At 34.8% G+C, this 109067-nt stretch overlaps 8 protein-coding genes and 1 pseudogene across 13 annotated transcripts; 1 reads left to right on the top strand and 8 right to left on the bottom strand.

Annotated features, from left to right (window-relative positions):
* The first annotated feature begins 14760 nt into the window (after positions 1–14760).
* On the top strand, positions 14761–16994 carry LOC147407099 (cyclin-D3-3-like). 2 transcript variants are annotated; one of them, XM_086435492.1, is made up of 4 exons: positions 14761–15350; positions 15506–15707; positions 15789–15919; positions 15999–16994. In XM_086435492.1, the coding sequence occupies exons 1-4, from the start codon at positions 14865–14867 to the stop codon at positions 16278–16280; spliced, it is 1101 nt and encodes a 366-aa protein (XP_086291618.1). In that variant the 5' UTR covers positions 14761–14864; the 3' UTR covers positions 16281–16994. The 2 variants fall into 2 exon arrangements, with proteins under 2 accessions (XP_086291618.1, XP_086291617.1); XM_086435491.1 differs by having other exon boundaries at positions 14762–15389.
* A 13427-nt stretch (positions 16995–30421) lies between these two features.
* LOC147407098 (uncharacterized) lies at positions 30422–31092 on the bottom strand. The gene is made up of 2 exons (XM_086435490.1): positions 30916–31092; positions 30422–30811 (listed from the first exon to the last, which is right to left on the bottom strand). The coding sequence occupies exons 1-2, from the start codon at positions 30940–30942 to the stop codon at positions 30578–30580; spliced, it is 261 nt and encodes an 86-aa protein (XP_086291616.1). The 5' UTR covers positions 30943–31092; the 3' UTR covers positions 30422–30577.
* Positions 31093–33340: 2248 nt separating this feature from the next.
* LOC147407097 (putative carbohydrate esterase At4g34215) lies at positions 33341–37281 on the bottom strand. Its single transcript, XM_086432820.1, has 2 exons — positions 36607–37281; positions 33341–33681 (listed from the first exon to the last, which is right to left on the bottom strand). The coding sequence occupies exons 1-2, from the start codon at positions 37183–37185 to the stop codon at positions 33472–33474; spliced, it is 789 nt and encodes a 262-aa protein (XP_086288946.1). The 5' UTR covers positions 37186–37281; the 3' UTR covers positions 33341–33471.
* A 1488-nt stretch (positions 37282–38769) lies between these two features.
* Positions 38770–39198, bottom strand: LOC147407096 (protein GLUTAMINE DUMPER 3 pseudogene; annotated as a pseudogene).
* Positions 39199–46676: 7478 nt separating this feature from the next.
* On the bottom strand, positions 46677–57771 carry LOC147407095 (putative LRR receptor-like serine/threonine-protein kinase At4g37250). The gene is made up of 5 exons (XM_086435489.1): positions 55836–57771; positions 53750–54395; positions 47487–47646; positions 47301–47414; positions 46677–47191 (listed from the first exon to the last, which is right to left on the bottom strand). Exons 1-5 carry the CDS (start codon positions 57481–57483, stop codon positions 46913–46915), a joined length of 2847 nt encoding a protein of 948 aa, XP_086291615.1. The 5' UTR covers positions 57484–57771; the 3' UTR covers positions 46677–46912.
* Positions 57772–71615: 13844 nt separating this feature from the next.
* Positions 71616–73240, bottom strand: LOC147407094 (FAD-dependent oxidoreductase family protein). Its single transcript, XM_086435482.1, has 2 exons — positions 72341–73240; positions 71616–72241 (listed from the first exon to the last, which is right to left on the bottom strand). Exons 1-2 carry the CDS (start codon positions 73146–73148, stop codon positions 71865–71867), a joined length of 1185 nt encoding a protein of 394 aa, XP_086291608.1. The 5' UTR covers positions 73149–73240; the 3' UTR covers positions 71616–71864.
* Positions 73241–73277: 37 nt separating this feature from the next.
* On the bottom strand, positions 73278–85162 carry LOC147407092 (reticulon-like protein B10). Of its 4 annotated transcripts, none has more exons than XM_086435485.1 (6): positions 84910–85160; positions 84473–84653; positions 84224–84365; positions 84041–84110; positions 83772–83948; positions 73278–74606 (listed from the first exon to the last, which is right to left on the bottom strand). In XM_086435485.1, the coding sequence occupies exons 1-5, from the start codon at positions 85016–85018 to the stop codon at positions 83779–83781; spliced, it is 672 nt and encodes a 223-aa protein (XP_086291611.1). In that variant the 5' UTR covers positions 85019–85160; the 3' UTR covers positions 73278–74606; positions 83772–83778. The 4 variants fall into 4 exon arrangements, with proteins under 4 accessions (XP_086291611.1, XP_086291612.1, XP_086291610.1 ...); XM_086435486.1 differs by lacking the exon at positions 73278–74606 and adding an exon at positions 79880–80008 and having other exon boundaries at positions 84910–85162; XM_086435484.1 differs by lacking the exon at positions 73278–74606 and adding an exon at positions 80246–81345 and having other exon boundaries at positions 84910–85161.
* Positions 78263–80237, bottom strand: LOC147407093 (D-amino-acid oxidase-like). 2 transcript variants are annotated; one of them, XM_086435481.1, is made up of 3 exons: positions 79167–80237; positions 78687–79067; positions 78263–78417 (listed from the first exon to the last, which is right to left on the bottom strand). In XM_086435481.1, exons 1-2 carry the CDS (start codon positions 80077–80079, stop codon positions 78691–78693), a joined length of 1290 nt encoding a protein of 429 aa, XP_086291607.1. In that variant the 5' UTR covers positions 80080–80237; the 3' UTR covers positions 78263–78417; positions 78687–78690. The 2 variants fall into 2 exon arrangements, with proteins under 2 accessions (XP_086291607.1, XP_086291606.1); XM_086435480.1 differs by having other exon boundaries at positions 78263–79067.
* Positions 85163–85989: 827 nt separating the features above from the next.
* On the bottom strand, positions 85990–100243 carry LOC147407091 (PRKR-interacting protein). Its single transcript, XM_086435487.1, has 2 exons — positions 99819–100243; positions 85990–87032 (listed from the first exon to the last, which is right to left on the bottom strand). Exons 1-2 carry the CDS (start codon positions 100053–100055, stop codon positions 86763–86765), a joined length of 507 nt encoding a protein of 168 aa, XP_086291613.1. The 5' UTR covers positions 100056–100243; the 3' UTR covers positions 85990–86762.
* Positions 100244–109067: the final 8824 nt, after the last annotated feature.

The following is a 109067-nucleotide window of genomic DNA, read 5'->3' as shown; positions in this document are numbered from 1 at the left end:
TAGCATACCCATTTCTCATTTCCCACTTTTATTGTATAGATGTCTGATCGTTTAATCATCGTACAGTTTTTAGATTTTTTTTCTTTGATTCTTTTGCATATGTTTCATTGATTTAACATAATCACTATAGTTTGTGTGATATATGGGTTTTGGTTTAATCCCTTTTGTTTCCCTTGGCTAATTTATTACATCTGATTGTTTGAGGTAACTGTCAGTGATGCTTCAGAGATTGTTGTGACCCTTTACTCGGGTAACACTTTACGTCGTCTTCTAAATCATGTCTTGGATTGTAATCATCTCAATGTCACACGGATTGATGGGGATTTATTAAAAAAAATAACCCATGTTTCCTGTTATGGTGTTCCTCATTTCTTCTTTCGAGGACTCCATATGTGGAATTGCTTTCATGAATCATGCGGTAGGGTTGCTTTAGAGATCTCTCGCCTATGGTCTTGTATAAGATATCCCATTCCCATTATAATGATGTTATTATACCTTATTTAGGTTCTCTGACTGGAACCTTAAAAGACTTGTCCAAACATGAATGGTAGAGGCTGTGGTGCTGCTCTTTCAATATTAGTGCTTCTATAGAATGATTTTTCTTTGATTCACTTACTTCTATGAGAATTAAAGGATTTTAGTCTGCTTTTGGATTCTAGTTTCTACATGCATCTGAAAGCTGAGTGCATAACAAATGATCTTTAACTCCAAAAAGTGCTTTTGGGGGAGTGGGAAGCTAAAATCTGCCTCACAGGAGTAACACAGATGATACCTTAGTTAAGCTTGGAAAGTTTTGTGGTCAAAGCTATTGGTGCGATTACGAGGATGATGAAGTTTGATAGACCGTCCAATTGTTGTTGAAGTGAGTGATAGTAAGTTTTACTAGTCACATAAATGTTGTTGAAGTGGATATTTGATAGTGTTACTATTGCTACACTAGCTTTTACTAATGCCACACCAACTGTGTGCAATTCTTTGGTGATTTACATAGGGGTGCACATGGTTCGGATTGGTTCGGATTTTGACAAAATTGGAACCGATCCAAACATGATCGGTTCTACAGATTTGGAACCGATCTAATCCAATAACCCTATAAAATCGAACCAATCCAATCCAATCTTGGTTCGGATTGGTTCGGATCGGTTCTCGGTTCTCGATTCTCATACGACGTCGACGGCAAGATTTTCACAGAGAGAGAGAGAGAGAAATTTATGTTCTAAAATTGCAGTATGAACCGAGCGATCTTCGATTTCGAGACGAACGAGAATAACAACGTCGACGACAAGGTTTTCACAAAGAGAGAGAGAGAGAGAGAGAGAGAGAGAGAGAGGGAGAGAGAGTTACCTCTTCGTTTTCCGACGAGGTGGCGAGGGAAATGAAAGAGATCGAGAACAATGGCGGCTGGGTTTTCGTTTTCAGACTCTAACTTGAAGAAGAAGAGAGATAAAAAAAACGAAATTATATATATATATATATATATATATAAGTGGTTCGGATTTCGGATTGGTTCGGTTATGTATATCCTTAATCCGGAACCGAACCAAATCAATCGGATTTTTTTTTTTCAATCCGTACCCGAACTGTGAGTGTGTTCAATCCGAACCAATCCAATCCAAAAGCTTCGGATTGGTTCAGTTCTCGGATTTATCCAATCCAATGTGCACCCCTAGATTTACATAGGAATTGGTGTGGCAATAGTAGATCTATTCTATAAAATAGAGCTATATTCTACAATCACACTCCTTGCTCTTGTGCTCCTTATTTATACTCCCAACTCTAAGCATATGATAAAGGATAATGCTGATGTAGGAACCATAGATACTTTTCATCGAGATGCGACTTGAAAAATTAAATTCAAACCCAACACATTTATTAAATTGGTTACCTAACCCGACCCATGTACCCGTTTAATAAAATTCTAATCTCAATTGGAAAAATAAATTTCATTTTCACCACTCAAAATAAAATGCCATTACTAAAAATAAAGTCACACAACCATAAACTAATATCTACCACCATAATTAAGTTTCATTGCCCATGTGGATCATATTAGGAATTAAACACTACAGACCTCTAGATTTCAAAGAAAAACTTAGATTAAAAATATATATATAAATAAATACATACGTAGTAAGGAATGTGTTTTTTTTCTTTTCCAAATTAAAATTTTAACCATTAATTATTTGAAAATTATCTTAACACCATCTATATTTTATAAATTTGGAAAAAAAAAATGTATTATGTAAAAATTCTAACAAAAAAATGGGTAATTTATAAAATCTTTAAATAATTGTTGATATTTGAGATACCTCATGTTTCGTGGTTTAAAATGACACGGTAATGATAGAATAACTAAAAGTGTCAAAACAGGTTAAGTGGGGTTACATCATTAATTTGGATCAGACCCATTTAATAATTGTGAAAGATGAGTCAATACTATTAGGATCCAAATCCACTAATTCCATGTCATTTTCGAGTAGTGTTCACGTGTCCTGTTAAGATTGCCACCACTAATATTATTGAATTAAAAATTATTTAATATTTTTGGTTCAGGTACCAAAATAGATGGACCTAGCGCTGGAATTATTGGTTCTGATTTCCAATGGGACCATAAGCATACAGATCTAGCCTAACCCACCTTCAACATTCTAAATATAAATTAAGGATCTGGCTGGGCTTAAGTCACGGATCCAGACCCCAAAAATTATAAGACTATTAGGACCTGAATAGACCCAACAAAATTGAACCATTTTCGGCCCAGTTTAAAAATGGAATCTTTTTGAATTATATAAACCTGGTGAAACAGATATAGTAGGGTAATGAAGTGGAATCTGATGTTGGACATCACCACTTGTGGAGGATAAAGGTTGTAATAGGTCAGAATCGAATAGATGTCCGGTCCTGATTAAGTGTGTGTTTGACAACACTTCTAAAGTTTGAATGGACGTAGTTCACTTTTAAAATTTAGATTTCAAAAGTTTTATTGCCGTTTGTTTTGATTTAAGTTTCAGTATTAAAAATCAAATTTCAGAAGTTTTGGTTCAACGATAGGGGGACGCTGAACGAAATTTCTGAATTTATTTTTTATTTCTAAAATACCCTCCTCAAAACACTGATGTCTATCACTTATCCCTTTTTTATACATGCCTTAAAACCCTTATTTTTAACTTTTTTATCTCTCCTTCCTCTACATCGGTGTTGTTAAGGTCTCCCCCTTTCTCTTATTTCGTGTTTGAAAATCTTATATTTTTCATTTTGAAATTAATACAGTAAGATCTCTCTTTATCTTTGATTTACTATTTTCATCCATTAATGGACATTTCTTTTTCTTCTAACATCATATGTTTCATATATGTAATTTTGATCATATGCTTGTAATTTTAAAATCTCTAGGGTTTTTTGAGTGTACGGAGTTTTGGTTTTGCTGATTTGGATGTTTCAAGAAAAAACAATTGCGATTATTAAGATAGTCATTTTCGTCTTGGACGATTTTTAAAATTATAGGATATTAGTGTATATTCTAAGAATAACTCAGAATTATTTATTACATGGATGATGAAGAGGTGATTAGGTAATTCACATGTCAATCCAATTGGGTAGTGCTTGCACATCAAAAACTATTTTTGAATATTACCCATATTTTTTTTATCATAGGCAAGTAAATGGTTCGATAAGATAATTAGGATCTTATGGATTTTCTCTTTTTTGATATAATTTTTTCACTGTAAACACAAGTTGTATGATTGCTCTACGTGATCAGATTGCAAATCAACTAAAAAATGCATAATTGTTTATTATTTGAGTATTACCTTGTTGGAATATAATTTCTCAAGTATGAATTCAATTTGAAAACTATACTTTTGCGGTGTTTGATCTATTAGAAATTGAAATAAAATGTGTGGATGGTTTCATTATGCATGACATGTTATGTTTTTCGGTTAACAATTTATTAGAATTACAAAAGGATAATATTGTCAAAATGACCATTATGTTTTAAAATTCTGTTTGTAACCAGAAGTTTTTAAAAATGACAAACAAATAACTTTTCTAGAACCAAATTTCAAAAACAGAAACTAGACTTCAAACTTCAGAAGTGTTACCAAACATACCCTAAGAATGAAGTTAAGCAGAAAGGCAGGACTCCATGAAGATGGTACCCAGATCAGCCAAGCAGTCCAGTTTTGCTCAACTGCAGGACAGGGCAAGATTAGGTTTCTACTTTGATGTCAGAGGAAGGAAAAATAGGGAAGGTTTGGCAGATTTGACCTCCAAAGATTGAAGAGAATTCCCAAGAATCATGAACCCAATGGAGGAATAATTATATTTTGGTTAAGATTCCACAGATCGTGGGATCTTCTATGATCAAATCCTAAATTAGGAGGAAGGAAAATAGGAATTATAATTCAAAGGGGATCCCTATAAAAGGAAGAGAGGTCGAGAGAAGATAGACTTCCTTTTCTAATTTTTGGAAGCGCTAGAGAGAATATTTAACAATCTTTTTTTCTTTAAATCTAACTTGATCGTCGAAGGAGTTTTGGGATGTACCACACTGATGCTTTCAAGCGACAAGAGGAGCAAAGAGCATTCCATCAAGTTGGCAAGGCTGAGTTGATAGAGGTAAAATAAATCACCTGTACACCACCCTTACCCAAATGATCTTAAGGTGGATCTGGCAGTAAATACATGCTATAACCCCACATTGTAAACACCAGAATGATTCAGTGTGTTCACTTGTAGTAAAAGTTTTGTACATAATGGAAATGTGGGGCTTAAATCCTATAAATGAATTGTATGACTTTAAACTTATCCAATCTTGGCTATTGTGTTCCTACACCACATTTTAGAGGATATATAGATCAGACATTGAAACAAGGATACAGAGAAATTCGAAGGGGAAAAGGATTTGGTACTTAGACCATCAAGATCATCAAAGAAGATGAATAATCTTATTATTATTATTTTTTTATGAGAGAATGTTCAATCCATAAAATTATCATTAGCATTTTATGTATTGTGTTCTTTGGGTGTAATAATTTTTTAAACCTCTTCTTTGAGGATTTTAATTTTAGGTTGAAATTCTGACGTAAACATATAATGTAGTTGATTCATTTTGGTCTACTTTTTTTTATTTTAGTTCTTTATTTTTTCACATGTAGTTTACATGAGTCTCAGGCTCTTTACTTCTTACTTGTTTTGATTAAAGAATTTTAGACTTATTAAAAGAGTTTTTTCTTTTGTTTTTGTTTATTTATTTATTTAATTTTTTTATGGATAAGCTAGATTTGAACCCACCACCTCATCAGGGGTGTAGCCAGAATTTTCTTCTTGAGTGGCAAACTATATATAAACAATTTATAATATCAGTAATTGATTTACCACTATGTTTTCAAATTGATTAGATGCCCCCTTGTTCTTGGTCTTCTCTTACAGATTAATTCTAAGTGACCTAAATACCTTAATCTTTAATCTCTACCTTAAAAACCGTCAATTATTCCTCCCAAATTTGCCATCTTCAAATTATTTATACTTTTTGTCTATTTAATTTTATCTTTAATCCATTGTTTTCAACCTTGCCTTAACCCTTTGAAGAAAATCCTAAATTTTTTTACTTAAAATTTTATCATTTTCTACGTCCCAAAAAATCATATTTTTCCTTAAGGTTTGAAAGTTGAAGTAGATATAATATCTTAAAATTGAAGATGATTGTTTTTGAAGGAAAAAATCAAAGGTTTAAGATGTGATTGACTTTGAGGAAGAAAAATAAGGGTATTTCAAAACCACCAAGTGGTAGCACTTCGGGATCAAGGGGTGTGCTCCCCCTGTGGTCTCAAATTCGATTCCCACCGACTACTAATATCAGTGGCCATGGACTGCAGGATTAAAATCCTGTTTCGCAAGTCTTGTTCGAGGAGGAGGGAATAGTTGGTGCGCGCAAACTGACCCAGATACCCTTCTAATAATAATAAAAAAATAAGGGTATTTCAAATCTTAGGATAACAAGGCCAAAATTGGTATTTGCACAATATTAATATCAAAGGCATTTATGGTATTTAATAACAGCTTTTTAATTCTTTAAAAAATAACTCGTGAACCAAAAATGTTTTTTTAATTTAATAATCTATAATGTGTATTGTCTAGAAAAATAAGATGAAGATTGAAAAGCTTAAAGATGATTATCTTTTGGGAAAAGATAATGGGTTTTATTACAATTTTATTAAAAAACTAGGCATTACTGTCATGTTTTTAGTAGTTTATTAGAGAAAATTGAAGTCAAGAGTAGCAAGTCATCTGTTTGAAAACATAATTGTATCCCATCTAATGCTTGGAGGGGTGTCTCTCAAACACTTAAAGAATCGAGAGGGCAACCACATCCTTATCAGAGGGCATGTTATTGTTTGAAAACAGAAGGATTTCTCACAAATAACCACTGCAATAGGGGGATGTACAATATTTGAAAAGTTCAAGGGGGGAGTTGCCCCCTCTCGATCCCTCTGGCTCTGCCCTTGCACCTCATAGTTCCATTGCAATATACCACGTTTGGTTTGCTTGAAGCATTCGTATATCAATGTGTTCATGTGTGTTTAGTATGTTTGAGGCAATCAGATATCAATGTGTTCTTGTACATCTGTGTGCATATGAATGAGTTTTTGCATTGGCTTTAAACTCCCTTAAGGCTATATAAAATTAGGATTCAATTTGTGATGTTCCCTTCTACAAATGAGTGGTAGAAGTTACATCCTTTTAAAGGGAATGGTTAAAAATACAAGTCAAGTGCAAGTAGAAATTTACAAGAAAACATTGATTTGCACGCACATGAGTATTGACTAGGACTACCTGTAGCCAATGTGTTTCGATAGCATTTGTATCACAAGTTGCCTTGTAACAAGTCGATGTACAATTTGCACCAGGTAAATTATCATCTTTACTATTATAATGAGACAAAGCAGCATAGAAATGGTTCAACACCAAAATTTGGATGTCAAAAATGTCTCTACCTGCACATTTAATCTTAATATAATCAAAGGTCATTTTGGTCAAAAACTTTAAAATTACAATTCCACAATGGTTATCTTAAAATTACAAAAATATCCCCTTTACTATGTGATCTTTTAAAATTACAAGTAAGCCCTTTTGATACATGTGTGCTTGCACACTTCCCATTCTAATTTATATTAATAAAAAGAGACGCACTAGAGTGATTTCAAGATTGTACCTTACATCACATATCTCAACATGAAAGTGCATAGGAATCATAGATGCTTTTTCACTTATATCTCGATGAAAAACATTGACAATTCCTATACACTTTCATGACAAGGTGGGCAATGTGAGGTACAATCTTGATGTCACTTCTACGTTATTGTAAAAAAAATTGTCTTTAAAACATTTATGTTATCTTATTTTGTTAGACGGGTGATTCAACCCTGACTAACAAGGGCGAATCAACTGGCTACTTAGAACATCATATCTTGTCTAAATCAGTCGTATATGTCACAACAAGCAAGACAATGACATTTATACACCTGAGTTTTTAAAAAAATTAATAACATGGGGCACACGTTTAAGGGCAATAAATACACTTTGTGAGTAAGCATGTGAAGGCATTTTAGTAAAAAAGATTTTTTTTAAGGACACACGTTAGCAAGACCCATAAATCGGATGCCGAATCTGTTGGCGATAGTGAGTTTGGGTTGAGATTTTAATGCAAAAGGGGTCATTTTGAATAGTAAGTTAGTAAGGTTGTTGGGCTGGCCACCACCATTACACTTTGCTTTGCCTTCTCATTTACTCTTGCCTCACTTTCTAAGAAACTTCACTCCTCGTACATCGAGCCTTGAAGGAGAAAAGACACAAAGGAAAGAAGACCATAGGTTGCATATATCAGACCAAAACCAAACACGCGTCCCTGTAGGCGAAGCAGACGTACAGAGACGTTTCTCCTTCTTTGTTTACTACTCAACTCTCCTTTTTCTAATCACACCAAGAAAAAGCTGAAAATAAAAGAAAATTTGAAACATAGGGACTTGGGCACTCCCTCGCTGCTTCACCTCCTGTACTGGTAGTATGTACTTGTCTACGCCTATTTTCTTTGTTTGTGCAACAGCAGGTGCAGACCCACCTTTTGTCTTGAAGAGAAATTCTTTCTCCCACATTGAGAAAGAATGAAATAATAAAATAATACCATAATCTCTATTTACTTCTATAATCTTTTTTCCTTGGAAATCATCTTTAGGAATTTGGCAGATGACCAAGTAAGTAAAAGATGCTTTTGGACCGCATCTGTTTTTGTTTTTTTCACGGAACATGAGTGTCTTTGCTGACCTCCCTAGACACTTAGCCAAAATTTTCATGCCTCTCAAAAAATTTAGATTATTTAGAATAGCCCTCTTAGGAGCACACAAAAATCATCTAGAGTTCGATAAGTATGGTGATTTATAAATCTGAGGATCATGTACTCCAAAATCTGAAATTCCCATTAAGTGTTAATTCGAGATCTTGGGAATAAAATGATAATAGGCACAATCTACCATCAAATTCATTAGAAAAATGATTAAATAGATCATGACATCTAGTCAACACGTAGTCTACATGTAAAAAAAAAAGTGTACACCAAACTTTGAAGATGATATATATCATAAGCTCTTAGTATGAAACAACCAGCATGGAATACACTAAGATCAGCCGAACCACGATAGATTGCTATTGATGGAGGATAAAGAAATGCAAACATACATAATTCCAACTACAATTATCCATCTACTTCATTAAAATTGATATTGATTTGATCATCAAAATACACTCTTCAGATTCCCACAAATCAAGAGAAGCAAGCATCATTAACAAAGGATTAAAAATATCTCGTTTAGTGGAATTTGTAACCTACAACCCTCCATATGAATATTGTTTGAAACTTGTAAATTGTGATATGTAGCACAAGTCGACTTTGACACAGTCATGCTTCAAAATTTTGGAAGAATCTACCTTTTTTACTTGACAAATGTGTCCTTTTATCTTTAAAACAATGATGGTATGGCCCTCTACTTTTATTTGAGATTACACCTTAATTTTTCAAATTGATGATTTGTCCCTTTAACTTTGGTATTCTTTTATAAACCAATAGAACACAAACCTTATTATCACCGCCATCATTATTACCATCACTAACGTATCATCACCTTTACCATTACCAATTTTATCATCACCACTATCATGTTACCGAATTTTTGGTTTTCAAATTTTTGAAATAAAACGGATAAAACACATGTGAAGCATATGTCACAGATTTTTCATTTATCCAATTTTTGGCGGAATTTTAGATCGGATTTTTGCAATCCAAAATCGAATATAACTCAAATTTTTCATAAATCAATTTTTTGTCGTATTCCGAATTGCTTACAAGGGTCTAGATGCTATAGGCCTAATGCATGGAGGCTGAGTAACACTCCAGAAGGAGAAGTCACAGGCCCAAGTCATCTACATGCTCCTCGAAGATCACTTCCAGAGAAGGTGCTTTGCAGTCTCTCTGTAGTAGTGTATGGTCACCATTTAGATTTTAGACTGAACTCATACAGAGAAATGCTAAGATGTTGACCTCGACCAACTTTCCCAGTGTGCTGGTCATCCCTAATAAATGCTTAGCCCATTGTTCAATGAATTTAATCGCCAAAAATCAGCATTAGTCGTGATTTGCAGCTATAGGATTGGAGTAATTTTCATCTAAAATCTCAAATCGATTTTTTTTATCCATGATTTCTAATGTATAAATCTTATAAGGGTTGGGTCAAAAGTTTAATTGGTTTATGGCAGTACTTAGTGTGAGCCGGTGTGCGACACAATGATGGATCCTCCCGTTTAGGTGCCAATTATTTGGCCGATCATTTTGTCCTATATGATTAAAAGTCTTGGAATAGACTGATTTTTTGTGAAAATGATCTCTATGGTGAGGAGATCATCCTCACCAAAAATCAGCTCATTATAAAACTTCCACTCTCATTGTGTATAAGTTGAAGAATCGTGGATCATCCATTTTTTGTAAATCACTTTTGATGGGGTTAGATGTTTCAAAATAAACTGATTTTTTGTGAGGATAATCTGTTCATCATAAAGGTCATCTTCATCAAAAATTAATCCATTCCGAAACGTGTTAGCCAAAGAGTTGGTACCCAAACTACAAACCACGGTAGACTACAGTTGAATGTTAGTTGAGTCAACTCAACTCAACTCAACACAACGTGATCCACAATCCACACGAGCTATCCCATAAATATATGGGTATTTTAGTAATATCCTAGTAAAAATGGTGATATTAAGTTAACTCCCCAAAATGCAAGAATAGATTTATCCCTTTGACTGAAAGTCGACGTCTCTTTTAATAACTAAAGTATTTTATTGATATTTTCAATATCAATTCATTTAAAAAAAGGAGACGTTGACTTTCAAATTTCAATCAAGGTTAAATCTAATCTTTTATTTTTAGGGAGGTAAATCTAATATTATCACTTTCATTGGGGATATTACTAAACCTCCTTAAAATATTCAATCTCGAAGACATCTCAAAATTTGTAATGCTGCTTTCTTGACATCAAAATTATTATATAAGCCCGCCTTGACACCGGAGGCATGGAATGCAAGTTCTGAATTTTACCCATAGGATAGTTGTATAGTCCATGCATAAGTTCGTCTTTTTTATAAGTAATTATTTCTTTTCCTTTTTGAGAGATTTATCGGGCAAGCCTATCTGTTGTAATTTTATTACAAAAATTCCCTTTAATTTTGTTACCTAAACATAACTTACTTTACGATTCAAGTTATCATGACTAATTTAGTAAGATTTTAAAAATCTTACAAAGGGTTGTTATGCCTATATGAATTATCAAAATGGCAATCCAACACCACAGTTTCTAGTTTTAATGAAAAAACTTAAATTCAAAATAACAGTATTTGAAAATGAATTCTTTTGAATTTGATGGAAGATGTTGAAAATGAATGACTATCAAACTCCAAAATTTAAAACTAAAATTCAATAATGAAAATTAACTCTTTCTTTTCAATTTTTTCAAAGTTCTTAAAAAATTTTCCATTATAACCTTGTGGGATCATATCATGTTTTTAGATGTCACAAATTGATGTGATTAGGAACCACTCCAAGTTATGTTAAATAACAAACTAACCTCATCAATTTGAATTTTATGACGTGGATCACTACTACAAGGTTTGCTGGGTAAAAAACATGATAAAGTACGATTCATGTGAAGTTGTCACAACTCCAAAGAAGTTTTTGTAATAAAAATGCAATAGTTGAGTCTGTCGCGTAAATCTCTTTGTCCTTTTTATAAGTTTTCAAGATATTACTATGGAAAATACTGAAGTTACATTGAAATTTACATCGTTTCACACATTACTGATGTGGATGTGTGTACAAAATCATAGATGCTTTTCGCCAAGATACGAGTGAGAAGTATATATGATTCTATGCACACCAATACGTGAAATGATATCAATTTCAATGTTCCTCCAACACGACTCTATTACCATTCATAGATATAAAGATTTTTAATATCATCTTTCCACTAACAAAAGACACGACTTTGGATAAAATAAGAATGGAGGAACAAGATTTGTTTAGTCGATTCAAATCTTTGGTGTAAGACGTTGAAGACGATGATCTTTCCACCAACCAATAGAATGATCAGTCTCGTAATTCAGCAATTGTTTAAATTTAAAATTTTGAAAGGAAAAATAATTTAAGTATGATTAATTTTAAATTGATCTGATATTATCTTTTACATGGATGAAATCTCTAACAATATCCTTCAAAATCACATTTCCTATTATCTTTCCAATCCTTTACAACAATCATAATTTCCACATCCTAACTCCTAACTCGATAAAAGATGAAGAAAGTAGATTTCATTTTAATACTTTTATTCAAATGACCTCAGAGGCTAATTCTGCCACCCAACTCTTTCTCCACTAAGTGGTATTTAGCTTTTTCTCAATCATTTACACGAGCTGCACTCCACTCCATGAGACAAAGCTAGATCTACCAAGATTTCTAATTTGACTTTTAATTCTTTATTTCTCTATTCGATTCCAAAAAAACAACTATTATTTGTTCTAGCTTGCATTTGTTTCAAAATAGCATAAATTTTTTAATAATTATAACTTTAAATTTAAACTAATTAATTAAATAAATAGAATTATTTAAATTAATTAAATAAATAAAACGTAGGGAAATGTGTTTGAATGAAATGGATAGAAATGAATAATCATTTTGATATGTTGGTTTTGTCGGGTCCATGAAAAAGGAGGGTCAAACGTTATTAGTTGTGGACATGATCCATACTCATTACCTGTGGGGACATGCTGGCAAGACTTCCATGTCACTGAATATTCAAGGACCCCACACATCCAACTGTCTCCTAATGGTTTTTTTGGCCTAACATCTTGGTGGGTCCACACATCAGAACTCAACAAAAATGCTTTTATATATATATATATTTTTTGCTTATTGGTGGTATCCCCACCCCTTAAGACTAATCTAACGGTCATACACACCATCCTCTCAGAAAGTCTTACATGCAACTAGTTGAGTTAAGTAAATTTTGTAAAAGTTTTGTAGAGTAAAACTTTGTGGGTCACAATCTTTACTTCAATCTTCAAGTGGTTAGTTGGTTGAAAATGTTAAATACTTTTAACTAAATAGAATATTAGAAAGAAAATATACATATAGTAAGCATAAGACAAAAATTAATACTTTAAAATTTAATCACGAGTAATGACTTACAATTTTTGAAATCTAACTCTAATCATGTTGTAGTTTGTGGAGCTGATAGTATTGTTCAAGAAGGAGGTATTGTAAATCAAACCACATAATCTATAAATCAACCATAACCATGTTGTGGTTTGTGGGGTTTGGGGTATTTATATTTCTCGTTTTGGTCAAAGAGTGTAATTGCAAATTTTCTTTTTATAATTGAATTCATGCGATCCATGGATGTACCTCAATCTTAAGGGAATCACGTAAAATCTCAGTATTTCTTTGTGTGATTGCATATTATATTTGTTTTTCAATTCGTTTTTTTTTTTTTTTTCAATTGTATCTGCTTTCTTAACCAATCAGGCCCCATGTTATCTTCAATTGATGTATAGAAACAAAAAAAAAAATCATTAGGAGTGCTTAGAGCTCAACCAATCCTTCTAGGAGTATCAATGGATCTGGTTTGATTAAGATCTATACCAAAATTGATATTGATCCGATAAGAAATTCAATAGATTTTGATGTGATAGATCTCTTTATTTTAAAACCTGACTCAATCCCATATAATATGCATTTTTTACAGATCCAATCCACAAAATCACTATTTTAGGATTTTTTCTAATCCGAACTCAATCTAATAAAAATATAATATTGCATAGATTTAAATAAAATATAAAATCAATGGGTAATAAAATAAAATACAAAGATACATCATTTAGATATTTTGATTTTTGAACCCATTATCTCCTATTGGATTGGAATATGATTGATCCAAAATCAATTCAATAAATTTTCCGGCCAGATTTTATAAGATCCTAAATCCTTGATCTGAACCCTAGATTAAATTTTGGGTCTGATCCGATCCATTAGGAGAACTACTACAGTTCTACCCCGAACCCACTCATTGAGAGAGAGAGAGAGAGAGAGTTGTGAAACTTTCTTCTTTTTATTTTCCATTATTTGATTGGTAATTCAAATTAGAACTCACTGTGACTGACATAGTAATCATATAAAATGGCCACGCTAGTCAAACGCATTGATAGATATTTCTTTTTGGGGGATAATTTTGTAATTTTATCATTTTTTTTTTACATGTTTTCTCCAACTACATGACATTTCATGTGCTGATGATGCAACATATTATACCTTTGTTCCCACGAGCGTCCCTTGAATCTTTTGGTTCTTCTTAATCCCAGCCCATGAATCTGTGGATAATTCCACTATTTAAGGCATCACATCACGTGTTTGCTTTGATGCATTTAATAATTAATAATACCTGGTCATATAAAAAGATAGATCTGTGCATATCAAACTGTCGTACAAATTATGAAATTTCTTTTGTACGAGAAACAAATCGATACGGTCAACTCAACATGTTAATATTTCCCCCATCCTTTCGTTCACACCCACTATACGTATCCAAATACGGTATTTTTATCAATAAATTTGCTACAGTGAATGAAGTAAACTTCATACAGTGTTTATTTGTTATTCTTTCATGGATCCGGGTCGGTTTTAATGCAGTTACATTCCTGTTCACCAACCGAACACCGAAAACTAGTAAATTTTGAGAGCTGCTACTGGCACTCCAATTTTTACTTATTACATTTTAATTTCTTAAAAAGATTAAAACACACTTCAAACATTATAAAATTTTGGCTCAAATTATGATCTTAACGTTACAAAATAATATTATAACACTGTTCAAACAATTTCAATAATGATTAAGCCCATATAAAATTCAAAATCCAAAAATTAAAAATTTAATAATAAATAAATAAATAAAAAGAGAGAACTTCTATTGGCACTCCAATTTTTTTTACTTATTCTTAATCATTCAGTTATTTTATTTATTTTTAATAAGGTTATAATAAATAAAAGTTGGGGTGCCTACAGCAGTTCTCTAAAATCTCTGGAAAGAAAATTAATAATAGAAAAATACCAAAAAAAAAAAGACAGGTGTGAGCACACAACCAAATAAAATCCCTTCGTGGATTACTGATTTAGCCTCCCTACAGGGGTGGGGTGTGAGATGGGCATTCTCTTTTTTTCTTCTCTAGTTTATAATGTTTAGAGGGCTTAAACCTCATCTTCTCAGAAGAAGATGGTTCCTCTAGGAAATGAGCAACAAGTACAACCAAACACTATGTTCCTTCTTGATACTCTTTACTGTGAAGAAGAAAGTTGGGAAGAAGAAGCAGAGGAGGGATTAGAGGAAGGAGAGAGTGAGAACAGTAATAAAAACAACAATGGAACAACAACAAACCCATCTTTCCCACCTCTTATTCCATTATTAGAACAAGATCTGTTTTGGGAAGATGAAGAGCTTCACTTTCTCTTCTCTAAAGAACAAGAGATCCAACATCTCACCAACAACCACCTTCAAACCGATTCGAATCTTGTGGTAGTCCGTAGAGAGGCTGTTGAGTGGATTTTGAGGGTCAATGCTCACTATGCTTTCTCTGCTCTCACAGCAGTTCTTGCTGTGAACTACCTTGATAGATTCATATCAAGCCTTCAATTTCAGAGAGATAATAAGCCATGGATGACCCAACTTGCTGCTGTGGTTTGTCTCTCTCTGGCTGCCAAGGTGGAAGAAACCCATGTTCCCCTTCTCTTAGACATTCAAGTATGTTTAATCTAAAATTTATGGGTGTCTGTTAAATGGGTTTTCTCTAATTTTTCAGCTCTTTGATCTATCTGGGTTTTTTCTCTAATTTATGGATTTTTTTCTCTTGATTTTAGGTGGAGGAGACGAAGTATGTGTTCGAGGCCAAAACCATTCAGAGAATGGAGCTTCTGGTTTTATCCACGCTTCATTGGAAAATGAACCCAGTGACACCACTTTCGTTCCTTGATCACATAATAAGAAGGCTTGGATTGAAGACCCATATTCATTGGGAGTTTATGAGGCGATGTGAGCATCTACTTCTCTCTGTCATTGCAGGTAAGAAGTCAACCATTTCTATTCTATCTCCCCTTAACCAATCTCATCATCTCAAGCTTTGACCTTGAATTTTCTTTCCAGATTCGAGGTTTGTTGGTTATCTTCCCTCAGTGTTAGCTACTGCGACAATGCTGCATGTTATCAATCAAGTTGAGCCCTGTAATCCAATCGAATACCAAAACCAACTTATGGGTGTTCTCAAAATCAACAAGGTGAGCAAATTTTACTATATGGGTTGCTTCATTTTAGTTTCCCAGATTGAAATTAACTTATAAATCACTTAAAAAACAGGATAAATTAGATGACTGCTATGGACTCATCTTGGAATCCATTTCTGATGGTAATGGGCACAACTACAACCGCAAGCGCAAGTATCAATCTGTACCTGGCAGCCCAAAGGGTGTATTGTACGCGTCCTTCAGCGGCAATAACTCAAATGATTCGTGGGCTATGGGTTCATCAGTTTCATCATCTCCAGAGCCTATGTTTAAGAAGAACAGAGCCCCTCAGCAGCAGATGAGATTGCCATCCTTCAATCGTGTGGCAGTGGATGTCCTTAGCAGCCCTCGTTAATCTCTTCGAACCGTCTATATTATTATATCCACTCTCTTATCTACTCTACTAGAGTCTGCAGCCCATGATCTATATTTTCCCATAATTTATGTTCTTGAGTCCATCTCTGTGTTTATATGAGATATCGAACAGATCCTCTCAATATATATCACTCAGAGAGAGAAAGAGAGAGAGGAGAGAAAAGAGAGATTACAAGGCAGAGATTGCTGGCATTTTACCCAGTATAGAAAAAGAACGGAGATGAAGCAATTAAGACTGTTTTTGAGTCATTATTCTTATCTATATGAACACCCTATTGAATATTAACTTCATCTTTGTTCTACTGGAATTTAATCTCATCTTCTCATCAACTTCATTTTAAATGGAATTTTTATAGATTAAAGACAATGGGTTGGACGAATTATTTTTCTAATATTTTCTCAATCGAATTGGTGAATCGAGAGAGAAAGAGGACAAAGAAGGAAATCTATAAGGTTTTGTTTGCATGTGAAGAGTTGGAACAAGGTGGTCGGCCACCACTGTTTTTTTGGTGTTGTTTTATTTGGACTATTTTGTTTTTTTTATTTTATATACGGGGTTTGACCTTGTTAGAAGAGCCATTCCTCTTGACTTGAAGTGAGCCCCACACCCTCTCCCTTGGGAACAAATCATCAAAAGCTGTGTGAATTTGATCTCTTTCTCCAAGTCTTTTATCTATTATTAATAGTTAAATAACACTCACTCTCTAAATGTTATGAAAACATGCATTGTACCCACATAATCTTGGTCTTGGTTGCATTGCCCCTTCTACAGTCTATTAGCCGACACCCACTAGAATGCCTGCATGTGCTTTCAACTACTTTCAACAAATGGGAATCATAATCTTATTACCTTTTCTTATATTAGATTAACTTGGTTTTAATTTTTAATGGCTACTTTTTGTTTTTAAATATATATTAGATCGAGTTGATATACTATACGTTAGAAACTACAAAAGAGAGCTTCTGTTGCCATACCAATTATTGTGAATGCCACCCCAAAATGAGTACTAATTCTTTGGTGATTTACATATGAATTGGGGTGGCGTTAACAACAATTGATGTGGCAAATAGAATCTCTCCTACAAACTACAGTGCATTTCGCTATATATTGATTGCAAACTAATTTTTTTAAAGACATTCGGCACAAAAAAAAATATTACTACTTTTAAAGCGGATTTGTGCAAGAGGATAATTTTTCGGACATCCAACATAAAAATTCCTTAGGTTTATGGTAATGGCAAAAAAAAATGAGATCTCATTTTTTTAGTACACAAATTAGGGATATTTGCTACAGCAACTCTTAATTATTGACATAAATACCTTCACTTATAATTTCTCCAATATATCCTTCAAAAAATATTTTAAATTGAAGCTTCATCCCTCTCAACATTTTCTATTATAAAGAGAGGAACAATAGTGAACTTTGTTGATTTATGTACTCTCATGTTTGATTCCTGATCTATCGAAGATTTCCACCAAAGACAATCAATTTCTCTTTTATTTTTATTATTATTCTTAATTCATTTATATATTTACTTTCTCGTCCAAAATTATCTAAACGGAAAATGAAATCATTAAGCCTCGACGCTATAATACATTCTATTGTTGAGGTTCGACCCTGTGGACATTTTTCACTTATAAAAATTTATGTTGGACAATTTCGTTGAGGTTTGACACTGGGTAAATTTTATTAACAAAATCATTAAAATTTTGTGAAATCAAATTCTTTTTTTGTTACCATTTTTTATTTTTATAACTATGTGCAAGAAATATATCAAAATTATAAAAATATATAAATGATTTTAACAAATAAAAGAAATAAAGGAGAGCTACAAGATTAATTATTGTTCCTCAAATCTAGTCTCTTTAGTAAACTCCAATAACTTTTTGGTAGAAAGAATTATTTTGACGGTACAAAATGTTGAGAGGGAGAAAATTACAATTTAAAAAATATATTTTTAAGGGTTTATTAGGGAAATTGTAGGTGAGGGTATTTTTGTTAAAAAAACATGAGTTATTATAGTAAATAGTCCTATTTTAAGTATTAAAAAGAAAAGTGACCATTTTTTCCATTGTCATAGTCCTATAAAATTTTTATGATAAATGTCTTAATTTTTATTCTTATTTTTTTTTTAAAATCCGTTTTATACCCTTGGAAACTTTTTTTTTTTTATAAATAATTTACATTAGATGCATGCACCAAATTAATATTACTATTCTAACTACCCACTCGTCCTTTTAATAAATCTTCTATTACTGTTTTGCGGTGGAAAGTTTCTCAGCGATTTTTTTGTTTGAACTTCACCTCTATTTTTTCAATACACGTGGCATAATATTATTGGTTCATTAGTTTATCACCGATTTTTCTTAACAACAAATTTCAGTACTAAATTTTTGATCATGACTTCAGTCTTTGTCTCTTTTTTACTTCATCCGCTCAAAATTGCTCTTAGATTTTTCCTCTTCTTCTTGTCGAGGATCAAGTTAGATAACATCGATAGATTAAAGGCTCGAAGAGAAGAAAATTGTATACCTTGCCCTCCAAATGATATTCCTTTTACAAACCCCATCTCCTTTATAGTTCTGATATTTTCTTGCTCTCGAGAGCTAACATGTGTTCAGATGGACACGTGTTTACATTTGGCTAGGTTTGTATTGTCTATGCCTGAATGAGTTGGATACACTTAGTTCGTACTTTGCAAGTATGTGATGCCTAACTACTTCATCAATCACTAACTTTGTCAAGGTGATGTAATCGTAACCGTTCTTATCCGAATGCAAGTGTAAGTAAGTGAACTTTGCTATCCTATTAAGTTGACGTGACCACTTCATGGGATCATTCATCACATCTTACAATTGCGATTCTCTCTAGACATCTAATGTTCAGATTTTTCCTGCTACCACAACTTTTATCTTAAAATTTATGGATCAAATTGACAACAAATATACGTTACATGATGTACATAGTGTTAAATGGAAAATTATTTTCATACTACGTGAAAACTAAAAAACTCGACTAGCTAAGGCCCACGAACTTTAAAAATTGAATTTCGACGATTCAGGGTTGTTGAAATTTTTATGTTCCTTAGATTTGACGGCTTAGAGTTGTAAAATTTCTCCCATCCTCCATTAATTTAATGTTTTTGATCTATCAAAAAAAAAAAAAAAATTCAATAATGAAAATTTCGATGCCTTGGTCCATCAAATATAAACTTTGTAGGTACGTGAAGTTTAAAGGGTTTTAACCTCACCTATTTGGGTTTAGGAGTCGTCACCATTTATTGAGTTTAGGTGTGAATGCACATTATAAAAGATATTTTCAAATCTGATTTTTAAATAAATAATGACTCAAATTTAGTCTTCACCTAGAAGTATAAGGTAAGGTGGTTTGGTTGTGGGACAAGGAAGTTGTTGGCACCTTGTCTCACCCTTTAAGTTGGTGGTTAGCAAATATTGGTTAAAAGTGAAATTTAAACTAACGTTTTGGTTCTTTTGAAGTTAGAAAACTAGTAAGTATTTATAAACTCAAAGAAATATAATTTGTCTTTTTTATTTGCGATTGAATTCAATGAGCAAGTTATACAAGAAAGTTTATGCTTGCTGAAATTTTTTGTGAACTTGAGGTTTTTGTGTAAATCTACATAAATTTCACATTTGGAATCTATAGCTAGTATCATTCACACATGTACTCACTTGAGAGTATTTTTTGTTGGTTGAGCTCTTGAGATACATCGATGAGTTACATGGATCCATCTGGGGAGCTTTCACCTATATGCATGAAGATGTGTCACCTAGGGACTATTTTTTATTGGTTTAGAATGGTAAGTATAGATCTAGGTAGATTTACACTTCTAATTCATAGTCTTTTAGAATAAAAGATAAAGTGGCATGTGCAAGAGTGTATGCATGCTATGTTTTTCAAAAGGAATTTATTCATGGACTTTGAAGGTAGAGTACTTCACATTGTAAAGATTTATTCTCTACCTCCTTATGTCATTTAAAAGAAATAATCTAATCTTGAAATTTAAATTGCTTGAAAAATAAAGGAAATAACAACAATTTGCTATGAAAATTTAAATATTTTCTAAGGAGTTTATTATGGACTTCAAAAAAGAAAATCACTTCATATAGTTAAAGATTTACTCTCTTTCACTTTATGCCATGGGAAATAAAAGAACTATATTATTATAAAAAAATTAAATATGCTTGAAAAGTAGAGAAGGTGAAGAGTAAGAGGTGGGAATTTAGTAGGGTACAACAAGCAAAATAGAAAATTAAAGGTGTGTCATCACCTTGGTCTTCTTCTATCTTCTTTTCTTTTCCCTCTTCTTAGTTTAGACTTCTAGGATTTATGAGAAAATAATTGAACAAAATTTTGCCTCTTTAGAAGATTTCTAAGAATGAACTTCGATGGAATTTTGATAGAATTTTAAGACTCTAATTTGCCTTAGATGGGTCTTCTATCCGTAGTCTCAAAGAGGACCCTTGGAGATATAAGTGTCCAAAACTTCTTAACTTCAAAATATTCTTAATAAAATTTCAATGAATAACTTCAAATGCCCTCAATCAACTTGTCATTTATGATCTCTGCATCTCCTTGAGTCTTATCAATCATGATCATCAATGGGTAGATGTGTCAAGATATTTATAATTCTAGAGAATTCTATTTGAGGGATAAAATATCAAAATTCATTGAATTTGGTCAAATTCTAAATATCATAAAAGCAATTGCATGTAATTTACAAAGGAGAATTTAAGTTTTTTAGTCACTTTGCTTTGAGTAGATCTCCAATAAACTCGAGGATAGAAGAGTTGTTGCAAATAGGTTCTGGAAAATTCTTTTGGATGGGTAAAAGGGTCAAGGATTTTTGAACTTGGTCAATTCGCAAAGAATTGTGTAGATGTGGTCTTGAATTAGAGTTAAGAGTGGTGGGCACAAAGGTTAATTGTCATAATTGAGTTTCAACAAATTAGGGATAAAAGGGTAATTCACTCTTTGTGGGGGTTAAAGGTTGATTATGGATTAAAATTGGACAATAGGGGAATTGCTATAAAACCTAGGCGGAAAAATTATAAGAAGCTTAATGCAAGGGCATAATGGAAAACCAGTGGGATTTTTCTTGAGGAATAAGCAATTAAGAAGGGGATTTGAGTAATTTCCCTAAGAAATCTTGAGTACTCAAGTGCACTAATTCCAAGTATAACTACCAAATTGAATTGGCCTTAGATGAGTGAAGGCCAAAGCAAAGTTATCTTTGATGTTAGGTGAGTGAATGTCAAAATAAGTTTTAGCCTGAACATTAGGTGAGTGAAGGTCAACACCAATTTTGCCTTGACATTAGCTAACTAATGACTAAGGCATGTATTAAACATGACCATTGGAAAGTGAGGGTCAAGCTTAAATTTTTATTTTTTTGGAATTTTGTGATTTAGATTATGCTTGAAGTGGGTCCCACTTGACGATATTTGAAAACTTTCGAATTGCACCATTCTTCATTGGATTTTGATGAGCTCTCAGGCTCTATTTAGGCAAATTGGCATGTTTACAATCTTTTTTCATGTGTCACAACGTGTCAGAACTGTCTTGCCCTAGATTCCACACAATTACGTATTATGCTCAAGCATGATAGTATTGGATTTTGGCACCATCATCTCTAACTAAGCATGAGGAAAGGGATGGACTGGGGTTCAAATATATGAAGTCACGGGGAGTGAAAACTATCATTCATGTCTTTGTGATAGGAAATGTATTTCTAAGATAGGTATGAGAACCTCTTAATATGACAAAATGCATCATAATAGTTGCACCTAGTGATTTTACTTTGACAATCAAGTTAGTTCATAATCTAACAAAATAACAATGATTATTTAGAGAGATTGTATACATTTGCTTTCAATGATCCCCTTTTAATGGTGTGAGAAAGTCAGTCCTATCAACCTTTTAAGGGAACCCCTGAAGAGTCATGATTGCTCAAGTTGCAATCCCATGTTTCAGGTACTATGCTAGTGTTACCCAATCCAAGACCTTGTTTGTTGTTAGGCATTTCGAAAGTTCTTTTGTTGTCAAATTGTCCTCTGAGCAATCACCTTATCAGAAATCTTTTTTGCTCGTTCAATTTGTACCCATCACCCTAAGTTTGGAGAATTGGGAGTTTGACTATGGAGAGCATACTAATGGTCACAAAAGGTACTATTTCCTTCCCATGATTGTCTCAAGTTATGCTGTCTAATCTTGGTATGGGATGCCCAATTTATCCCATCTAGCATGCTATTAGGTCAAGAGATAGGAATCCAAAAATGTATCCTAACTCGTACCTCAATGTGGCATACATCATCACATGATGTTTGTTATTTTCTTAACCCTAAGCATCCAATTATACTATCAAAGGGACACCTTATTCCTTTCACATTGCATAAGCCTTTAAGTAGGGGTGCCTGGACATGGCATAATAGAGGGACCGCCTGAACAATAATCAATCAAAAATCCCTTGGCTGAAAAAAAAAAAAAAAAGGTGTTTTCACTCTCTCTCTTGGCCTTTCTCTTCTTTCTCCTCACTAATTTGCAATGAGGTTTGAACAACTACTAATTTTGTTTAGGTAGAAGGTTGAGTCACGCCATCAAACTACTACTACTACCTCAGCGTACCTCTACCTATACTTGTTGTCTAAAGTCAACCAAAATTAATCCATCTCTTTTGCCCATAAATGCATTTCCCCGGAAATTGATGGTTGATGCCCATTTTGGTATCATAATATAATTGTGTTGAAACATATGCAAATTCCATGTGCTTGATTCCCCTCTTCTTATTAATCCATTTGTCTTGCATTCTAACATTGTTAATATGAATTAGTTAGGGATTATCATAATAAGTTTATTTCAAATCTTAAATTACACAATAAACTCAGATTAACCAAAAGAAAATAAAGGGTCACAATAGACAACAGAGAAGAGAGTGGCTCGGTGCAATTTATGATCCATCACACAGTACAAAAAAAGGTTAAAGAGAAAAAAAGTGGTGGATTTGAAAATGGGGAACCATTTCATTTAATTTAATTTGGCTGGGGAGCATGTTATACCAACTTTACATTTATTTGAACCTTTTAAGGTTGGTGTGTCTGCAGTGGACACTAGACAGTAGATATGTATCACATGTTGGTGTCGGTCAGTGGGTTTCGAATTTCGAGTGTGAGAAAATAGGTATATTAATAGGACCATATGGAAGAGAGAGACTAAAGAGAGTAGTAGGGTTTTTCAACGAAACAGCTCGCTATAAAAGATGAGAAATCTTTAAGAGCCCCCACCCAATAATTGTGGAATAATATGATGGCTCGCATAATCTTTTTTGACCAATTCTTCTTCTTCTCTTCACTTCATCTCCTCGACAATTAATGATCACATGTAGTAACGCCTTTCATCAAAAAAATTTATTATAAAATAAAATATGTTTGTCTTCTCTTACACTACTCTCTCCCCCTCTTTTCTATTGTACAACTGTAAAATCTCAAAAGACAACAAAAGAGACGATTCTCTCTTTCTTATCTGTGTAGTGTGTACAGACTACAATAGGATTTGCACCTCTTGCACTTGGGACCTTGGGGGGTGAGAAATAAGGTTTTATTTTAATGTTTAAGAATTAAAAGATCGCTATAATGGTGGGATGTCGTTATCGTCAAGGTCATTTCGACAATATTATTTTATAATATCAAATGTGTTTAAAATTTTTGAAATAATTAAAGTAGGTATAAATTTTGGTTCAATCTTGTTCATTTGCTCCGATTTGATTGAATGATAGTGCTACAGTTGCACTTCATCCATAGATTTAAAATTTGATTTGAGTAGAGTTTCGACTCATTATATAGTAAAATTGCAAATCTTTGCCCCTCTTTTTATCTTTAACAATTGTTTTCATTGATTACCTTCTCTGGTTGTAGCACTTTTTTCTCTTGTTAGTATCATGATCGGTTCACCTTAGCTTGGTTGAGCTGGTCTAGTCCCAGATACCTTGGGGTTGAGCTGTGTTCCAATATAAGTCCTTTTGTCCTTCTACTCACGGGACGTGTTCGAAATTTGGTGACCTCTTGACTTACCTTATTGCATATTAAAAAAAATTTGTGGGATTGAGACGTTCAATCATAGAGACCAGTCTCATCCTTAAAGGTTGTGAAGAAACCCTATTGTATCGGATAGAATTTGAACTAAATCCTATCCCTACACATGCCAGATTCAAGAGGGGTTGGAAAGACAGGAGGGATTATATTCCAACATAGTTCAACTCTTGAGTGCTTGCGACTAAATCAGTTTAGCTTGACTGAGCTGAACCGATCACTTTTCAAAATAGAGATCATCCTCACAAAAAATCAGTCTATTTTGAAAAAATAAATTCATATAAGACAAAATTTTGTCTACCCAACGGTGTCCAATATATATATATTCTTTTGATTGGAGAACTATCAATTGTGTTAGAATAGAAATGAGATAAGAGAAGTCTACGACACCATCTCTAGTCATGTGGATCACATTTGCACGTTATGTGGGTATCATCAATAAATGTTCCTATCTTGACCTTATTTGGCCAAGCCAGGGTCACAATCTTACTAACTGCGTTCAAATGACTGTGACACGCATGTGTGTACATGGCATGATCAATATATATACTATAATATAATGTCATTGCTTAATGACTTGATATGTCAACCTTTATCCAAATAAAGACTAACATGAGACAGGCACTGGAGGAACATCAGGGAATTGTGTATCCTTGCTCCATTTTAAGGCTTTGCTATCACACATAGACTATATTTTATTGCCATTTCAATATTGATCTGCATCATTTAAATGATTCCATCTTTTGGCCCTAGCTTTCATTAGGGATTTGTTATACAGCTTTTTTCTTTTTAAGGGTTTGGGGTAAGAAGCTCGTTGTTCTATCTGTTGAGGTCAAAAGAGGGATACGACGCAATGGCTTTGTTATACTCCTATTCAAAATCTAACAGTTAGTGAGGACAAGTTATAAAAGAAAAAAACAAAAAAAAAAATTAATTGAATAGGTGGTGGTCCTAAGGTGTGGGGGAGGATGAACTTTTTTGTGCTTCCAACCAAGCCCCTTGGTTGACAGAGTACTCTAGCTAATGAGCTTGAAGGGTGGGGAGCCCTTTAGGCCTCAAACGTCCCTTCACGAGGTCAGAAGAAAAGGACAATATTAATAAACTCATGTAATTCCAAGCGTTGGCCATGTTCAATATCTGTGCCAACCACTTTTCCACACATACAGATCTAGGCCTATTTTTGTCTGGGATTACTGCCAAGAGATTGAAATTGGTCTTTGGCTTAAAGGGGGGGCCTATGGTTACTAGTCCAGATCGACTTCGGAGGTAGAATAGGTCCCAGAAAATTTCTCAGGATTTCTGGCTCAAAAGAAATCGACCAGGTTGGAAGAAGAACAAATAATCATGGCTCAAAGTATCAGAATGTAGCAAAAATGTATCTGCCTATACATATCATTATTGGAAAAGTCCAATACATAATATTAACCTCTGAAAATTGAATGTTTTGGAATATATTGAAATGAGTTAGATTGTATCAGAATGTATAGATTTTTCTCTAGATCGAAATATGGTCTCAAGACGAGATTTTAAACCTTGCAAATAACCATAGTTTCTGAGTAGCACAACTTTGTGACCAGTTATTAGAAGTCCCACTAAGCCATAATGACCTACTTACACCTCCAACCCAAGTCTTCAATTTTTTTTCTTCAAATTTGAAGATTCTAAATTATTTTCATCTTTAAATCACTATTCACTTGCTTAAAAATATAAAAAGGAGAATATAATTAATAAATAAGGGACAATAATGATATTTAAAACATGTTCCATGAAAATTAAAGGTCAAAAATGATATTTAAAATAAAAATAAAAAAGATATAATAGAAGAGTGTTAATAATATGATGTAGTTTTTGACTCACGCCCTTGATGTCTCCTTACATGTGATGCGAATGACATCAATAATAGAGAAAACTTCTCTCTTGCACATTGCCCACAAATTTATTTTTTTAGATTTCAAATCTTAAAAAGGCTCGTTGGGTCCACATTTATCACTTTGACAATCTAACAACACATCTTTTTAGATTTCATGAAAATATTCATATTAAAAAAATATTATTTTTCGATTGTGATCCTAGGTGTTGAACATGGACGGCCACCGACCACCTAAATTTAATAATAAAATTTAACTGTGAAAAATAATTATTTTTAAAATTTGTATTTTTAACTGCATATAATTTGTCCTCTACAACTCCCATTGCATCGGATCGTATTTATGAATGTCACAAGGTAATCAGATTAGAAAGTTTTCTTTTTTCCACAATGGGAAGGAGAGAGAAAGGTGCGTCAGAACGTTCAGCAAAAACCGCGTCAATTTATCAAAATTCATTTAACAAAGGTGATATAGAGGGGGTATGTTCATTTTGAGTACTGGAGTCTGTTCGGAAGCCCCCATCTCTATATTTTGTTTCCTCCATTCAAATAGCATATATCGTTTATACATACCTTAAATTGTTTTAGTTGAATTCAAGAGAGAGAGAGAGACTATATTGTATCCATTGTACGTTTTGGGGAGGCTCAACTAATTTCAAGAGAAACGTGTAACATACCACTTCAGTTACTCTTTATCAATGTTGATTTTAGCTAGCAATTTTAGTAGTAATTATTAGGGTGTGTGTATGTAGTGGAAATGTTTTGTGCAGAAACTCAATTTTATCGACAAATGTATGTTATCCTAAAATGGTTAGGCACCAATGATAAATAACATTAGGATTTTCCCACATTGATGAGAAAACCATTTTTTTTTTTTTTTTCACGAGATATTAGATTTGGACAATATAAAAAATACAAGGGAATCAAAACTAAAAGTAAACACTTATACAAGAATAATAAAACCAAAAACTATAGCCCAAATCAAAAGGTCCTAATCATTTTTATGATTAGGAACCAAAAACTCCCAAATAAAAAGTTCAGCCCATGAAATTTGAGTCCATTATCAATTTTGAATTTTAAAAAATCAATGCTCTTAGGATATAAGAAAGCCCTAAGCATATTTTTTGGGATCTAAAAAAGCCCTAAACCTGAGTACTAATATTGAGTCTACTTTAAATGCTCAAATAGACCATGTCCAATGATCGAACCCACGATGAAAACAGGTATTGCTCTTACTCCACCAGGCAAGCATTATGGTTAAGAAAGGCATTGACTATTACTTGCATGGTGCATGGTGGAGTAAATAGTTTTACGCAAGGGAACATAATTGCACATCTTTTTCTTGTGTATCCCGATGAAAATGAAAATAATCTATGATTGTGTGCCCTCATGTCAGTCACATACCTAACTGCAAACCAACACCACGTGCATTCATCACGACTCAATTTTGAAGTCACCCCAACAGAACTCATAATAGTAAGAATAATGATTTTCGGACTCCCCTCTTACATACTGCTCTTGTATTCTCTCGACATGACACATGCCATGTGGAGGAGGGGGGAGGGGGTGGTTATCAGAGGGGGAGTCGGAAAATCACGACTCTAATAACAATGGTTATCCCCTTCTCTCATCTCTTCAAATGATTTTGTAGGCAATTTTCCATGTATCTAAGGAATAATTTCAATTTTATTTCCTTTTTTTCCCTCCCTACCCTTTTTTAAGAATGCCCCTTAATTCAATTGCCTTTTTCTCCTACCCTTTTCTCAAGAATCGTGGTAATCTGACCACCCACATGGCTCACTCAATCGACTCTCCCTAATACCAATGTGACAAGTTCGAAAACCTTAGATCTTTACACTTTGGGATACACGATTCCCTTGGGCTATACTTTTATAATGGGAGTGCAATTTTGTATCCCAAGACATACATATCTACATTTTCGAACTTGTCACATTAGAAAAATTGATTGAGTGTGCCACATGGGATAGTCAACTTATCATGATTGTTTTTCTAATAATACCCCTTGAACTTATTTCTTTGTGTCGTGATAATATGACTCATCAGGTGATAGACTCAAATGACTTGATAAGTTTAGATGCCGTATATCTAAAAGCCTCGGGATACACGATTATACTTCCCCATAAAAATGTATCCCAAGGTGTTCAAATCTACAATATCCGAACTTGTCCACGTCATGAAGTCATTTGAGTATACCACCAGGCGAGTCACATTATTAGGACTCTATTTTGTTCTTCCCCTTTTTCTTCCAATAATATCCTCAATTTAATTGCCTTTGCTTGTCAATCCTTTTTCAATAATACCATTATAACTTTATTATCTTTCTGCTTTTAATCCATTGACCTAAAAGGGGGTTACACAAAATCTAGTTATCAATAAAGCATTAGGCAGATGTTTTAGGTTATCCACTATCCAAATGAGAGATCATAATTGAAAAAAATAAAATAAAACATAAAAAAATCATCAGATCCAATCCAAACCAGTTTTCATGATAGATGTGTTGGTATTATGTGCACATGGTGGTAGGGCTTGAAATGGGTCAGATTTTATCCAAAATTCGAGTGATGTGATTTTTAGTGGATTAGATTTATTGAAGTATATCCAAATTAAAATGTGGGTGGGATATGGGTTGATGTCCCTTGACTGGAGTCAAATACGAACCCATATAGGATGTTCATTGACCCGAATCAGATACAGACCCATCCTTATATCCGAATGATGCATTATTTTATAGATTGTAGGTTATATTTTCTTATTTTTTAATCAATCGTTCATCAACAAAGGAATATTAGGTGTAATAGTCAAAGTTTCTATTTTTTTTTTAATAAGGGGAGGTCTTGAGCTCGAACCATATTTTTTAATAAATTACTTTGTGATGATTTAAAATTATTCGATCTGACCAAATCATGATTCGGTCGGATCAGATTTGAATAGGAGTTTAATGAAAGTAAAAAAAAAAAAATGAGATATGATTTGAACTAGTAGGATCCCTATTTGGACCCAAATTAAAAATCCGGATATGGATATGGGCAAAGGCTAACACATATCCGGCCCGAACCAGACAGTCTTCAGTCTCGACCGTGGACAATAGTGTTATCTTCCTTTCGATAATTGATATGTAAAAGGGATTAGGGTCCTCGATAACATATATATATATATATATATATATATATATATATATATATATTATATATATATATATATTATATATATATATATATGGGTCACGTTCCTAAGACTCATATTGAGACTCACATTGCGACACACCGTTTTGTCTTATATGGGCAAAAATGTTTGGAATGAGCTGATTTTTTGTGAGGATGATCTCTGTGATGAGGGGATCATCCTGGTAAAAAATCATCCCATTCCAAAACTTCTAACCCCATCAAAATTGATTTACAAAAATTGGACGGTCTATAATTTTTCAACAAAAATTGGACGGTCTAGAAGTTTCATAATGAGCTGATTTTTGACAAGGATGATCTCCTCACCATAGAGATCATCCTCACAAAAAATCAGCCCATTCCAAATATTTTTGCCCATATAAGACAAAACGGTGTGTCGCAATGTGAGTCCCAATATGAGTCTTAGGAACGTTGTTCTATATATATATATATATATATATATATATATATATATATATATATATATATATATATATATATATATATATAGGGTCACGTTCCTAAGACTCATATTGAGACTCACATTGCGACACACCGTTTTGTCTTATATGGGCAAAAATGTTTGGAATGAGCTGATTTTTTGTGAGGATGATCTCTGTGATGAGGGGATCATCCTGGCAAAAAATCATCTCATTCCAAAACTTCTAACCTCATCAAAATTGATTTACAAAAATTGGACGGTCTATAATTTTTCAACAAAAATTGGACAGTCTAGAAGTTTCATAATGAGCTGATTTTTGGCAAGGATGATCTCCTCACCATAGAGATCATCCTCACAAAAAATCAGCCCATTCCAAATATTTTTGCCCATATAAGACAAAACGGTGTGTCGCAATGTGAGTCCCAATATGAGTCTTAGGAACGCTGTTCATATATATATATATATATATATATATATATATATTTCATGAATCCAACATTGCATTGGACATTAAGAGCAATAAGTTTAGCTAAAGAAAAGAGAGGTAACTATTGTGGAAAACGTAATATAAAGAGAATCCAATTCCAAACACACAATAGTTATTTCTACTTGTCCATATAATAGATTGAAGAAAAAACTAAATTATTTGGGTTGGGAATTGGGATGATTTGTTACTCTGTTTATTGCTTGGTTTTGTTGGAAGGGATGGCATCCTTAGCTGACTTGATTGTATTAGTCACGACCTTTGTAGCACCAGCCAACACACCGCCTTTATCTCCTTCACTATCAACTTCATGTATTACTTGCACATCCTCTTTCTTCTCCGGCTGCCCTGCTGATGTTCTGTAATCTACTGTGTCCACTTTTATTTCCTCCTCTGCCCCTTTTGCTTTTGTCGACTCAGACTCACTTCCCTAATAATTTCACAAGATTAACATTATCCATGCATTCAAATAGGAAGAAAAGAATGGTATCTCATATCTGTGACTCTTGAGTTAGAAGAAGAAGGATTTCTTACCTTTGTTGTCGATGTGTTGGACGCCATTGTTTTCAATCTCTATCTTTCTCTCGGTCTCTCTTGGCCTTTAAAAGGGAGATATTTTAGGCATCGATCCCTTGAATTATGGCTAACGTGGCATGTCTTGAAGGAGATATTTTAGGGAAGGAGATATTTTGAACCCTCAACCCTGGATGCATTGGATCTGGACTCGATCTTTAAAAGAGGCCTTTGGAAAGGACACGTTAACTGAGTGGTGGCAAACTCGTACAGCAACACGAGTTCAGATGCGTAAACAGTGTAGCCGCGTGGCTGTTTGTTTTGCTGAGTCCTCCAGTAAGGATTTGCTGTTTATAAATGAGGACGTTAACAAGTTAAATCATCTTCAAGATGCCACGTATCCTTTAAAAATAGAGATGATGCCCAAAAGACTTTTTTTTAATGGACACATGGCTGTTTTCTGTTCAGTTAACATCTTAATTTACCTATTTTTTTTTAACATCTCGACCAAGATCTTGCCTTAAACAGGCTGTTTCAATTTTAAATCGAGGCAAAACAATTGGCCTAAGTCAAGCCCATTTTTAAACAGGTGTAGATTGAGCCAATCCTTTTTAAAAAATCAATAAACCCAAATCTGATCCACATCTATCAGGCCCAATCCTACCTTCCGGGTTTGGTATTATTAACTAAGTCATTTACTTATGGGTCAGATCCATTTTATTATAGGGCCAGATTTGGGTTTTGAATGTAGCCCTCAATTTCTTAAATTATTTATCAAACCCCAATTGAAAAAATTAAAACACATTCTTCAAACATGACAAAAGTTTGACTCAAATTATAATCTCGACATTACAAAACATTATTACACTCATTCAAATAATTTCAGTTGTTTATAGTTATAATTAGTCTCATATATAATCCTAAACCCATAAAATAGAAATTTATATAAAAAAATCAGAGAGCTTGTATTGGCACACCAACTTCTACTTATTCTAAGCCATTAATTAAGTTATTATTATTTTTTTTAATTGGGGTGTAACTAGTCAGAGCTAGGTGCCACTAGCAGCTTTTTAAATTAATAATGGTGCCCTTAGAATATTATTGTGTAGAATGCAATTAAATTTGTTAAATCCAAATTTATAACTGCTTGTAAGAGATTCGTCTCTTCCATAGTTTCACAGTTTCATCTCTCTCTATAAATAAATAATGCAAAAGTAACTTTGTAGCTTTTTTGAGAATGAAGAGATTGTAAATTTGAAATGGGAGATGAAAATATGTTTCACAAACCTAACAATCAAATATTATTTTTGATCAATTTATTGTTATTTAGTATGCTTTTTGACACAATAAAAAATAGTTATAAGGGGTTTGGCCCGGCCAATCCTCAAATGACACGAATGTAGGAGGATCGGGCTTGGACTAAGATTTTATTTCTTAAGACCGTTTGGGCCCGATATTTATATGGGTTGGATTTGGCTGCAGTTTTTTACCCTAAAAACCCGGCCCGAAGCTATCCCAGCCCAGTAGTTGAATCCATTGACAGCCCTAATAGAGAATGTGAGAGAGAAGGAACAAGGTTTTGTGAGCAATCTGTATATGAATTCAGGGCCATCACAAGCCAAGTGCCTAGATAGGAAAATGCTAAAGTTTCAGCCAAGGGCACCGTTTCGTCACTGAGCTCATGTGTGGGGGTGCGCACGGAACCATAAATGTTTTTTTTTTTTTTAAGATAAGAGTGAAAAGTATAACCGGTTCTGTGCATACCTCCCCGTCGGCTCAGTATTGAGTGCAGTGTCCTGCGCAGTCAATCTAGGACAACTTTGGTTAAATAGAGTCGTGATGGAGTAACTTTAAAATTTACATCGTATCACACTTTGCTGATGTGGAAGTGTGCATGGAACAATAGATTATGTTCAATCGTATCTAAATGAAAAGCATCTTAGGTTCCGTACACACATACACGTCAACAAAGTGCGAATTTATGTGAATTTTAAAGTCACTCCAGTATTATTCTGCTAAACATTACCAATCAAACAAAAATTTAGCTAACCCCACCAGAGCATGTCAGATGAATCCGACTAATAAAACTGCCAAAACATGTGGAAATTAGCTAGCTCAACAACAGTCTATATATCTCGCCAGGCTGAAAGGTTTCAAGTCTCAACATAACTACACATTAGGCATTAAATATAGAAGCCACTTTTTTATTTTTGATGATTTGAACGGGGCTATTAAGGGCCCTACCTTTTTATTAAATGAATCGTGATAATCTGACTACACGTGGCACACTCAATGGACTACCCTGACCATGTATACTGAGGAGCAGATATCTATGGTTCCCAAACTTGTCATGTCAGGTAGTCGATTGAGTGTGCCACGTGGGATAGACAGATTATCATGACTCTTATTAAAATAGAGGCTAATGCTGGCAAAAGAACAAGATAGATAATAATATCACAGCTAGATCTTAGCATATATAATAAAAGAAAACTTAGCATTATTTGTTCGAGAGTGTACACACTTGAAGTTTTTCTCTTGTATTAGTGTGGCCTCCCTAGTTGAATGTAATTCATTCGATTATATGTTAAAGGGGGGCATAAAGTTGCTCAAGAAGGAATGAGCCAGCATCTGACCGAGGCGGACCTGAGACTGGGTGGTCAGGTGTAGGTGATCTGCCTTGAGCGATAGTCCTTTAGCATTTACATTCAATACATTCAGAAGTTTGATTCGTCGCTGAGCCTCCCTTACAATCTCTACAAAGCGACCTTCTCCGGATGCGAGGACTACCTGCACACATACACACCCACACATGTATCAAATTATTTTGCCTGAAAATCTTAAAATGGGTCATATACAAGATCCCACTCAATCTTCACATGTTTTTATTTGTTTTGGATCTTTGAAACAAGATCCACTTTATATATGGTAGCGTTCACTGATTCAGATATATAGGTCTTGAGCTCCTTCTCAACTTTGGATCCATGTTATATTTGTAATTCGATCGTGGTTTAGGTTTAAATTCTTAGTATTACATATATAAATTTATATTGGAGTAAAAGTTATTTTCTTCCACCATCATACATATATCACCTCAAATAAATATAAACCAGAGTTCATACAAAGAATTGGGATGACATCTTAAGATAGATTTTAAGATTATATCTTAGAGTTGAAAGTTGGGATAATCTCCAATAGATATTTGATGGTAATGAAGAAATCATTCCAAGGTGGAGGATTAAATCAAAACACGAAAACCATGAAACTGCCATATGATTAAGAGAGCGGTGATTTAGTAATACAGCGCTTGTGGATCGTGTTGTAGGGAGAGTTGTTCCTATTGACTCTAGAGTTTAGAGGATTATTTTATTACATGCATATACTAAGTCTTTTACAGGGTATGGGAGGTCTCTATATGCGGACATTCCTTCAATCAAGTTGCAAGCTATTAAGGAAGGATTGAAGGTTGCCAATCAGCTTGGAATTACAAAAATTATATATATGAGATGAATCACCTCTTCCGGAGTCTCAAATTTGAATTTTCTTGGAGAGTTGAATAGAGTTGTTGATTGGCTAGCGAAGAAGGGTACTTCGGACCCAAATTCCTTCTCTTGTAGGCCAATTTAATGTTCCTCCTGAATTGTCTCTCATATTATTAGAGGACTTCATTTGTAATTTTGCTCTGCTTTAGCTCTCTTAATGAAAAGGTTGGGGCCCTCTATAGCCCCTGTTTACGGATAAGAAAAAAAATCTATTGGGGATTTATCTTTGGCTGAAATACCAGAATGTTTAGCCATGAATCCTAGAGAGCTAAGGTGTTATTATTATTTTTTAATATAACACTCTCAACTGTGGGAAAAGTGCTATAAGTGCTATAGAAAAACACGTTATATAGATAATCTACTTCCTTTTTTATTTCTGTTTGAACTATAATTTGCATGGGTACCAAATTCAGTAGGACTTTAGTCTCCTCTTACATACGTGTCTTTTGATCTCTAAGTATGATTTTTATTTCCACATTGTAATTTTATATTGAAAATGTCACAGTCTAGTTAATCAACTACACATGTGCTTGATTAAAAATTCCCTCACCTCTTTTTTTAGTACCCAAGATTTTGGAATATGGAAATGGAAACGGCTAATCCCATCAATAATTTGTTACATGTTGCAAGTTCCAAAGTTAAGAGTTTGCTTTATGAACCTTCCAACCGTGAGTTTTTCTCAATGACTATTCACTCACTATAACCCTTGGGGTGATTTCTTTTTTCCACAATTTTAAAATTTAATGGCTCGACACAAATGTCCATCTATCAAGTATTCGAGTCAAGAATAATAATAATCATCATATGATACGTATCTACAGTCAAATCACAAAAATAATAAGAAAAGGGAAAAATATGGATAATAATCTCATTCGAGGGAAATCAACGTCCAATCAGGACTTCAGTAATATTTTGCTCTAGATACTTTATTCCCATTAGGTGATAACTTAAATACAAGGTTTCCCACGATTTTACAAAGCTTTCACGTTGGATCACTCCTAAAAATTTGAAAAATGACCTCCTAAAATATCTCTTCTACAAGTCACCCCTTCTCAATTTCCTACCAAGAAAGAACACTAATGTTGGGGTGACAAAATTTACTGTGATTCTCACAATTTTGACGTGGAGGTGCGTGCATAACCATGGTTGTGTTTCCTCATGATATGAGTAAAAACCATCTACAGTTATGTGCACACCTCCACGTCAGAATTGTGAGAATCACAGTAAATCTTGTGCCACCTAGTACAACTCAAGAATGAATTGTTTCCTTCTTAAAGTAAAACACCTTACTTCCATAACCTACGCCTACTTTTTACATGGAAAATAACTACCCATTCTCACGTAAACACAATTTAAAAGAAATCTAAATGAACATATTTTTCTTGTGAGTTGTAACACATGTTTTAAATGCACTCAGCACTTGTGCAATAGTTAAATAGTCATCTTTTTTGTGGAGGGACATATAGAAATTCAAAGTCATGACTTGGGAAGCAAAAAACCTAGTGAATCTTGCAATCTTAGCTAATCCCTGGTGGGTATAATCTTTACTATTATAATAAGCAAAGGTTGAGTGGAAGAGGTTCGACACCAAAATTTGAGTGGTTATAAATGCCTTCAATTTTATATTTCAATTCAATATAATTAGGTTCAACCCTTAAATCACGTTGCTTAGTTTTCAAAGTTACAAAAAATGTCCTTTTTTTACTATTTAATTTACAAAAACCCTTTAATCAATATTTTAAATTACAAATAAGCCCTTTAAATATATGTGCCTTTGCAAGTCACTAGTAACAATAATAATAATAATAATAAACTTTTGTTCTCTAGAAAAATATTAAAATGGCTGCAAAAATCAATCAAGCTGACTCTGCCAAGTTGACGAATTGCCATGTTTATTCCGTGAGTTGGTTCAATTGAATTTTAGGATAGAATGACCTCAAAATCCATTCGAGTTGAGTATACACGGACAAGTTTTAAAAACCATGTTTTGAATTCGTTCTATGTCAGGTGTTTCAAAGAAAAAGAAAGCATGGGTTCAATTAATTTTAGTTCCAAAACGCCTTAAGCTAAGGTCCAAAAGTATGAACTTGGCTGAGTTGCCAAATAATGATTAAAAAGTTTAATCTAAAAGCAAATTTCGAATGTAAACCAAAATACAGAGCAATTAAAGTACCTGAATCACGGGGAGTGATTGGGAATGAAGATCAAAACGTAAGTCATGGATAAACTTCTCCATTTTTCCCTTGTAAGTCTCAGCATCCTCTCGATTCACTGTGTCACTTTCTCCTTGATACCAAAGAAGTGCGCGAATCGTTCCACCCTCCTTCAACGACTCGTTAGCCCGCCGCACCAACTCATTGTAAAGGTGAGTTCCATGGGCCCATTCACTTATTTTCGTCCCTCCCACCGCACAAGGGACCAGACCCACCACTCCAATTCTTGAAGTGTTGGCTCGAATTGCATTAGCAAAGGTCATACCAGGTCCAACACCACAAGTCTTACCCACGTCGATGTCAGCGTGGAGTGGCTCATGAGCTAGCTCCCATTGACATCCTGCATTGAGTCGGAGGATCGAGGGATTGAATCGACCCTCATGAGGAACTTTTCCATTCCATTTATCACCATGAACACCTCCTCTTCCAGCCATGTTACTCTGACCCGCTAGAAGAAATATGTCATTGGGGCGCCCCAATTGGACTAACCCAGCACAACTTGCTACAAACATCAAAGGTAACAACAACAACAACAACATGACTTGCAGCCTAAGAAGTTTAGTGATTCTTGGAGAAAATTATTAAGGGGAGCCTTCTTCTTTGCTAATGGAATTTTGGTGAAACTACTGTTTCAGTATAAACCTGTAAATTAATTAAGAGTTGTGCTGGAGTAACATTAAAATTGACATCTATTCTCACGTTGCTGATGTGGAGGTGCACACATAGCCATAGATGCTTTTCACTCTAGTATCTCGATGAAAAGCATCTATTGTTTCTTACATACATCCACATCACATCAGCGATGTCAATTTTAATGTTACTGGAGCATTTTTTCAATTATTAATTAATATCCATAAGTGTACAGTGAATTTTCTGATTCTGGTTGACGATATTATTAGTCTTTGTGGGTCCCACTCTCACTTATCAAGGTCGCAGTTTAAAAAAAGGGACGTGGGAACCATGAAAAATTCACTCCGTTTCACACATTGTTGACGTGGATGAGTATATACATAGGCATTGCTAACGTTCTACACTTCTTTTTTTTTAATGATACCCCTCTTTATCTTGTCTTTTAGTGAAAAAGACAAGGACATATTACTTTTTTACCCAATAAATATATATATATATATATATATGGAAATGTTCAGCACCCTAAGTTTTACCACACACTTTAACAAACGTTTTTTGTCCTACATGGGTTAGAAGTTTTGGAATGAGCTGATTTTTGGTGAGGATGATCTCTATGATTAGAAGATCATCCTCCCCAAAAATCAGCCCATTCCGAAATGTTTAGCCCCATGTTTACACGTTGAAAAATCGTGGACCGTCCATTTTTTGTAAATCAATTTTGATGGGGTTAGAAGTTTTGGAATGAGCTGATTTTTGGTGAGGATGATCTCCTCACCATAGAGATCATCCTCACCAAAAATCAGCTTATTCCGAAACTTCTAACCCATGTAAGACAAAACGCATTTGTTAAAGTGTGTGGTAAAACTAAGGGTGGCGAACGGGACCCATATATATATATGGGTCCCGTTCAGCACCCAACCATTTACCCAACAATTTGTCCAACATGTTTTGTCTTACATGGGTTAGAAGTTTTGAAATAAGCTAATTTTTGGTGAGGATGATCTCTATGGACGCTCCACGATTTTTCAACTTATAAATATGGGGTTAGAAGTTTTGGAATGGGCTGATTTTTGGTGAGGATGATCTTCTAACCGTAGAGATCATCCTCACCAAAAATCAGCCCATTCCAAAACTTCTAACCCATGTAGGACAAAACATGTTGAGCAAATTGTTGGGTAAATGGTTGGGTGCTGATTTCCATATATATATATATATATATATATATGGGGGCGGTTCGACGGACGTCTCAAAAATCAGATAAGAAACTGACGTTTCTCGGACGTTGGATGGACGGATATCAACGGCGCAGATTCGTTCTCACGTCAGTTCAATTGTAAAAAAAGAGTTTCTGAAAATTTCAAACAACTCCCTCGATTTTTACAACTTTTTAAACTAACCCTCCTTCTCACTTTTCGTCCCGACAAAACGACTGAGAGACTTAAGTTTTGTTTTCGTCTCCATCGAAATACCTCGACTGAATATCAGCCGCTCGCTCACTCACTCTCTCTTTCAACTTTAATCTCCAATTTATCACTTTCTTTGTTGGTATTACTGTTATTATCTCCAAAAGAAGAGTTTCTACTAGAAATGGGTTTAGCTAAGAACGTGGGTTTCTCCTCTCCAGCCATAATAACAACAAATTTTTCTTCAAAAACTGGTCGAACTTTGATTGGTTCGCCTATTTTTTCGTCTCCATCTCTTTCGTTGATGTCTTCTTCTCCCTCCAAATGCCCTGAAAGCTTCCAATAAGAGCAGGCGAGGATTAACAAAGCAAAAGCTATGAAACCCAACATGGCTGCCATGCCACCGAAGAGATAGGGAACAGGAGAATGCCATGGATTGTGTGGAGCATGAGCTAAAGAAGATGAAGAAGATGGGCCTGATGCAGATGAAGATGTGTTGAAGGTGCCACCTGTCCTCATTCTGTTGAAGAGAAGATGAGAGAGAGAGAGAGAGAAAGCGAGCGAGCGAGTGGCTGATGTTCAGCCGAGGTATTTCGATGGAGACGAAAACAGAATTGAAGTCTCTCAGTCGTTCTGTTGAGACGAAAAGAGAGAACGAGGGTTAGTTTAAAAAGTTGTAAAAATCGAGGGAGTTGTTTGAAATTTTTAGAAACTCATTTTTTACAATTGAACTGACGTGAGAACGAATCTGCGCCGTTGATATCCGTCCATCCAACATCCGAGAAACATCAGTTTCTTATCTGATTTTTGAGATGTCCGTCGAACCGCCCCCTATATATATTAGAGGTTAAAAGGAGGTTAGGCAAACCCCCAATCAGAAGAAAACAAACTACATTCTTACATACACATGCCCATTGGCATCCTTACATATAATTTCTTTGAGTTCCCTAGGAAGGTCTAATGGATCTAACATCAAGTTGTCAGGAGAGGTGAGGTAGGAAGTTAAGAAATCTGCAACTTGGTTGCTTTCCCTGTAGTAGAAAGAAAAATTTATGGTGTCGAATTGTTGCACTGTTGTTTTTATAGAAATTTATGGTGTCGAATTGTTGCACTACTGTTTTGATAGAAATTTATGGTGTCAAATATATTTATTATACTATTAATAAATGCATTTATTATGTTGGTATTAATTGTCAAAATATTTATTACAAAAAATATATTTAATTCAAAATACTTAAATGCGCATAGTATTTATTATGTAAACAAGTATTTATTGTGTAAAAGATTAGTACACTCCTGTCTTTTTGACTAAAAAGTAAAATGAGGAGGAGTATTATTGGAAAAAAAAAAAAAAAAAAAAAAAAACTATTGCATAATTCTAACATCCCCACAAAGTATTGGAGGTTAGCATTCTCCATACATATGTATATACTACCTTCCTTGATCGACCCAAAATGTACTATCTCTAGCCGTGAATTCACTACACGAATATTTTAACATATGAAAGATAAACGAGATCTATTGTGCAAATATGCTATTTCAATCAGTCCATGCTATCTGCTACACAAGCATATTCTACCCACTACACAAAGTTATTTAATTCTGTTTGATTTAAGACAAGAAAGGGCAAGAACGCTGATGTTGATGTGTGTACAGAACTATAGTGCTTTTCATTGAGATACGAGTGAAAAACATCTATGGTTCTGTGCACAACAATGTGTGAAATAATGTCAATTTCAATGTTACTCCAACACAACTCATATTTTTAATCTAGATACAAGTGAAAAGCATTTATGATTCTTTGCACACCTCTATGTCAACAAAGTGTGAGACAGAATGAATATCAAAGTCTCTCCAACACGAGTCTCAGTAGCCATTCATTTCTTTCGTGATGCTACCTATCATCGTCACAACATGTATGAATTGCATGTATGTAAAATAAAACACTTTTCTTGCTAACTTAGCAAGATTTCAATCTTACCAAAGCTCGTTGAGCTCAAATGGATTGTCACATTGGCAATCCAGCACAACAATACCCGGGTAAGCAAGGATAAATGAGAGATTCTAATATATTTTTTTATAGAGAAAATTCACTGTTGATTTACAATCAGGGGGGTAAATCAAATATCACATTTTACAAGGGGGTAAACCTAATATCACCAATTTAACAGGCGCGTGTTTATAAAATATACTATAAAAAATAAATAAATAAATAAATTTAAAAAATTTAAAAAAAATTTAAAAAAAATAAAAAGAAGAAGAAGAAGAAAGAGGCCATTCTAATTTCCTTTCCTTTTAATTGCAGGCTTCAACCTGCAAGATCCATTGGTTCTAGAAAGTAGGGCAAACAAACAAAACTTGGTAGAAAAGTAGAAATGGGGCCCTTCAGTGGTAATTAACCAGCTTAGCATGGGCCTCATGAATGTAACCAGTGTTGAATTTTCGGTTGGGATGAAGCTTTCACAATAGTTTAAAAAGCCCAACAATTCCACGGTAGGGAAAAGAGGAAAATTCAAGATTTAGAAATTTGGCTAACTTTTCTTCAAGAATAAAAAGTGAATAGCGACTTGCAATCCCTTATTGTGTCAAAATCTTTCTTCCAATTTTATTTGGAGCAATAAATTAAGGGCTCAAAGAGCATAATTCACATTTTTTTTTTCATATTAGACGTATTACTCGTCCACAAGTTTGAAGGAATAACATCCAATTTGAGAAAAAAACATCTGAAGAGTTGTGGTCCACAGAGTGAACTCCAAATCCCTTGTGAATGCTTCACTATCCGTGAACAGCACTTGGCTCCCACCAAGTAATTTCATGGATCCACCTTAAATATAACTTTACGAAATAAATTATCATCATCAAATTCGAATCCTCATCTCAAAAATGTGATTGTCCTTCATTCAATTATTCCAAAGACATTTCTTCTATCATATATGAGTGAAAAATGTTGTACAGTATTGTGACACTATGACTGATATTGAGTCTCAGATTTTAGTTTAATTATCTCTATGATTGTAACCCGGTAATTAAATCAGTAGAAATTTTGGTAGAGAAATTACGGTAATCTGAGGAAAATTACATATATTTGCCTTAATTGTCTGATTTTGTCGTATTTTTTCTTACCTCTATCATACTTTGATATTTCATGTAAACTTTTTTCGTACATGGTGATCATATGTTGATATTCCGGTTGCAGTGTCACTATTCAACTAACTGTTGTACCACATGTTAGTTGGAATGTTTGTTGTTACTATTGTGAGATTTGGAAGCCGAAGCATGATTCATCATGATTATGCCATGACAATACTATGCCTATATTTCCTGAATCAGGGGTTAAAAATACACTTCCCAACCTCCAATGGTCAAGGATTTCGATTTCCTCAAAAAGTGACCAAGTACAACAACTCTCAAACTTGCATAAAATAATGTTCCCACATATTCATTCTCATTATCTTTTTCTTTTCCTTTTTTTGTTATCACGGGTATCCCCACTCTTCGAGGGACTAATCCCACGGTCACACACACTGCCCCCTCGAAAAGTCTTACGTGCAACAGGTTGAGTCAAGGGTCAACTAACCTTAGAGGGTGGCTCCAAGGAATTCATAGCTTCGTGGGGATTCAAATACTTGACCTACCCTTCCTAAGGAGGTTATCAAGACTCGGCTTGCCACTAGGCGAACCTCTTGGGGTTAGCACTATCTTTAATTAATCCATGGTATTTTGGGCCTTTCTATCGATCAATTGAATCTTCAAGTTGCACATTCCTTCTTATTGAATTCTTTCATTTTTATCAATTTTATTGTACAAGACCAACCCATCTAAATAAACTTTCACTCATCTTTCTTAACATCCTCATTTCTGATATTTGCAATCTTGTAAGATCTTGATCATATCAAACATTCATCTTCATGAAAAATAATCAGTCTTATTGTCATCATAGAATTCTTTCCTCGTTATTTCATTAGATGCCATCACTTTTGTAGATATTTCTAGAGTCACCTAGTTTAGCTGCTTGATGTATCTCACATCATTGAGATACTGAAACGCGGGAACAAAGATACAGGCAATCTAGCCAGGAGATTTACTTCCCTTTTTTTTCTAAAGAACAAAGAACCAAGGAACAACTCCATAGATTCTCATATATTTTTTCTAGGCAGAATTCTATGAAATCTTATAGAGTCGTTCGGAGTGACCTCATCTCGCACTTTCCTGATGTGGAGGTGCACACAGAACCATAGTACCATAGTTGATTTCACTCGTATCTCGATGAGAAACATCTATGGTTCGTACACACCTCCATGTCTGGAAAATGGGAAATGATGTCAATATTTGAGGTCACTTCAGCATTATTCAAAATTATATTACCTCACCAACTTTATATAACACATAAATCCTAAAATTAAGGATAATTAACACCCTAACTACGGTGAAATATTTAAAACTTAGGCATCCCCCTTCTATTTTTAAAGAGAGCAGCAAAAGAAGGAATAAGATATTAAAGGAAATACTTACTTGAATAGTTTCGACGAAACATAAAACTCAAGAGCTAATCCTCTTTCATCCCCTTTGTTTTTATAAATACTGGAGTGACATTAAAATTCACATCGATTCACACTTTGCAGATGTGGATGTTTGCACAGAGCCATAGATGTCTTTCATTGAGATACGAATGAAATAACATTTATGGTTCCATGCACATGTCCATGTCAACAAAGTGTGACTCGATGTAAATTTCCAAGTCAATCCAACACAACTAGTGAAAATTCCTAAATCTCCTCATCATTTTTATTCTTTCTTTCTCTTCTTAGTCTACTCATCCTCCTTCTCCCTCTATTTCAATTTCTATGTTGTCTCTCCCTCTTCTTTTTCTCTCCTTGCTCTCCTACTCTCAAATGCCAATTCCAATGACTCAGCCGAATCTGAACAAGGTGGGCAGGCAATCCTTGCAATGAAGATTTATTTTAGTAAGTGTTGATCTAGAGGTGACCCACCTTGTGAATACATGAGCAAAAAATACGGTTCAGTTGTTGCACTCCATCTTCAACCCTATGATTGATTTTGATTCTCAATTTTTAACTCTAATAATTCTAATATTGTAATTTGATGATTAAGTCAATAGAAATTTTAGTAAAGTAAGAAGGTTCTTCTAAGAAAAAAATGCATACCTCCACCTTATTTCATTATTTTTATATAGTTTTTCCAAAACCTAGGTTGAATCACATTTTCTCCTAACTGCATCACATCTTAAGATTAGATGTGATTTTTCAAAGGGTCAGGATCCCTTGACTCCTAAGAACAACTCCTGAAAAAAAAAAAAAACATATGATCCCAACCTTTTAAATGCAAAATCTAATGGTTGAGATTTATCCTTGGGATAAGTATCTCTAAGATTTGTGTTATCAACATATTCATAAATCTCAACCAGTGGATTTTGTGTTTAAAGGGTTGGGATCATGTATTGCTGCTGTTTTGAGATCTAGAACCTGAAGCATGACTTATCGAAACTACCCCGTGATACTTATGCTATACTTTCCCAGGCTTTGAGATCAATGTCCTCCTTCCAATCTTTTTGGGGTCAAGGATTTTGATTACCTCGAGAAATGATTGGCTACTAAAATTCTCAATTAATTTTCTTCCATGAATAATAATTGATCAATGATTGTGAAATCCAAGATATGAAGCAGACTTCTTATTGGAGTCGGGAGTTACCAAAAATCTGGTAGTTCTAACCCTTTAACTACTTCGATTTCATTATGTTATGGCATGTTTGAAGATAATACACTCTGAATGGAAATTTTACAATTTCGAAGAATATGCCTTCTATTATGTAGGGGCAATAAATGCAGTTCTGGCGGAGATTTTTTACTCAAAATTGAGGTTTTAAGACATTAAGTCTTGGCAGTACAAAAGATATTGTGGTCTTACCTGCTAGCATGAACTCTCTATCACTTGCATATTTCAATCTAAAATGCATGAAAAATCCAAAATTTTAAAAGTGGAGGATAGAGAGAAGAAGTAGGACAGACAGGCACAGAAGAGAAAAGTGAGAGGACCAGTCTGTCGGAGGGGGGAGAACTACAAATATAAAAGGGTCATGGGGCTTAACTGGGGTATGAAACACCCAAGAGTGAAGGAAAATATACATTCAACAGAGGAGAGAGAAAAAAAAAAAAGGAGGGGCGAGAGAAAGAACAAATGAAAATGAAGAGCGTTTCAAATACCCAATCTTACATGGGGAGATTGGATTGCCCAAGTTTTTAACATTTCATCAGGATTTATTATTAAAATACCTTTAAACTAAATGAGGCTATTTAAGGGTGAGGATAACTGTAAGGGTACTAAAGGTGCTAGATCCCAAAGGTCATATGTCACAACCACGATTTGCCAGAGAACTAAACAAGGGTGGCACCCAAAAAATACCTCTCAAACCAAAGAAAGCAGTTGAACTTCTGACAAGTGGTTTGAAACAGATCCTTTAAACATGGGCACATCCACATTCCTAAAATCACGATAACCCCAATAGGAATTTGAGGCTGCCATGGCTAATCTAGGGACACCAAATTGTGTAACAACCAGAGCACAGCGATCAAACCTAACAAAAAAATGAGTGATTGCTAGAGCATGTCTCCCAAGCATCGAAAAAAGGAAGTGACTAGAGTAGAGCTTCAATCTCAAACCGGACCAAAAAAATAGCAATAGTTACTGTAAATCTAAAGAACACAATAAAAAGGACATGATGCCGACCTACTACATCCAACAACTAGTAAATCACGGCTTCGCACTTTCACATTGCTTTGCAAGCAAGTTTATTAGCTAACAACTTCCAACAGCCTCGGTTCCACACAAGGGGCAATAACAGCTGAACTATAACACTGAAGACAAAAGTACAAAATCATCTCTAAACTGCACGAAACTACTAACCTCTTTGTCCAAGTAGAATTATGAGTACCTCCTTGGTTAAGTAATTGATCAATGAATCTAACAGAAGCACCCTCATCTAACATACCAAACTTCTCCCCATCTATTGCAGGAAGATTTTCCCACAATAACCAGTTCCTCTTTTGCAAGGAAAGATTGAAAGAGGACATCTAAGTGATTGCCAGGAGAAAAAAAAGGAACACCTTTGTCTAGTCAGACACCTGGACAATGATGACAAATGCAGTGACTTAATCTACTGCTATAGAGTCTAAAGGATCTGCAAGTTGTGCTTGGATCTTGCTACATCAGTGTTGAATAAATTCCAAGTACGATTGGCAAAGAGAGATAACTATCCTAGAACAAACTCATGGAGATGTGTATTATAACAAAATGAAAAGCTGTCTGCTTTCACAAACAATGGTTCAAAGTAATTCATGAATCCTTGGTCCATAAATCACAATAACATATTTTTTGTGGCTGACAAAAGTAATACCAATCATCCCTCATCTCTTGTTTCATCTACAAAGATTTAAGTGATTAAAAGATACAAGGTATACGTATCATAAGCTAACAGGGGGTTGAAAAGGTTTCAATCCAAACATGCACAAATTTTTAATTTGAAAATTCTTAATTGAGGGAAGAAGACAAGAAACCTTCCTATAAAGTTCTCTTTTTTTCACAAAAAGATATAACCACAGATGTGATTAAAGACTCAAGTCACAAGTAAATTAAAGACATGCAGCTATATCTAAAAAGAATAAAATTGAGACAAGGGAAGAAGATTGAAGCTAAATAGAAGGAAACAAATACCGATCAAAAAAAAAAAAAAAGAGAAACAAAAACTCATAGAATTCAAGCAATCAGTACCAAGGTCATTCACTAGATCATGTCCAAGGAACCACAACTCTTACAAAGTCTGAAATAACTATTAGCAAAATGCGTAGCCATAGTAGAAGAATATCCTTCTACATGGTAAAAGGTCTAGGTACCTAAGCAGGATCCATCCCAAAAGGACTCCTACATAGCTCACAACTAATATATATATATAGCTCATAAGAAACAGCTTTTTGGGCCATCAGTAGAGTAAACAACCGACCAATTCATTGTCAAATGAATTTCGACAACACATAAGTGACAAGACCCACAGTGACGGATCAAAGGCTAGCGCAAGCAACTAGCCAATGTAGGGCTATGGAGTCTCATGTCTCAACAACAGGTATTCAAGCTTACAATTATTATCCACTAGGCCGCTTCAAAAGAGAAAATAAGTAATCCTGATTACAAACCCATATGTATCTAAAGCACAAAGAAGATATCAGCAACTCATAAGTGGAGAGCCACTGCAATGAACATCTGAAGCATCAGAAACCCTTTGTCTCGGGGATAACGTTGAATTGGCCGCTGCATCAACCTCAACAGTCAAAATGGTTTTTCTCTTTTGAGTTTCTAGCTTTGGTTTTTCTTCTGCCACCTCAGATATGGGACTCAAGGGCTCTGGTTGCCTCTGGTGCTGAGATATCATGGCTTGAGCTTCTTCTACTACTGAGACATTGTCATCCGAAGCATACAATATCCTCTGTATCGCACCAACAACCTGTAAAAGGGAAATCCATGCCTCAAATAATTGTATAATTTGTTATTACTAAAATTGCACAAAGAAATTGGCACAAAATCTGTCAAGGTAAACAAGGACAAGGAAGTACGGCTAAGTGTTCTATGTCGGGCGACTGGCACAGAATCTCTATGTCCCTCAACTTTGCAAAGTAGAAGTCCCTCTCCTTCTCGAGGCTATCCACTGACAGCTTCAGCTCAGTGATCTGCAAATAATTTCAAATTGAGATTATTGATACTCGTAAGGGAAAATCATAAACTGAATAAAGTCAAATAACCTCTTTGTCAAAAGCAGGCCCTCCACTGGAAGCAGGCCTAGCAGTCTTCACAGATGGATTTATATGGTTCACAGAAGGTCCATCATTCCTTCGGGCATTGTGAGAGGATTGAGATTTGTGAGCAACCGTTGAAGATTTGGTTGAAGCTTGCGAGGGAGCGGTCCTCTTAATGCCTTCCTTTCCTCCTTTACAACCATCCCTTCTTTCCAAGGGATTGTAGCTGAGTTCAAAACCATAGTCATTTAACAACCAAATAAAACAAGTAAAATAAAAAATCAAGGAAATAAAGAATACTTTGCAGATTACTTAATGAAATTGAAAAGATAACTCTAGCAGAAAAAAGAGAGTCAAACAGAACAAAAAGAGGAACCAATAAAAAATTTGTTGCTCAGCTCACCTTGCAAATGGTAATCAACTCTTTTTTTTTTGGGTAATGGCAATCAACTATATAATATGAATATGCATTGTAAAGCAGAGAAAGGGAAAACATTTCATTAAAAAATTAATCAATTCTCTATAATTCAAAGGGAACGCAAGATGGGAACAATTTTATCATCTATTTTTTTAAGAAACTGAAACAGATTAATCGTCAAAGTAAAAAAAATTCTTTGGGAAGTAAAGAAGCCATTTGGTCCAGGATCAACCAACATACAGAAATCCTAAAATCTTTATATTATAAAAGGATAAATAGGTACCCATTGAGTCTTGTCCATGAAAAGAAAAAAAAAAGATCTAGCAATTAATTGATTCTCTATAATTCAGATTTCAGAGGGAACACAAGATGAGTGCATTTTCATCATATATTTTTGAAGATAATGAAACAAATCTAATATTCAAAGTAAAAGATTAACAAAAAAACACAAATTGCTTTGGGGACTAAATGAAGCCCCTTTGGTCCAGGATCGATAGACATGCAAAAATCCCAAAATTTCTGTGGTAAAAGAATAAATAAGTACCAGTCTTGTCCATGAAAAGGGGGAAAAAAAAAAGATTTGTCAATTACGCATTTCTCTATAATTCAGAGGGCAGGCAAGATGAGAGCAATTTTATCATCTATTTTTGAAGATAATGAAACACATATAATCTTCAAAGTAAATAAGGGTGGTTGAAATTACTTGTTCAATAGGCCACCATTTACAGAATCAAAATATCTTTTCATCCACTGCATGAACTCCAGATTATCCAAAGGCCTTCCTTTAACAAGCTTGTTCACCTCAATGTGCTAAACCCGCAAAAATCAACGACAAAAAAGTATATAGATGAAGAAAAATAGAGAATAAACCTCAGAACAAAGATGAAACATAGATCGTTGAAAATCTCAGATAAAATGAAGAAACGGTGGGAAAAAAAAAAATCAAACCTTTGTAATCTTGAGTTTATTGAAAACATCTTGGAGGACCTTGTAATTCTGGATCATCTCGTACTCGTTCTTGGCATCGAAATTGACCTTGTGCATCGGCACAATTCCAGGATGGACCGCATCCATTAGTTGACATTGAATCGCTCCAGAGGCAGCCTGTGTAGATAGATCTCAAGAATCAAACCGATAACTTCTTGCAAAATATAGAAATTGAAAAGAAGATCAAATAACTGTATAACAGAGTAATTCAAATACGTATTGATTTAGGGTTTTTTTCCCCTTCGATTTGGGTTAAGTTTGGAAATATGAGAGAAAGAGTGGACCTCTTCGACTTTGGAGAGGTTGAGTTGGAGTGTGGAGTTAATCCAAGCCAAGATTTCTGTTCTTCCCACGAAGTATGCCGAATCCATCATCCCGATGTTCGTCGCCATTTCTAGATCTCGAGTTCGATTTCGATTTCGATTTCGATTTCGATTTCAAGCTCTCTGTTTTTGTTTTTTGGTTTTGGTTTTTTTTCTTTCCTTCAAACTATGGAGAGAGTAAAGTTAGGGTTAAGTTTTAAATGTGGAGCGGGCGGGATTTGGTTGTTTTCAATTCAAAATATGGTGAGGTTTTGATGTTCATATAAAACATCAATTTTGATGTCTGATGACCAAATAAGTGCCACATTAGTCTTGACTACCAAGTTGTTCTTACAATTTTATATTTGTCGTGTTTTGAAACTGCTGAATACAGAAATATGATGCTTTTTGAGGTACTAAATAGTTTAGGTAGATAAGGACTTGTGCAGTAGTTTATGATTTGGGTTCTCTGTGAGAAAGTGAGCGAGCGCTGCGGTTGGGTTAACTCACAACGTTGGTTTTGAGAGAAAGAATCCAGTAAATTGTCCGCTTATTTTTTGGTATGTAGGTAGGCCTAGCAATGGGTTAGATATATCCGCTTATCCAACTCATCCTACCCGAATTATTTGGGTATGGGTACATATTTGTTATCTGATTAAGAATTCAAATAAATTTATCTATAATTATTTTTATCCAAATATTTTTAGAGTTGGGTTGGATACACGTCCTATCCAACTTGATTATCCATTTATTTGAGTTTAATATAATAAATTTACAATAAAATATATGTCCAACCAAAAATTAAGATTTCTTTCATTATGTTCACAATGAGATATATATATCGGATTTGGATATCCACTTAAAATTTGGGTATAAGTTGGATATGGATATTCTTTAAAAAAAAATGGATAAAGAATTGGATATGAATATCCTTTTTATAAGTGGGTAAAAAAATCGAAAATAGATAATTAGATATAGATTTGAACAAGGATATGGAAATAGCTTCATCTGACCCATACCCAACCCATTATCAGCCCTATATGTAGGGTCACCAAGGGATGAATCACATATCCGAATGGGTCCCCAAAATGGCAGGTGGCATAAAATGGGGTGTCACCTAACCATAGTTAGAAACAAGACGCTGACTGGATCTCTACTCTATTTTGGACAATAACCGTTTTGGCCTTTCCATTGTACAATCAAATTCAATAGACCTCCATGTGGCATCTATGTATTGCTTGGCTATCTTTAGCTAGGAATTAGGGGCAACGTGTCCAACTAACGACTTGAGGTAAGAGGAAAATACAAAATTCATAGGGTTAACTATGGATAAAAATCGAGTAGCAGCCATTTGCCCTCCCCAACAATTCAACAAATGTCGAATTAGGGATAAACAAGAAGTACATGATATTATTTATGTGGTTTCTCATTCAACTATTTCCTAAACTCGTGGAGCCAATTTATCAGATTACTACATAATGTTATGTGTTACACGTTCATATATTCCTTACCGCACATGCTTGAAAATTAATATAAAAGTTATGTTGGGGTGACTTCAAGATTGTATCTCATATCGCACATCTTGACATAAAAGAATATAGGAACCATAAATGCTTTGGAACTTTGATGAAAAAACATCTATAGTTCCTATAAAGGTAAAATCTCATATGTCATCGATTCATCGGGATTTATCCCTAATAATTAATCTTCATTGTTCTTGATGTACACCAATAATCAAAAATCACAGAGAGAAAGAGAGACATAGATAGAAAGAGAAAATAAAAATAAGATTTGTTTATAGGATTCATCCCAAAATCGGATTACATCCCCAAACTTCGAAAAATCATTCCACTATTCTTTAAACCAATACAAGATCTTTCCCTTGAGATTTATCAAAAATCTCATCTCAGAAGCCCTCTTTACTTTTTTTTCTTTCTCTCAAGCGCCCTCTTCTCATTTACATAGTAATTCTTCTTGTATAGATACAAAAGATGAAACTAAACCCTAATGGAACGAGTCAATCTCCCCCCAATCAAGAGATTCTCCATTAACAATTCAAATCTAATTGAAATATATCAATCAAAATCTTGAGATACGTATTAAATATGTCATGTGACCAATATTCGCCTTATTTACGCCACATGTCTAGTATCGATTTTACCTTTACAATTCCTACACACTCTCACGTCAAGATGTGCGACATGCGGTATAATTTTGAGGTTACTTTAACATTATTCTTAATATAAATATTTATTGGTCCAATCAAAATTTTCAGACAAAATACAATTTTAGGAAAATTATGAGGATTAATTGAGATCATGAAATTGTAATAAACCTTAATTTTTGTCTATACATATATTTTAGTATGAATATACTATATTAAACTTGGATAAATTGATAATCGAGTTGGATAAGACGTGTATCCATATCTGACCCTAAAAATATTTGGATAAAAATAATTGTAAATTTACCCGAATTCTTAATCGAATAAGAAACTTGTACCCATATCCAAATAACTCGGGTAGGATGAGTTAGGTAGCCAGACATTTGACCCATTGTCAGACTTACAAATTAGGATATAAATTGGTACAAACATAAAATTGTGTTTACTCAATTAATTGTCCCCATGTTTGATTAGGGAAGTTTTGCCCCTATGATGAGGAGTTTCTATTACCACGAAGTTAGGGGCTTTAATATATACATCAACAATCTCTTGATATTTTTTAAAACTTCAAAAAAATTTAAAAAATATATATTTATCACATTTGAATTTTAAATTTCGACGTTTGATGACCGTCAATTTTCAACAACTTGGATCAAGTTCAAAGAATTTTTTTTCCTTTTGTAATTAATTTTTTCTTTTTTATATACTCAATTCTTCCACGAAATCTAAAGAGTTGTGGTGTTGTATTGTGTCAAGTCTCAGGTTTTTGTTTTATGTTATTTTTTGCAATTTTAAAAATCTAAATAACATGGAATATGGTCATGGATTGAGGCAGTTATAGGATTGTGAGATTGAGGTGTTTAGAGGATCAGTTTGGATCAGACCCAAGCAGATAGGGTCAGGGCAGTTAGCTTGTTTAGATTAAAATAACTACATGGGCTAATTTAGGCCTAACCCAATAACATAAATAAGTCCAACATAACGTCAGACTTCTCCGACACTTATCTGCAACATGTTATAATCGATTCTAACCACTGCCCTCCCCTCTTGCAAGCATATGAAAAGAAAATATTCAACAGCCCTTACCAATGATTCAAGAATTAAATTGTGAAAACTTCTGGTACCAAACATCCACACACACACACAAAAAAAACAATTTAACATAATTCTGATCTAATAATCTATACAAAATTTAAGTGAATCTTTACCAATCCCATCTTAGACCAGTAAATATGTTTATGACTAGACAGAATCCTGTTTTCTTTAATAGACTCTTAAATGCCAATGTCCATGGCACGTGTGTGACATTTACTATTGTTACTTACATAATTGCTCTCGTGTTGAAAATTTAATATAAATATTTGCCGACCTGAGCACCTTAACCAGGTAAGGAAACGCCTGTCACCAAAGTGCTTCATGCATTGATGGAATGAAACAACCCCCAAAATAAAATTCAAATGAGACACGTATATGACTTTGATTAACTTTACTTTTTACCCTATAAATTTGTGATCCACACTGTGTACATAATTTGCATTTTAGGATCCATCAAAGAAACTAGAAATTAGGTATAGTATATATAATAATAGAATTTTGGGTAAATTACTAAAACATGGTGAAATGTTTTAATATATATTTAAAAATTACTAAAAACGAATTATATCGCTGGATAGTCCAATGTTTTAGTAACTCGTTGAACCATCCAACATTTTAATATGTTAATACCTTGCTTTAAATGCCCTTTTAATGGTTAAAATGTTGTATTGTCCAATGTTTTAACGCCTCACTAATTTAGCCTTCATTTAAAACATTGGACAGTCTAGTGATTTATGAAAATGCTGGACTGTCTAATGACGTCATTCATTTTTGATAATTTTTGAAAAAATAAATATTAAAATATTTTACCTTCTTTTAGTAATTTTCCTTAGAATTTTTTTTTACTTTTATCATAAGTAAAAAAAAAATGAAATTCATACAAATTTCAAAGAGACAAGAAGCAATTGAAGGGTTGTATCCCATCACCAATTACCCAAAATTTGAACAATTAGAACCGCAGGACAAGGGACACAAGAAGTCTTTAAGTAAATACATACATGGCCAAACCCATTAATTTAAGTCAGGGGATCACATCACAACTACAAACACACTTCATTCGAGTTCACTCTTCCACAAAATCTACCACACACTAACAAGTTGTCTTTGTTGTAAATAACAAAGGATGAGTTCATTATAGGTACAAAACACACACACACACACACTCTCTCTGTCTCTCACACGTCGTTATCCATCATCATTCCTGTTTTGTTCCGATATTTGAAATTTTAGAAGAAATGGACCTCTTTTTTGCCTTATTGGAGCATTATCGACAATCAATTATTGTTAAGAGTGTGAAACGGATGGAATCTTTTCAAGCACTTGGACGACTTCTTTCATTGATGGCCTTTTTTGTGGGACCAGAGATGCACAACTAAATCCTAATTTAAAGCATGACATCAAGGTATCCTCTTTGCCTTCCACCTCAGTTCGAATAGCCACGTCAGCCATCCTCAAAATCCTATTCCGCTCTTCCACCACAAATCCAGTATTCCACTGTTCCAATTCCTTATCCCCGAATATCTTCCCAGTCAGCAGCTCAAGCAACACAATCCCAAACGAGTAGACATCCCACTTGGGATTGGGCTTAAGGTTCTTGAGCGACTCCGGCGCAAGATAAGGAGATGTGCTGTACATTGGCGTCGAGCTTGCACTTGGACTAGCACCCATTGGGAGGTCTTGTAGGCTGTCTCGAGAAAGGGTAGACCTCTTGCTTCCGAAATGTCGAGCAGAACCAACCGCTTTGTAGCTGTTGTCACCCCACACGAGCCTTCCGAGCCCGAAATCACCGATTTTCGGTTCCATGTTGGGACACAAGAGGATGTTGCTTGGCTTGAGATTACCATGCACATGCTTCTTCTCATGAAGGTATGTTAGTCCTCGAGCCACTCCTCTTGCGATCCTGAGTCGAGCTTCCCATGGTAGTTGATATGGAGATGATCCTTGCCTCCCTGATGGTTTAACCACATATACAATATATTATTAGATGTTTCTTAAAGCACAATGAAAAGAAGAGGTGAGAGATATAAAAAAAAACATGAGAGATTTTTTTTTGTTCATAAGAAAAGTTAATCCAATATTTCACAGAATCTCAATACCAATCACAAAAAATTTAAACATGTAATTTTGTATATTAAGATATCTTTGAGAAAAATACTAGTCTCAATATCAACATGAGCTTTGGGATGAAAGAGATTCTCAAGAGAAATGTACCACTAAGAAAATGTGTGTACCTAGACAAGGAATCCTAGAAAATTTACTTTTTTCCTCAAATCCCAATGATTATGTTGATGGAGGGCATCAATTCTGGATTGAGATTAGAAAAATCCTGCCTTTAGTACATGCACATTTGTGTCCATTTGGGATTCTATGAAATCTTGAATCAACTCTTTTTTTTTTATGAGCAGTAATTTTCTTTTATATAAATAAGGTGAATTTGATATAGTTGGGACCTACTTAAGAGAACTTGTGCCTCAATCACAATATTGGCAATTATCCCAAGTTCCTGACAACCGATTTGGGAAGATATTTCCAACAATGCAATATTTCCCATACGTCATCATAAAATAAAATAAAAATACTTTCCTTACTAACTAGTAAGATTTCAATTCTTACTAAATGGCAATGGGCCCACATAGATTATCGGATTGACAAATCTAATACCACACCTTTCTAGTTTTCATGAAAAACCCCGTATTAAAAAAAAATAATAATTAAAAAAAATTATTTTTGAGCTTCATCCATGGTGTTGGTGTTGATAATGGATGGCTACTAAAGTCCCAAATTTAAAAGTCAAAAAATTACGGTGAAAAAATAAAAATAATCATTTAAAAAAAAAATTATCTTCTCAAAATTAGTCCAGATACTAGGCAACCAGAGTGGAGGATTGAAATTCTTCTCTCGTACCTCAATACATGCCATTATAAGTCACAATCTAAGGGGGGATATCATAAGGCATTAATTTCTTAGATTATAACTTAAGTGGCATTTAGTTGTGGGAGGATTGAAGAGGGTTTCAATCCTCCACCCTAAGTGCACGAGATCTGGATTCTTTAAAATTTTGTCCTCTACATATACCAGTAATATCCGATCATGTTTTAGGATGCTACAATGTGAGTTCAAGACCCTTAGCAAGATTTAAAATCTTACTAAGTTAGTCAGGCTAGTCTGACTCAATTGCATTCAGCTTTGGCTGACTGTTGCTATCAAGCGCCGTGGGCTGACCGGAATCATACGAAACACAGACACTTTTTGACTTCCCATGCATTAAAAACAATGGATCAGGTACACCTACTCTAACATGGTCCTAAAACATTCAACTCTTCATCCAGCTCAGTTTAGTAAAAGCACGCAAAATTTAGCTAATGTGCGCAGAGAATGAGAGAGCTTACTGTAACCAGCGTTGGCGAGGCTGCCATTAGAGACGTAATCATAAATAACGAGCTTCTCATCTGCACCCCAATAGTACCCTCGTATACGAACCAGATTAGGGTGGCGCAATTTAGCAATAACGCGAATCTGGTTCGCAAAATCTCTAATCCTCTCAACTCCACTCTCTCCAATCCTCCGCACCGCAAACATCGTCCCATCTTCGAGAACAGCTTTATAAACAATACTCGAACCAGTCGCACCAAGAATGTAAGCCGAAGCTTTGAGAAGAGTTTCGAGCTCTAACTCCGTCTCTCCATCTACAGTCACAAGAGACCCACCTTTCTGCTTCTGTTGTTGTTGTTGTTGTTGATCGTTCCCTACTTGTTTTTCATCTTCTTCAGTGTCAGAGCTTGTCGTCTCTGAAGTTCCTTCTTCACCATTTTCTCCTTTTCTTCTAAAGCAAGACCATATAGTAGCTTCTTTCGAATGTCTTGATAAGGACCACTCCTCTTTCCCATCCTTCTCCGTATCGCCTCTGTTGTTGTTCTTCTTCTTCAACTGGCAGACATATAAGAAAATTATAAAGAGAATCCCAATTCCCGCCAAATCTCCAACTATTATGCCTGCTATCGCTCCTGGTCTCAGCTTGCTTTGCTCTTGTTGTTGTGTGTCATTTTCTGATGACCCAGACACAGAGGAGGACTCTATGGTTTTGGGTTTCGCTGCAATTGCAGGGGGAGACGTAATGGTGGAAACATTTGGTGGAGTTGATAGAGTAGAAGCGATGGAACATGGGTTCTTAAGTGGTTTCCCGCATAGATCCAGATTTCCTGAGAGTAATTCCGCTTTTAAAGCTTTTGATTCAGGGACTTCTCCTGTAAGATTGTTGAACGAGAGATCAACTGTAGCATTGGCTGGAATCTGAGTGAATTTGGGTGGGATTTCTCCAGTGAGTTTGTTGTACGATAGATTCAAGTAATTGAGATTGTCTCCACCGAAATCGAGAGGCAAAGAATCATTAATCAAGTTTGAGGAGAGATCTAGAACTTCTACCGCTTCAAACCCACTTGGAATTCCACCATAGAAGTAATTATTGCTGAGTGAGAGAACTGTAAGATTAGGAAGAGTGGTAAGATTCTGAGGAATCTTTCCTGTTAGGGCATTATCAGAGAGATTAAGCAATTGGAGGCTCTTCAACTGTCCAACGAATTGAGATAACTCTCCAGAGATGACGTTATTGGAGAGAACGAGTGTTTTAAGCTCTGAAACATTGAAAAGAGAGATTGGGAGAGACCCATTGAGGAAATTGTTTGAGAGATCGAGAAGACGAAGATGTTCGATTAGACCCAGATCGGTTGGGATCGAACCCAAAAGCTGACTATTGGGAAGAACTAAACTGATAACACGAGGTGCATCGGTTACGCCTGGGGAAGGAAACCCAGTACACGTAACACCATTCCAAGAGCAGGGCGTCTCGTCCTCGTACTTCCAGCTCTCTAGAACTGATAATGGGTCGCTTAGAACAGAGTATTTGAAGGAAAGTAAGAGAATTCCGTCTGTGTTTAGACCAAAAGATGGAACAATAAGAAGAAAATGAAGAAGAAATGCAGTAATTCTCCACCAATTATGAAGATTTCTACTAATGCTGAAATTCATCGTTTCTTGCATCGTACATCTCTCCTTGTTTAAAGAATGAGAGAGAACAAGGAGAGTTGCAGTTGGAGAAGAAAGAAATAACTGAGATTTAAGACCCCAAAAACCATGTGAACAGGAGAGAAAAAATAAAAGATAAAAACTGCAACAACTGCACCTCTACTCAGGTGGAACAATTATATTTGGAACCGAAAATGATCAATGACTCCACCGTCCTCTCTCTCTCTCTCTCTCTCTTGTTTGCTAAATTTAGTAGACTCAGATTTAAAGAAGAAAGAAAAGTAAAGAGAGAGAGAGAGAGAGAGAGAGAGAGGAATCTCTTTCATGATACAGGACACCTAGGTGAGTTGGGACCCCCTCAGATTGACTTCCATCAATTAGAGATGACAGCGTTGTTTCCTTCATTGTTTCCTCTTGCTTTTCTTCCGGTTAAAAAAATAAAATAAATTTACTCTTCCTAAAAGAATGATTTAAAACTGATCAAATTGAAGCTTATAATAGCACATGCCATGTTATAACCAACGAGAAACACTTTCCTTACTAAATAACATTCCTTATTAACATAATAAGATTTCCAATCTTACTAATAGCTTTTGAAGTCAAATGGATTATAAAATTGACAATCCAATACCACAGCCCTCTATATACCTTATGTAAAAATTGAAATTGAAATTTATTTTATTTTATTTTAAACTTAATTCAAGATTTTCAAAATGAGTAACCATTAATTCCTAAATTAAAAATTAAAATTAAATGACGGAAAATAATTTTATTTTAGGTTAGTTTTTTATTTTTAATTTTTTTTAAGTTGGTAGAATGTAATCCTTTATATCCTGATCGGATCATATTTTCTTGAAATTTTATTAAGTTAGTAAGGTTAGACTTACTCTTGTTGAAGACTAGCGAGTAAAAGAAGGTGTGATTAGTGACGTGGTAATAGGGCCGTGAGGTGGGAAGACCGACCGACATTTTTTATTCTCACTGACTCTGACTTGGGAGCTGGTGGGTTTATCAATTTGTTTATTATTAGTTATAAATTATTTTCTTTAGTTGGCCACAAAAAACAAATGTTTATCGGATGGGGTGGGGTTTTGGTGTAACAAACGTAGGCTCTAAATCTCGCATTTGTCATCTTAAGATACAATCTCCTAAGTCCTAACCTAACTCACCAGGATTCATAGAAGAGTACAACAACCACTTTGATCAGATCTTTATTCTAACCTTCTTCATAAAGGAAATTACATATAATTATACTACATTTAACAATTCATATATTCTCAAAATATTTCTTTTTGCCCCATAATGCTGATGAATGGTTCAATTAATTAACATTGCGCTCCGAATTGGTAATAAATATTTTATGCGTTGAAGATTCACACCAATCAATTCTTATTCCTTAAAAAAAATATTATTGTGTGTAAACTGTCAACCTGCTAAGAATCTTGGCAATTCTAAACCAAGATACTTCTTACCCTTTATGAATTGAAGCATACATAGTGCTAGAGTGTCTTATTGTAGGAACACCACCACACCACACTGATTCTCCGCTCAAGGATTATATGAGAACTGCATCATGCATGAGTTATTGTTTTATTTTATTTTTTATCATCGTATACTTTTTGGTGACATCTTTGGGAATTTAATAAGTTTGAGAGGAAATCAACTCATTTAATGGAGAACTAAATTCAAGTGAGAGGAAGTTAAAAGAGATGATATAACGTGAGCATTTTCATAAGGTTCAGATTGATATATAGTACTGTGAGATCAAACTCCCGCATAGACATTTAGGTGAAAAATTGATCACTAGATCCACTACTCTAAAATATTACCGAATCAACTTTAGTGACTGGATTCACAGTAACAAAGAGAAGGACCATGAAGGTTCTGTTTGGATTTTGAGAAGTGGAGAGAAGAAAAACTCATTAAGAGAGAAAATAGAAGGGAAGAGAAGAGAAAAGAAACTCAATTTCTCTCTATCATGTTTGGATTGACAGTAGAGAATTTGGGACAACTTTAAAAATTTTAAAATATCTTAAAAGAGATCTAGGGGTAGAATTGGAATTATAAAATATTTTAAAGGATTTATCTCTTCTCTCCACTTTTGGAGAAAAGAAAATTGACATTTTTTTCTCTCCTCTTCTGTCCAATTCTTTTTCTCTTCTCTCCTCACTTAACAATACAAACAAGAGAAATGGAGAGAAACTCATTTATTTTCTCTTCTCTTCTCTCTATTTCTCTCAATCCAAACATAGTGTAAGAGATTAAGTCGAGCACACGAAAGAATCTGATCTTAAAAAGCCTTGAGCTCAAAACATCGAAGTGAAGATGAGGCAAACCGTGCAAACTAGACAAGCCTACATATTAAATAAAATTTAAGACCTGTTAACTTAAGAAGGAACATGATGACAATAATGAAGCAGAAAAAATGCCTTGCAACCATGATGGCAAGTTACAAAGGAAAATAGAAATATATTTAAGCCCATATCACCACCAAAGATGAACTCATTTTTCTCCCCCAAAAAATTGTCTATTAATCCACAATTAGGTTCATAGTCTGAAAATTCAATCTATGCAAACTGAAGAGAAAAAACATGTGAAGCATATATATCCTTCACCACCACAAAGTTATGGCTCCCGAGAATTATTTATATATCTCATCATGTGTCAATTACCTCATCTAGCCTAACAGGGGAGAGTTTGATTGGCTCTATGCCTCTACGTACCGTCATCCTCCTTCATTCATTGCTCACCAATTAATTGTGCATATGTTTGGTGGGGTAACATGTGTAACATCAAGTGGAAGAAGAATGTCGATTATCTCTTCGACTTGAAACAATCTGATGGAACATTCATTAATCGTGACTTTCAAGAGGTTCAAAATTGACATTTTGTACAGAGCGAATTAGAAAGACCATACCATTCTTCTTGGACAAGAAGTATTGGATACTTTTTTTTATATATTGATTATGGCCATAGAAATATTTTACATGGGTTTTGTGTTTTCTATCCCAACCGTTAGTTGTGATCTTAATCTAGAGAATGATAAGTTGCCCTTTTCGAATTCTAGAAATATCAATTTATGGGTCGATTTTACATTAATTGTGTATTCTCCTTCTATGACGACAGAGATAGAGAGGAGGAGGTGAGCAAAGATTTCAAGTCGTGGATTGGGGAATAAAGTTGAGCGTTCTTTCTTATACTTTTCTCCCTTGATTCTTATAGTGAGTAAGATTAGATTATGCATAGTGACCATTGCATTATTGTTGAACCACATAAATATTGGTACCCTTTTGGTTGATCTATATTTTTTTTTGCTATTTCGTTCAAGTTGCATCTAATTAAAAATCTCAACAACTGATGAATGAATCTGATTACACCACATTTCGCAATCATGAAAGATATCTATTGGAGACCTTTAAAAATCTAATTAGTTCCATTAATTTTATTTATAACCTTTTATTATTATTTGAGGAGGACTCAAGAGTGTGCCATAGGACACAATTTGGAGAGGCCGTATCAGTTGGGTCTTAAGTCTATAAAAGAGGACCCTTCTATTCCAAATTTCCACACAAAATTCTTGTGACTTACCAATTTACTTCCTTCTTCTATTGAATTTGTTGAAGTTATTTTCACCAATTTCAATCATTAATCAATTAGCGAAAAACTTTCTACATTCGATCTGACCTGAAAGAGATGATTGTTGCCTTTTTTTTTTGACATCACATGACTATGGAACTCTCTATTGATAGAGCTCTGAAAGCGAGCGAGCTTGTGTCAAATTTGTACTTCAGACAAGTAACTCCACTTGCTCTTATTTACATATATGTTGATTGATTTACATTTTTTATGCTTCTATTTATAATAAGGAAAATCTTTGGGGGACTTTGTTTTTCACTGCGTTGATGTGATGGCCATAGACGTTTTTCCTTGACATACGAGTAAAAATCATCTACGACCATGTACCATCTCCACGTCAGAAATGTGAGAATCACAGTAAATCTTAATGTCACCCCAGCATAACTTTTACTATAACAGTACACTATAACCACAAGGGATAACAGGAGAAATTCACTGGTGGTGCCAGTGTTCTTTTGGATCATAAAAAGTCATCACTTCTTCTTTGTTTGTTTGTTTGTTTCCCCTTCTATTTCTTTCTTTGTGTGGCTGCTCACTGGAAAGGTAGCTAACCCATCCTCAATAATTAAACAAATACTTAATTAAAAAGTATTTGGTGAGCTATTCCTCATGTGCTTTTTGTCTAATACTAATCGTGATTAGGAAAGTTTTTACTACCATAACCACCGACATATGTAGCCAATTATTTTATTTTTCTTTGGAAAATTACAATCCTTCTTTTTTTTTTCTTTCTAGAAAACGAAGGGCAAACAAATTAAAGATGAGGAGAAATAAATTACATAGAATAAGGAGTTGTGAATGATTATGAGGTGGTGGGGGCGTTCTCCTCCATCCTCATACGGACATCAACAGTACTGTTCCCGTATAAACAGACTGGACACTTGAACTGCTAAGAAGCAGATGACAAAACTATACGGAATGATATTCCGGGATTACAGCCAAGCACCACTCGAGTATAACTCGCTGCAATGTCGTTGGATGCTGTAACGAGGACATTTTTATTTTCATTTTCATTTGCAAGATAACGTATGAAGACAGGTGTCACTTAGTAATTTGAGTTACGCTCATATTCCGACTGGTTTCCCTTTGGAACTTGAGAGTTATTGACGTGGTATCTCCTGTGCAAACCAAATGAATTATTTGATCGGGGGAACACTAACAAGAGATGGTGACATGACAAATCGTCTCCAATCCCCAAAAATTATTTATCTGACAATATCTAATAATTTAAGATTCTATATAAGAAACAATTCCAATTAAACGGAAAACGAATAAGAAAATGATCTGGTTTATATACATTTTTAATCAAAATCACCTTCTAAAAATGGATAATGATCCATAAGAATAATTGAATCTAAGGGTATGTTTGATTGCACATGGAAAATAGGGTGGAAAATCAATTTCCATGGAAAATGATATTTTTCAAGTGTTTGATTGGACATGGAAATGGAATTCATTTTCCACCCCATTCAAAAAGTCCACTAAATCATGGATTTCACTTTCCCACCCATATGGGTGGGAAAATGAAATCCACCCATATTTTCCATCACCAATTCTTCCCTACCACCACCACCACCACCACTACCACCACCACCACAATCACCACCACCACCACCACCACCACTACCACCACCACCACCACAATCACCACCACTACCACCACCACCACCACCACCACTACCACCACCCCCACCATCACCATCACCATTATACTAACCTCGTCATCGTCGTCATCGCCGTCATCGTCATCGCCGTCGCCATCGGCTCCGTCTCCGACCACCTACTATCTTTCTTCTTCTCATTCTTCTCCATCCCTCACCTCATCCGCCACCACTACCACCACGTTCTCCGTCCCATCTTCCTCACTTACCTCCGTCGCCACTATCACCGTCGCCATCGTCGTTGCCGTCGTCGCCGCCACCATCGTCGTCGTGGCCGCCACCATCGCCGTCGTGGCCGCCACCGTCATGGCCGCCACCACCGTACTCGTCGCCGTCGTCATGGCCGCCACCACCGTACTCGTCGCCGTCGTCATGGCCGCCACCTTCGTCGCCACATCCTCCCCCCTCCCTCTTCCTTGTCATCTTCTTCTTCCTCTCCCCCTCCTATCATCTTCTTCCTCCTTCTCCTCTTTTTCTTTTTTCTTATATTTTTCCATGATTTTATCCATGCGAAATCAAACAATGGAATTTGATTTTCCAACCCTACCTATTTTCCACAACTAATTTTCCATGGATTTCAAATTCCATGGAAAGTGACTTTCCATGCAATCAAACATACCCTAAGGGTTTTTAGGATCTTTCTTTACATATGAGGGATTATAAACAAAGGTATGTTTAGACATTTCATAGATGGTTATTTTATCATATTTTTTGCTTATCTGATTTGAATATCAGAGAGGTTGTGTTGTAGGTTCAACAAAAAACACTTGGAATAAGAATATTCAAATAGTAATTTGGAGGAACTTACTTTGCATCCACAATTATCATATTAATTTATGATGAGTATAGTCTACTAGGACCTGCTTTTGATTGATTTGTATAAGACACCATTTTAATTAGAAAAGAAATGTTAAACTGACTTCCTGTGACATTGAGCCGATGTGATAATGTGAATAAATTCATATTTTTTTACTTGTATCTCGAGGGAAAATTTTGATTCTATGCACACCGCCATGTAAGTGGAGTGTTGTAGGAAGTGCGTTAGCAACTCTTTAAATTAGATGGTGTTTTGTTAATCTTTGTAGCAAATCACTTTGATGATTGATAAAATTAGGTCTAGAGTTGTCAATAAATTGGTGGGTTCATAAAATCTGTGTGAGGGTATAAGAAAATTACTAAGACTAGTGATTTTCTGATGCCCCCTTTTGACACATGACCCCCCTACGTCTCTATCAAAGAATTGTAGATTACTTGCCTCGAGATACACAAAATCATAAAATATTTTTCTTGTATATCCCGAGGCAAATGCGCTATGGTTCTATGATGCGGGCGTAGGTCTAGGTGTTTGTGTGTCAAAGGGAGGCCTCATATTATCATGACTCAATTAACAACTCCCAAAAAGGAAGTGCTTTCTTGCTTAGAGATTTATTTCCTTTCTTTTTTTTTTTTTTGAAAATCTTTCCTTAATAAGATAGTAAGATTTTGAGTCTTATTAAAGGTCGTTTTATTCAAATGGATTATTACAACCCTTTAAATTTCATCGAAAAACTTAAACAAAAAAAAAAAAAAATCTTTTGAATTAGATCAAAGATTTTGAAAAAGAACGACTATTAAACTTTCACATAACTCTCAAACTAAAAATTCAATTGTGAAAAATAATTTTTTTAATAGAAAATTTTTGTTTCGAAGTTCATAGAATTTTGTCTTCTACAACCTTGAAGCATTTGATCGTATTTTTGGATGCCACAAGATGACCCTGAGTAAGGGTGAAATCCGTACTAAGTTAGTGAGGCTAGGTATATATATATATATATATATTCTGGCTTTGAGAGCTAAATGAACCATCTGGTCAAAAGGCCCTTTTGGATTATAATTTGCAAGCCCCACCTTGGCTGTGAGAACACATGCGTTGCTGCTCCGTATTTAATAGATAAATCCATACTACTATTTTTTTTCCCTCTTCAGGAGAAGTAAAAATTAAGAATTGTGCTGGAAAACTCGAAAATCAAAGCTGACCCCGTGACCTCCGTAATGTTACACAACGACTTAAAAGTACCAACTAATCTTGATTATTTTTTTGTTCATCTCTCTCTTTCTTAAGTAATTCATTCACAGCAGTGTGGTTTGTCTTGGCACCTTTGTTTTGTAATGGAAAGTATGGGAGAGAGCATTTCCAAGAATATATATTAAAAAAAAACAGACGAGTAATCTTATTGTATTCAATTTGACAGTTTCTAAAGGATGAAAATGGTGTGTTTTTTCACAATTGAAGAGAGCAGAGTGACGTCTCGTTCACGCCATCTCTTTTCCCTCAAATGCCTCTCACAAGGGGGAGACTGGTGTTTAATAATTTACTTTATTTTATGAAATGTAATTTATTGCTTAGGTCAGTCAAAGAATGCATCACAAAGCACGGATATGATACGGATTAATCTATCATTGTGCTTCTAAAGTTTTCGTCACTTTAGTAGAAGGATATGCTTTTTTTACCACCAATTGTCCAAAGCAAACATCTTTTATTTACTTTTCTTCATAGGTAAGTAAAACCTGTGATAGGGGAAATTCATCTCCACATCCCGGAGTTCATAATTAATAATTTGATATTAAAAATTAAAAATTAAAAAATACGATCATAGATAAAATAAAGGGAAATTTACTTAATCGATACTGTGTTATGGACGTGTGTTTATAATGCACCCAAGTTCTTGGGCCGTATCTTAACAATCCCCTTAGTAGAAAATTTTTCTTTCTAAATGCCCCCATCACTCCTCATCAAACGTGAAACTCAAATCATCAAGATCGAGATTTAGATTGTCAAGATCATCCATTCCTATCCAAAAGTTGAGTTCAACTCCTGATAATTTTTTATCTCGACAATTGTAAAATGTTGCTTTCGACAATTCGAGCAAAGGTTGAGTTCAATGATTTGAATTGTCAATCTTGACAATTTGAATTATCCATCTCAACTATTGATAGGGAGCTTAGGGGGGTATTTAGAAAGATATGACTCTATTAGGGTTTGTTAAATATTTTCCCCTAAAATGGGGATAAGTTGGACTTCAACTTAAGACCTTAAAATTGCATTATAACGTGTCAACCAATTAAAGCTATAGAGACAACTTATTTTGACATTAAAGCCATGATCATTTGGCAGATAGCCCAATTCCTACCTACATTATATTTGCAAATTCACGTTAGGTTGTTCTAGTGTTAAGTGGTACTGGTTTTTCTAACTTAAGACTCACAAGATTATTTGTCAACTTTTTGGATGCCAATTTATGAAACTTCTTTTATACTTATGCCCTAATTACACTGCTACTAGTAGGGTCCACATGGATATCATGATGACGGACCATCAAACCAAAAAAATGAATCATACAGAACATGATGATTAATTAATGTCACAAAAGATCAATCTATATTCTAAGAGGATTAACCATATATAAAATGAACTAAATGTCAGTTCGATTGAATAAACTACCTATGGCACCAGTTAGCGACGTTAACATAAAGCAAGATTAAAGGATTTTTTAGATGTAATTTTCATTAAAAGGACTAACTAGTGTTTGTTTTTCTTCACTCCCTAAGTGGGTTCCATCACAATAATGAATAAAAATGACAAAAAAAGAAGAAAAAGACTCCACTCTCAAGATTTGTTTATAGGTTTTTTTGAGAGACTAACTTTTGATGAAATTACGATTTGGGCTCACTGTTCATTTTAATTACCAAAATGTGAATGATAATAATATTGGAGGTTTTAAAGAGATAATCTGACATGTTTCACTAAGAGATCATCACTATACAAATCAGAGAGTTCATCAATTTAAACTTGGGATTTCGCACGTTCACATTTTGGTAATTAAAATGAATAGTTGGTTGGAATCGTAATTTCATCAAATTCAGTTCACAAAATGAAAATTTTCTCAAATTTAAAAAAAGAAAAGAAAATGGACATGTAAACAACTTTTGTTTAGAATTTTTTTATTATTTTTCAGCTAAAACAACTTCCTAGTGAAAACAGTGATCAAAGGGGCTTTTACATCATAGTCATCACTTCAAACAGTTTTCTATCTAAAAAAAGTCCTCAAAAGCTGCTTTTACTTTTGCAATTGATTGACTATATTAATATCAAATAACAAAGAAAAGGGAGTTCAAAAGAGTTTGAATGTCTATCCACTTTCTTGCACGAGAGAAAATTAAAATTAAAATGTAGCAGATAATGATGAGTCCATAAGGCTAAAGAAGAAAAGAGAGCCTCTATTAAATTGGATGATCATTTTGATGAACCCTCATAGGGTATCTATAGAGTAATAACCTCAACCGAAATATAGAAAGTAAACCTAATTAGAACGATCCCAATTGACCTAAGTAACTGATATTTTTTAATTAAAAATCTAAATTGATACCAACTCTAAGTAAATGTTCTAGGGATCATATATACCTCATTTTCCTGTTACAATGATACATCTGTACAATCTATCCCAGTTACCTTAAAAGAACGCATGTATATCTCTAGAATAATGCAGGAGTGACCTCAAATCACACTTTGCTGATGTGGATGTGTGTATGAACCATAGATGCTTTTTATCGAGATACGAGTGAAAAGCATCTATGATTATGTGCACACCTCCACATCACCAGATTGTGAATCATGAGGTCACTCCAGCATGACTTATATCTCTATTATCCCTCCTTAACACTAGTATTTTCTGTACTTTCAATTGCATATGTCTTTTGAAATTAGTTGCATGGAATAGCAGCCGTTGATCTTATGAAATGAGTTGTTAATAGATGGTCTAAAAATTATGATCATGATTGCTGATGGTCATTGCGCATATGCAAGTCCAACATTGTCACATCTCTCTTCGTTTTGAGTCTTTTAAAACCAGTGGTCCATTAGATCGGGTCCATCATGATTTCTCTCGGGATGATAATCAGTGGAGCGTGCGCGGTTGAGCAAAGAATGCTCAATAAATAAGTCTCGGATAAAAGTAAAGAACATATGATTAAGCTTTAGTGTGCATATTACGAGGGTTTGTAAAGTTATAAAGTAAGGTTATATTGAGAGAAAATAACTGAACAAATAGATAAACAAATAAAAGAGTTAGGTCCAATAACAATAATGGGACCGTCGTCAAATAGCTTGATGTACCAAAGTCATGCTCAATAGAGTTTGTGCCCTGATGAGCTTTTATTAAATTGGATGAATATATTACATAAACCTTGATTGAGTTTTTATAAAAAAGGCATATCAACCAAACTATAGACACCAAATTCTAATTGACACTAAATCTAAATAAATATTCTAGCGATCATACACGACACTTTTCTCAGTTAAAATGTATCACATTCACGTTAATACAATGTCCCATTTCTCTCTCTTAACATTCCTTCTTAATGGTGGTATATTCTCTATCAAAAGCTTTCCTATATTTTTCATATTTAAGAGTTAGCAATCCTAAACTATACGAAGTTTTTAAATTATTCACATATTTTTCTAATATATAACAGTGGGATGAACTTCTAGACGCAAGAAAACAAAGGATGTAAATGGAAAAGAACTGTTAATCCTTCATTTTGATAACAACTGTAGATGAGATTTTGGGTTACCTCTATCAACCCTGCTCTGTAGTTCCATTGAATGCTCCTTCTGTCTTCTGATAGCACCAATGTTGTACCTGCCAAGAATCCTCCGACACTCAAGTTAGATCAGAAAAAAAAAAAAGATAAGTTGATTCTCTTAGTTAGGCCGAAGGAAGAATATCCCATTTTCCTTCGATCTTTTTCCCTTATATAGGGTTTCCCCTATAATAGAAATTCCATCTTAAATCCTTTAAAACTATCGTGGGAAATCCTTTATCCAAAAGGAAACCCGACTGAATTAGAATTACTTTGTTTGATGCTACTTGATTCTTAGGATTTGTCCTTTAAATTAGGAAGTCATAAGATAGACCGAAATCTATGCATGTTTACCAACTTTGCCCACTCTACCATTAGAGCAGGCATCCATCTTTACCCTAACTTGCAACCGAGCAGGACTGGGCCGCTAATCTAATTTGGTACCACTTACTCTAGTCAAGTTCCCTTCTAATCTGTCTTGATTCATGTTTGGATCAGGACATGTGTAAGGTCCTGATCAATTACCACCTTTACCCTCTACAACAACTATTTTTTTTTTTCTTCTAATCCTTGATTTTTTGGACCAATAGGGCATGAGTAGAATTTTTTGTTTCCTATGCACAATCATGATTTGTGATACCAATCGAAGAGATCCCATCCTTCACAATTTTCTTAAACCACATGCCAATGCCTACCTAAAAATTGCACTCCGCTTGAATTCAAATGAAAAATAGCCAGCAATACATGTCTTCTGGATCACTTGATACCTCTACTTATAAAATTTCTGGAGTTAAAATTCACAGTTAACCTTAGAAAGGATTTTTGCAACAAATCTCAATAAATTTATGTTCGTGTTCTTGGCATTTAATCTGAGAGTAAACTCCTTGGATATACATATCTTGAGTTGACGTGTTCACCCAAGAATTAAAAACAAAAGAAATTTCCTAGATCTACTGTTGGATTCGATATTTCGGACAAAATTTGATTAAATGAATGTGTTTTTCTCAACTACCTACAAAGTTTTGGGATAAGTATTTGTTGCTGATGAAATTTACTTCATCATCACATAAGCCTTATTCCAATTATTTAGAGTTGGCTACATGAATCATATTTCACCATTTAAATTCATCTGTAGCTATATAATGCCCTTACTATCACTTAGTTAATTAGAGGACACCATGGTAATACATTTTACCTTTCAAATTTGAAATTTTGACCCCACAAACTTTGATCTCAAACCACGATCAATAGGTAATCTACCCCAACTCCCCTACATGGTGGTAATGGGAGCCTCTATTTCCCAGACACAAATATGATAAATAGAAAGAGATTAAGTTCGTGAAAATTGTGGTGCCAAGATGGATACACCTCGATTTGAATTATAATATAGGAGAACCACTAACCCATCACTTTTTTACATGTTAGAATCTCGTATTAGACTAAAAATATAAATTCCAATTCTATCTTTATTGATTTGGACAATTTACAATCCAACCTTTTCTACAAAATCATATATTTGTTAGGCCACACATTTTAATATAAATATAAATATTTATACATATAGGAAAAATCTAACAGAGGATATGAAAAATTTAGAATCTCACTCTCAACAATTTGCCTCCACATTTTCCTTCTTATTTTTCCTCCTTCAATTTACAAATACTAACTTGATCACCGGACTTCTTTTGGCAGGCACCACATCGGTGTTCCCCGCTTTCTCTCCTTATCTCCTTCCAACCAGATGATAGAAGATTCTAAGTCCTTAGCACCTTCCTCAAGAACTAACCCTTGAACATAGAGACAGGCAAAGGCATCTCAAACCGCCTGATCATGAGTGGAGGGCCCAAAAACCTCCACAAGTACAATGTAAGTTGATTGTAACTCAAAGGTCCACAATATTAGAGTACATTTCTAACTATAATGTTAACTTTGGATGATAAATGGACAATTCTCATAGTTCCATTCCATCAACTGATTTCTTTAGAATAATCAAAATCAATGCTGCAATTTTCCTTTTTTCTGTTTTAGACTGAGGATTGTTCAAATTATATATGTTGATTTAATGTAACCACCACAATTTCCCTATCCAAAACCAAGTCTAATGAACATAGACACATGATATGGTGATTAGAGATGGAAACAGTGTAAATTCCAAGTTGACTCAATCCACCTTGCTATACATTTTGAAAACAAGCTGTTGGAAGAACACCCCACTAGAATAATTTCAGAAAACCACAAGCAACACTAATAGCAAATAGAAAGAAATAGGGAGGGTGAAGAACACCACACGAGACCAGCAAACTTGGTTCATTGCTACATCCCTGGACATCAACTATTGAGAACTAAATTAAAATTTAACGATATTACAAGAGAAGACTTTTCTTAGCTCCCAATCCCTTTCTCTTAACTTTCACACTCACTCTAATGACTCATCCATCACAACTATTTATAGAGGAACCTCCAAACAATTCCTAATTGAACAAGGTGGAGTTCTAATTCGTTTAGGGGAGGATTTGATGTGGGTCAACAGTTCATCTGTCACCCTTGCACCCTGTCGATTTTCGGTCAACCATGTAGATAATCAACCAAGTTTATGAATCCCTCAAACTTTTAATGCTGGAATTCCACCTTCATTGACTTTCCCATTCAAAATATCTTGAAACCTACCACCTCGTAACACTCTTTGGTCATGCCACCAGAAATTGTACTGTCTAATAGCTTGTAAAAGTTCCTAGTTCAAATTCCACGAATACTAGAGCATTTCTGAAAATTTTGTAAGTGTAACTTATGAGATGGTTTTGTAGCGGTCAAAAATCAAGAAAAATTGAATTCCTCATAAACATTGGTCCATGCTAATCATCCTTAAATGTTTGGATTGTCTTATAAACATCCTTATGTAAAAACACTCCCCACAACTCCCTCTCCAATGTCCAATCTTTGGAATAATAATTTATCAACGGCTTCCCCACAACTCCCTCTCCAATGTCCAATCTTTGGAATAATAATTTATCAACGGCTTCCCCACAACTCTTGTAATTGTTGGGACAATTATTTATGTGAGAACATATGGTATAGGTATTGTTATCAAGTCTCCGATCATCATATGAATCATATACTTTCTACTTCAATAGTGTTCATGTTGGTTGTTCAATTCTAAGCATACAATAAACTTCCCATTTCATGGGTGAAGTTGGAACTACTGCATTCAATGAAAGTACCATCTTCTCAATGTATTCAGATTCCCCGAGTTTCATAAACATTCACTCTTCAAACGAGTCAATGAGACTCCTACTTAAGATTCAGCAAATATGTCAAGCTGGACATGGAATTCGAGTTTTTGTAAGATATTGTAATGCATTCCATGGGATTTGCTCCTAATTCAAGAATTTGAAACCATAGTTGCTTAGGATTGGGATTTTAAAGAATCCAAGTTTGAAAAACCCAATCAAGTGGGCCACATTATTGGAAAATCTTACAAGTTCATCTTCGTCTAGCGCTTACGAATCTGGCTGGACTGAAGGGAGTGAGATCGACAATGGCAGCATGACCATCCAAAACAAGTTCAGCCATGGCAGCCCCGGTGGCCGGGCCATTCAGGATGCCCCAGCAGCTATGCCCCGTTGCCACATAACATCCCTTTACATTGGGAAGCTCTCCTATCACAGGTACGCTGTCATCTGTACACGGCAAGAAGCAGGCCTGTTCTGCCTTCACCTGTGCTTCCCCTTCCCTCAGGTGGCTAGACACAGCCCCAGCCACCCTTTTAAGCACTTCTATGGATTCAGGATCACCTACAATCAGCTCTGGATCATCGGGTACTTGAGCTTCTGCTGTCGATCCACATAAGTACACCTCACCTAACATTGAATCAATCAACCAATCACAATTTCAAATTATTTTTACAAAGTAAATGAGAATGTGAAGAGGAAAGCTCAGATTGATTAAATGTGGGTTACCTGTAGGCCGAGGGTATACCTCGGGATCCATGGGTTTACCTCCCTTGGCCAAATAGTAACTGAGGAATAGAGCATGAGGGGTAATAGCTGAGGGCTCTCGTGGCTCCAAAACTATGCTGTGTGCCTTGAGAGCAGAGACTCTGAAGAGGGAAGACAGCAAAGGCAACCTACAAGACCATGGGCCGAGGGCCAACACCACCGCATCGGCCTCAATTACTCGACCTCCCTCCTTGAGAACCACAGCCCTCGCTCTGTCCCCCGCCACATCGACACTTTCCACCTCCCCAATCACCACCTCCAAGCAGTGCTTAGCGACAGCGGACGAAAGTAGTGTTCGAGTAAAGAGCTGAGGATGGACTTGGGCGGTGGTCTCCGTGTTGCCAATGGTCCTAGGGTTTTTACTAGGCCCGTCAACCCAGTCAGGAAGTATGGAAGGAGATCTCTTAGGTGGTGGTGGTGGTGATGGTGATGGTGATGAGGGAGTGGGACTATCCTGCACCTCTGTGAGGGAGAGGCTGAGTGCGTGGAGGGGTCGGTAGCCGTAGGATTGAGGACCGTCGAGTTCGAGAGCAAGGGAACGGTGAATATTGAAGCTGGTACGGGCAAGGTTGGAGAGGGGACCATCATCGCACCAGTCAAGGGCCAAGAAGCCACCCGCCTTACCTGAAGCAGCGCAAGCGATAGATGATTTTTCTACTAGGGTTACTATCGCGCCCTTCTTTGCGAGGAAGAAGGCTGTGCAGACACCAATGACTCCACCACCACACACCACCACTCGCACCTGCTCCTTCTCCTTCGATTGTTCCATGTATGATGATGATGATGATGATGATAATCGAAACGAAACAATAGTGGCAAGTCTCAAGGAACGAGGAGTGTTTAATCGAAGGGGAACAACAGCTACACAACAGGAACGGTGTCAACAAGGCCATTGAAAGATTTCACTATTATTTATATGACAAGGGGAATTAAATAATATAAACACCACAAGGGTCTCTTGTGGAGACACGTGGCTAAAAGATTAATCATACACCTTGTGAATTGTTAATCATTTGTGATGTCAACAGCTAATGGTGGTGGTAAAAAATTTAAAAAAAAAAACGTATTGATATTTAAAGTTTTGCAGCTGGACCTATCCATCCATCCATCCATCATCAACTCTATTATTTTTTCTTTTTATTTTTATTTTTATTTTTTATCCGATGGCGACTCACATCCATTTGTGAGACTAAATAAGTCCCAACTTTTGAACTAAGAATCCAGTTGTAACCATTTCCGTAATCTATTTCCCTCAATTTCTGAAAAGAAAAAAATCTCCCACAAAATTAATAGTTTAGACAAGATGTCTTTGAGCTTAAATCTCAAATTTTGATCTCCACCAATTCAATTCACATCAAACAATCTTTTGTCGACTGGCCAATCCAAAGTTTGGAAATAAAAGTAGTTTGATCTCCGCATCCAAGTAAAATATCATACTTGATTAGAGAAATGTAAAATAAAAGTAGCATACAACAAATTCTAGATCAAATGAATAGAGGTAACTTCCCATTATCATCGTACACATAATCCAAAACGTCCATCCAAATAATTTTCACTTACAAGAGTCCCTCATTGGAATTGGGAAAAAAAAAGCCCTTAAGCAGTCATATTCAACTTAATTTCCTGGGCAACAGTAGATGCATAGAACATACTCGCCTGAGAATTGCAAAGAACGTTACTCAAATTACTATCAACATATCTCACCACATTACTTTATTATTCCCCTTTAATGATCTTGTTCTCAACACCAGACAGTATAGAAATCAATACTTTCAACATCAACCAAATCAACTCGCTATGCACTCCAGTGAGTTTTCTGTCACCTCCAAATTCTATTAACTACTGGAAAATTCTATAACATGGGAGATGAGTAAATCTTCGTATAAAAGGGGACAAAAAATTAACATGAACCGCAACATCAAAACCCAAACAAGGTTATATGTATACAAAAAATGGATGCTATATCAAAGTGGATACTTGATACTCTCCGGCAAAGTAGTTGTAATGGGTGCTACTGTAGTGAGTCCTTCATTCCTTCTATTGCAGATATGGTTGACACTCCTAAGAAGATCCCATAATGCAAGAACTTGAAACTATTTTACATTTTGGACAACCTTCTTAAGGTTCAAACTCTGAGATAGTTAGTTGAGGAAAGCAAAGGTGTCACAGTCATGTTCTTTCAAAGCGAGGTCGTGTGCGCACAAGGGGTGCTAATTCACAAGCAAACCTGTAAAAATTATATCCACACACAAAACGTAACTATCAAACAAGAAAACAAGGACAACACGAGACAAAGTCCGGAAACAACTTTGTTGATATATATGCAAATTACACGGTGTAACATGTTACAAAAGCAAATAGGTATGTTACAAGCAACTGATAATCTATGACACGCGGGACTCCACGTAACTTTGCGTAAGGACTTGAAGTCAACGTGAGTGTAGGTCAGGGATTGGGACACTAGACACCCTTCCTACAAATAGTACGCTAAGTCTTTCCTAGGTTTCCAAAAGGAAACATTAAAAGTAGAGGCCAGTCATACTCTTTTATTACTAAAATGCCATTAAGCTAACAAATATGCCCTGACACAGGACTGATAAGACTATGCGAGCCTAACATAAAATTACATAGGTGCCTCTGGGTGACTTCGGGGCGAGCTACACCTAATCCTAGGCATCAGAATGCATGGCCTTCATAGATGGACAGGGGATGTCATCCTCTTTGTTGGACACCTTTCATATGAGAGGGTGTTTTGGGGCAGAAAATATGTTTTGAATTACCAAAATACCCTCACAATAGAGGAGTGTTGAAGAAGAGGAAGAGAGCTCCTCCTTTTCCTACTAGCATGGCATTTCCTAACCATTGGGACATTCACATTGCAATCCAATTAAGTGTGTGTTTGGTAACACTACTGAAGTCTGAATGGAGGTGGTCCACCTTTAAAATTCAGACTTTAGAAGCATTATTTTCGTTTGTTTTGGTTTAGATTTCAAACTCCAGAACCAAAATTTAGAAGCTTTGAACTAGTGGTGGAGAGATGCTGGATGAAACTTCTGAAATCTAAATTTTTTTTTTATATTTAAAATACCCTCAAAACCCTAATTTCTATCACTTATCATTTCTTTATACGAGCCTTAAAACCCTTATTTTTAACTTTTTTACCTCTCCTTCCTCTACACCTGCGTTGTCAAAGTTTCTCCCCTTTCTCTCTTTTCGTGTTTGAAAACCCTATATTTTTCAACTAGAAAATAAATGATTATTTATTGTTTGAGTATTATTTTGTTGGAATATAATTTCTCAAGTATGAATTCAAATTGAAAACAATACTTTTGGGATGTTTGATGTGTTAGAAATCGAAATTAAATGTGAGGATGGTTTCATTATGCATAACATGTTATGTTTTTCGGTTAACAATTTATTAGAATTACAAAAGGGTATTATTGTCAAAATGGTCATTATGTTTTAAATTCTATTTGTAACCAGAAGCTTTTAAAAATGATAAACAAACAACTTTTCCAGAATAAGATTTCAGATTTCAGATTTCAGAAAATAGACTTCAAACTTCAGACTCCAGACTTCAGAAGTGTTACCAAACATACCCTAAATATGTGCGACAACATATCTCCGAAAGCAACAAAAGTAAACCAACACAAATGGAGCAAAATTCAATTCAACTATTCTATTAAAAAATAAAGATGAAAAAGTAACCATATTGACAAGTAAAAGATCTTATTGAGATAAGGACTAAATCTACCCATACCTAGCACAAGATCATGAAATAATGACATATGAACAAGAAGTACCCATACAAACATAAGTAACATCTTGAAATAATGACATCATTTCACAATAGAAGTGTCTGTGTCGAATGTCGAGACATCAAAATTTGATTAGGATTCCAATTAAATTTAAAAGGTACGGGAAAGTTTAGTATACTTCGATCACATTGGCAGACACATTAAGAGTCTAAATGATGCATAGAGAAAATGGGAATGAAAATGATTTTCCCTTCAAAACGTGATTTTCAATATACGATTGTATATTTTCCCTGGAAAATGAATTCCCTCCCAAAGAGATGTTCCACTCTGTTCCCAAGAAAATGATTTTCCCTCCTAATGACATTCTCTCAAGCTGACTCCCAACCCAAAACTAAAGACCAACTCTTGTTTGTCATTTTTCTAGGTGCAATCAAACGGTGGAATTCATTTTCCAGTGACCATTTTTTCGAGGAATTCTTATTCCCTAGCAGATGAATTCCTTGCAATCATACAGATGCCAAGGAGTCCATTTTAGCATGGAACTGGCCCAGGAAGAATAATCAACAAGATACCACCAAAGTGAAAGAGGATAATGAAGAGTGACTAGCAAACAAATTCACAAGACAAGATTAATATCGAACTAAAGTTGTAGGAGAGATCAATTTTCATTTGATTTATTAAATGGTGATTCTACTTAAGGGTCAATAAATTGCATCACAACCAAAGATAAAGGCCCTATCCACCAATTTCATCCCAACAGGTTTCTTCTCCATTCTTAAAATTTTCTTGTGATGTTCTTAGCTAACAAGCCGTCACCTTCCTCAAGCACTCACATCCAACCATCTGAAGCATGATGATTAAAGGACATCTACACAATTCTTTGATTATTTACCTGTTTTACTGTTACTTTGTGTCCTCGTCATTACACATTCTGATTCTTTGGGAGGTGGAGTTCTAATTCGTTTAGGGGAGGATTTGATGTGGGCCAACAGTTCATCTGTCACCCTTGCACCCCGTCGATAGTTCATCTGTCACCCTTGCACCCCGTCGATTGTCGGTCAACCATGGAGATAATCAACCAAGTTTATGAATCCCTCAGACTTTTAATGCTCGAATTCCACCTTCATTGACTTTCCCATTCAAAATATCTTGAAACCTACCACCTCATAACACTCTTTGGATATGCCACCCGAAATTGTACTTTCTAATAGCTTGTAAAAGTTCCTAGTTCAAATTCCACGAATACTCAAGCATTTCTGAAAATTTTGTGAGTGTAACTTATGAGATGGTTTTGTAGCTGTCAAAAATCAAGAAAAATTGAATTCCTCATAAACATCGGTCCATGCTAATCATCCTTAAATGTTTGGATTGTCTTATAAACATCCTTATGCAAAAATACTGCCCACAACTCCCTCTCCAATGTCCAATCTTTGGAATCATAATTTATCAACGGCCTCCCCACAACTCTTGTAATTGTTGGGACAATTATTTATGTGAGAACATATGCTGTATGGTATTGTTATCAAGTTTTCAATCATCATTTATAAATGCAATATGAATCATATACTTTCTACTTCAATGGTGTTCACGTTGGTTGTTCAATTCTAAGCCTACAATAAACTTCCCATTTCATGGGTGAAGTTGGAACTACTGCTTTCAATGAAAGTACCATCTTCTCAAGGAATTCAGATTCCCCGAGTTTCATAAACATTCACCCTTCCAACGAGTCAATGAGACACCTACTTAAGATTCAGCAAACATGTCATGCTGGAAATGGAATTCGAGTTTTTGTAAGATATTGTAATGCATTCCATGGAATTTGCTCCTAATTAAAGAATTTGAAACCATAGTTGCTTAGGCCAACAAGCTACGTTTGTTTTATTTTTTATAACTTGATTAGCCACAACACTACACCATTTGTTCAGTAATTCATCCTATCACAATTCACGATACACCACTGATACTCAGTTGTTCAGAAAAATATACCTTTTTCTTCTTCTTCAAAACTTTAAAAATATTGAGGTTCCTCCCCGTCTATGGAAAAATGTGAAGACAATTAAGACATCTCCCAAGATTTTCCTGTCTATTAAATTGCAAGAACAATTGAATAATCCGAACAATTCAGTTATGTAAACTTCGTACATTCAATCATGAGACTTATACACTATTCAATATACAAAATCATGATCTCCAGATCTTGGAATCATGCGATAATAAAATAAAAAATAAACAAATTGGCATACCTTGCACCATCGCTCAATAATTGATCATTTCGCTTTCCTGATCATCAACGAATATGACCACCAATCAATCCCGGTGTTATCTTGACTCACCTTCTCTTTCCTCTCTCCTTACTTTCTAAAAGATACATTCATTTGGGGAATGCATGAGAGGGTTCCTATTCCAATATGTTTCCCAACGCATCAAAGAAACTGAAAAGTAATAGAACTCTTTCTTTTTTCAAATTTATCTTTTATTAGGATTGGTATTTTAAAGAATCCAAGTTTGAAAAACCCAATCAAGTGGGCCACATTATTGGAAAATCTTACAAGTTCATCTTCGTCTTGCGCTAACAAATCTGGACGGCCTGAAGGGAGTGAGATCAACAATGGTAGCATGACCATCCAAAACAAGTTCAGCCATGGCAGCCCCGGTGGCTGGGCCATTCAGGATACCCCAGCAGCTATGCCCCGTTGCCACATAACATCCATTCACATTGGGAAGCTCTCCTATCACAGGTACGCTGTCGTCCGTACACGGCAAGAAGCAGGCCTGTTCTGCCTTCACCTGTGCTTCCCCTTCCCTCAGGTGGCTAGACACAGTCCCAGCCACCCTTTTAAGCACTTCTATGGATTCAGGATTACCCACAACCAGCTCTGGATCATCGGGTACTTGAGCTTCTGCTGCCATTCCACATAGGTACACCTCACCTAACATTGAATCAATCAACTAATCACAATTTCAAACTATTTTTACAAAGTAAATGAGAATGTGAAGAGGGAAGCTCAGATTGATTAAATGTGGGTTACCTGTAGGCCGAGGGTATACCTCGGGATCCATGGGTTTACCTCCCTTGGCCGAATAGTAACTGAGGAATAGAGCGTGAGGGGTAATTGCTGAGGGCTCTCGTGGCTCCAAAACTATGCTGTGTGCTTTGAGAGCAGAGACTCTGAAGAGGGAAGACAGCAAAGGCAACCTACAAGACCATGGGCCGAGGGCCAACACCACCGCATCGGCCTCAATTACTCGACCTCCCTCCTTGAGAACCACAGCCCTTGCTCTGTCCCCCGCCACATCGACACTTTCCACCTCCCCAATCACCACCTCCAAGCCGTGCTTAGCGACAGCGGACGAGAGTAGTGTCCGAGTAAAGAGCTGAGGATGGACTTGGGCGGTGGTCTCCATGGTGCCAATGGTCCTAGGGTTTTTACTAGGCCCGTCAACCCAGTCAGGAAGTATGGAAGGAGACCTCTTAGGTGGTGGTGGTGATGGTGATGAGGGAGTGGGACTATCTTGGACCTCTGTGAGGGAGAGGCTGAATGTGTGGAGGGGTCGGTAGCCATAGGATTGAGGACCGTCGAGTTCGAGAGCAAGGGAACGGTGAAGATTGAAGCTGGTACGGGCAAGGTTGGAGAGGGGACCATCATCGCACCAGTCAAGGGCCAAGAAGCCACCTGCCTTACCTGAAGCAGCGCAAGCGACAGATGATTTCTCTACTAGGGTTACTATTGCGCCCTTCTTTGCGAGGAAGAATGCTGTGCAGACACCAATGACTCCACCACCACACACCACCACTCGCACCTGCTCCTTCTCCTTCGATTGTTCCATGTATGATGATAATGAATATCGAACCGAAACAATAGTGGCAAACCTGGAGGTACGAGGAGTGTTTAATCGAAGGGGAACAACAGATACACCCAGGAACGGTGTCAACAAGGCCATTGAAAGATTTCATTATTGTTTATATGACGAGGGGAATTTAATAACATAAACAGCACAAGGGTCTCTTGTGACGACACGTGGCTACAAGATTAATCATACAACTTGCGAATTTTTAATCATATGTAATGTCATTAGATAATGATTTAGTAAAAATACAAAAAAAAAAAAAAAAAAAAAAAAAAAAAAAAAAAAAAAATCTTAGATATTTTAAGTGTTGCAGCTAGACCTATCAATCCATCCACCATCAACACTTTTCCCCTTTGGTTTTTGTTTTTTTATTATTCCTTTTTTTGGGGTTGTCGGAGGATGACTCACATCCATTTGTGAGACTAAATAAGTCCAACTTTTGAATTAGGAATCCTCTTGTAACAATTTCTGGAGATCACTATTGAATTATATTGACATACCGGAATCTAATTTCCTCAAATTCTGAAAAGAAAAAAAAAATCTTCCACAAAATTAGTAGTTTAGGCAAGATGTTTTTGAGCTTAAATCTCAAACTTTGATCTCCACCAATTCAATCCACATCAAACAATCCTCCTTTGACCGGCCAATCCAAAGTTTGTAAAAAAAAGTAGTTTGATCTCCACATCCGAGTAAAATATCATACTTGATTATAGAAATTTAAAATAAAAGTAGCATACAACAAATTCTATAGATCAAATGAATAGAGGTAACTTCCCATTATCATCGTACACATAATCCAAAAGGTCCATCCAAATAATTTTCACTTAAAAGAGTCCCTCATTGGAATTGGAAAAAAAAAAGGGCCTTCAAAGCAGTCATACTCAACTTAATTTCCTGGGAAACAGTAGATGCATAGAACATACTCGCTGTGAATTGCAAAGAACGTTCTCAAATTACTATCAACATATCTCACCACATTACTTTATTATTCCCATTTAATGAACTTGTTGTTCAAGACCAGGCAGTATAGAAATCAATACTTTCAACATCAACCAAATCAACTTGCTATGCACTCCAGTGAGTTTTCTGTTACCTCCAAATTCTATAAACTACTGGAAAATTCTATAACATGGGAGATGAGTAAACCTTCGTCTGAAGGGGAAGAAAATTAACATGAACCGCAACACCAAAACCCAAACAAGGTTATATGTATACAAAAAATGGATGTTATATCAAAGTGGATACTTGATACTCTCCGGTAAAGTAGTTGTAATGGATGCTACTGTAGTGAGTCCTTCGTTCCTTTTATTGCCAGATATCGTTGACGCTCATAAGATCCCATAATGCAAGAACCTGCAACTATTTTACATTTTAGACAGCCTTCTTAAGGTTCAAACTCTCATATAGTTAGTTGAGGAATGCCAAGGGCAATAAAAAAAAAATGTGTCGGGACCTCTTTGTTGGACACCCTTCATATGAGAGGGTGTTTTGGGGCAGAAAAGATGTTTTGAATTACCAAAATACCCTCACAATAGAGGAGTGTTGAAGAAGAGGAAGAGAGCTCCTCTCCTTTTCCTACTAGCATGGCATTTCCTAACCACTGGAACATTCACATTGCAATTCAATTAAAAATGTGCGGAAACATATCTCAGAAAGCAACAGAAGTAAACCAACACAAATGGAGCAAAATTCAATTCAACTATTCAATTGAAAAATAAGGATGAAAAAGTAACCATATTAACAAGTAAAAGATCTTATTGAGATAAGGACTAAATCTACCCATGCCTAGCACAAGATCATGAAATAATGACATATGTACGAAAAGTACCCATACAAACATAAGTAACATCTTGAAATAATGACATCATTTCACAACAGAAGTGTCTGTATCCAATGTCAAGACATCAGAATTTGATTAGGATTCCAATTAAATTTAAAAGGTACAGGAAAGTTTAGTGCGTACTTCGATCACATTGGCAGACACATTAAGAGTCTAAATGATGCACAGAGAAAATGGGAATGAAAAGATTTTCCCTTCAAAATGTGATTTGCAAATATAAGATTGTGTATTTTCCATGGAAAATGAATTCCCTCCCTAAGAGATTTTCCCACCCTGTTCCCAAGAAAATGATTTTCCCTCCTAATGATATTCTCTCAAGCTGACTCCCAAACCCAAAACTAAAAACCAACTCTCGTTTGTCATTTTTCTAGGTGCAATCAAACGGTGGAATTCATTTTCCAGTGACCATTTTTTCAAGGAATTCTTATTCCCTAGCAGATGAATTCCTTGCAATCATACAGATGCCAAGGAGTCCATTTTAGCATGGAACTGGCCCAGGAAGAATAATCAATAAGATACCACCAAAGTGAAAGAGGATAATGAAGAGTGACTAGCAAACAAATTCACAAGACAAGATTAATATCGAACTAAAGTTGTAGGAGAGATCAATTTTCATTTGATTTATTAAATGGTGATTCTATTTAAAGGTCAATAAATTGCATCACAACCAAAGATAAAGGCCCTATCCACCAATTTCATCCCAACAGGTTTCTTCTCCATTCTTAACATTTTCTTATGATGTTCTTAGCTAACAAGCCGTCACCTTCCTCAAGCACTCACATCCAACCATCTGAAGCATGATGATTGAAGGACATCTACACAATCCTTCAATTATTTACCTGCTTTACTGTTACTTTGTGTCCTCTTCACTACACATTCTGATTCTTTTATGTTTTAGAACCAGCCATGCAGAGATGCCTCAATCGAACTCTTATAGCGGCTGTTTAGCCATTAAGATCATGTTGTTAAGTTACCACTACTATTCTTTTTGTAATAAAAGGGAGTATAAGTTGGTAAGCAGCAGTCCCATGCTCAAGGGATGCAAGTCCATTGCAAAATGGAGACTATAGCGGAGTGACATACCTGAAAAAACTCTTAAGGCAATACACAATGGGTTGGACTTTTGGGAATTGAACTGATCCCAAATGAATAGACCTCGTTATTCCTAATGAATGAATCCATTATATTTCCAAACTAGATTATTTTCTGTAAATTTAGAAAATTTGATATCAAAAGAAATGAAATACTACAAGAAAGTACATAATCATATTTGATTCACAATTCACAATGGTAACCAAACCAAAAGCAATGTGCCGTTAGTATTCACTAGGATAAAACTATCATCTCACTAGAATAAAACCATCATCTATATTCACATGCAAAAGATTACTAAAACTTTGAAATGAAGAACCCATAAATGACCATCAACTATTTAAATGAGATTTTTTGCTGTTGTGAAAGAATGCAACATAAATATCATGGTTTAAAGGACCGGAATCCAGACTTAAGACGCCAATCTCAACTCAGGTCAATCAACCCAAGTGATCCTAAAGGTAACGTGCAGGCCAAGTTTAGGCTAAGTTGAGTCTAAGTCACGATTGAGACAATGCCAAGTTAGATAAATCCCAATCATTCAGACGAGTACAGCCTAGTTAGACCCAAGCCATACTAATTCAAGACCAAAACCACTCCGAATCAAGCCAAGTCAGAGAGAACCCCTGGTCACCTAGGTGTTTGGGATTGCCCAGTATTGATACCTTTACAATGATAACCATTATAATTTAACTACAAATCATGTCATTCTTACATATGATATAATAGCCAGTATAAAATGGTAGTTAGTAATGATATGCATAAGAAAATACATTGGTCCAAAATTAGCATTACACTGACTTCATTATGTGTGCATAATTGTATGCATGAGGGAGAAAGAAAGAGCGCTTACAATTATGCTATTGAGTCTTCTTTTCCTTGCCTACGGATTTTGAGATCTTGCTTAGGATGTTCTCGTCGATTTTCCTATATTGTGTTGAAAGGAGTTTGTGTGTTGCACTCAGCTTGTCATCAACATGATCTTGGTACTTGTCATACAAAGCGGGAACAGTGAGGGAAAGAACAACCCCTGTGGTAATGTTCAGAGAAAAAGAAAAAAAAAAGTCATCTCTACAATGTATCCAGCAGTACACCGACGCAGAAAAGTTTTTCAAAACTAACCGACGTAGACAAGAGTGAGAAAGCTGAAGATACTTCCAATATAAGAAACGAGCCATAGACCTAAAGCAACCTACAAAACAAAGGGAAGATATGGATTAAAACAAATACACTTCATTTCTTCCTGAAAAATAAAGAAAAACCCAATTTCCAGAAAGCAAAAAATGAGCAGAATACCCATCAGACCTGTACGAAAAGTTTCACATTTCTCCCGAGGGCAATATCATGTGCAACTCCCAACAAGCGATTGACCCACATTTGTGTCACAAAGGCAACCTTTCCAACAAAATCCTCAGAAACTTCCATATTGGGAAGGGGAGGAAGAGGTCTGGATCCAAACACTACTATATTACTTTTCAAATACTAGTATGAGATTGAAATTAAATAACAGGAATCGTAACTGTGAACATTATTCAAAAATTGTACTGGGCAGACCTATTGAGAAGAGAGGCCGATTTCGCCCAAAAGAACAAGATTACAACCAGAAGCAATAACACATTCGCAACGAGCGATAACAGACTGTATCCAAGATGTTCGAAATGGAACCACACAATGCTTGCCGAAGCTAGTAGAAAAACACTAGTAGTCCATCGCTTCCACAAAATCACATCAGCAACTGTTCAATCCGATAAAGTTTCTCAAGATCGAATGCTAACTAAACGATTTCATAAATTTTGAAAAGGAAAAAAAACCGAAATATAAATGAAACGAAGAGATTTCGATTTTACAGATCGATAACATAGATTCCAACCCCAGAACTATTGTTTTTTTTTTTTCAGGAATTTGGATAATTTCAAGATAAAAAAAAAAAAATTGTAAAAAAGTGGATTTAAGGGAGAAGTTAGAGAAACAGAGAGATAAAGAGAGCAGACCTGCGCCTCCTCCGAGAGATTGATGGATCGATTTTCGAGGAGGTTGTGCAGAGGCCATTGATGAATCGTGCTCATGTGCAGATGAATGATCTAGATCATAGTCTTTCATGGCTATTAGGGTTTTGCAGAGCAGTGATGGAGGAGGATGGGAACAAGCGAAAACAAGAAAAACCGATTCGATGAGGACAGATGAAGTGGTTAGTCAGTCAATAGTCACTTGTCGGTGATTACATTATATGGGTTTTAAAACCTGTATTCCGTCTCGTCTCGTCCCGTCCCGTCCCCCCGCGAAAACCGATCTGACTCGCTCGAGTCATCTCATCACGTACGAGATAAGCCATTTAACCGGGTTTTGAATCATTTATTTATTATTAAATGGAATGTAACATTCGTCGCTTGTGAACTAAAAAGAAAAAAGAAAATAAAAAAAAAGCAGTATGTTTTTTATTTGAGTATTTCACTATTATTATATATGCGTTTTCAATATTTCATATCCAATAGCAAATTCGCTACTTTTAGAAACAGTCGTTAATTATTTTTATTTTTAACAAATAAAAGAGCGATTTCATCTTTAAATAGATCTTAATTTATTAAATGAGATTAGGGTTTGATTCTACCAGTTTTGAACAAAAATATACATTTTTTAAACAATGAATTTACTGCTTTCTACAATGTCAAATGACAAATTCATCATTTTTTTTTTAATGTTTAAAAGTGATGAAATCCAATTCTAATGTTAATAAAGTAATTTTTTATCCAAATATCCCTTTGACTATTATTATAAATACATTTTGGGTATTTCATGAATATCTATCTAATGACATTTAAAATTCATTACTTTTAAACAAATAAAACAAGAATGATGCTGGATTGACCTCAATATTGTACCTCACATTACAATTTCTTCATGTGTAGGAAGAAAGCATCAATGATTCGTACACACATCCACATCAAGAAAGTGTGATGTGAAGTACAATCTTGAGGTCACTCCAGCACAACTCATTAAAACAATGAACTTCTCTATTTTGAATACATAAATCTTCACAAAAAAAAAAAAAAAAAACTCAAAACACCTAATAATAACAAAAAAGGGCAAACAGTATCAAATTTTATGTCCAAATCTTCAAAATCATAAATGACATTCTCCATTCCTCATTCATCATCACAAATCATTGGACCACATCAAATTAGAACTGTTCTTAAGGCGAGGGTGCATTTAATTTTTAAAAAAACAAAAACTTTACTAACTGGATCACAAAATAAGGGGGGTTCCTTTGAGAATTTCAGGCCAACCTAGATGGGATTGGGCTAGGAATGGTCCCTAAACCAACTCACCCAAGTAGCACCATTCCTGGTTCCACAGACCCAAATCCCAGGTTCCCAACGTGTTTTGACTTTCACATATCACCACATGGGACTCTTCGGGGCACAATGATCGGCAAACCCAAATCCGTTTGTTACCCATTTTTCTTCCTTTTATCACCCTTTGATCCCAGCAAGTCAATCTGTTTCATAACTATCATAGTTACAGTATAAGCTCTTTCTGCATAAAGACTCAGTCAGTCAAAGCCAATGAGTTTATAGCGGTCGGTTTAAGCCCCCCAGCAAGTCAATCTGTTTCATAACTATCATAGTTACAGTATAAGCTCTTTCTGCATAAAGACTCAGTCAGTCAAAGCCAATGAGTTTATAGCGGTCGGTTTAAGCCCCCCCCCCCCCCCCCCCCCCCCCCCCGAGTTTATAGCGGTCGGTTCCTATGCCCTCTGATTAACAAGCGGAACAAAAATCTTAAGCTACCAAGCTAAAGCTGGCTTAAAACACAGCCCTCGTATTGCTCAGGCCTATAAGCAAGATTATTTTGCATCTTCACCATCATCTGAGTCATCATCATCTGAAGTCTCTTCTCTCTGTCTCTCTCCCTCACAAGAGTTCAACCTGCTCTTCTTCTCTTTTCTCTTCTGTTTCTTCTTCTGGCGTTTCAAACGCTTCTTTGCAGACCGTTCCTCTGCAGCTTTCATCCTTTCCTCCCTTCTCATATTGAACTCAGCCAGCTCCTTCCTTTTCTGGTAGTCTACATCCATCCTTGCAAGCCGGTCTTGCTCTTTCCTTCTCATTTGTCGATACTGTTGAATCCAAAATTTGGGCAATGAAATGAAATAGTAAATATGCTGTTAAGTTTACAAAAAGAATCAATCTTAAATGGAATAGCCAGATTTGCTAAAAAAATCAGTTCCTTTTCATACTGCAGAACTGTGTTGAAACTTAAACCCTCTACTAGGGTGTTCAAATGGCATATGTAGGAGGGTCTGGACTATATAAGAGACATGTATTGTATATATATTGCTAAGTTGGTAAAGCCTGTGAGTGTTGATACCTTAAAACCTGCCTTCATCCACTAATTACCAACCACTAACCTGTTTGCCAATTAAAAAAATAAAAATAAAAATCTAAAGAGATTTTTATGTAAGGATCAGACAATTATGTTTATTTGGTGTCATTATTTGGATCAGCAAACCACCCACATGTGTGAAACTTGTCAGGAAGACAAGTGCTGAAAATGTTTCAAGAAAAGGGTAAGAATGTTCACATAGTACTTACTTTCTTAGAGAAATCAAATTATAGAATCCCTCCAGAGTTAATTTGGTGGGTATTAAAGGGGGAATCTTCATAACACATTGCACTTAAAGAGTCCAAAAGAGAGAATTTGAAATCGGTGAGAACTGGATGGGAAAGCAGTTCCAATGTGAGAATAGCTATTGGGGTGACACAAGTGTTTCCTATTATAGTGATCTACACAGGGTTCTGCCCTTGGAATACTTTTTGGACTAGTTGTAGATGAAATGAGCATATACTTTTTTGACTAGTGAATTTTAACTTACCTAAAGGAAAAATAAAATAAAAAATTAAATGCTTAAGTGATAAAGTGAACATTTACATGATATACAAGCATGTAGTTAAATAGAAAACTAGTTTAACTAAAGAAATAAGGCTTTCCATTTACCGGATGCTCTAATAATGAATATATCCCATGCAGCAACTTAACAGAATGACAATTTCAACACTATTTTTTTTCCTGAAGAAATGGCAGTACCAAAAGACTGGCCTAAACTGATATAATGGACAAGACTAGAAAAATAGACCATGCATCATAATTTACACATCTTACAAATCTAACAGATCAAGATCTACATATTACCCTACGAGTTGGCCCATCAATGTAGAGCACCCATAACCAAAGCATAGGAGACTTTAAATGGTTGGCTCACTTGACATGAGTCTTTAATGCATAGTGAAAATTGGTTCTTGAATTTCATATAATGACTTTACTTCCTACCAACAATAGAAAGGATAACATTTTCAAAGGGGTCAGAGTCAAATGTCTTGAAGCACACCTAAGGGTTAAAAACTCACAAAACCCCTAGAGGCTTTTTTTTGGGGTGCTTAGAGGCATATTTTTTAAGGAAAAAAAAAAGGTGCAAGTCCATCTTTAAGACATGTATTATGGCAGGTGGAATGCAATCTAAATTTCTAGCCTAATGGGAGTTTTGGTCTGCCTAATGTTGTAAGCTTTTACTTATTCTTCATTTATTTAGTAGGATTACACTAAGCTTGACCAACTATAGAGATCACAAACTTGTGAGCCATGCTATGAAATTATGAAAAGAGCAATTGAACAAGGGTTTAAACAAAAAATGAATATATCAAAGAACCAATTCTTCCAGATAGATCAATCATCAAAGCAATCTTTCTACATAAACAAATGATAAAGGAGTATAAAGAAAAGTGGAAGAACCTCCATATGATTTTTATTAACCTAGAGAAACAATATGAAAAATTACCTATGGATTTAATTTAGTGGCTATTGGGAAGTAAAGAAGCCTCGGACGTATATATTGACATAATTAAGGATGTGTAGGAGAGCTGTGATTAGAGTGAAAGCAAATGGAGAGCAGACCAATGAGTTCTCAATTACAATTAGTTTACATCAGGAATTGACTATAAGTCCATATTGTCCGATCTACTTATAACGAAATAAATGTTACATTCAAGATAACATACCCGGTTATGTTATTTGCAGATGATGCAGTTTTTGAGTTTATTTGGCATCTCCATGTGCCTTCCAGGGACCATGAAGGGATTGTTCGAATCGAGGCTTGCGGCCGGAAGCTATTTTCCCTAGAGCAAAGAGATTGTTGTGGAGCCTTAAGCACTTTGCAGTTTGTTAGGGCCTTTGGTTGGAACGCAATAAACGAATCTTCGAGGATAAGGCTTTGGACACTCATTCTCTCATCTTATCAATCTTAGGTTTTTTGTTTTTATGATCAAAGGTGTACAAAGAATTTAGGGACTAAAGATTTGAAGACTTTGTAGCAGGCTGGGAAGGGGTGAGTTGTATCTCGCGAGAGTAAAATCGTGTACTTGCTTTGCGCTTGGTTGGTCATCTCGGATGACCTTGCTTTATCTGAATGAATTTGACTTATCTAAAAAATAGTTTTTATCACACAAAAAATTTGTGAAATTTGCACATCGCCCTTGTTATTATAAAAGCAAACCAAAGTACTTTTATATTTTATTTAAGCGTTGGCATTTTCTCTCAAAAATCATGTTGACCAGTTTAATTAAATTGGTTACTCGAATTCACTTCCAAATCTCATTTAGAATCACATTTGGACTCAAAACTTTAGACAAAACTTACTTCACTTCTATATTTCTAATCTTATAATCGATTAAATACCCTATGTCCTTGTATGATTAACATTTCATTTATTTTTCCCTTTAGATAAATTTCATTTTACCGATAAAAATAATAGCTCTAAACTCCTTATATGATCTTCAACTAGATTTACGTCTCTAGTTTCTCTCTTTCTCATTTTTGCAAGTTTGTAAAGGTTCATCTCATCCTCACTTAGACCCGACTTACAACATAAATCATCATAAGCCTCACTACTTCCTTTCATTCTTCTTGACATTGTATATCTTTTCAAGTTTTTCGTTTGTAATTTCTCTCAAATCTTCAACCACAACCTCTTTCTTTACAATACATATCTAGGTTTCTATGAATTTGAAAGTTATCGCTTAATAGGTGTAGCGACCAGATTCTCGAATGGAACCCATTGCCACATGGATACGAAGTCGCCACCATTTATTGAGTAAACTAGGTGTGAATGGCCACTCGATTTGATGAAGAAAAAAAATGATAGGCGAATTGACTCCATGGGAAAATCTATAAATCAAATATTTGGGTTTGAAGATCCAGTTGTGACTTGAGGAAGGTGTTAGGCACCATGACTCACTTATTTACATGGTTACCTACTAAAATTCACTCGGTTTCTAGTCTTACATGAATTTTTTTTAATTTGATATTTACAACTTATGTACAATAGATCGAGTCAAAAGATACTCAAGTGAATCATAGATCGTGATTTACCAATGGATCAAAGATTCCTTACTCATTCTCAAGCATTGCCTTCCATCCTCGCCCAATCGATGAATCGGGCTCTATAATGCAACTGACTCACTAGACGACTTGATTGAGTGTGTGCATGTGTGATTACGATGGTTATTAAAATTTAAATAAATAACCTAATAAGAAAACCCCAATCAAAACAATCATGCTCAAAATCGTTATGATCAAATGGTCAAAATTGAAATCGCATGCTAAATGTGATTACATAGAAAATGCATCATCACTTTTAAACTCGATATGTCAACGATCCAAAATGCAATGCACTTAAATTTTTACAATAGAAAATTATTTCCAATATGAAACTTTTTGCATAGAAACCACAAATCGAGTAGCTGGTTGTCAAGATACTAAACCTAAAAGTTGTTGCTATTAATATGTAAGTATGTTGGACAGCAGCACTTCAAGACTTGATATTTCAATGACCCACCATCCGATGCAACTGAAATTTTTACAACAGAAAGTTTTTTCTGATATGGAACTTTTGACAGAGAAGCCGAAAAAATCGAGTGGCTGATTTTCAAGATATTTAAACTGAAAAGTTATTAGTGTTAATATGTAAGTATGTTGGACAGTCAACACTTCAAGACTTGATATATCAACAACCCATCATCCAATGCAACTAAAAGTTTTACAACAAAAAGTTATTTCTGATACAAAAGTTTTGACATATATATTGCAAAGATCGGATGGCTGCTCGTTGAGATACCAATGAGAGAAGTTTTTGTTTTATTAAGTATAGAACTTCGACATATCGTCGCATTCAAACCCTCATGAAATTTTGACCATCCGATAGTAACGAAATTTATACTAAGATTGATCAATGCCCATGGGTATGTTAGTACTAAAATAATGTCAGACATTTTAAAATCAATGTCATACTTTGTAAAAATTTGGATTTTTAACTTGTCAATTAAATAAAATAACACAACAAAAAGAAATCTTATTATATATACTACCTATGTTTGCAGTCAAATAGATTCAAGAAATTGATTGGGAGAAAAAGCATGTTCTTCTTTTCTTTTCCAATAATAGAAAGAGAGAAACTTTGTTCTCTAGATTTTTTTCTTTTCCTTTCTTCCGTTCCCATTCCTTGGGATTCAATCCTTTTTACAGAAAATCTTTTTGAGAGAAAAAGGAAGTTGGATATTGACTTGTTGGAATAAAAGAGAAATTGAGAAATGGTTATTACTAAGTAAGATTAGGAGTGAGAGAATAAAGGAAATATAAGGTTGAATGAGTTTGCATTTGAATTTGGATTTGACTTGGGTTTTAGGTTTGAGTTTTGGATTCAGGTGTTGTGCAATTTTGGGGTGTCTACAGCTGCCTTTCTTTGCAAGAGTTGTTTGCAACAAATTACAAAAACTGAATGCAACCCAAAATTGCATAACTCTCTCTTTCTCACCCTCTCAGGTGTCACATGTAGTTTAAATTTGTTTCGGAATATGTAATAGTTTATACTCATCTCAAAGTGTACAGTAATTTAAGTTTGTCTCAGAGTAAGTACAATAATTTAAACTAACTCATTTGGGAGTAAGTACAGTAGTTTAACTCATGTTGTAGCATGCATGTAGTTTATACTCTTTTTGGAGTTTTTTGATAAACTTGATGCACTTCTGGGAACTTGGAGAATCTTGAAAAATGCTTTAGTAATCTCGATCGCACAGGTAATTTTTATTAAAAAAAATAGATGATGAATTTGCCTGAGTCACTACCTTCCATCATTGCCCATTCGATGAATCAGGATCTAAGACTCGACTGAATCACTTGACAATTTGATTAAGTACATGCAAGTGTGATTATGAAATTTATTGAAATTTAAAAATATAGTCTAATAAGAACACCCCAATCAAAACAATCATGCTCAAAATCGTCACGAACAAATGATCAAAATTGAAATTGCATGATAAGTGTATTTACATAAAAAATATATCATCACTTCTAAACTTGAAATCTCAACGATCCGAAATGCAATGCAACTAAAAATTTTTTAGCGGAAAGTTATTTATAATACGAAACTTTTGGCATAGAAACCATAAAGATCGGGTGATTGGTTTTCAAGATATTAAAACCCAGAAGTTGTTGCTTTTAATATATAAGTACATTAGACACTTGACACTTCAGACTTGATATTTCAACTACCCACCATCTGATGCAATTGAAATTTTATAGTAGAAAGTTCCTTCCAATGTGAAACTTTTGGAATAGAAACCGCAAAGATTGGGAGGCTGATTTTCAAGATATTAAACCGGGAAGTTGTTAATATGTAAATACGTTAGAGTTACCAAAGTTTTCTATTAGAGTCATTTCCAGAGTTTCCAAAGTTTTTCAAAGTATTACCAAAGTTGTCATCCAATGAAATCACATCAAACCGGGTGAGTCTAGAGTTCTCAGTTGAAATAGATTGGATGAGTCCAAAGTGGTTGCCAAAACAGTGCCAAGGATCTTTTTCTCGAAGCATTAAAAAAATGCATCATTAAAACTATTATTTTGACCGATGATGAAAGATCTAGGACTTCATGAAAAATCCCCACCCCCCCCCCCCCCCCCAAACAAAAAAAAAAATTGCAAACTAAGACAAGTTTGAGGCCACTCATTATCAAAATCTATTTTCATCATCCATTTTTTTTTTTCCACCAAGGAGCTTTGTAGGTCAACTACTTTGCAAATCATCCTAAACATGAGCACAATGATTAAGAAGAGGAATTGAATCTGATAATATAATCGAATAAGGTAATTTGTCAAAAAATTTAAATTTTATCTTGACTAAAAATGATTTGAGAACTGTGATGATCGACACCACGTTTTCTCTTGCATTTATCTTCTTAACCCCGTCACCGTACTCTTGGTCTACAAAAGCAGAAACGACAAAACAAAAGCCAAACTAAAGCAGATCCCACAATCCCATTTCAAAATCCTTTAAACTAGGGCAGACCCCACTATCCCGTTTCAAAAGCCTTTATACTGGGGAGGACCCTATTTCTCTAACTCCTTGACCTAGAGTAAAAATCTTTCTAGAATCATGAAAGGAACCAACCTATATTCCTCATTTCAGCATTGGAAGACCCTTCAAATAGTTAAAGAAGATCGTCAATCAAGTAACAAGAAGTTTCCTATGGTGGAAGTGAAGATTGAGAAACTTATGAAGAATTTTTTGTGGAATGATATGAATGGTGGTAAAAAATACCACTTGGTGAAATGGAAAGTGGTTTGCACTCCAAAAAAGAATGGAGGTTTGGGGATAAAAGGGTTAAGGGTTACGAATAAAGCTCTCCTAGGCAAATGGCTTTGGAGATTTGGAGAAGAAAGAGATAACTTGTGGAGGAGAGTGATTCAAGCTAAATATGGTGAAAAGAGATACGGTTGGTATAGTGACGAGACCAGAGGAACCTTTGGGTGTAGTGTTTGGAGAGGTATTATGAAGAGCGTTCATGAGTTTGATAGGGAGACTAGATTCAAGGTTGGGTCGGGGGACAGTGTTAATTTTTGGGAGGACTGGTGGTGTGGAACTTCACCTTTGGCTACCCAATTTCCATCCTTGTACTCTTGCTCGTTGAAAAAAAATTATCCTATTCGACAATGTTTGATTAGGGACGGGAACGCTGATACCTGGGACCTGGGATTTAGGAGAAATTTCAATGATTGGGAATTGACGGAGGTTACATCTCTTCTTGGTCTCCTAAATTTGACTCGTCTAAGAGAGAATGAACAGGACAGGAGAGAATGGTTCAAGACTAAGGATAAGAGGTTTTCTGTCAAATCTTTCTATAACTGTTTGCTTCCGCCCAGCGAGCGTTCTTTCGCTCCTTCTATAATTTGGTCCGCTCTCATTCCTTCTAAGGTGTCTTTCTTTGTTTGGCTTGCCTCTTTGGGTAGAATCCTCACTTTGGATAATTTGATCAAACGGGGGTGGGTCACTCCAAATTTTTGCTTACTATGTTCGAGAGATGGGGAGTCAGTTAATCATATTCTAATTCATTGTCCCTTCTCTAATGCTATTTGGATGTTCTTTTTATCCCGCTTCATGGTGGATTGGGTCTTTCCTTTATCTTTTTTTGATCTTTTGGAGGGGTGGAGTTTCAATATTTTCTCTTCTAGAAAGAAGCATCTTTGGACTATCCTTCCGTCAGCTATTGCTTGGGGTCTTTGGAAAGAGCGCAATAACAGGGTCTTTCATAGCAAGGAGAGCTCATCCCACACAGTGATTTTAGAGATTCTTGGGCTTCTGTTCTTGTGGTCCAAGTTGAACAAAGCTTTTGAGGAAGTGTGCTATCAAGACTTCTTATTTAATTGGGAAATCATTTGTGATTAGCTTTCAGCTGTGTAGTTTTCTTTTTTGTTGTTTTTGATCTTTTTTCTTTTGTTATGTTGTTGTTGTTTTACTTGTTGTTCTGTTTGGGGGCTATCTCAGCCTCCTTCTTTTCTCTTCTTCATTTATAAAATTTTATACTTATCAAAAAAAAACAAGAAGTTTCCTAAGTAAACCATTGCCAAAGAATGGATTCTAATAATCAAATCTCGAAAGGAAAAGAGGCCTTCATTTAGCTACCTTGTTAAACAATAATCATTTGTTAGCCCACTTGAGCCGTCAATATTTCTTTAATAACCTAGAACCAGGGAATATCACCCCAAATTGGTGCATCGCAAGAAGGATGTTGAAATCATAATGGCAAAGAAAAAGACAAATATCAAGGACATCTCAAACGATACCAGAAGAACTTCAAAAAGAAGGGGAAAAAAGTAAGAGAAAAAAACCGTCAGAGACAGCATCGCCTATTAAATTATTTGACGGCCTCTGAACAATGAAGAAAAAGAAAAATATTCAATCTCCTAGTCAAAATACAAACCTTGGTTCAACCCATCATGGATATATCTTTGAAATTTTGAGCCTACTACCCTTTCATTCATAAACTCAGCCAAACTCACGTTTTGTACTGTTATTAAGTCTTCCCTGATTGAAAAATGATTTGCAGGAATGTCATTCACAACAAAAGGATCCTTGCCTAGACAAGATTGACGTATAGAAAGAATGTGGAGTTAAGGACAAAAAGAATAAATAAAAGAGATTTAAAAAAAAAAAAAGGAACCTGCTAGGTTTAAAACCTGAAAGGACAGTCTAGGCAACAGTTAAGGCAAATCAAAATCAGAAGCCTGCTAGGTTAAAAACCCGAAAAAGTGTCTTAAGCAAGAATTAAGGCAAATCAAATCAAAAAGCCTGCTAGGTTGAAAACCCGAAAATGTGTCCTAAGCAAAAGTTAAGGAAAATTAAAAAAAATTCAAAAGCCTATTACGTTGAAAATCTAAAAAGGCAGCCTAGACAAAAGTTAAAGGCAATTCAAGTGAATACTTTGGTTGTACTATAGAAATGTTGGACTCATGTCATCATCAATCCATCATTCGTACAACTATCTCAATCCATCATTGAAAAACATGAAGTGAAGACTTGGTTGTACCAAGTATGACTTTGCAGAAATGTTGGATTCATCTAAACACCAATCTATCATTCATGCAACCATTTCAATCCATCACCATCAATTTTTCTTTAATTCAATGCAAATCCCAAATTCTATATCCAACAGTAAGGATGACTTCAATGTACTTCAAAAAGAACTTAAGGAAAATTCTTCTTTATTTGCAAAATTACTTTAAAATCATTTCTAATCAAAATCAAATCTTAATGCTCATTTGCACAAGATGATTTTCAAAACAGTTAAACTGTACATAAATAGTAATAGCATTTATGCATTTCATCGTATTTTGCATTTGCAAAAGTTATATTGCTTGTAAGCTCCTCTCAAGTACTTTTCTTTTAAAAAAACAAAAGAGGGTCAAGATGAACAAGGCAATTCAACAATCAATAGAGGATCAATCGAAAGAATTATTCAAAAACCTGCTAATCTCAAAAAGGAGCTACAATGATTCAGATAACTTTCAAATGAGTATAAACTAACAATTTTAGAAGACCACCAAAGCTCACAAGATTTTATTGCTTCAACAATCCCCAACTCTCCAGACTCAAAATACCATAATTGCAAGTACTAGTTTCAAATACTAAAGTGCTATAAAACGAGCTTAAACTACCAAATGGATCTGAAATGAACTTAAACTATCAGACAACTCTGAAACGAGAATAAACTACATTTCTAAAAGTTTACCAGATTCTACTACTTCAACAATCTTCAGCTTCTCTATTCCAAAATACCAAAATTACAAATTTTTGAATTTTTCAGTAATAGAGCGTTCCGAAACGAGCTTAAACTACCAGATGGTTCCAAAATGAATAGTAGAGATCTCCGAAATGAGCATAACTACCAACAAGATCGAGAGAAATGCTCCGAGAGAGTGAAATTACCAATGCGATCAAGATTGTCAAAGCATTCCAAGATTCTCCAAGTTCTAAGAAGTGCATCAAGTTTCAAGTTTATCAAAAGACTACAAAAAGAATATAAATTACATACATATACATGCTCTGAGATAAGTTTAAACTACTGTACTTGCTCCGAAATTGACGAACATAAAGTCTTAAACTATTGTACATACTCTAAGATGAGCTTAGACTTGCACATACTTTGAAATGAGCTTAAACTACTGTACACTCCGAGGTGAGTATAAACTGCCACATACTCTGAAACAAATTTAAGCTACATATAACACCTGAACGAGCCAAGACCTGAGAGAGAATTGCGCAATTTCCTATTATATACAGTCTTTGCAATTCGTTGCGAGCAACTCTTACAAAGAGGGACAGCTGTAGATAGCCAAAAATTGCACAACATTTAATTCCAAGTCTAAATTCAAAACCCAAATTAAATCCAAACCAAACACAAACTCAAACCCAAATTCAAATTCAAAACAATTCGCCCATATTGTTCATTAATTCTCTCACTCATCCTAATCTTCCCTAGTCAATAACCATTCCTTAATTTTCTCTTTTAATCCAACTAGTCAATAACCACCTCCATTTTTCTCTCAAAAAAATTTCTATAAAGGGATTGAATCCCAAAGATGAGAGACGGAAGAAAGGAAAAAAAAAAACCCAAAGAACAAAAACTCTCTCTAGTTGGAAAAGAAAAGAACATGTTCTTTCTCCTAATCAATCTCTCAATTCTCTTTTATTGCAAATATAGGTAAGTATATAATAAGATTTTTGTGTTATTTTATCTAATTGATAAATTAAAAAAACCCGAATTTTGACAATTTGATTTTGAAAAAAATTGATATCATTTTAGTACTAACATACCCTAAGCATTGATCAATTTTGGTAAAAGTTTTGTTACAAGGGTGTCAAAATTTCACATCGGGGTTTGAATGTAGCGATATGTCAAAGTTCTTATATATAGTAAAGCAGAAACTTCAATCATTGATATCTCAATGACCAACCATCTGATCATTGCAATTTATATGCCAACAAATTTTTATCGGAAAGAACTTCCTATTGTAAAAAAATTTAGTTGCATCGTATGGTGGGTCGTTGAGATATCAAGCCTTCAAGTGTTGACTATCCAACGTACTTACATATTAACAGTAGCAACTTATGGGCTTAATATCTTGAAAACCAACCACCAATTTTTGCGATTTTTATTTCAAAAGTTTTGTATCAAAAGGAATTTTCGGCTGTAAAAATTTCAGTTGCATTGGATGATGGATCATTGAAATATCAAGTCTTGAAATGCTGATTATCCAACATACTAACATATTATCAACAACAACTTCTAGGTTTAATACCTTGACAACCAACCACCCAATCTATGGTTTCTATACCAAAAGTTTTGTATCGAAAATAACTTTCTATTGTAAAAATTTCAGTTGCATCGCATTTCGGATTGTTGACATATCAAGTTTAAAAATGATGGTGTATTTTTTATGTAAACACTTTTAGTATATAATTTCAATTTTGACCATTCGATCGCAACTATTTTAAGCATAATTGTTTTGATTTGAGTGTTCTTATTAGACTATATGTTTAAATTTCAATAAACATCATAATCACACTTGCACACACTCAATCAAATCATCAAGTGACTCGGTCAAGTTGTAAAACTCGATTCATCGATTGGGTGAGGATGGAAGGCAATGCCGAAGCATGAGCCAAAAATCTTCAAACCATTGGTGAGTCAATAATCTACGATTCATTTGAATATCCTTCGACTCGATCTATTGTACATAAACCGTAAATAACAAAATTAAAAAATTAAAAAAATAAAAAATAAATAAATAAATCATGTAAATCTAGATATTGAGTGAAATTTAGTAGGTAACTATGTAAATGAGTGAGTCGAGGTACCTAACACCTTCCCCAAGTCACAATTAAATCTTCGAACTTAAATCTTTGATTCATAGATTTCCATAGATTTCCCATGGAGTCAACTCGCCGGTTAAAAATATTTTTTTCTTAATCAAATTGGGTGGCCATTCACACCCAATGAATGGCGCCAACTTCGTATCACGTGGTAGTCGGTTCCACCTGAGAATCTGGTCGCTACAATAGGTGTCCATACCAAGGCTCAATAATCAAGTTTGTAGCATCTAACAATTTCTCCATACCCCCCCCCCCTCCTTTTTGTTTTGAAAATAGGATCTCGTCGAGATGCCATCCCCATTTAAATTGCATAACTCAACCACAAGTTTCTTTTTGTAAGAGACTTTTCCCTTTAGACTTGACAAGAAATTCTTTCACCATTGTTCTAATAAAAAGAAGGCCATCTCATCTCTGAGCATTAGTCTAATTTTGATTTTCCCATTATCTAAGAGCTAATGTTTTCTCCATTCAGATTCTACCACCTATCTTGTGAACACCGTTTATTGTTTTAGCACTCTACATCACCATTAAAACCTTATCCCAAAATTTTTGGGTCAACTAAAAGAATCTTGTTCCTCCATTAAATTTTGTCTATTCCATATTTTATGTTAATTCTGGTGTTCTAGATTTTTTGATTTTTTTTAGTGGTAATAACCAGGTGAAGGCAGGTTTTGAAACCAGGACATGGTATCGACACTCACAGACTTTAACCAACTTCACAACCTGGCAATTTCAAGCGTGTTCATGTAAAATCTCACTACCTCAATCATGTTCTTTGTGATCCTCCCATTGCTCTTTTAGAACCTTCAAGTTGCACATTCCTTCTAAGACTATAGAAAACATTCATTGCACATGACTAAACCATCTTATTTGAATTCCCCTTAGTTTATTACCAGTAAAGCTACTCATACATCCTCCCAAATTCGTTCACTTCTAATTTTATTTTTCCCAGTTTTCTAATTCATACATCTCAGCATACTCATCTCTACTACATTCAACCTACGCACATTGATTGGGAGTAGCAAGAGACCAAAGCAGAAAATCTCATACAAAACAAAAGTAAAGCAATTTCAACAGAAATACACAAAATTTTAACTTCTAGGGTTCTAAAGATCTAGAAAAAAAAATCCCACAAAAATAATATACCTGATGGAAATCACCGGAGCCGGAACCGGCGGAACTGCCGGAGGTGTTGCTTACACGGATTGGGACGTTATCAATGATTCTCCGGAGCTTCAGCTCGAGATCTTCGTCTTCTTTAGGTCCTGTGTTTGTGTACTCGACGATAGCGTTCGATGCCGTCGATACTGGGGGAAGCGGTGGGAGAGCAGGCTTGGGCTTGACTCGTTCTGGTGCTGCGACCAACTGAAAATCCCCCTCCATCACACCCTTTGATCAACAGCAGGACTTACTTCTTCTCCTTCTTCTTTTCGAAAACCCTAATTCCTGATTCTGGTCATTCTTATCTCATTCTCTGTAAACCAAGAAAGAAGATCGAGTCACCAGACTTTAATCTCTCTCCCTCTCCCTTCCAACAATTTTTTATATACACGATCAAGTAGCTAGGCGCGAGCGAGAAGCGACTCCGTGATTTTAAGAACCTAGGGCAGAAAATGGGTATGATTTTATCCGAAATCCGAGTGATCCCAATTTAGCGGGTTTGGATCTTGAAGTAGACCGAAAACAAAAATGGGTCAAATATGAGGGTTGGAAATCGATTCAACTTTATATATACTTAGATATTATTCGATATAATTGAACCCGAATTCAGATTAAGTGAAACAAAATGATAAGGATATGATTTCATCTAATAGGATCAAAGTCAAATTCAGATGCGAATTCGAATCTAGATGAAAAAAATGCGAAGCTGAACATGGATATACTTAGGTCTATAGCTTGGATCCGACCAATTTTAGTCCGTATAACATGGTTTTGGGACAAGATCTATTTGAATCAGCAAATTGGATTGAACTCGGCAAGTCAAACCATCTCAAACTTATTCAATGTTAATTCATAAAATATGTAATAATAAGATATTTATAATAAATAGTTTTTCTATTATAAGCTGGATTGAAATCAGAAAAATCTCATTTTATATCGAATAGATATCACAAATAATAGAAAGGTTTAAAGACAAAAAAAACAAATAAAAACAATTAAAACAAAAACAAAAACAAAAACTGATCGAAATCAATATTAAAAACAGCAAAATTAATCCAAACCGATCGAAGTTTTCAAAAAACAATCAATTGGAAACATTTTTTTGGCAAAGTCAAAGGGATCCGAATTCACAATGAAAATTCAACTGGGTTAGAATGATACTTAAAGGGCATAAATGGGTTTTCAGAGTTTCGGGACAACCAATGTGAGGGGTTGAGTTATACCCGATGATATAATCCAATAAATATGTATTAAGATTTTCAAAACATTTTTGTTATTTATGAATTGGATTAATCGATGTTACCGCATATACACAAATAAAAACTAACAAAACTGGTCCAAATTGACTGATTCAAACGAGATTTTGAAACGGGTGCGGGATAAAAAAAAAACAAAAACAAAAACAAACTCAATTTGTATGGATTTTTTAATAAGCAAAGAGGTTCCCAATTCACAAATAAAAGCCCATGATGCCTTCTAGCACCATTCCAGCTCTGTCAAGTTTTAAAATCGTAACCACTACGAAGGAATGATAATGGATTGAGTTGGATCATATCTGTATTATTGGGTTTGAATTGAGGAACTGATGGGAATTGAGTGAGACAAGAATTAATAAAACAATAGAGATTTATATTGGATTAACCATACCCAGGTCCATGATAAGCCTATTTGATATTATATTATATGAGAAAGTGTATTTATATATCACAATCATACATCTACTAAAATACACAGAAATGATAACAGAAGTAATAATTAATAATAATCATGATAAAGACGTATATACTTGTACCAAATAAACAGATATTTTTCAGTTTTCTTAACATAAACTCTAATTAAAAAAAGCATATATCGGTTGGATGTTACTTATTCCAAAAACAAAAAGGTATGTTGCACTTCTAATATGTCAACCCTTACTTTCATATTATAGTTACAAATATTTTAAATTATGGGTTTCGTCGCCCATGTTTTAGTTTATCATATATTTTGATTATATTTCCCAATAACTTATTATATTGGTAAATTCAAGTCTTACTTCAAGTTATTCAGCTCTGCTATTTCGAAAAAGTGTTCCTAACTCTTTTGTAAGGACACCGGTGTGGTATTTACCAATAATTTTCTTACAATAAAGTTAGAGTTGTAGAAATGATTAATAAATATTTGCTCAAATAAAGAGGGAGCCAAAAAGATCCCTACCTCTTGATCCTCCCTCGAATATATAAGACCTCCTAGGGATCAGGACTTCCCCATCATTCGGGATTTGATCAAGGGGGATCCCATGATCATAGGGATCCTAACTAAATCGAATTAGAATCCCCCTTATCGTGCCCCTAGATTCTTAGGATCTCTCCTAGAATCTCAGAACTTGATACGCGTGGACATGAGATTGTGTGAATGTACTGATTTACTCTACTCTGCTCTTTTACTAGGCAGAACTAGATTATTGATTTGTTCCGAATACCACTCGCCTTTAGCAGTTGCTTTTCTACTCTCCAGCTCATTCCTTTACCAAGACTTGCGTAGGATCTTGATTAAATACCAATTTTACCCTTTACACTTGTAATAAAAATTCTTAATTTTTTCATACATATAGAATGTAATTCACCAATATCAAATTTGCCATCATTAAGGAAGCCTTTTCTCGAGTTCCCATTAATTGAGTTAATCAAAGTTAGGCCCAATTTGTCATTCAATTTTATTTTAGAATTATAATAAAATTAGAAGAAAAAATATAATAAAATTAGAAGAGTGAAGAAAAAATTGTAAAGTAAACCCTACAAAAATTGTAAAGTTGGATGAAAGTGTCTTCCTCACGAAAGTGGGCTTACAATTGCGTTTTATGATATAGATGTTTCTTGATTCACAACATTTTCTAATTTAGTCCATTGAAAAAGAATTGTTTTCCTTGTTTAGGGCGTTTTTCTTCTTCAGTTGTTCATGTCCTATTTATAGCTTTTCAACTTCTTTAATTGCCTCGTTTATTACCTATTATATTTCAATATCGCCAAAAATATCTTAGTAATGTTTCCTAACTCAATGAGGAAACTCCCAAGAACTTATTACGGCCCGCATGTTACATATGAACATTGTAAAAATTAAGGAAAGATTCACATCCAATATTGGAAAGAAGACTAATTGTCAAAGGACTACATCAAATCTTTCCTGATTAGAGAGAAAACTTCGAATTTATAGGGATTGAGGTCCTGATAAGTCTATAAATCTAACCTCACAAGAAGGAAAAGGTACACAATTTTAAATTTTAGAATTATTGCTTTGCTAAATTAATATTGTTAACTTGATCGTTGGAGAATTCACTTTTCAGTACAGTGAAAGAACTCACTAATGTTGTGTTTGGATTGAGGGAAGTGGAAAGAAGAGAAACTCGTTAAGAGAAGAGGAGAGAAGAGAAATTCAATTTCTCTCCACCATGCTTGGAGAGGTAGGAGAGAACTTGGGACAACTTTGAAATTTTAAAATATCTTAAAAGAGATCTAGGGGTAGAGTTGGCATTATAAAATAATTTAAAAGGGTTTCTCTCATCTTTTCTCCACTTTTGGAGAGAAAGAAAACTCGTCTTTTTCTCTTTAATTCTTTTCTCTTCTCTCCCCACTTAACAATTAAAACAGGAGAAATGGAGAGATTCATTTATTTTCTCTGCTCTTCTCTTTTCTTCTACCCATTTCTCTCATTCCAAATACAGCCTAGAGGTCCAAGCTGAACAAGGGTTAGAAGAGGTGTAGAAATCCCCCACACTATGCATATCCAGGCAAGTGTCAGGTTCTACAGGTGATGACTTGTCTATCAACTCTTTAGGACACATGCATGCCTTAAGGTCTAGTGACAAGCTTGGTGGATTATACATGCCACCACCATTGTTGTTCCAATTGCACATGCCCCTCTTGGGTGGCACACTACCACCATCTCATTCGTGTTAAGCATATTCTCAATGCTCTAGTTTGATTTGATAGGATGCGTAATCGATGATTGGTGTTTGAGGTCTTTCTTGAGTACCTTTGATTGGAGTGGACATGTTTCGCCTCCTTGTTCTCAAGAGTCGGGTTACATTCCAACTGTTGACCTCATGTTGTCTTTGCAAGAATCAGCTCTGGAGGAATGGCTATGTGAACTTTTGATCTCTCATAATCGTTATGTGGTGAGGTTTTTTTTTTATTATTTACTTTGACAAGTACAAATCAAATTATTATAGATGCAATTTCTTGCACTATCTCGAGATTCTTATTGGATGAGTGACTTCTTCTCTTGTACTCTTAGTGTGCCTTCAACAACACTTCTCCGACGTCCAAGTCAAAATCTTAATATAAAAAATAGTTTCTAATTTTTAGAGGGAGAATTTTTCATACCTTCTAGTGTCACTTTAATTATATTTTTAAAGGTTTCATTTCTTAGATCCTCCCTGAGCTTCTTGTTGATCTTAACCATTTCTGTTTAAATGGTCCCTTCTTTTTAGGGACTTCCTTTGATCCTCACGAATATGGTTGAATTCCTAATTTTCAAGGATTCGATACAACCGACCTATTACCTCAATTCTTGGCATCTTATCCCAAGATTTGTTCTCCTAAATGTCCGACTTCCCTTATATTGATCTTAACCAAATATGAATATCAATAGGTCGGATTTTCTTTACCTCCCAAACATAGGAGCTCGGTTGGACATATCTCACAGTTGCCACATGTCGCTATTTGAAACCACACAAAAAATACCCTCCACAATTACCTTAAATTCATCTTCACTTAAATAATCTAATTCTAATTTATTACAAATATCCACTTTAATCTAATATTTTCATAGTTAATTAAACTTGGATTATTATAAATAAAAAAAAAAACTTTTAAGATGTACTTTATTACTAAATTTGAAATTGTTGTCTAATTCATTTGTTTTCTCCTTTATGAGGATCTGTACGCTAGTACAGACAAATGGATGAGAATATGATTTTCCCTACAAAAATCAATTTGCAGGTACATTATTTGAAAAAGAGTGATTTAGACATCTCTCTCTCTCTCTGCGTATTGGGTGAATATTTGAGATACCGCTATGTCTCAAAACTGATGATATGCCTCCCTTGACCTTTGTGTTCTCTTATATAATAGTGAGAAATGACAATAATGCCTTTGTAATCAATATCCAAATAAACCCTTGATTTTTTTCTTTAGAAAAATCTACAATGTTCAAGGTCTTCAACCTCCATGAAAATTAACTTTTAATCTATTCAATCTCATCTTTATTCATGCATTTTCAGCCTCAACTTAATCTCTTGTAAAAAGACCCTTGATTTTTCCATGCAAAATCTCCAAAATTTATATTTTGCTCTTGAGGTTTGAAGTAGATAGGATTTCAAGATTGAAAATAACAGTAAAAAAAAAAGTCCCTATAGCTTAATGAAGACTGCTTTTAAGAAGATAAATCAAAGGTTTTTGTTAACATATTAAATCCAAGGTCATTTAAGTCATTTTACATTTATTAATTAGAGTACAATAATTTCAAGGGGCATGATGAGCTGTGCTAAATTGATACCCCAAAAGCTGACACTCTTTATACATTCCCTGACATGGCAGTACATAGACCATAGATCGTTTTCTTCGAAATACACAAGAAAAATCCAGAATCGTAATAATCTAATGCTCTTTTTTGTACACTCTCTTCACAGAACCGTAAATTCATTGCTTGGGGATATACAAAAACAAATATTTATGATTTTGTATGATTCTGTGAATGGAGAGTACAAAAAAATAGCGTTAGATTATCACGACTCAAGAATATATGGTTCAATGCATTGTCACAAAAACCAACGATTTTTTGAAAAAGTCGCGTGTAAAATGCTACTTGCATCCCTAATAATTAAAAGGGTAAAAAAACAAGACTTTTTTTTGTGCAACGAAAATCATCATCTTTTTTCGATTCTTTCTCGTATTTTTTTTTTCATGGGGGCAAAATTTTAAACATTTTCTTTCTTTTTTTAAATGTGGGATTTGATGCATAATAGAATTTAGCAATTCATAAATGTAGAAATATGGGATTTGATCACAATAACTTGATTTTATGAATTTTCATTAGATATACATTATTTCATAACTTTTAATATATGTTTTTATTTTTTATTTTCATTGTTTTTTCCTATTTTTTTCTCATTGTTTTTTTTTTTTTTTCTTTCGTTTTTAATGTTTTTCTAAAGTTTTGGGGGCATCGATTTATCATTAGTCATTGTGAAGATGTGGTGGGGCGTGTCCAAATTAGAATGATTTTTTGTTCTCAGGACTATGAGCAAATTTGCTCACAATCCAACAACTGCTAGACATGTGGTGCAAATAACATCAGCAATAGAGATAAAATTTCTCTCAACACCCACCAATTTTAATTTTAAGATTAAAATCTTAAATGTGTCATTGAGCTCATATGGATTATCATATTGTCAATTTAACACCACAGTCTTCTAGATTTTATAATAAAAAAAACGCATATTCTAAAAATCAAAAAAGTTTTTTGAGTTTCATCCAAAAAATTGAAAATGGATACTGAACACCCAAATTTAAAATTAAAATTAAACAGTGAAACAATGACATGTCTCTCTACATTTATTTGAGATTCCACCTTAACTTTTGGTCTCGAAAATTTTGAAATGACATGAATAATACAAATATGAAGAATGTGCTACATCTTTTCGTTTATCGAATTTTTGCAATCCAAATTCAAATGGAAGTCAAAATTTTCACGTATCGATATTTTATCTTATTCCAAATAGTTAACAAGGACCTAATTAGGAAATTCTCATTTTCCATCATTGTAGGAGAGACAACTATTCTCTTTTATTGTTAATGTCATTTGTGGCACATGTCAAGGAAACAGATCCTCGGTAGCATAAGATTCTTTTAACACATTTTCAATGGTTGAAAGAATGCCACATCAGCTATGCAATTAAATTCTAAATTTAAAATCTTGAAAATTTAGTAGTCGTTCATTTTTAAAGATATGGATCCGGAGAAAAGAAATTGCCTTTTAAATCAGATATAAGGCATGATCACAAGAGAGCTGAGGTGTTGATTTTTTTATTTTATAGAATTACTCTCTCTTATCACTTGAAAGTGTGCAACAGGAACTTGTGCTACAAGGATCCGCTGCCACATGCCAAACGGCTGTCGGACTGTGAGCAAATCACTCTTAAAAAATCCTTTTTTTTCTTCTTGAAAATGACTTTTCATATAAAAATATATATATATCTCCAACACAAAGCCCGAAAAACAGATTCCTTGTCCCTTCACCCTACTCCTCAACCTATGATTCATCTTTCTTTTTGACAAATTTTCCATATCCAATCAACCAAATTTCCTCACATTTTTCATGAGGGCGACTCTCGCATGCAATCCAACATCCACTTGTGAGTGAAAAAGACAGAGGCCGTACATTTTGTTATACCATATCTCATCTCAATGATTGTGCATGGAAATTGATCTTGATAAGCTCTTGACCCTACTATCCCTTGTCTTTACAGGATCGTGTGACGCTGTAGGCTTCCTGTAACGCTCACATCTTAACCACTAGGGGAACATTAGGCTCCACCCCCATTGACAAAACCCTTTTTGTTTTAGTGATCAAGAGATAGAAATTATAGTTTTGATTGCAAAGTTTCAATACGTGCACCATGGGTAGTTATTGTATTTGGCCCATCATAAGAACTAAAATGGTAGACTACTGTACTTATCACGCAATGAAGAAATATTATTGGAAAAATTACTTAAAAGGATTTTAAGGAAAGAGTTTCTTTCTCAATAGTCCACAAGATTTGCATGGTAGCTTAATAGGATATTTAGTTAACTTTTTCTTTCTTAATAATTATTTGTTACTAGTTAACTCACTATGTTTTTATTTATTGTTGAGTTCACCACTTTTTCTTTTCCTTTGAGCTTGACACTTTTTATTTATTATCGAGTTCACCAATTTTAAAATAAAAATAGGTGAATTCGACATTGATAAAACTCAACCATTTTTAATTTTTGAGTTTTTTTAAGTAAAATATATGGAAAGATCGACTAAAAATTTAAGATAACAACTTGTTTAGATGATTTTAACTCAAAAGAGCCATTCTTGATTGATTTTCATTCAAAAAAACAAAAGTGAAAAAATCTCAATTTTTTTACATATATTTTCAAAATGTTTGAAAACCCCCTTGAAAATGATTTCTTCTTCCTTCTTAAATCATTTATGATAGAATTGAATCTCCAAAACTTGATTGAGATGTCAAAAATTCAATTTTTTTTTTTATGAAAATGACAAATTTGAATGGTCAAGACATTATATTATAAGAAATATGGGAGATGAGGTCGAGGACTGTTAAGAAAGAGAAAAATTTACTAAATGGACTATGAAAAAATCACCCAAAACTTATGGACTATTAATAAAGCCCCTCCGTCAAGGTCCTTTAAGTAATTTTTCCAAAGTTATTTGACCATCTAATAAAATGTTTTAACTTGTGGGTTCCATCCAGGAGATTTCATGAATTCATTCGATTCCATTAGATGATCTTGATTGTTCAAGTAATTTTAGTGAAATGGGTCTATTTTGTCTGATGTACATCATCTACATTGTTATAGTGAGATTAAGGTTAGTATTATTATCTGAAATCTACATTAAATAAAATTTTAAGTTACAAAAATACCATTTAATATAAATTAAAAATAATCAACTTACAATAATATAATATAATATAAAATAATATTTATATCTTTTAAAATTCTCTTGATGCATAATAAAATTATAACAACAAGAATCCACAATTTTGAGAAGTCTTTACCCTTGAAATATCCTTAAATAATTTTAATTAACGGAGATATTACATTGTGTTTTATGCCATGAAAGTAAAATTTTACGCACCAAAATCGGTCTTTATTAATCTAAATCATCCAATCATTATATTTTCAAATAATTGGAAATGAAAAAAAAAAGATTATAGAAAAAAAAAAAAGCATTTTCAAAGATTGATTTGCGACGATTAAATTATCCAATCAAATTACTACTATAGGGAAAATCTCCCATGTGGGATCCAGTAATCAGTCACAACCTTTGATCAGTAAGATTACACACCATATGCAAGATGTAGACAAAGCATCCTTAGCTGTAGTGGACCGAATTTAAATGTCTTGAGATTTGTGCTTATGAATATCAAGGCAGTGTGTTGTTGAATGCAAATCTTCCATCACATGTTAAGGCCTTATTTATTTT

The sequence above is a fragment of the Akebia trifoliata genome, chromosome 3, assembly GCF_017979445.1.
Source record: "Akebia trifoliata isolate Shusen 1 chromosome 3, ASM1797944v1, whole genome shotgun sequence".
NCBI lineage: Eukaryota > Viridiplantae > Streptophyta > Magnoliopsida > Ranunculales > Lardizabalaceae > Akebia > Akebia trifoliata.
This window is presented reverse-complemented; position numbering and strand designations above follow the sequence as displayed.

What these genes read in the sequence shown, in the direction of transcription:
- LOC147407091 (XM_086435487.1), bottom strand. Translation starts at nt 100,055, where the DNA reads ATGGAGGGGGATTTTCAGTTGGTCGCAGCACCAGAACGAGTCAAGCCC. An exon ending in GCTCCGGTGATTTCCATCAG is followed by an intron (nt 87,033 to 99,818) that starts GTATATTATTTT and finishes TGGATTCAACAG; the next exon opens with TATCGACAAATGAGAAGGAA.
- LOC147407094 (XM_086435482.1), bottom strand. Translation starts at nt 73,148, where the DNA reads ATGGAACAATCGAAGGAGAAGGAGCAGGTGCGAGTGGTGGTGTGTGGT. An exon ending in GGTATACCCTCGGCCTACAG is followed by an intron (nt 72,242 to 72,340) that starts GTAACCCACATT and finishes ATTCAATGTTAG; the next exon opens with GTGAGGTGTACTTATGTGGA.
- LOC147407092 (XM_086435486.1), bottom strand. Translation starts at nt 85,018, where the DNA reads ATGAAAGACTATGATCTAGATCATTCATCTGCACATGAGCACGATTCA. An exon ending in TCGGCCTCTCTTCTCAATAG is followed by an intron (nt 84,366 to 84,472) that starts GTCTGCCCAGTA and finishes GTTTGGATCCAG; the next exon opens with ACCTCTTCCTCCCCTTCCCA. An exon ending in ATGTGAAACTTTTCGTACAG is followed by an intron (nt 84,111 to 84,223) that starts GTCTGATGGGTA and finishes TTTGTTTTGTAG; the next exon opens with GTTGCTTTAGGTCTATGGCT.
- LOC147407097 (XM_086432820.1), bottom strand. Translation starts at nt 37,185, where the DNA reads ATGTTGTTGTTGTTGTTGTTACCTTTGATGTTTGTAGCAAGTTGTGCT. An exon ending in AATCACTCCCCGTGATTCAG is followed by an intron (nt 33,682 to 36,606) that starts GTACTTTAATTG and finishes GTATGTGTGCAG; the next exon opens with GTAGTCCTCGCATCCGGAGA.
- LOC147407093 (XM_086435480.1), bottom strand. Translation starts at nt 80,079, where the DNA reads ATGGCCTTGTTGACACCGTTCCTGGGTGTATCTGTTGTTCCCCTTCGA. An exon ending in GGTATACCCTCGGCCTACAG is followed by an intron (nt 79,068 to 79,166) that starts GTAACCCACATT and finishes ATTCAATGTTAG; the next exon opens with GTGAGGTGTACCTATGTGGA.
- LOC147407099 (XM_086435491.1), top strand. Translation starts at nt 14,865, where the DNA reads ATGGTTCCTCTAGGAAATGAGCAACAAGTACAACCAAACACTATGTTC. An exon ending in CCCTTCTCTTAGACATTCAA is followed by an intron (nt 15,390 to 15,505) that starts GTATGTTTAATC and finishes TCTTGATTTTAG; the next exon opens with GTGGAGGAGACGAAGTATGT. An exon ending in ACTTCTCTCTGTCATTGCAG is followed by an intron (nt 15,708 to 15,788) that starts GTAAGAAGTCAA and finishes TTTTCTTTCCAG; the next exon opens with ATTCGAGGTTTGTTGGTTAT.
- LOC147407098 (XM_086435490.1), bottom strand. Translation starts at nt 30,942, where the DNA reads ATGGCGTCCAACACATCGACAACAAAG. An exon ending in CCAACACATCGACAACAAAG is followed by an intron (nt 30,812 to 30,915) that starts GTAAGAAATCCT and finishes TGAAATTATTAG; the next exon opens with GGAAGTGAGTCTGAGTCGAC.
- LOC147407095 (XM_086435489.1), bottom strand. Translation starts at nt 57,483, where the DNA reads ATGCAAGAAACGATGAATTTCAGCATTAGTAGAAATCTTCATAATTGG. An exon ending in CCTCGCCAACGCTGGTTACA is followed by an intron (nt 54,396 to 55,835) that starts GTAAGCTCTCTC and finishes TTAAACCATCAG; the next exon opens with GGAGGCAAGGATCATCTCCA. An exon ending in GGCCTGCTTTTGACAAAGAG is followed by an intron (nt 47,415 to 47,486) that starts GTTATTTGACTT and finishes AATTATTTGCAG; the next exon opens with ATCACTGAGCTGAAGCTGTC.